The 144,179-nt window shown below is 45.1% G+C and overlaps 2 protein-coding genes across 7 annotated transcripts; both read right to left on the bottom strand.

Moving 5' to 3' along the window:
* Nucleotides 1-57,914: 57,914 nt before the first annotated feature.
* On the bottom strand, nucleotides 57,915-63,770 carry Nxnl2 (nucleoredoxin like 2). 4 transcript variants are annotated; one of them, XM_050143387.1, is made up of 3 exons: nucleotides 63,622-63,770; nucleotides 62,487-62,799; nucleotides 57,915-58,488 (listed from the first exon to the last, which is right to left on the bottom strand). In XM_050143387.1, exons 1-3 carry the CDS (start codon nucleotides 63,671-63,673, stop codon nucleotides 58,320-58,322), a joined length of 534 nt encoding a protein of 177 aa, XP_049999344.1. In that variant the 5' UTR covers nucleotides 63,674-63,770; the 3' UTR covers nucleotides 57,915-58,319. The 4 variants fall into 4 exon arrangements, with proteins under 4 accessions (XP_049999344.1, XP_049999345.1, XP_049999347.1 ...); XM_050143388.1 differs by lacking the exon at nucleotides 63,622-63,770 and adding an exon at nucleotides 63,072-63,155; XM_050143390.1 differs by lacking the exon at nucleotides 63,622-63,770 and adding an exon at nucleotides 63,122-63,153.
* Nucleotides 63,771-77,031: 13,261 nt separating this feature from the next.
* Spin1 (spindlin 1) lies at nucleotides 77,032-120,767 on the bottom strand. Of its 3 annotated transcripts, XM_050143755.1 has the most exons (5): nucleotides 120,677-120,767; nucleotides 101,599-101,647; nucleotides 89,621-89,874; nucleotides 85,219-85,452; nucleotides 77,032-80,646 (listed from the first exon to the last, which is right to left on the bottom strand). In XM_050143755.1, the coding sequence occupies exons 2-5, from the start codon at nucleotides 101,622-101,624 to the stop codon at nucleotides 80,447-80,449; spliced, it is 714 nt and encodes a 237-aa protein (XP_049999712.1). In that variant the 5' UTR covers nucleotides 101,625-101,647; nucleotides 120,677-120,767; the 3' UTR covers nucleotides 77,032-80,446. The 3 variants fall into 3 exon arrangements, with proteins under 3 accessions (XP_049999712.1, XP_049999713.1, XP_049999714.1); XM_050143756.1 differs by lacking the exons at nucleotides 101,599-101,647; nucleotides 120,677-120,767 and adding an exon at nucleotides 106,583-106,745 and having other exon boundaries at nucleotides 89,621-89,812; XM_050143757.1 differs by lacking the exons at nucleotides 101,599-101,647; nucleotides 120,677-120,767 and adding an exon at nucleotides 106,630-106,745 and having other exon boundaries at nucleotides 89,621-89,844.
* Nucleotides 120,768-144,179: the final 23,412 nt, after the last annotated feature.

The following is a 144,179-nucleotide window of genomic DNA, read 5'->3' as shown; positions in this document are numbered from 1 at the left end:
GGGAGGGAGGCAGAACCCAGCCTCAGTTTTCAGACTCTATAACATCACCTCTTTCCATGAATATAAAGCCATTTGAGCAATACCATTGGCCTCTCTCTGCTTCCTGACTGCAGATGTGACGTGACCCGCTGCATCAAGCCTGCCATCACGGATGCAGCTCACCATGATGGACCACATCCCCTGGACAATGAGCCAAACTAAGCCCCTCCTTCCTTGAATTACTGTTGCCAGATATTTTGTTGCAGCAGCAACATAAGTAACTGATACATCATCTCAAGAAAGACTACACAGATCACTGTATTCAAACCTGAAGACTCCCACAGGCACGGCACTTCCTTCCTGGTCCCTGATCCACCTTCCTCACAACACCACTCCTCCACCTCTGTGTTTATCTGCTACCATCAGAAGGAATGGGTGTTCCAAGAAGTACAGAGATTGGGGTCTGCTTCATTCCCATCTGTATTCTCAGAATCAAGAAAGTCATCCAGAAAAATGAGCATCAACAAATGCTCGAGGAAAACCCAAATGAATGGCCAAAGTACTTACTTATTTTTTAGGATGTATTTGTTTTTATTTTATGTGCATGAGTACTTGCCCCTGTGTGTGTGTGTGTGTGTGTGTGTGTGTGTGTGTGTGTGTGTGTGTACTACCTGTGATAGGTACATAAGAACAAAAAGAGGCCACTGGATGCCCTGAAACGGAGGCTACTAGCTGTTACAAGATGCTGTCTGAATGTTAGGAACTAAACTGAGGTCCTTTGCAAGAGCAGCAAGTGCTCTTAACACCGAGCATTCTCTCCAGTCCCTGGTGTACCTATTTCTTTTGGGAATGAATAAGAACTGATAACAGAAATGCCAGTCACAAATAAATAATATATAGAGATAGATAGATGATAGATAGATAGATAGATAGATAGATAGATAGATAGATAGATATTTGGGTTGTTTTTTTGTTTTGTTTTGTTTTTTTGGTTTTTCGAGACAGGGTTTCTCTGTGGCTTTGGAGCCTGTCCTGGAACTAGCTCTTGTAGACCAGGCTGGTCTCGAACTCACAGAGATCTGCCTGCCTCTGCCTCCCGAGTGCTGGGATTAAAGGCGTGCGCCACCACCGCCCGGCTTGATTTTTTTTTTTTTTTTTTTTTTGAGACACAGTTTCTCTGTATATCCCTGGATGTCCTGGAACTTATTCTGTAGACCAGGCTGGCCTCAAACTCAAAGATGTGCCTGCTTCTGGCTCTTGGGTGCTGGGTTTAAAACTGCCCAGCTAATAAATACTTTTTTCAAAAAACAAATTTTCTGCATGTAGTCATGGTCCAAATGTGAAGTCTGTTTAGAGAAACCTTAAAAGAGAATGAAGTTGATTTGGGGCCATTTCTCTTCCAGCCGCACCCGGGCTTACAGAGAGATGCATGAGGTCTCAGCCCACCAGCTGGCTAAATCCCGGATAAGAGTAATGGAGAATGATGATGTCAACCGTGTTTTGTTTTCAATTCTTAGTATAAAACTGAGCCCAGAAGTCTGAGTAAAGCAGAACACAAAAGACCAACTTTTACAAACAAAATCTGAAAGTGTAGCTGGGGAGAAGGGGGTGAGGAGGAGGAGGGAGAGTGCAGACATTAATGCATTTTATTTCATATCGAGAGGAATCGAGACGCTGAATAAAGTTCCTAGGACAGGAAATGGAAATTTAAGTGCATCATCATCTAAGGCAGTTGATAAAATAACAAAAAGTAATAGAATTATCATCCTGAAGGAGGAAGAAAAGCAAGAGGAAAGTGGAAGCTAAGACAAGAAAATGCCCCTAATTTCTGGTGGGCAGTGTGTTAGCCACATGGAGAACTAAATCTCAACAGCAGCGCTTGGCATCTAATTGTGGGCGGCAACCTCAGAGTCACCAATTCACAGAAACTGCCTCTGTGTGTGTGTGGTGGGGGGGCAGGGATGATGAACTAGGTTCACAGAGTTCCGAAAAAATAGTCTGACCTTTTGATAGGAGCTTTTTAGTGTTAGGTGTATTACCCTGGGGCTAGAGCACAGACTCGGTGGATGAGAGCGCTCTTGCTGCTCTTGTAGAGGACCTAAGTTAGGTCCCACCACCTGCATTGCAAGGCTCACAATCAATCACCTGTAACTCAGCTCCAATGAATCCAGTGCCCTCTTCTGGTCTTTGGTGGTGGCTGAATCCACATGGATGTGCGTGCACACACACACACACACACACACACACACACACACACACTTCAATATTTTTAAAAATAAGATTTCTTACCAGAGATTATCTTAGTTAGGGTTTCTATTGCTGTGAAGAGACACCATGACCAGAGCAACTCTTATAAAGGAAAACATTTAATGGGGTAACCCCTTACAGCTTCAGAGGTTTAGTCCATTATCACCATGGTGGGCCACGGCAGTCGAAGCAGACCTGGTACTGGAGCTGAGGTCCTTACATCTTGACTCAAAGGCAACCGGGAGTGGACTGAGACACTGGTGTTTCTAAAGCATATACAAAATCTCAAAGCCCACCCCCACAGTGACACACTTCCTCCAAAAAGACCACATCTGCTCCAACAAGGCCACGCCTCCTGATAGTGTCATTCTCTTCCGGAGCCACTTTCTCTCTTTTTTAATGATTTATTTATTTTTATGTAAATCAGTGTCCTGCCTGCACATATGTCTGTATAATGGTGTCAGATCCCCTGGAACTGGACTTATAGACAGTTGTGAACTTCCATGTGGGTGCTGGGAATTGAACCTGGGTCCTTTGGAAGAACAACCAGTGCTCTTAACCACGGAGCCATCTCTCCAGTCCCATTCCACTCCCTGGCCCCCAAAAGCTTGTAACAATATCATAATGCAAAAAGCATTCAGTCCAACTTTAAAAGTCCCCACAGTCGATCACAGTCTCAACAGTGTTTAAAAGCCCCAAGTTTAAAGTCTCTTTTGAGATTCATGCAGTCTCTTAACTGTAATCCCATATAAAATCAAAAAAAGGCAGATGACAGACCTTCAGCATATTGCGGCACAGGATACACGTCACCAATCCAAAACATAGGGAAGGGAGAACAATGAGGAAACGCTGGAGCAAAGCGAGACCTACAACCAGCTGGGCAAACTCCAAACTCTGCGTCTCCATGTTTGATCTCAAAATGCTTCAGACCTCCACTTCCTTTTATCTTCGTTGACTGCAACACACTTCCTTCTCTCGGGCTGGCTCCACGTCTTATTAGTAGTTTCCCTCGGCAGCCATTCCGCTGCTCTGCCATCTCTAACGTCTTGGGGTCTCCAAGGCAATGCAGGTTCCAACTTCACACTTCACACGATGGCCTCTCTAGACCCCCATGCAGGGACACCCCTGACACATGCCTGTCCGCATGGCTTTCCTTAGTCCCAGAGAGAGACCCCGTAACTACTCTCCTCTATCCTTGACTATAAAGCCAGAATCATGTGGCCAAAGCTGCCATGTTCCGCTGCTTGCTGGGGCTGGAGCATCACCCCCTTGTTCAATCACATTTTCACCAGCTTTCTGTTTTCTGTGGTTCCCTTCACTGCCTAAGCTTGGTGGTCCTGGAACTCGCTCTGTAGACCAGGCTGACCTTAAACTCAGAGATCTCCCAGACTCTGCCTTCCCAGTGCTGGGATTAAAGGTGTGCTCCACCACACCTGATTCTAAGCTTTTCGTTAATTACTTTCTACAAGTTGGAAGATCAGCTGGGTGGGATCTTGCTCTGAGGTCACCGTTCCCTTTATTCCATTTCTTAATATTTGTATCTCCTTGAACACAAGATTTAGCTTTATTCCACTTCCTGGTGCTCCATTTCTCCTCAAATTTTACATTTTCTTGCTCCTTTTCATTAGAAATCTGTATAAGAGTGACCAATGATAACCACCCAGCAGTCTATATTAGGCTGGTTTTAGATTTTCTCTGCTAAAGGAATTAATCCAAATCTCCTCACTTTAGCCTCAGGCAGTCTTTTCAAACAAGAGCAAAAAGCAGCCACAGTCTTCACCAAAATATCACAAGAATTATCTCTTAGGAAACATTCTAAAATTCTCCTCTGAAACTTTGAGTCAGCTCCTCACAGTGCAAATCACTCTTACTACTACATATCTGGCCCATCTACCAGCTGGGGTTATGGCGTCTCCCATCGGCTCTCCTGAATTGCAGTTCACTCCTTGGTATCTCTTCTGAGAGCCTAGCATAGACCTCTGCCATCTTGGGCCCCTCATAAGGCTTGACATCCTTGCAACCCATGCCCTGTGTGTCACAGGCATCACCCTTCTAGCACCAAGCCCGCCTCACTGAGGGTACCACTGGAGGAGGATGTCAGGTGTCCTCCTCCATCACTCTCCATCTATTCCTTTGAGACAGGGTCTCTCACTGATCCTGGAACTAGGTTGGGGGCCAGTAAGCCCCAGCCATGCTGCTGTCTCCACCCCACGCAACACTCGGAGTTCTAGGTTACATGTGATCATTCCTGGCTTCTTATGCAGATGCTGGAGATTCGCTCTCAGGTCCTCAGGCTTGGGCCAGCTGTGGGCTCCAGTTCCAGCACAGACATCCCAACCCTGTGCTCCAAATGCAAACCCTCTCTCTCTGTCATCCTTCCTGAGTGAGCCCAGGGCTATCACCCCCAATGTGGAAACCTCATAGTTCCAAGCAGCTCTCCTTGTATCAACTGACCTGCTAGATCAGGCTCCACGTGCAAGTAGAAGAGATGGCTTTGGAGGGCAAATCTGATCACGTTGCTCCCCACTAAAGCCCTCCAGTGTGAGCTCAGTCTCTTCATGGTGACTAAATCCAGGGCCCCCAGGCCACCCTGACCACACTCTCCGGGTCCCCATTGTCCTGATGCCATCCACATGCCTCTCTCACAAGCAGGAAGTTTGCACTCTAAGACAGCGGCTCTACCCCGCTTTGCTGAAATGGTGCTCCCTGAGACTGGTTTTTTTCCCTTCCAGCTGCTCAGTGACTAAAATTTCAAAAGTCTCTGGCCCCACAAGAGGCCATAGCGTGTTTTTGCTGTTGTATGCAGATTTTATTTGAGATACTCGTAATTATTTATGTGTTTATCTGTCCTCCCACCAGACCATGAGTTAAAGAAAGTAAGAAGGTTTTGTTGTTGTTGTTGTTGCTTGTGCTTTCTGTACAATATACAAAGTACTTTTGAGAAAATAAATAACTCAGCTGTGAACATCTGCTGCCACATAAAGCCCCACAGTTGCTTCCCTGGCACCCACCCTGGGAGTCTCTTGTGGTCACTGCTAATACCACTGTGTGAGAAAAGACCACTATCACTATTTTGAGCTAAATTTGAAGCAAGCCGTAATTAAATACTGGCCAGGCCCATTCCATGGGTCCCAGAAAACGGCCACAAGTCACATTTTGCGGAGGTAAAGACAAATCAATAAGGCTACCATATTTCCCACCAGGTCCAATCAGAGGCAAGCATACATCCTGACGTATTTCCTGCCTATGTACTCCCCATCTATGTGTGATCAAGCATATTCAGTGCAGATGGGTCAAACAAACTTCTTCAGGGGAGTGAACACATGCGGCTTGATATTGCCCATAAACAATAGTCTCCAGCATTTCAGGAAGTATCTGTCCTTGGGCAAGGGGTTATAGGTTAGAGGCGTTTTTGTTTGATGGATCTTTTAGGTGCAGTAATTAAAACTTAATATGTAAGTTTGGCTCTCACAGTCACCAGGACAAGGCACTCCAGAATGGGCATGTTAAAACATGGCTCTCTGTTTTTTGTTGTCCGTTGGTTCTGGAGGCTGCAAGCCTGAGAAATGGTTGTGTGAATCCTGCCTTCCTGCCTTCCTGCCTTCCCACCCTTGTCCCCACGAGCTCATCCATCTTTGCCCATCTGTGCCCTCATTTCCTCTCCCCCCTGAGGACACCAGTCACTTTGGACTAGGTGCCACCCCTCTAACTTCATTTTACCATAGTTCCCTCCTGTAACAGTCTCTCTGGGGCTGTGATAAAATAACCCGAGAAAGGGTTTATTTTGCCTCATAGAGGGTAGAGTCCATCACTGTGGCAGCAGAGGCAGGAAGGGGAGGGAGAACAGGAAGTGAGGCCAGCCTATAAAATCTCAAAGCCTCCAGCCCCCCCCCCCCAAACTTCCTCTAATAGGGCTCAACCTCTTAAGATTCAATTACCTCCGGAACACCACCACCAACAGGAGAAAAACTATATAAATACTAAGCCTGTAGAGGGTGGGGCATTTTGTATGGAAATCTTTAAAGTTTTTGTCTCCTGGTCAGGGTGGTGTTAAGTTTTGAATTCCTGGTTAGTGGGAATCTGCCTCCACTGATGTAATAAGCCAATCAAACCGAATTAATAAATCCAGGTTTATTCTGAGCAAAGCATTCCTAGGTGGCTCCAGAAGAAGTTGAGAGGACCACGAGGGGAACCCTCGAGGTGGGGACTTTATAATGCTCTACTGGAGCAATGGCGGGCCTTCTGAGATGCAGCAGGGTTTGGAGAGAGATGGGGGAGGGGGCTTGGGATGGGGCTTCTACCCGAACATTCCAGACTCTTTGGAGACATGGATGCCAGGGGCTGTGGTGAAAGGGGCATGGAAATATGACTTTGGAAAGGATACAAGTACATCTGGTACACACACTCTGTGTCCAGTGTACCTACATGGGCCACCACTGTCCCCTTCCAAGGGAGGAACCACTGTGAAGCTGATGGACTGTACCTTGTGGCCCGTGGTTCTTCCCAGTCCCTCCCAAGGCCATGAGCCTTGCTGGAATTTGGCCTTGCCCTGGTTAAGGTGCCCTTAGAGAGGGGCAGGGCTTTGGAGGAAGAGTTGGGGTGACTCTCCAGAAAAAGATAAGGCCCAAGAGCCTGGACAACCCTTGTGGTGCCCCAGGCAGGAGTGACTGACTGGTTTGTTTCGGATGTGATTAGCTTCCTAAAAGTCCTTTTAAAAATGTGTTCAGCTGGAAAATAAACTTCCCTCCTCCTCGGTCAGACAAGACAGGAAGTGAGACTCTCAACTGACAAATGGGGGACTTTTATTCTGACAAGGTCACTTCAAACTACCTAGAGCAGATAAGAGTGCTGCCTCTTCTGATGCAGAGGGCTGCCAAATGAGGGGAAATTTGCCGAAGTCATTTTGCTGTTAAGATGCACACAGTAGAGACTTCACATATAGGTGTGAATTGAAGCATCACATGGAACTGTTACCCAGCCATCATAACTAACAGATTTTTAAAAGACACGGGGCACTATGTGGCACACATCTGTAATCCCAGCACTAAGGAGGTAGAGACAAAAGGCCTGTAAATTTGATGTCAGCGCAGGCTATAGAGCAAGCTGGAGACAAGCCTCAGATACAGATCAAGTCAGTGACTCAAAAAGAAGACAGAGGCTAGAGACTGCCGAGTTTGTCAAGCAAAACCCTGAATTAGACCCTTGGGCCTGCACAAATCTTCACAGCGTAAAACCATTGTCCCACAACACACCTGTAATCCCAGCCCTCTAGAGGTGGGGTAGGAGGGTCACACTTGAAAAAAACAACAACAACAACAACAAAGTAAGAGGAAACAAGGGAAGGAGGGAAGGGAAGAAAGAGGGAGGGAGAGAAGAGGGTGTTTGGAATTTGTGGGACCTGAAAATAGCCTGGGAATGAGGGGAAACATGTTCTATGGAGTGACAGAGATTCAGGATCACTACGGAGGTCAGTCGTGTGGCTGGGGATTCTGGAAAGTCCCAGTGGTCCCGAACATATCCAGAAGTGGTTTCTAGAATGACTGGGCATAGTTATCAGAAATGTAGATCTTCCACAGACAGTCTTCTCTTTTAAAGCCTGCACAAGCTAATACTTGCACAGGAACCTCCGCCATTCCACTCAGTTGTCTGCCCACGCTGCAGTGAGCTCACCTTCAAGCCAGTCTCCCCCACAGTAAAACTGGGAAGGAAATCAGCTACCACTCAGAGAGACTTGAAGCTCACAACAGGGACATCCATTTGTCCAACTTCCCACCCAAGTGTAGTGGTTTAGATAAAACGCTGTGGTTCCCCTAGGGGCAGCAGGCAGGGGGCCACGAGGGGCATCCAGGTCCCACCACCTGAGGTCTCTGTAGGTCCCAGGTGGGTGGGAGGTTGGCAGGACAGCCAGTCCCACGAGGATCCATGGTGGGTGGGAGACGGATAGGCACGCCATACAGAGTTAGTATTTATTTAGTGGGTTATGGAAGGAAAGGAAAGGGAAGAGAGGGAGGGGTGGAGAGAGAGAGGAGGTGGGGAGAGGAGAGGAGACTACAGCCATCTCTTCCGAAGAGAGACCAGTCCGAGAGAGCGCAGGCAGCTAGACTAGCTGGCCAGTGAGCCCCAGAGATCTGCCCATCTCTGTATCCCCAACTCTGGAATCACACACCCATTTTTGTTTTTATTCCATTTTATTTTTTAGTGTGGGTAAGGGAGATTCCTCTCAGGTCCCCAGGCTTTCAAGGCAAGCACTTCACTGACTGAGCCATCTCCCTAGTCTGGTCCTGACTTGTTCTCTCCCATGAAGCTCTATAAGCTCTTCCTTCTGCCAGGAGAGTCCGTTTAAAGAGTGGGGCCAGAAGTGGAAATTCCTCATCAGTCCTCTCAATCCTTCCAGGATTCCACAGGGAATCTCCAAAGTTCATTTTAATCTCATTGAAATCATCATAGAGCTGACAAAAACCCGATGTAATTTTCGAAAAGAATTTTTTTTTTTTCAGAACCTGACCAGCAGCTGCTAAACAAAAGAGCTGAAGGGCCTGTGTGTTTGGCCTGAGCAATGAAGCAGCCCAGACTAGACCAAGCCAATCTGAGGGCACTTGCACCGAGTGCTGTCTTGTCACACTGAAACTCTAAGAAGCTGGCAGACCCCAGGCAGAAAACAGAAGCTTCCAGACGGCTTGAGCCAGAAAGGATGGCATCTGCTCAGCCTTTGCCAGAAAATAAAACAGCAACAACAATAATGCAATCCGAAGCTGACCAATCAGCCTTTGGTCCTCTTCCTCTGTTTTCCTGTTCCCATCTTACAAACCCCACTGGTCTGCCACAGTCCTGTGGGAGCCCTTGCTCTGTTCTGCAGGACGAGGCTGCCCTGGGTCACAATCAAGTAAATGACAGTAAGAATAATGAGTAAATTTTGTCTTTATTTTAAAAGATTTATGTATTTATTGTTGTTTTGGGGGGTGTGTATGTGTGTGTGTGTGTGTTCTCAGAGGCTAGAAGGGGGCATTGAATCCCCCGGAGCTGGAGTTAGGCAGCTGTGAATCATCTCACATGGGTGCTTGAATCCGAAATGTAAGAGCAGCCAGTGCTCTGAACCTCTGAACCTCTCTCCAGCCCTTTGATTTTTGTCCTTGGACACAATATGTACACTGGCTCCACAGAGTTTCTGGTGGTTTCTCTGGGATGTAATCTGCAGTGTGGTATGAGACACCCAGTCTCTAATTTGTTCAGACAAATCCTGCATATGTATGATTCCTATCTTTACTGTCTTAGTATATAAAATATTGTCATCTCTTATGGAGGTGTAATAGAAAGCACAGAGAAACACATAAATCATAAACGTGTACACAAATGATAGGAGGGCACTCTTGGTTCTCTACGCAGTGAAAATTCCTACACAATTCCAAAAAATGGTAACCCGGGGTGAGGACAACTGGGTGGGGCTGGCATCTGCCCACCCATTTCCCTCCTGCACAGCTCAGCCTTGCACTTACACACTTGGAAGCTTCCTGAGTTTTAGGGACTTTGGTAGGGCACCAGATTTTCATTGGGAAAGAGGAGAACTTGTGATACCCAAAACAAAAGGCCAGGATGTTTTAACAAAACCTCACTCTGAGGTCAGGAATCTTTCCTATTCGCAGCTCAGGTCAGTAAGTCACAAGAATGAAGATTCAGTTAGCAGAGCATTTGCTGTGCAAGCATGAGGACCTGAACCTGGATCCCCAGTACCCTTATCAAATGTTTTACACGGTGGAATGTGCCTGGAATCTCAGCACTCGGGAAGCTGAGGCAGACGCATCCTGGGGCTTGCTGCCCAGCCGGTCTTGTCAACGTGGTTCAGGGAGAGGCCCTGCCTTGAAAAATCAGAGGGAGAAGAAATCAAGAAGGACACCTTCTGGTTTCTACATGCATGTACACAGTCAAGCACACACAAACACAGGGGCATATACAGCACACACACACACACACACACACAATGAAGAAATAAACTAGGGATGGCAAGATAGCTCACCGAGTGTGTTATTACTTTCCTGTCGCTGTGATAAAACACCACGGCTTTCAATTTAGCTTTGGTTTCACAGCTTGTTACATCAGGGAACGTACTGCCAGGCAGAAGGGTCCAAGGGTGAGGGGACTACAACAACAGGATGTGTGGCAATACTGTCAACCCTCAAGTCCCACCCTCCTAAAGGTCCCATAATCTCCCCAAGCAGGTCACCAACCAGGGGCCAGGTGTTCAAATACATCAATTTATAGGGGCATTTCTTATTCATACCACCACAGCAGGTAAAGGTGCTTGCCATCAAAACCTAGGTGAGTTCAGTCTCAAGAGTCTACATGGTGCAAAGCAAGAACCAACCCCTACAAGTTGTCACTTGGTAAACACACACACACACACGTCGAAACCATTTTAAAATAAACTAAGTAAATTAAACTTAAAAAATGAAGGTGCTGAGCTGAGCCCAGGGTGAATACAGGGTCTGCCATGGGGAAAAGACTCTTGTGAACACAAGCCAGGTCCAAGTAGAGAAATGGGGCTGAACAATAGTCAAAGCCTGGAGAAGGTGTCAGCCGTGGAAGGTAGGCCGCTGGCTAGAGCCACTTCCTCCCACAGCAGTTGGCACAGGATGCATTCAAAAAGAAAGAGAGAGAGAGAGAGAGAGAGAGAGAGAGAGAGAGAGAACAAAGGAAGAAAGAAAGGAAAGAAAGAAAAAGAAAAGGAAAAAGAAAAAAAGCACTACTCATCTTCAAAACTGCAAGGCTAAATCACCCTGCTGGAGTTAGTAACAGTCCCAAGTCCAAAGCACAACACTCCATTCAGGCCTTCGCCATAGCAAGTTTCGGCTCCAGGTCACACACGTGATTCAGCTTCGGTTCCCAGAAACTGTGAGGGAGCTTCCTAGGCCATTCCAGTCTTCCAGCTCTTGAGAAGCCCTGTCAGTTTATATTCTCAGCTGGGAACGCAGCCTTGCCCTTGCCCTCAGGTTCTACACACACACACACGCACACACACAGACACGCACACACACACACAGAGGCACGCACACACGGGGTGGGGGGGGCAGGCATGTTTCTTGGCTCCAAGTCATGGCTTTTGTTGTGGCACCGTAACCTTTTGACATGTCCTCAGTGCTGTGTTCCTTGACAAGAAAAATGTGCTTACATGTGTCAGGGTTGTCTTTCCCTTGCTCCAAGTCTTTTCTCTCTCCCTTTGAAAGTGGTTTTCTCTAATGAGCTTTTTTTTTTTTTTTTTTTTTTTCTCCCTAAGGTCTGCCTTTTCTTATTCTGCTTTGTTGTTGTTTCAGGAACGATCTTCCCCAAAACCTCGGAGGCTGCCACCTGAAGCACATTTGTGGTGGTTGGATCCATCCCACACTGACATCACCTGCCACACAACACAGAGACATCCATTTCTCCCATCAGTTTTGAGAGTTTACAGCATCCAAATGACTAAAATCAGCCACTTTTGTTGCCTTTTGGGTTTGTGCCACGTTTCTTTGATTTTTAAAAGCTAACAAGGCAGCCCAAAGACCCCAGGGAACCTCCAAGATGCTTTCAGTGGGCCTAAAAGATCAAAATCATGACATACAATATGGAAGAGGTGATGGATTTTAATAAAACAATGCGAAGTTTGCTAACATGCTTTCAGATTCCTCTTTGAATTAACCTTGAGGAAACTGTCTGATGAGGGGTTGGACCAAAAACTACCAAGTACCTGAAGAGACTAAGAACATGTCCCTCCACCATCTGGAAGGAGTGGAGACTGAAGGAGAGATACTTGCCCCTCCCTCTGACTGGCAGGCGAATGAAACAATGGTCCCTAAGAAGTTGGAGTTGCCCCCAGAGTCTTGGGCTGGGAGAAGGAAAAGGCTGAAAGTCCTCTGAATAAGGTTCCACTGCCCTGGACAGGACGGCTGGCAGTGTGGGTCACAACCTTACAGCCCCTCCCCTCCCACCCCACCAATGGCTGGGAGAGTTGGTGTGACTCGGCCGGGGGTCTGCACGAGAGACTGGAGCCAGGCTGGTCTGGGTTGGTGTTGGCAGAACCATCACAACCGGGATGACCTGTTACTCTCATGGCTCTTTCCTGCTATTCAAACCTACACCTCCTGCCATGGTGGACTTGGGGGTCAGAAGGCCCCTCTGTATTTGGTTCCCTTTCCAGAGAGCCACACTGGGTACACTTCTTTTCTCTGCTTCTCACTGCTGCTTGGCTGCTTAATTGGCTCAGTGAGGATGGAAGACCGAAGGGACCTGTGAAGGTTCCAGGGCCCTAAGGACTCAGGTAACACCTCCTTCACCCGGCTGCTTATCTGGATAGGTCTGAAAGTCTTCTTAGACTGTTAAAAACCACTCACAGCAGGAAGCAGAGACCATCATCTGGCTAGACTTTAAAGAGCTTTACACAAATGTCAAACAAGTCCATCTTTTACAATAATGAATCATCTAATATTATTTTAAGTGAATTAGATAATGCTTTAAAATTTGTTTTATTGTCTAATTTTCAAATCTTAGGGGATACAGCGCACAGAAACAAAAAACTCTTTGAAGTCATCAGTATTTCTTTTTAATGTAAAAAGAGCCTGAGACCAAATGTTTAATGAACCTTTGATTTACCAGAACAGCCTGAAATCATCCCGCAGTCTTGTCCCTCTCTAAACTCCCAACCCCACCCCCTGGTCACTGAAGCCTCCCATGAATAAAGTCCCCCTGGCCTGGACATTTGACCAGCAGCGTGGGTCCCTATCTCTCAGCCCCTTCCTCTCTCCCTCCATCTCCACCCTCCAGCCACACATGGGCCTTCCGTGATCTCTCCTCCACGGGCCTGCTTGCCGTTTCCTGTCCCTAAAAGGTTCTTTCCACCTGTTGCTGTTGACTCACGCCCATGAGTCAGTTGGCATGATGTCACTAAGGACAGGTAAAGCTAGACTCGGGAGGGAGTTCAATCAGCGGTTTCCTTGTAAGCAGGGAACTTGGGACCCCATAACCCCAGCACCTGAACATAAAGGCACATGCTTGCCATCCTAGTGCTGGGGGACTAGAGACAAGGGGGCCCCTGGGGCTTACTGGGCAGCCAGTTTAGCCTAACCAATAAGTCCAGGTCCTGATGAGCCCCAGATCCCTTTCTTAAGAAGACAAGGAGAATAGTTTCTGAGTAATAGTACATACACACACACATACATGCACACAGATGTATACACACAGAGACACACAGAGACACACAGAGACACACAGATACACACAGACATATACACACAAAGGCACAGATACACACAGGCATAGATACACACACAGAGACACACACAGACACAGATAGGACACAGATATATAGACAAACACACAGAGAGACACACAGATACACACACACATACACAGAGACACAAAGGTGCAGATACACACACAGACATATACACAGACACACAAAGGCACAGATACACACAGGCATAGATACACACACAGACACAGATAGGACACAGATATACAGACAAACACACAGAGAGACACACAGATACACACACACATACACAGAGACACAAAGGCACAGATACACACACACAGACACACACACAGAGACACGGATAGACACAGACACAGATATATAGACAAACACAGAGAGAGACACACAGATACATAGATTCACACAGACAGACAGACAGTCTTTAAACCCATGTAAACAAATAGCAAAGACAGTCAGTGACTTGTATAACTAGAGTTCAAGGTCAGAGTAGACTGCCAGCAAGGGCTGAACAGAGACTTGGTAGTGTCACTTTTTGTTGGCTTTGTAAATAGAATTCATTATCCAGTTGGGTCGCTTCATGATGCTGGAGTAAGTGCGAGAAAACCGAGAATGCATACTTCCTGGTCAGCCCAGGTGGTTCAGCCTTTCTTCTTAACTATGCAAAAAGCCAGGGAAAAGAGAGCCCTGAGTCACCTACCATTTGAGCCACACTGTGCCTTCCCACATGGCCACGGTGGACATTCTGCCTTCCTTCCACACTGAGCTAACCACATGAGGGCTGCCCTGATGGAGGCTTATCCCAGAACCTGGTGTCAGGAGGGGGCGGAAGATGCTTGGTGCCTGATTAATATTTATTAGTTGGAGAAAATAGATAAGGGGAAGGGGAGGCAAAATTTGCAGCCAAATTTAGTCTAGGCGTCCCTGAGAGACTTTTACACAGTCTTTCACATCCTGAGGAAGTAAAAATGACAACTAGAAAATCTAGTTTGGTGCTCTGCCCTGGGCCTTCGCTCTTGCAGCTTAGATCACTGTATTTACCACATATGAAGAATGGAGTTTTGAACCCAAAGGCCAAAGCAAGGGATGATGGGACCTTTTTTCTATCTTGTCCATCTTGTGATGGAGGACTTTGCCCTGGGGCAAAATAAGTGGTCATCTTGATGCCTGGGGCCAAGTCCTAGCTCTCCCTGTATGAAGAGGGAACTGTTGTTTAGTTCTTACGTAGCGTGGGCATCTTAAGATACTACCTCATTTCTATGACATAACAGAAAATAAGGATCTAGCTCATGTCCCTGGTTCCTGACTCACCACTTCTTAGAGTTACAGAGTGTGTCTTTTATATAATAATGAGACGACTGGTGGGGAGGGGCAACCCTGGCCAGCTTCAGGGTAAGGACAAGCTTCCAGAAATCCAACCACAAGATTAAAGGACTAAAGCTTTCTGCTCTACCCCCCACCTCTGGGGAGCAGAGAGGGAAGGAAGGTTGAGTTGATCATCGTGACCAAGGATGGACCTAATCACACCCTATAGTGAGGCCTCCATGGACCCCACCCACTACCACCCCTACCCCCCCCCCAGGGAGATTCAGAAAGCCCTAGGCTGGTGAATGCATCAAGGTTCTGAGAAGACCACAGACCAGAAACTCCTTTTGCCCCTCCCATGCCCGACTCAGCACGTCACTTCCGTGGGCTGCTCCTGGACTGTGTTCTTTATTAAGACTAGTGAGTGTGACTGTTGTGCTTTCCTGAGCTCTGCGAGCCATCCTGCACGTTCTCTGATCTGAGCTAGGAGTGAGATTCAGGTCAAGGACCTCCCCCCCTCCCCCCGCGCATGTGTAGCCTGTGCAGTACCCAGATCCCCTTTGCTATAGAACTCACAAGCACTGATTTCACAGGCGACATGTGAAATTGCACACGACTGCCTTTCTGCGTGGAATTCTCTCCACCAGTGAAGGAGCCCAGCATAGCTGGAGGCTGTAATTTGCAGAGCTTGTCTATCTGTGGCATGCCTCTGGTCAGGTAGGGACCAGTGCTAACGGCCTTTAATTACATAGGTTAGAAGCCACAGCTAATTCAGGACATGCCAAGACATTTGACATAAATACCAGAGTGGCCGAACACCAGATGGCAGGCTGACCAGTGCCACGTTACAAGAGATAACCAGACGGACACAAAACAGAGAAAAGCATGAGATGTGTAATGCTTGCTCTTCCTCAAATACGGGATCTGGAATTCCTGTATTCCAGATTGTCTTCAAAGGAGACCTCAGTTCCCTAGCATGGGAATTTCACACCAACTGTCAATCATTAGCGTGGGATCATCTCAAACACATTCAGATATGCCTTGCCTCCATTAATATTTATAACTGTACGGAGGCCCAGAAAAGCCTTAGAAAGTGTTGAATAAAATTGTCTGATCTGGGGCCAAATGGATAGACGTGTAGATAGACACAGACCCTCCCTGCCTTAATGGGGGGAAGTGGGGAAGTGTGTGTGTGTGTGTGTGTGTGTGTGTGTGTGTGTGTGTGAAAGTCCTCTGAGAAAGTGCAGTAAGGAACCGTGTCTTTTATAAGAAAGATCCCAGCTCAGCACATGGCTAAATCCATTAGCTAATATTGTTTAACCACTGATTACTAGCTATTGGATGCTTTGAGGAAAGGCATCGATCATCTGTCTAGAAAGCTTTCTAAATCAAAGGATGTGATTCTATATTGCAAAGTATTTGAATAAGGGAGATTTGCTTAATCAGACATACCCAGCCTTTTGACATTGTGACCCAACACTATCATCCTCAAATTTCACATTCAAGAACTATTCAATGGAAGTTAATAAAACTCCCCAAATCTCATCATGTTTTATTAAATTTATGAGTTTGTGTTGGGCTGCATTCACAACTGTCCTGGGCCACACACAGCCCTGAGGCCACGGGTGAACATTTAGACCTTCTACATAAGAGAAAACGTAGTTTTGGTTTAATTTAGTTTGAGAGCTTTGTGTATTTTGAGACAGTCTCACTATGCAGCCCAGGCTGATATCAAACTCATGATTCCCCTGTCTCAGCCTTGTGAGCACTGAGATTACAGTTATGAGCTGGTACATCCATGTTTTGTAATCCATGTTTTGTGTATCCATGTACTCAGAAAGTGGAAACCAAAGCATCCCAAGTTCAAGGTCAGCTCGAGATAGACAGTAAGATCCTGTTTCACAAACCAAGCTTTTAAAGTCATAAGAGATGATTTTCCCATCCAGTCATAATATTATGAAAAGATTATAGAAATGACTGGATTTTTATTAAGTATACATTTTTAAGGCTGTACTGTAAACAACCTCCTGGTCAAACATGATTTCAATCAAAGGGAGAATGCTTCCCTTGAACACAACCAGCAAGGGCAGAGCCAGGCACCAACTGGCAGTCTTCTCAGCAGGTGGCAGAGTGCCAGATTCCTCAGACCTCCTTGAAAAGTCCAAACAATCCCTGAATAAAGATGTCTGTATATGTCGGCTCTTCTAAAGCAGTATTTGGATTTTTGCTGACTACAGTTTTCTTTGAAACAGGGAACAAGGGGCTGGAGAGACGACTTAGCAGTTATTCGTGCTTGCTGGTCTTGCAGGGGACTGAGTTTGATTTCCAGCACCTGTGTCAGAAGACTCACAACTCCATGGAACTCCAGCTCCAGAGGATCTGACACCCTCCTCTGGCCTCCTCAGTCAACTGTGCTCGTACATGTGCACACACTCATTAAAACGAGTAAAGACAAATGTCTTTAAAAAGAAAGAAATGAAAAGCTAATTGAATACAGCGTGCCAGAGAACCATCACTCTTGCCTCCAAAATGGAAATATAAATTCTTAGATGTCTGTAAAGAGGCTGTCTGAAAGTCACATGACTGGGGTGCGTCATCCTTTCCTCACCTTGGCTGCTGCTAATGACTGAGAGACAAACTGGAGTCAAGGCAGACTCTGTGGAGTGACATTGGGTGACTTGTTCTTAACTGTGGGGGACTTCGCCATAGTCCAAGAGGATCTAGGAGACACTTTTTAAAAAGAAGATGGGACTATTTTTGTTTTATGTGTGTAGATGGTTTTGCCTATATGCATGCCTGTTCTCTACACACATGCAGTACCAAAAGAGACCAGAAGAGGGTGCAGGATCATCTGGAACTGGAGTTACAGCCGGTTGTGAACCACCATGCGTGTGCTGGGAACTGAACCCAGGTCCTCTGCAAGAGCAATAAGTGCTTTTAACCACTGAGCCATCTCTTCAGGCTTAAGAGACACTTTGATTACCCTAGCAGGGAGAAGCCAGGAATACTGCAAATGTCCCACAGTGCACAGCAGAACTCTCTATGAGAGGTGATTATTTAATCTGGAATGTAATCTCACTTGTGCTGAGTCTGAGAAGTCCATGCCGTGCTAAATACAAGCCTCTCTCTGTCCTGTGTCATGTCCCTGAAGCAGCCCAGTCTCTGACAGGAAGCTCGTTCATGGCCAGAAGCACTGGTACTTGTTATCAGTCCGTAGGCAGGCACTCCAGGATGAGGTGGGGAGAAGTGAGGTTCTACTGTGCCTGTTGTCAAAATGAAACAACAGAGACCAGGTAATTTAGAGTCCAGGAAGTCCCAGGATAGAGTGCTAGTGCCTGGTGAGGGCCATCTTGCTAAAGCATAATATACTGAAGGATGTTGCTCAGTGGAAGACAAAGAAAGTGAGTGTGCTAACCTGGATCTCTCTTATAAAGACACAGATATCATCACAGAACTCTTCCCCCACGACCTTGTCTTATCCTCATTATTACCCACCCCCCAAGCTCCACCTCCAGTTTCACTGACATAGAATCCAGGGCTAAGTTTTCAACTTTGAGGAGCATTCGTGTCACAGAAGGTGATAAAGGCACAGAGTTAGACTTGAGGATGCATCCAGGAAGAGGGTAGAGGCTCCAGTCTAACATGAGTGATGGGACCAGCTCTCAGAATCTCAGCCAGGTAAGTGTCCAGAATGTGGGCCACAGCAAAGGATGTCCTGGTTCCAGGGTAACCAGACCAGATGCCTGGATTATGATTGCTGAGGGGCAGGCAGGACTCCGGGGTTTTCTGCTCCAATTAGCATTTTTAAAAGGGGGGGGGGGCTTGAATGAGTCTTGGAGAGCCTTATCTGTAATCCCAGCACTCTGACAGGAAGAAATAGGAAGATCCTTAGTTCAAAGGGAGTCTAGGCTACCTAGCAAGCTCTAAAAACTAAATAAATAAAATGAATAACAAACAAAAGAAAGATTGCACAGCTCTTTGGCATCCAGCTCCTTCTTCTAAGAGTTCAATTAACACTGATGATTCCAATTAAAATGAGAAGCAACCTAGCTACCCTGAACCTGCATCCTAAAGCAAAGAGAAAGTTTTAAAATCAACCCAGTCTTCTCCAGATCAAAGTTTAACATTTCATTACAACCTATTGAGATTTCCCGAAAGAGAAACAGAAACACACACACACACAAACACACACAAACACACACACCTCAACATCCTTCAAAGTCCCTACCTAATTTGAAACGTCTCTTTGTAACTGGGTTTTCACGATTTCATCCTTTCAGTTTTGAACTCTGCAGCACCCCCAAACCCCACTTTTGTATGCTTACATTTCTCTGCCTTTTTCTTTTGCTGTAGCCTTTCTGACTTTGTTCTACTTGAGCTGTTCTGTTTTTTATTATTTTAATACTTTTTTTTTCCTTCAATGCTCCTGTTCCCATATTTACTGGGTCCCTCTGGGGGAAAAGAACACAGCAGTGAGGGCAGGATGTGGCCCAGGAAACCTTCCTCCTCTTGCAAAACTGAATCAAATCCAAATCCAAATATTTATTTAATCTAAAATGAAAACTGCCAAAGCAAAGCCCCAACTGCCTTGCCACCGTTCTGACATGTAGTCAGTCCACTAGAAGAGTTCCTCCTAGAATCCTTCACTCTTTGACTTGTCCAGTCCTGAAAAGGAAGGCCGTGGGCACCAGCGAACACTGGGGTTTCTGACCAGACTACCCAGGAGGTAGTTTGAATGTAAATGAACTCTATAAACTCATAGGGAGTGGCACTACTGGAAGGCGGGGCTTTGATGGCGTGGGTGTGTCCTTATTGGAGGAAGTGTGTCACTGTGGAGGTGGCCTTTGAAACCTCACATATGCTCAAACCACACCTAGTATCTTAGTTAACTTCCTGTTTCCTGCAGGTCAAGATGTAGAGCTCTTAGCGCCTTTTCCAGCACCATGTCTGCCTACACTCCACCATGACGATAATGGGCTGACCCCCCTGAAAATGTAAGCCACCCCAGTTACTTGCTTTTCTTTTATAAGAGTTGCTATGCTGAGTGGTGGTGGCACGTGCTTTTAATCCCAGCACTCAGGAGAAAGAGGCAGACAGATCTCTGTGAGTTCGAGGCTAGCCTCACCTAAAGAGTGAGTTCCAGGACAGGCTCCAAAGCTATACAGAGAAATCCTGTTTCAAAACCAAGCAAAACAAAACGTTCCTGTGGTCATGGTATCTCTTCCCAGCAACAGAAATCCCCACTAAGCAGGGGTATCCATAGAAGGAAAGAGTCCCCAAGACTTCATAAGCATGTGTGCATATATCCCCACCATATCATGCATATAACATACAAATCACATACGCATGACACATACATCACAAATACTGCACATGTATGTGTGATGTATAGCCCTATTAAATATATTAGACAGGGTGACAGCAGAGGGTGTGTTTTCATGTGATCCAATGTAAATCACAAAACATTTTAGACATACTGAACTATAATAATGTGCACCCTCACATGCTTACACCCCAAATTTCATGAATCTTCTTATACTGACTTTATAATTTTGTACATTTACATATTTATTCTGCCAACTTTAGGACTGCTAGGGTGCAAGCTCTGAACCAAGCAGCTCCAGCAACACTCACGCAGTGTTGAGCATTCAGGTCCTTCCCCTGGATTTTCTGATGAGTGAGATATGAATTGTCCCTGCTCTGTGGTATGATTGGCAGTCCTGCAGGGGTCGGTCCATCCTCCATGCCTCCATCCCTCTGCAGAAACCTCTGCCAGATGTTCGCAAGCTACCAGTGTGATCCAGAGGCCGGTTCAACCCACCAGACCTTGATGAGAGGCTCTGCCACTCTGACATGAATCTGGCACAAGGCCCTCTCACGATGACGGATGGTTAACCATTGAATCTGTTCTGAATGCCAAGGGGCAGGGAAGTGTCAGGGGCCACCCTGCAAAGCCTCCCACACAGAGCCCACCAAAGAGAGCACCCGAGCTGCAGGGGCTCACTCCTAGCCTTTGTTCAGTTGAAGGAGTCCAGTGGCTACTGGAAGTGGGCAGAGTGGAGGTCCTGGGAGGACCAAGTAAACAGATTTGATTCCTCACCCAGAAAACTCAGCAGGGCATCTGCTGACCTACTTAGGCGCCTTTGTCCATTCACGGTGCATATTCTGAAAGGCCTCTTGTGGAATGTGGCTGCCCTTCTGCAGTGTTAGCAGCCAGACACTCTGAAGAGGTGGATGAAGGGCAGTTTGGACAAAGCCTTGTTGTCCTTCCCGGCATCGAGTGAGTCAGAGGCACTTGGAAAGGTGAAAGGCCCTCCTGGTGTTCAACATGAATGGAGCCCAGCTTTGGAATGTTCCCCAAATCCCCAGCCAATGGACTGGACAGGCCCAGAAGGGGCCAAGTCAGCATTCCTAGCAGGAGCTTGTGCTGCTTTGCCGGGAAATGCTTAACAAAAGTTGGTGAAGGGCCCTGTCAATAGGACACTTGCCACACAAGCATGAAAAGACCCGGGTTCTGATTTCCAGCACGTGAGGGTCTCCAGCACATCGTGGTAGCATGTACCAGTAGGCATGCAGTGTCAGCTTCCGGCCTACACACACACAAGCACATCCCAACACACGCATGTACAAAATCAAATCCAGTGAAAGCAGAATCTGCCCTCACATGGCATGGTTGCCAGCCTAACAAATTAATATTCAAAACGCTCTGTTAAACCAATGGGAAGGAGCAAACTCTTTTGACTGTGGAATATCCAACCATAATTGGAACATCCCTATCTCTCCTTCCAGTGAACATCACAAAAGAAACCAAAAAATTAGATGCGCTGAAGGAAAGGAGGGAGCTGTAAGGAATGTGTACGTGTGCACCCATATGGGAAAATGCATTCAATACATAAGAATAAATCAATGAATGAATTAATGAATAATTATTCCTTTTCCAGGACCTCCACTCTGCCCACCTCCCCCGCTACTGGGCTTGAACAGGGGCTAGGAGTAACCCTGCAGCTTCTGTTCTTCCTTTGCTGGGCATCGTTAATTAACAAATGAATAATTATTCCCTGGGCTAGACGCCTTCTGCCTCTATCTGGCTTCATAAGACACAGAGTTCGGATGCCCTAGCACTCAGATAAGAAGCCAAGGTTGCGGGTCTGAAGTCTCTGCCCCAGGGAAGTAGAGACAGGACGGCTCCTGAGGCCTATTGGTCATATAGTCTACCTGAACCAATGAGCCCCAGATTCAGTGAGGGACCGTGTCTCAAAAAATGAGGTAGAGAGCAATATAGGGAAATACCCAGGGTCAACCTCTGACCTCCACAAAGGTCATATAGTTGCATACACATATGTACACATACTTACATGCACACGTGCACACACACACAGAGAGACGCACACACAGAGATACAAAAAATACACATTTCTGCATATTCTCAGCTAAAGCTGTTGGAACACAAGCCTACCATCCCTACTGGCCCGTGACCCACGATTGCCACAGCCTCTCACGTCACCCAAGTTGTCCTTCTGCTCATTACTCACTTTCAACAGAAACGCCTTCCGACCACCCCAGTGTCTGGACTGACTGGAAGCCCCAGTGTGTCTAGATCCAGGAAAAACCAAGGGACAGATGTGCTTGAGGGCTCATATTTGTGGCTGTGAACCATGAGCTATATCTGGTTGATAAATGTCCAAAGGAAGCCTTAAAGGAATGAGACAAGGGTTGCAGAATTTTTAGAAGTTATTGAAGCCATCCTTCAATTCACCCATTCTTCCTGTGTGGAGTGGTGTGTCCCCAGGGACTACTCTTCCCCCCCCTGCTCCCCTTCCTCTTCTTTCTCCTCCCCCTTCTCTTTCTTCCTCCCTCCTCCTCCCCTTATTGTGCCCAAGCTCCCCTGAACACTTTTCCAATGAGATCTTATGTTTGGACCTCTGGTCTCGTCTCTACATTGTCTAGTTCTAACAAGGATCCTGTCAAGTTGTTTTAGCCCGAGTCCTCCACCCTTGATGTCTGATCAGGTTCAGGTTGCTTGTTTTCTTCCATCCCAAAATGATGTCTGGTTCCTGTCTTCTGCAAAAATCTGGCTCGACTAGTTTAGCCAGAACCCACCACCTGTGCTTCCTCACAGCCACCCTCAGTCCACTGGTCCAGCTCCCCTTGCGTCAGAAAACAAAGAAACAAGCACCAAATGCTTCTTCTATGACAACTCGTGATTGCTGTATTTTGTCTTAGGATAGCAGAAATTCCAAACTGCTGGAAATGAGGCAGCATGCAGCTGCTTCCTAAAGGCCAAGCCAGGGGAAGATAATTCCAAGTCAAGGGCTGGAGCCCACTAACTTCTGCTCAGCTCAGAGCACTCCCTACCTCCCTATCTCTCTCACCTGCGAAGCCATCCTGATGCCCTGCTGTAGGAATCGGGGGGGGGGGGTATTGTAAATAATCACCATGAACTTCAAATGATTAATTAACAACTCCTTAGGAAGCCTATGTCTCCCTATTTACTGCTTCTGTAGCTCGTATTGATCATTCACTCGTTGCGTCAGCTAACCATGCACTCTGCCAGACTCTCTCCCTTACTCCAGTGTAGACAAAACGATGTAGAACAAACCATGCTTGGTTCTGTCCGTCATGGTGCTGGCACAAACAGGGCATGCCCTAACGTGATGGCTATCTCCTGCTCCTGCTACCTGCTTCTTAGGGAGCAGGTGCCTCCACAGACTCAGAGAAAGCCTGGATTTCATGCAGGAACTATGGATGCCCCATGGAATCAGCTGTCCAAGAGGAATTTTTGACAAAATCTGTTTGGGCTGGAGAATTTGAATGAATTGCCTCAAAAATTCTTTCCGAGCAACTTATTTATAATATAAAAGGAACCCCTTGCTTCTGTATTTTTATAAAGGCCACCCAGCCTCTTTTGGAGCCAGAACACCAGCCAACAGCTCCTACCCATTTGCTCATCTGCATGTGAGTGATATGGAGTAGGAGGAAGGTCACTGTCACTTCAACTGCTTCTTCTTACCTGCCCTAAAGTCCTGCTTTGTAAGTGCAACCATCAAACCTCTGTCTTCTAAATGCCTTGGTCATTGCTGTCATCTCATTTGGCTCGTAGAGCAATAGCTATCCATAAGGGAAAAAAAATGACTGATCCACTAATGGCTACTCATTAATTCATGCCTAAGTAATCAAATTCTCATCCCACACACATAACATGCACACACCAAGGAGCCATCACTGAAGACGAGGCTTTAGCATATAAACTGGGGGGATGTTAGCAGAAAGTACAACAGGAAATGTTCACTGTGCATTATATAGCAATTATATGCCAATTCATTAAAATATCCAATCTAATCTCTTGATTGGAAATTGTCCCAAACAGTTAACTGAGCCAGTGGTGGTGTATGAGAGTGGACAAGATATCTACAAACAGGGCCAACATTCTCTTTAGTCCTCATTTTCTTGCTAGCACAGTGGTGCCCCTTGAATGCCCAATCTTCACTGATCCTCACTGATTCCATGATGTTCATTGACCTCTGATCCTTATTTGGCCCCATGATCTACATTTGACCTCACCCTCATTGCCCCCATGATCCCCGATGAGTCTATGATCATCTTTGACCTCAGGATCCCATTAATCTTATGCTCGTCATTGGCTCTCTTACTCATCCGCTTCCTGCCCAGATCCTGACACAATCTCCACTGCCCTTTCAGTTCTTCATTTCTGATAAAAACTTAGCATTTCAGTAAGGACTTTCTGGTCACAGATCTATCATTGGAGTCAAGATTTCCAACTTGGCTTCATGATAATGCCACTTTAAGTCTTAGAGGATGACTCTTGACTGTGTCTCCTTGACCCCAGTGAAGCTGGGCATATAGGATGAGTTAGAAACTTCTAGAATATGATCAAAGGGTGGCATTACCATGGAATAGATCTCCACATCATCAGTCATGCAGAAAATGCAAGTTTAAACCACAGTGAGATGTTATCACATACTCTTAAGAATGCCCCCCCAAAGAAAAGACCATCAAACCCAGGTATCAGTGAGGATATGCAGCAACCAGAGTCCTTAGACACTGCTGATTGAAGTGTATGGTGGAAGCTTTTGAAGAAAGAGCTAAGGTTGGTTTGTAGAGTGATTATCCAGCATGATTTACACTTGACCTCATGCCATCACTGACCCCATGACCCTCGTAGAGGCTCATGAGGATTTTATACTCCAGTACCACATAAAAACCATGCCTGCAATCCTAGTATTCAAAAGAAGGAGACAGGAGGTCATCACCCTCAACTACAAGCAGAGTTTGTGGCTAGATAAGATACATAAAAAAAGTTTCACAAAGCCAAACAAAGAACCCAAACTCACCATGTAACACAGACATTTCAACTCTGGTTATTCACTCAAAAGATAAGAAAAGCATTGCCGGGCGGTGGTGGTGCACACCTTTAATCCCAGCACTTGGGAGGCAGAGGCAGGCGGATCTCTGTAAGCTCGAGACCAGCCTGGTCTACAAGAGCTCCAAAACCACAGAGAAACCCTGTCTCGAAAAAAAAAAAAAAAAAAGAAAGTCATGCCTCCTTCCCTGACACCCGTACTAGGAACCCAGGGTAAGACACCACTCATTTCCCACTAACACTCCTTAAAGTCCACTCAGCTGTCCCCAGTAGCAACTCCTCCCCACGGCTCCATATCCCAGCCCACAACTATGGCAGAAGATCCCTGCTCTACTGGAGCTACTGGAGGCCAGGCAGGTACTTGGAAACCCAAACCCCAAACTGATACTAGGAACCCAAGAGGCCACACAGGTACCTGGAACCACTTCTGGCCCTATATGCTCATTTTATTTTGTACTTCGCTTTATAGGAGATAAAGTTTCAGTCCCCATAAGATGAATATTTACCTCCTAAATAGACCAATATGAATGCCAAGATTTTGGTGAAATTATGGTTACATCTTCACCTGTGTCCAATAAACCTACAATTTCAATGCCACTTATTTGCATTTTTAGCTTTAATCTCTTATCATTTACTAAAGTTTACCAAAATATTTGTTTTTTGGTCTGTCCTGAAATTTTTGTTTTATCTGAAGCTGTCCTGTTCTTGATTACATTCAGAGCAATGTTGTTTTTACCAACAGGTATTAAGTCTTTTAATTGCTCTGTGGATCAGTCTCTTCAATGCTGGCAGGGAATGATTGACCCAAATTTGATGGGGCCTGTGAGAAGCTCCCTGAGGTGTTTCCCAATGGCCAAGGGTTACCTAGCCTGCCCCTTGTTGATCTGCATTCATTAGTCTAATGCAGGCTTTTGCCACACCTTCAGAATATTCCAGAAGTTCTGGGCCTTCTGTTTGGATTATTGCTAGATAAAACATGTTTCTAGAAATGCCTTGCCTACAATCCATTTTCAATTGACCTTGTTTTGCTGCAATTAAAGCATCTTACATTTTGATTTTTCTTAAATTTTTTTTAGAAATCACTTCTATCAAAAGAGCATTATAAACATGAGATCCAATATCAGCTGTATTTCTAATGATCTTTCCTTTAAAGACCTAATCACCCTTTTATATTCTGAATTGTCATTTTCAAAAGCCAAAGATTCATTAACATTCATCTGACTTCTTGGTCTGATACTATTCTATTTACAGTTGAAGTCAATATGTAAAAAAATCAGTGAAGGCTTCTTTTGGGCCTTATATACATTTAGTAAATGACTCAAATCTCTTTCCTGATTCTTCAAACTTGTCTCAAGCATTTAAGGCTGCTAAACAATATAGGGCCAAGGTGTGATCATCAAATCCAAACTATCTTTGCCAATCAGCTTACTGACCTTTACCAAGAAACTTGTCCTGGGAAATTTCAATACCTCTAGCCCTGTTTCATTGTTCTGTTTATTTGTTCTGAGTTTGTGATTAAAATGGTTGTTTCAAGTCTAGAAGATGCCATTCATGGCCCTTTATACCATCTCTTGGCTCCTACATACTTCCTATCCCCTCTTCTGCAAATGCTCCACGGGCCTTAGAAGGAGTGGTGTCGACATCTTATTTAGGACTGAGCGCTGAACCATCACTTGCTCTCATCATTCTGGGCATTTATGAGCCTCTTCATTCACAATTGCTCACAACCAGGACTGAGAGCAGTCTGCTGTTCACAGCCATCAATCTCAATTGAGTAGGGTTGAGAGCATCCCACTGTGCACAGCCATCAATCTCGGTTGAGTAATTCTGAGACCGCCTCTACAACTGCAGACTCTTGAGGACACTTCACTGAGTGAAAGAAACCAGACACAAGAGAGCATAGGACCTATGACTCCATTTTTATGAATTTATTGAGCAAAAAAGTTAGTTCTTGGAAGAGAAGTTTGGGCTCAGCTGCTTCTGCTGGGAGGAAACAAACTGGGGTGAAACATGGTGTCTGGATGACAGAAGTGTCCTGTGGATGGGGCTGTCCCATGGGTGGATGAAATTTGTATGAACTTGTGGAATGGTCTACTTTAACTGGCACATTTCTGTGTATGAAATTTTCCTCCAAAAAAAAAGCTAAAAGTAAGCATGAAATTGTAATTAATAAATTACATGTTGAAATACTTGAGAACGTAGAGTATCACTGTCTACAATGTCCTTTAAGGGCATAGTAGCAGAAGAGGGGCTGAGGGTGAACAATGGGATACGTGGGCGGATTGACAGCCCATGAAGAAAACGTCATAGCAAGTTCATAGTGGAATAGGGCTCATGTGAGTGTTTTCTTAAAAACTTCCAAAGTTTCTGCAGCTTGACTTTTTTTAAATATAGAATGTTGAATCAAGTAGGACACACATGGGAAGTTTAAAACATCTCCTGGTCTACATTCCTTGTACATAGTTCAGTTCCCTCTGTGCTTCCCCCCACGTGTGGCTTCAGGATACTAGAGCTGTAACGTAAGCAATGGCGAAGTGATTGGGGAGAGCAGGGGGAAGGATGAGGAAGGACTGGAAGGCTGATGGCTGAGGAGTGTGCCTGTCAGGCCTCTACCAGAGAGGCAGTGAAAGAGGACCCTAAGGATTCTTCGAGGAGCCCTGGTGGAAACTGCCGGCTGAGGGGAGGCCTGTGCGTTAGAGGCTCTTCCACAAGCGTTTAGGTGGCCTGTGCCCATTCTCGGAGTAAGAAGTGTGAATGGAATGAGGCATCACAGCGGCCGGTCTTTGCTGTCAGCTTGACTGAGTCTGGATCAAGGAGACCAAGATAGACCTCTGAGTGTATCTATAAGGAGCATCCAGGGAGGATTCATTTGTCTTCAGGGAAAGACCCACTCTGAATGTAGGCAGTGCAGCATCATGGCTTGGACCCCAGGATGCAACACAATGGGAAGGGGAGAGGATGAGCCGAAGGGGAACGTCCCTTGCTCTGCTTTCTGGCCAGCACCCACACAGTTCTGCTCCGCCACACGGTCCCCACCACACCTTTCCCGCCATGTCTTCCCTGCTGTGATAGGCTAAGCCCCCTAAAACCAGACATCAAAACAAATCTTTCCGACCTGGCACTGCATTCTCAGGGGTCTGGGTCACAGTGAACAGAAAGCTGGTCTGTAGAGCAGCCGTGGGACCTCTGTGATCATTGGAGCTGCCTACAAAAGTCCTGAATCCACCAGGCAGGGACCATTGTTTGTGACTAGGGCTTCTTCTTCCACTGGGAAACCTGTGTTCAGATTTGAACCATGCCCACCCAGATCATCTGGGAGCATCAATTGACACTTTAGTTTTATTACAGAACACCTTGACAGGTACCGGGCACATAGCTCTATGGCTAAAGGGCTCCTAAATTGAGATGGGAGGCAGAGACAGGAAGAGCTCCCAGAAGCTCTCGTAGCCAGCTAGCCTGACATACGCAGCTGCAAACAAGAACAAGGTGGAAATTGAGGACCGACTGGCCTTCAGGGTCGTCCCCTGATCTGCACTCATAGACTGTGACATATGTCCACTAGAACTCACACATACAAACATACACACACACACACACACAACTTTGAAAAGATCTTTACAGTGCTATGAAGCAAGGGCATGCACACCACTTTCTAGTGTGAGACTGTCTTGAAGCTCATAGGAAGACACGCGCACACAGAACGGTAGAGCGACCTTTTAGTCTCCCAGGAAGAATGCTGGAAGAATGTGCAATTAAATGCTGGAACTTTTATGTGGGATGGGGTTTTGAGTAACTATTGCCAATTTTCCAAATAAGTCAAAAAGCAGATTTTATTGCCTTTGAACATGAAAAGGAAATCAAGAGCCTGCCCAGTTCATTACTGCTTCTCGTGGTTTTGTGCCTATGGGATTGCTGAGACCAAACTTCAGCAGAGGTTGGTAAGATCCAAATTGCTTTTTACACTAAGCAGCAAGAAAGCTTGCGAGCCTAGCTCAACTCCAATGTGGTTGATAAGAACCATATGCTTGCAAGCCTAGCTCATCTCAAATGTGGTTAATAAGAACCATCTGCAAGATTTCTGTCGGAGGTCCAGTGCCAAAGTTCCCTTTTCTAGAAGTCTGGTACCCATTCATGAATTTGCTCAATGAGCTAAAAATATTTATATGCATATTTTATCCATTAATACCTTTGATAAACTGGTGTTTTCTGCCTGAGATAGACCCTGTGTGGTAAAAACGAATCTGCAAATGCTATCCTGGAATACAGGAAACAGCTCTGTATTCAAGAATGAATGAAGCCCTCTTGGCAGGTGGCAGATTCATGTCAGCCTCTGGGTGCCTCGCCTTCCTCCTCCATGGGGCTAGGTAGAGCCTTGTCCCCAACAGAAGATCCCAAAATCTCTGCTGTTTTCTTGGCTTCTTCCCAGTTAGGCCTAGGCCAAGAGTATTCTTCTCCCAAATGGGGAAGGGGCCTGCACATCTCTTCCTGGTCTGGGCAAACCTGTCTCTCCTGGTGAGCCGGCAGACCACCTCCTCAACAAGTGCAGTATATGATACACAGTGTACACACAGCACACCAAGGACCGTACACCAGCCATGTATCACAGCTGCCTATACCACCACGGATACCAATTATTTGCCCCCAACCACAAGTACACACACTACAAACACTGCATGCCATACACACCACATACCACATGTTATATCCATTATGTTCACACACCACACACCGCCACAGGTATGCACACTACAAACATAGCACAACACACACCACGTACTGTATATACTACATACCACACTTAAAGATACCCCACAGAACAATATTTGCACACCACAGGCACACGCACACCCCACTATCTACAGACAGAACATCACCCACATATATCCATACTATATGACATTGCACACACATACAGATACACACACAAATCCCATAGATTTACACTATACCACATACATACCACTCACATATTATATGCATGTATACTCACATTGTGACACACACACATGCATACACCACACACTCATGCATGTATCACATACAATACACAGATACAGCACCATATGCACTAGAAAGTTCAACTCACATCTTTCTTGAGAATGACCAGGGAAAAGGCCTTTCAGAGACTAAAGACTATATGCCAGAAGTTCAAAGCAAAAAGTATATGTTAATAAATTATCCACCCATGCTATTAACCTTTTTCCCCTGCATTGTATCTTGCTCCTTCAGTTTATAACAGCAAACCCAGCTGTTAATCCTATTGCTGCATTAACAGTGGGTTGAGCTCCCCAGGTCCTGGTTTTTCATGCTAGTTTGCTTCAGACCTGCGGCGAGCCTTAACTGTAATGGAAGATGCTGTGTCTGGTGCCTGGCGCCCAGCGCAAGCTCAGGAAATTCTGAGTTTAGGAAATAGCTGCATAGCCAGGACTGAGCAGAAACCCCTCTCCCCGTACCTGAAAGCAATCTTAATCTAGTGAGGGATGCTTTCAGTAAGGAGATTTTGCTAACCATCCTCTTACAAGCTAGGGGCAACCCACAGAAGAAACGCAAGGGGCAATTTTGATCAGAGAACATAAACTGAGAACTCAGGTTGAGAGAGAGAGAGAGAGAGAGAGAGAGAGAGAGAGAGAGAGAGAGAGAAATGTGGAAGGGCTTTCAGGAGGCTGTGCTGACCGTGGTAGGGAAGAAGTCGGAACGTAAACCGCATCAACCTTTTAGATGCAATTTTGGAGTTATGCACCTCCGGGAATCTTTAGCTTAGAAACATTTTCCCAGGATCTCCAAGTAACTGACAGCAAGCAAAAGGACAGAGACACAGACCTGAGGAGATGGCCCGACGGGTAAAGTGCTTATCACTCAAGCATGAGGATCAGGGTGTGTGTGCGAGGACGTGCAGGAAAGAGATTGCGGACGTGGTCGCTCCATTGGGGGAAGGGTAAAAGAGAGAAAATATCCAGAGCAGAGAGAAGGAGAAACAGATGGGACAAGGCCAGAACTAGGGAGGTGGGGGAGCAGGAGGGAATAACGGGAACCGCAGGCATAGGGCACAGCGAGAGAGCGGAGACTAGAAGCAGCACCATAGTGGGAGAGTAGCCGGGTACGTGTGTGAGAGCAGCAAAGGGTCTGTAAGGATGAGTAGTTGGGGGTGCAGACTCCTTTGGGGGGGGATAGAAAATCCATTCCACACTCTCCTGAAGAATGCTGGCTTTCATCTAACCTCCAGAAGTCCAGACCTCCAGCTTGAGCTCATTTTGAGAAACATGGACGGCTTGAGACCTAACAGAGTGCATGGCATATGTAGGGGACTCTGCATATTGGTTTCTGACCCATGTCTCCCTATCTCTGGCTGTCCTCTCTCTCTCTCTCTCTCTCTCTCTCTCTCTCTCTCTCTCTCTCTCTCTCTCTCTCTCTCTCTGTGTGTGTGTGTGTGGTGTATTATCCTTATAGGGTTGAGTGACTTTGCACAGAATGACCGGCCATTGTTTTCAACTCTTTCAGAGTCCTCCTGGATGGACGTGAAGCTGCTCTCATACTGTTTTGTGCATAGGTATGTACATGTGGCACACGTGCATGTTTGCATGTGAGGGAGGCACGTGTGTCTGTGCATATGAAAGTCCAAGGCTGGCACTGGGGGTCTCTCTCTGACCCCCACCATGGTAAAAGTCTCAGTTCTTGCACTCCCGAAAGTGAAGAGTTCGCAGTGGGGCACTCATAAAGCAAGCGACTAACAGGCTTATTTCATCGGGCAGGAACAGAAGCTAGTTACATCTTGGAATACAGTGCTACCAGCTGCCTCTAGTTAATCTGTACTTCCGGGTGGTCTGAAGTGACTGCCTTCCTAGAAAGGTGGAGGCTTTCTGTGGAGGCATTCTCACCCATAACACAGTCTGTTACAATTATATGTAACAAAATGTATCCAGGCATAGCTACAGAAACTAGGGTGCAGACTTTAAGAAAAGCAGATGCTGAAGCCTTGACAAGATCTAGCTAGGCCTCCTTGCAGGACCCCCTTTCTCCTTAGGGACGGCAGGATGAAGAACCAACTTCCTACTGCGGCTGGAGTTGCTCTCCTCCCTTGCAGCTGAGGAAAAGCCCAGACCCCTGGAGACCAGACCCAAGGCAACTTTGAATACTGACTTTGCTTTCTCTCCTCGTGCCCTCCTGCTTGATCCCTAGTACATGAGGCTTGGTCACCGGGCATGGAACCGACCTTGCTCCCCTTGGAAACCTTTGAGAACAAGAAATCCCTTTGTTGTCTGACACTGGAGGCTTTCTCTCGCCAGCGAGGGTGGTTCGTTCCCGCTGCTTTCTCCTAGGTCTGGGATAGTTTTCTTTTTTTTTTTTTTTTTAATATTTATTTATTTATTTAGTATACAGTATTCTGTCTGCTTGTATGCCTGCAGGCCAGCAGAGGGTGACAGACCTCATTACAGATGGTTGTGAGCCACCATGTGGTTGCTGGGAATTGAACTCAGGACCTTTGGAAGAGCAGGCAATGCTCTTAACCACTGAGCCATCTCTCCAGCCCTAGTTTTCACTTTTTTAAAATGAAAATTTATTTATTTTGTTTTGTGTGTTTATGTGCTCAAACACAGGCCAGAAGAAGACATTGCAAAGTCTCTCACTGAGATGGAAGTTTACTGTCTCCTCCTCTTTCCTCGCCCCTGGGATTACAGGCACAAGCATAGATTTTTCCATGGATGCTGGGGTGTGAATTTAGATCTTCCTATGTGCTTAGCAACTGCCCTTACCCACGAAGCCAATTTCCCAATCTAACACACAAAGTTTAGGGAGCAATGATGTCTTGTTTGTGTTTCTCTAGATGGAGTTTCTGGGAGCTGGCTGGTCCCGTTGAGGCTAGCTATATTGGTTTCCCAGAGCTCCTATCGAGTGAGCTTGGCCGTCTCCACCCCTGCAAGCTCTCTCACTGACCTTCCCGTGTTCCTGTCCTCTCTGTTAACATGAATGTCTGTTAACCTTGACATTCATATTAATCCTAGCATTCACTTTCACCTTTAACACTGTCATGTGTCAGTGATTGACATGAAAGTCACCCAAAACCTGCACCACTGTCCACAGAAAGGTCTCCTTCCGGTATGACATGCCACGCCGTCCTTCGGTCTGAATGCAGCAGAGTGAAACACTGACCTCGCCTGTGTGACATTCAGCCCTGTCTACCCACTAGACCAAGAGAAAAACAAGACTTTGTAGCACTGGGAAACAGTCACAAGCGGTTCTTCCTCTTGTGAATTATAATTTTTGGCACCAAAATCCCAGTCTTGAGGCAGTCACTAAGTCCCTGGAGAATGTAATAAAATAAATTATTGTCTCCAAGCCTGAAAATATTCCCAAGGTTATTCAGGAAGAGACTTTGTATTAGCTTTTGGCCTTGTCTGGTTTTTGTTGCTGTGATAGGCACCGTGACCAGAAGCAACCTGGGAAGGAAAGCACTCATTTCACCTCACACTCCTAGGTCATCTATTGCAGCAGCGAGTCAGGGCAGAAGGTCAGGGTAGGAACCTGGAAGCCAGAACTGAAGCAGACACCACGGGGTAAGGTCGCTTTGGTCAGGGCAAGAACATGCGTGTGCACCCACACGCGCACACACGTAAAACTACCAGCCTTCTCTAAGCTTAAATCCACCTTGTTACTTAGCTATGGCAATGATGGTTCCCTCACTCTGGCCTCTAGCGTGTGACTCCAGTGTTTGTGTTGTTGTTGTTATGGTGGTAGTGGGGGTGGGGGTGGGGGTGACAGGGTTCCTCTGTGTAACAGCCCTGGCTGCCCTGATACTTGCTCTGTAGACCAGGCTGGCCGTGAACTCACAGACATCCACCTGCCTCTGCTTTTTTGAGTGCTGGGATTAGAGGTGTGGGCCACTACACCCAGCTCAGCACTTGTGTTCTAAGCAGGAAGGATGAGCTATCAGAAGGGCTCAGCAAAAGGCTACCTTCTTTCCTGATCTTAGTCCCACCGTCATCAGAAGCTAAGAGGGTTCTGCACACTGCTTTTGTCTTGTTTTACTTTCCCAACTCCAGTAGAAAAGAAAAGGGGATCCAAAAATGGATTTAACCACACCCCAAGCCTTTATATCCGCCCCCCATCTACCCGACTGAAACGAAAGCACTACAGGGCTTACACCCTAGTAGCAAAACATGGCAATTCAAATAAATGCTCATTGGCAAAGGGAAGGTCAAAGGATTCTTTTTTTAACTTAAGATAATATTTTATTAATTTTGGGGGGAATATCACATCAAGTATCCTAATTCTGCTCACCTCCAGGTCCCCCCCATATCTACCCTCACCTCTGTAGCATCTCCCTAAAAGAAAATCTAAAAAAATCAAAACAAGCAAACAAAAGCAAAACAAAACCAAAAACAAAAAGTTCCTCTTCACCCCCCCGTCTTTCCTCCCTCTCCAGCACCTCGTTTGTCCTCCTGGCACTGGGAGCCGCAGTGTGTCACACAGTACACCCTTCAGTTCAGTCAGCTTAATTTGTGGATGTTCGTTGCAATGAGCCATTGGTCTGGTTCAAGGCCTCTGGTTTCTGGCACACCATCATCACCAAACCGTCACCGGAACTCCTCTCAAATACCCAGTGGCTACCCCAAGTCATGGAGATCCTGTGGGTATCCTTCCACAGGACCAGACCCTTCAGGAGCTCCAGCAGGTCCTAGATAAGGAAAATGTTAGAATGGGCCAACCCAAAGCCCAGCTGTGGGCCACTGGCATCACCCTCCCTCAAGTGAGGAAGAGACCAGCTTTTTTACTCCCATGCCATCAGGGCCAGTTGTCCCTCGACCTGCGGTGAGGGGTGGGGCCAGCTCTCCTGAGTACAGACAGGGGCTAGCTGTCCCATGAGGTTCAGGGTTTGTTCTCTTGCTACAATGTCCAGCAAGGGGCAGGACCCACTCTCCCAGGACCAGTGACGGGTGGGGCAGGCTCAGCATGGCCCTCTGATTTCATCACACCTGGTTCCTATGACCCCCTGGGTACATGGGCCACAGACATCAACACAGATCCCAGCTGCCGCAGGACCATGGACCCAGACATGACCCTTGGTATCAGCTCCAACCCAGATGGCATTATAGCTCCAGGTGGCAGCACAGGCCACTCAGATCAGGATGGCTCTGGGGCTCCCAGACACTAACAAGGCCACAGGTTGCAGTCCAGACTCTGGGCTTCCATGTGACCTTTGATGGCAACACAGCCTTGGACTTCAACATAGATCACTGTTGTGGCCGATCCAGACATGGTCCTCAGCAGCGGTTGAGTCTGGATGTCACCTTTGCCCCCAGCAGCAGTTCAGGTTACCCAGATCAGCACGGCCCCAGTGGCAGCATGGCTCTTAGACACCGACAGACCGCAGGTGGAGAGCCAGATCTTCCGACATCCACATGACCTTCAACGGTAACAGGAGCCACAGACATCAACTCAGACCTCAGCTGCTCTAGTGCCACAAACACAGGCATGGCCCTTCCTAGCAGCCCAGGCCCAAATGACACCATGGCCTTGGGTGGCAGATCATGTCAGCCATCTGAATTTTAACTCAGTTACACCACAGCCTAATAGACATGTATCAAAATGAATGGGTAAATTGTGTTGATGAATCAGGGAGAGTTCTGTAAGATTAAACAGATGCATCCTATATTTTATTAGCCCATTTTTTTTTAGTGAAGAGGGGTCCCTTACACATGAATGTACCCATGCAGGTAACAGACCCAGGAAATGCCTATAGGAAGTGGGGGGGGGCGGGGAGAAAGAAAGATTAAAGCAAAAACTGAAAGCTACTGATTTTTTTTTTATTATTTTACATTTCTTTTTTAGATTTCACACATATGAGTGTCTTGCATGTATGTCCTGCGTGTATGTATATATGAGTGTCCTGCATATATGTCCTACGTGTATGAATATATGAGTGTCCTGCATATATGTCCTGCCTGTATGTATATAAAACATATGTATGCCTAATGCTGGCAAAGGTCCAAAGAGGGCATCGGATCCCCTGGAACTGGAGTTACAGAAGTTGGTACTGGGATTTGAATCCAGGTCCTCTGTAAGAACAACAAGCACTCTAAACTACTGAGCCATCTCTCCAGCCCCTGAGAACAAAGTTTTTGAAAAGCAGCATTCCAGGGCTGGTAAGAGAGCTCACCCAGAAAAGCACCAGCTGTACAGGATGACGGACCTGAGTTCAGACTCCCAGGAACTACGGAAAAAGCTGACCAACCAGTCTAGCTGAATGGGAGGGCTTCGGGTCCAGTGAGAGACCTCTTAACATAAGGCAGAGAGCAATTGAAGAAGACACCTCTCACCACACACACGCACATGTGTGCACATGTGACACACACATACATACACACAGAGAGCAAGCAGCATGAAAAGAACCAGAAGACACTGATTTTGAAAGATGTGTGTTTATGTGTGCACAGGAAATCTCTGGACAGCATTCTTTTCCTCGTCTCTGACATCAGGCTTACAAGACCTTGGCAAATTCCTCCTTGTTTTGATTGTTCGGAAAATGTCCTGTCACCAAAACAGAGCCAGCAATTGCCAGATATAATTTCATAAATGGACTCCCAGCGGTTTTCCGGTAAGAAAACCACCTTCCCCATCAAAAGCCCCAATTGCCATTTGGATCTCTGGAAGACTCTACGGTTTTCCTTTCTAGCTTGTGATTTCCCCCCAGAGAAACAGATCTATACGCGTTCAACACTGGCCCTCTGCCTGCTGAGAAAACTACTGCTGCATAGAAAATTGTCTCCGGGAAATTGAAAATCAATACACTCTGAAAACAAAATTTAGATGGCAGCTTGCTCTATCCACATTGCCTTGGCCAAGCCGTGAACAAGAAGAGGCGACCTATGTGCACAGAAATGACAGGGCTGGGGTGTCTCTGCGGCTAAAGCACTGGCCATGCAAGTGGGAGGACCTGAGTTCAAATCCCCAGAACCCGTGTAAAGCTGAGCACAGTCGTACGTGTCTGCAATTCCAGTGCTGCAGAAAGAGGGGGAGCTGAGACCAGGAGCATCCCCAGTCGCTCACAGAGAAGCTAACACAAGATAAACAGCAAAGACTTCCTGTCTCAATCAAGGAGGAAATTGAAGACCCACACATGGGCACACACCCTACACTCACACACGCGTGTACACACACACACACACACACACACACACAAACGCATGCATGCATTTTAAAGATATTAAAACAGTATATTACCCAGCTGGTGTCTTTTTCCACTGAAGCCCTTAATACCCAATTCCATCCTCTGCCTTTATCAATCTGGTGGCAAAATATTTGCTCAGGGTCCCCAGAGCCTTGCTCTGTCGTCAATGAGGGACCGTGTCTGCGAAGCAGGTGATTGCTCCTGAGGAACAACACTGAGGTTGGTCACAGGCCTCTCTACAGGAATATGCAGACTTGTGAACACACAGGAGCGTGCACGTGGATTCTCAAGGTCTGGTCCCAGCTTTCTGGCAAGACGCCTGGTAATTCCCCGGGCCTAACACCACTCTTTTTTTCTTTGTGGGCATCTGGCACACCGTCCTGAGGGTCCCCCTCTTTTCTTGCCTTCCTCTTTTTTGTTTTGCTTCTCCCCCCATTTCCCCCCCCCCGTTTTTCTGCTCTTTTCTTTCCTTCTGTCCCTATCCCTTTCTTTGCTTTGATCCTGCGTCTAATCCCTGGCCAATTTAAAAGACGACATCCTGGGAGTCCGACAGAACAAGGCTGCTCGGTTCACGTTCATTATCCGGTAGCAGGCTGCCACCCCAAGGTCCTCGCAGACACTTCACAGGCACGGCCTTCTGACAGGAACTGCCAGAGAGTCAATGAGCCAATCGCAGCCCAGGAACTCCAGGTTTCTCCGAGACAAGCACCGCACAGAAATTATAAAATACTAAAACCATTTGTATTTACAGCAGGAACTGCCACTGTACAAAGGGAGCAAAATACAAGCCCTAAAATTCCCGAGTGGTATTTTCTAACATCTTCACTTAAAGATATGGTCTTTTTTATTTTATGTGCTGCTTAACACACAAAGCTAGCAACTAAGTGAAGAAAGCAAACAGATGCTCCAGCTGCAGCCGACTGCTGAGGTTCCTTAGCAAAGGGAACTACAACTCCCAGCTTTCCCTGTAATTAGGCAAAGACCAGGTGATTGAATGCTGGCCAATGGAAAGCAACTGAAAATTATGACTTTTGAGACAAGGTTTCTCAAAACACTTCCTAGGCTTTTCTCTTTCTCAACAGCACTGGGATGTGGGAAGAGCGCTCAATGCATTCTGTGCTGTGTAGTAAATGCTGTCTGACTTAGGTTAATTTGCTGTGGAATTTTTTTTTAATCGCTTGTTATTGCAAAGCAATTTAACCTATTGACTCATACGGTAGGAAACTCTAATTTAAGCTAACAACTCTAATAATGCTTTCATAATGAAACATAAGTGTAAATCTTCAGGGTCTTTGATTTGGCAGTGGCCTCATCACTATCCCAAAAGCATCAGCAAGAAAAGATAACCAAGTTAGACTTGGTTAATTTAAGATTTAAATTTTCTGCATCAAGGCACATTATGCAGAAAAGGAGAAAGTATTTGCCAATGGGATGTTTAATAAGGTCCTGACACCGAGACTTTGGTTTATGCTTTTACCCTAGCACTTACTGAAGATCGTGGGTCAGTAGAAACCCCACTGGGAATCAGGAACACCAAAAGAACTCGGAAATGTGGACAACAGAAAAGACATCCAAGAAACTGTCAATAGCATCGGGGAAGATGGCTCAGGGAATGATGAACTTGTCACTCAAGCCTGACCACGGGAGTTCAGACCCCCAATACTCATGGAAATGCGTGTCACGTGGGTGTGGTAGTGTGTCTGTAAGCCCAGCACTGAGCAGCCAGAGACAGAAATCCCCAGGCTCATTGAAATATTGAATATTTATAGTGTCTACTCTATAACAGAAATGTTTGATTATATTTAACTTTAAACATCTATTGTACAAACTACTAAGGAGGTGGCATGAAAGGAAGGGCCTTCTACTGAACTGCTCACTTGCAGTCAGCAAAGACAACCGCCGTTAGAGAGCAGATATGCTGTGGGACTGCAGACATGGCTCAGTTAATAAAGCGTCTGCTGCACAAACACGGGGATCTGAATTTGGATCCCCAGAAACCACATAAAAAAGTTAAGTTGGAGGCATGTGCTTGTAATTCCAGCTGGGTGATCAAACAGGCAAAATCCAGCAGCTCACTTCCACACCAACACATCGGTGAGCTCCAAGTTTAGTGAGAGAGGTGGTTCTAAAAATAAGGTAGGGACTAGAGAGACGGCTCATTGGTTAAGAGCACTGGTTGCTCTTCAAGAGGACCCAGGTTTAAGTCCTAACAACCAGTTCAAAACCTTCTGTAACTTCAATTCCGGGAGTCTAACATCCTCTTCTGGCCTCCCTGACCATGGCATACACATGGGACACAGATATACATTCGGGTAAAAGACACATACACATAAAATAAAATAAATTGTTGTAGATAAAAAAATAAAGAGAAGCAGAGAAAATGTATAACTCAATAAAAACAGTAAAAAAATGAAATCAAAACAAAAATAATAAGGTAGAGAGTCATTGAGGAAGGAGACTCTTAGGCCTGGGCCTCGGTTCCTGTTAAGGAAGCTTGAAATATCCTTCCCTTTTGTGACTAGTGTTTTGTTAAAAAGCGAGCCATTAAAAACACTTCCTGAAGGTAATTGATGGGCTGGAGGGAGAGTTAGAGTCGCAACAGTCAATCCAGAATGTATTCGTTTCTTTCCTGATTCTATGATAAAATCTCCTGGCAAAAAAGCAACTTAGGGAAGAAAGGATTTCTTTTGACTCATAGTTCTAAAGTGACACAGTCCATCATGATGGGAAAAGCATGGTTACAGGTTGGGAAAGAATTGCGGCAGGATTGGGGAGCTAGATGACCATGTTTTTATTCTTGAAGCCTGCTCCCAGTGATGTACTTCCTCCAGAAAGACTCCACCCCTTAAAAGCTCCATAATCTCCCCAAACAGCATCACTAACTGAGGACCAAGTGTTCAAATACCTGACTCTATGGGAGAGACTTTATTCAAACCCCCGTACAGAACATCTCTGATGTTTTGGTAAACGCTAAAGTTCTGAGGTCTTCCTTTGCAATCTCTGAGCACGTAGAGAAAGCTCAAAAGATGCATCCGTATTCATGCCTTTGGTTTAGAGTTGAACTTCTTTGTTATAGCTGTTGTAGAGATTTAAACTTGCAATCCTCCTGCTTCAATCTCCCCAGTGCTGGTACTATCTATACACATGCGTCCCATCCCCAGTGCCGGTACTATAAACATGTGCCGCCATCCCCAGTGGCAGTACTATAAACATATGATGCCATCCCTAGGACTGGTACTATACACATGTGTCCCATCCCCAGTGCCGGTACTATACACATGTGTCCCATCCCCAGTGCCGGTACTATACACATGTGATGCCATTCCCAGTCTTCACTAACGTTTCTCTTCAGCATAATCATGAGTGTTAATCTCATAAATGGTGACATTTTGTCAGGTGTGGGGGAACAGGGCAGAATGTTGTCCCAGAGCCCTAGAAATCCAAGTGTCAGTGGGGCTCTCTTTTCCCAGCAGTCTGAGCTTCCCTCCAGCAATCAGCAAGACAGGGCTCCCTTGCTCGATTTTAAGGAAACCGCACTCTGGGAAGAATTCACTGCTGTTGGAAGAGGACATAGAAAATCCAGATGGCAGCTCCTTGTCTCTCTGGATGTTCCCCCACGTAGCTGCTCCAAGTCTATATTTAGCACGATCTGAGTAAGAATCACACGCTGGGATAAACTCGGCCCAGAATATCAGCTGCGATTTGCTGCCAGCAGCCGTTATAAATCTCCCAGTTGGAATTTTATCCAGTTGCTACTGGACGGCTCATTTGCCTTCTACACACCACAGCCGTAAATATGGGAATTAAAGTGGACAGGAGGCAACCCTGTTTATTGCCTCCCTGCCTATAATTGTATCTATCTGCTCCACTGGTTACATCTTGTTGAATGAGATGAACGCCTTTAAATCCCATTATTAATTGTAGTCATTTATTTGAGAACACTGACGGTGAGTGGACCAAATGCAGCTTCAGCAACACTCACCCTACTGAGGATTTGCTACCGAGAAAGATAAATTCTGAATTTCTCTCAGCTACTGAAAATGGTAGGTCCACCACACAGGGAAAGAAAAGACCATAGTAGGTAAAGATATTTGAGCCAAGCTAGACTTCAGGAACATGGTGACCTGGCCATGGGGTGAAGCCAGGGGAACTAGCTCTGTGTCCATGTATGGGGATTGAATTTGTGTAGGAGTGGGGGTGTACGGGCACATTGTAAAAGTACAGAATTCAGTGTTCACATTTCAGGACTATTCCTGGGTGACCTAGGGCTGGGTAAGAGAACAGCACGTCTAGCCAGACCTGGATAACACTCTAAGGCTGTGTCTGCAGTGGTTAGTGTTAACCGTCCACTTGACAGGATTTGGAGTCACCTAGGAGACACCTAGGAGCGATGCGCTTGGTTAGGCAGGAGTGGAGTTAGAAAGATGAACCCTGAAGCACCATTTCCTGTCCTAAAAAGGAGGAATCAAGCTCAGCACCAGCACTCACTTTTCCTCTTCCTGGCTGACGCAACAGACCAGCTGCCTCAAGTTCCCTCCACCTGTACTTTCCCCGTCATGATGGACAGGACCCTCAAACTATGAACCAAAAGAAACCCTTCCTTCCTTAAGTTTAATTTGAAGGGTGTTCTATCACAGCAGCCAGAAAAGCAACTAAAACAGGGTCTTGCTGCGTAATCCAGGCTGGCTTTGAACTCACTGTTTAGCCTGGGCTGGCCTTGAATTCTGTATCTACCTGCCTCTGCTTCCTAAGTTCTGAGAATACAGGCATGTGGCGCCATGCCTGGTACAGAGCACAGCCCATCTTGTCAGGTTCACAGAGTTCAAGGTTTGTGTCTAGTCAAACACACCCAGACGTTTCTTCCCAGGTACAGAAGAGTAACTCACATTTACCTATGCACTCCCACCATGTGCCCAGCCAGGCGGTTCTCAGCCTTCCTAAAGCTGTGACCCTTTAGTACAGTTCCTCATATTGTGGTGACCCCCAACCACAAAATTATTTTCATTGCTATTTCATAACTGTAACTTTGCTACTGTTGTGAATTGTAATGTAAATAAATATGTTTTCTGTTTTAGGTGACCTCTGTGAAAGGGTCATTCAACCCCCAAAGGGGTCACAACCCACAGGTTGAGAACCACTCCTTTAGATCACACACTTGTAGAGATGTGCTTAAACCTTCTTCTTCTTCTTCTTTTGAAATATACACTCTCATCGGGGTTACGATACAGCGATCATGAGTGTGGTTCAGCCTGGTGATGCTATCTATCTTAGAAGCCATGACTTCCCAGAAGAGGTAGTTCAGGGTGCTCCGTCAGTAAAACCCTGGCTTTACAAACATGATGACCTGAGTTTGAGTCCTAGAACCCACATTTAAAATAGGTGGGTGGGATGGCACACACTTAAATCCAAAATCCCAGCACTGAGGAAGCTGACAGACGGATCCATGGGGCTCACTTAGACCAGCCTAACCTGTCCAGTAAGTTCCAGGGCAATGAGAAACCTGACTCAAAAAGCAGACAAACAAACAAGGTAGATAGTGTTACTAAGGAATAGCACCCACGTTTGTATAAACGCACAAGCATGTCTATACTCACAGATACACATACATACTTAGACTCACTGGACATAAATAATGAAAGACTGTGGTGAACACTCAGTTATCCCAAGCCACAAGGGCCTAGAGCTTGGAAGAACTGTGTAGAAACCAGCGGGCTCCTCAGTTTGAGATGAGGCAGCTAGAGCCATAGACAGACTGACAAGGAGAGCTACAAAGAGAATCCCAGAGTGATGGAGGAAGGTCATTGGCTAATAAAGAAACTGGCTTGGCCCATTTTATTGGTTAGAACATAGGTGGGTGGAGTAAACAGAAGAGAATGCTGGGAGAAAGAGGAAGTGAGGTCAGAAGTAATGCAGCTCCTCTCAGAGCCAGACGCCTCAGACAGAGAGGCATGCTCCGCTCTCCCGGGCAGATGCACGCAATGAAGCTCCTCTGACCCAGGATGGACGTAGGATAGAATCTTCCCAGTAAGCGCACCTTGGGGTGCTTACAAACATTATTAGAAATGGGCTAAATTAATATGTGAGAATTAGCCTAGAAGAGGCTAGATAGAAATGGGTCAAGCAGTCTTTAAATGAATACAGTTTGTGTGTTGTTATTTCGGGCATAAGCTAGCAGGCGGCTGGGGTGCTGGGGACGCAGCCCCGCCGCCCTTATTTCAACAGATGGCTGCCCAACGTGAGGATAACTGAATCCACAAAAAGCCTGAGAAAGCTTGGGAAAGAATGGAGTGAAACATGTTTTCTTGGTAGCAGAAATTTCTTGGGTCTGCTCCGCTTGCTAGAGGCAAGCAAGCGCTCTCATCTAAGAGAGGCTTCCTGACTCAACTTCAGCTGTGAAACCCTGCAGCTCATTAAGAGGTCCTGCCACGAAACACTTAAACGGTGTTGACAAAAAGCTGAACGCATGCTTTTCGGTTTTCAGCCGTAGCAGGAAGGAAGAAAAAAAGGAAGGGAGGGGGGAAGAAAAGAGTAATTCTAAAATCTTTACATTGAGGCTGACTGAAGAAACAGATCAGTCCGTAAAAGCTCCTACTTCCAGAGAGCCTGAGCTCAGCTCCCAGCACCCCACACCAGGCAACTCTCAACTGCCTGTAACTCCAGCTCAGCTGGAGAGAATCTGACTACTCCCTCTTCTTGCGCGCACACACACACACACACACACACACACACACACACACGACATACAAATAATAAAAACAATATTTTTAAATCTGGGGCTGAGGAGTCGGCTCATGGGCAAAGCACTGATTGTGCAAACTTGAGGACCTGAGTTCAGGTCCCCAGCACCCACAGAATATCTGGGTATGGTGGCAAGCACCTGCAACCCAGCAGTGAGGGGAGGAGAGAGGCAGACCCTGGAGCCTGCAAGCCAGTCTGACCAAATGGTGATCTCTGGGTCCAATGACAGACCCTGCCTCAAAAAATAATGCAGAGAAACAGCCTGGTAGGATGGCTCAGAGGGTATTTGTGCTTGCTACAGGGCCTGATGACCTGAGTCCTATCCCAGGAACTCACGTGGAGGAGAGAACCAGCTTCTCAGGGTTGTCTTAAGTCTTCCGCGTGGGTGCTGTGATTTGTGTACAAATACACGTGCACATGCATGCACACCCTAAATGAATAAATCCTGGGCGTGGTGACACACATCTTTAACCCCAGCATTTGGGAGGCAGAGGCAGGTGGATGGATCTCTGTGAGTCTGAGGCTGGCCTGATTACATAGTGAGTTCCATGACAAATGGGGCTATGTAGAGAGACCCTGTCTAAAGATAGATAGATAGATAGATAGATAAAAATGGAGATGTGATTAAGATAATGGACCTCTGACCTCAACACAAGCATGCATACACATACATATGCCACACACACAAAATGTTAATTTTAAAAAATAGAAGTCTTTAAATTTTCTGGCCTACTGGTTCCAGTTCTGCAAATACGCACAAAGGAAATGAAGAGATAAAGTTAAAATGTGTATCAACAAGGGGTGTGACAAGATTCTGCATCTGAAGTTCAAAGAATGAGCATTGCTTAACCCTCTGACAGGACACTGAGGCTCCAGCCAGGGTGAGTCTGAGGAGCCCTGTGAGCTGAGACACCTTCTGAGAGCATGTGCCTGAGGAGACGGGGCAGACTGGAAACTCGGGGCTTTGTTGTATTTCTGGCAGTTTGCAATTTTTTTTTTCTCCTGGGGGATTCTTTTCTTAACTTGGAGTGATGGGCCCCCTGCTGGTAGAGTGTTCTCCCAAAACCCTCAGAACTTCCTGACTAGTGAAGGCACAGTCTCCTCTCGGGGAACAAACTCTTGGGATGATGGGGTCATGTCCTTCCATGTAATTCCACCAACCCAAGGGGGAGAAGGCTGGTTATTTGTCTGACAATCTGGAGGTGTTGTTTAAGTAAGAAAGCAGGAGAGGGCTGGAGGGCGTGGCTCAGTTGGTAAAATGCTCACCTAGCTTGCATACCACCCTGGGTTCCTTCCCCAGCCCCATATAAACAGGACCAGTGGTACCCACCTGTAATAACAGCACTCAGAAGGTGAAGACAGGAGGATCAGGAATTCAAGGTCATCCTCAGCTAAGTAACAAGTTGAGTTTGAGGCCATCCTGGGCTATAGGAGACTCTGTCAAAGAAAGGGAAAGGGAGAAGGCAGACATAAGGACAAGGGGAAGCAGAAAGGGAAACAGAGGAAGCTAGAGGGGGGATGAGGAAAGGGAAGAGAGGGATGGAAGAGAAGGAGGTTCTAATCGGCCTTCCTGGGGGCAAAGGAAAGCATGGTGGCTCCCAGGAGTATCCCCCCCCCCCCCAAGATCCTGCTCTAAGGTGCCTAGAAACTCCTGTAAACCCTAACACAAGACCTGGCTCTTTATCCTGCATGTATCAGGGAAGTGAGACTATCCCCACACATTTCTCTTACCTGCCCAAAGGACAGAAAAGGAAGAAGTCACGGGGACATCGTGTGCCTGCTGCTCCAGAGTGCATTTGCTTGGAGCCTGTGCCAGCACGGCTGTTGGACTCGCCGCATAGAATCCCAAGGATGAAGGACAAGAGATTGCTTCCTCTTCTGTTGTTCTCAGAAACTTGCCTTCTTGAACCAGACTCTGAACATGAAATGTTCCTCAGCCCCTGTTCTTCCTCCAGCCTGGAGCTTAACAGCCTAAGCAGCAGATACAGGCACCGGGGACACAGCCACTGTCTTCCACTGGCCCTGCACAGGTGCCCGAGGACAGACTAGTTTGTTCTAGAATGTCAGGACTCTAGTCCCAGAATGCCTACACACCTGGACCTGCCTTACTGTGAGCGTATTTTCTTCCTGGGAAATCAGAGGACTGGTTGGCAAGAGTTTACACGTGGCTGGGCTGCTCTGGACTCCCACTTGCTGCTCAGAGAGCTCCCAGATGCACACAGGTCAGGGAATCTACCTGTCTTTATCTCCCTGACTATGTGCCCCGATGCCAAGATTTTTGTTGTTGTTGTTTTGTTTTGTTTTTCGAGACAGGGTTTCTCTGTAGCTTTGGAGCCTGTCCTGGACTAGCTCTTGTAGACCAGGCTGGGCTCGAACTCACAGAGATCTGCCTGCCTCTGCCTCTCGAGTGCTGGGATTAAAGGCGTGCGCCACCACCGCCAGGCTTCCAATGCCCAGATTTTTATGTGAGTTCTAGGGGTCCAACTGAAGTCTTCATGCTTGGGGGGGGGTACACATTTTACCAACTGAGCATCTCCCCAGTCACAAAGCATCATGACAAAGGCAAATCTGATTTGTGTTCTGTGGTACCCAGCAGCCATCCAGGCAAACTGTAACAGGTACAGACCACTGCTCTGGCACACCAGGCCCTGGGTCTCTGTCACATAACCTGGTGAATGACTTGTAGGGTGCGAATGTACCAAGACCCACCCTGGACTCAAACTCTGCACCTTGGGATCAGCAAAGATGCTGATTCCCTTGAGTCTCTGTGAAGATCTTAATGCCTACAAAATTCTGAGGAAATTTCTTTTCAACTTGGGAGTCTAGAACCAACAACACATTTATCCTATGTAAAAATGCTAGACATTTTTACACCTCTAAGCATGTGTAATTGACCTATATAGCTACTAGAGGTGATCTTGGGCAAAATTAAGAAAACAAAGAAGCAAAAAAACATTGAGTCTAAACTGAGAGGGCTAAGGAGAAGCCCCAGGGAGAAAAAAAAAATGCCACAGACCTAGAGAGCAAACAGACCAGTTTGGTAAGTTTATAGAGGCTTCCAGAAGTGAAGGTATCTGGGGAAAGAGAGAAACTAAAATGGCAAAGGATTAAAATGAAACATTTTGAGACAATTTAATGTAGCTAGAAAAGTGTACAAGTGGAGAACAACAAAACTATTAAAACGCCAGAGAAACAAAAGTTCTCCAAGGCAGAAACGTCCACATTGTATATACATTTACTCCAGAGGGCCTCAGTGAGCAGTGTCCATATCAATTTTCTAATCATGTGTATTGATTTAACTGTATTCTAAAATATGATCAAAAGTACAAAACCAAGATTTTAAAAATCTGTTACTATGGAGATCTAGCCTACCATGTCTAGCACTGATCAAAAAATAATACTATAAGCCCATTGGCTAGAAGCCTGGAAATGACTCACCAAAGAAACAGCCAAAGGGGAGATTAAACGTGACCATGCAGGAAAGACATTGCAGGAGGCTGGAGTTCAGATGCCAGTATCTACACCTGTGGCTCACAACCACCTGTAACTCTCGCTCCGGGAGATACAATACCTTCTTCTAACCTTCAGGACACCTGAACACATACATTCTTACAGACACAGGCCCACATACATACAGCATTTTAAAAAAAAAAATTATTATTTTAAAACTTTTAAATAAAAAAATCACACACCAAAATTTGCCATACTAGAAACTGTACATGTCAACACTGTACAGTTAGAAGAGCCATTCTGAAGCTGATGTCAACCCTGGACAGTCAGCATAGCCATTCTGAAGCCATGGCACTGTACAGTGGATTTTTATACTTTCTCTACCACACTTATCCATCACTGTCTTTGTTAGGATTTCCATTGCTGTGAAGAGACACCATGACCACAGCAACACTTACGAAGGAAAGCATTTAGTTGGGGCTGGTGTACAGTTTCAGAGGTTTAGTCCGTTATCATCATAGTGAAAACCATGGCAGGATGCAGGCAGACACGGTGCTGGAGAAGGAACTGAGAATTTTACATCTTGATCCGTAAGCAGCAAAAGGAGACAGTGTGCCACACTGGGCACATCGTGAGCATATATAGAGACCTCAACGCCTGCCCTCCACAGTGACATACTTTCCCCCAAGAAGGCCAGACCTACTCCAACATGGCCATACCTTCTAATAGTGCCACTTTCTATGGACCAAGCCTTCAAACACATGAGTCTTTGGGGCCATTCCTATTCAAACCACAACCATGAAAACCAAAAAATATCTATGACAGAGTTAGAACTCAAAGGCAAATTTTATATCCTCTTTCATAACTGGTGTCCATCATCTGCACTCAGTCTTTCCTCATCCCCTTATATCTAGCCATTCTTATTAGGTTTTCTTCAAGATATACTGCATCTGCTTGCATATTTGTTTACATGTGTTAAATAAGCATTGGCTAAATTCCACATAGGAGAGAGAGCATGGTTTTTATCGGGGGAGATTTGCTCATGTTGATTGCTCCAAGAGCACCAATGGAGATGACTTTGGTTTGGAGGATGAAGTCTCTTGGATCAAGGAAGTAGAGAGAGAGAGAGAGAGAGAGAGAGAGAGAGAGAGAGAGAGAGAGAGAGAGAGAGAGAGAGAGGAACGTCTTGGTCTTCCTGGGAGCTTAGGTTTACTCCTCAATATTTATCCCAAAGTTTTATTTTTCAATAAACAACTAAAAATTGCAGTATCTGGCATCCAGCATGGGACAAAATCAAGGAGCAAAATGCCACCACTTCCCTGCACGACTTCGTGCCAATTTGGGTCACCAGCTTTTCATGCCAGGGACTTTCCCACTGTTATCTGCACAGCCATCGTCTGGCCCTGCAGCTGCCTGTGCCCTCCCATGCTGTGCTTTAGCTAAAGGGGCTTCTCCTGTTCATTTTCCCCCTTCCTCCTGCTCTAGAGGCTTCTTCCTTCTGGTCCCTGTAGACCTGGAAGAAAAGAAGATACTAGTCAGGCTACCTGGCCATCTCCCCTCCTCTGCCACCGCCAGTCATTGCTGCCTCAAGCCACTACCACAGCCACCCTGCCCTGAACTCATTTGTGCCTGGCTGGTCTCCTGCTTTGGTGCCTGCCCTGCCTGATGGCACAGAGGAAGATTGTCACTGCACCTGTTTGCCCTTGCACAACTGATTACCCTTATATAGCTCTGCCTACACAGTCAGCATCATCAGAGCTGGTAAGACACTGGGGAATTTTTAGACAGGAAATTAGGCTTAAAAAAATAAAATAAAATAATTAATTAATTTAAAAAGAGGGGGAAACTTTTCATATGTTAAGAATCAGAAATATCACAATGAAGAGGAATAAACAACTTAGCTGATATTAACATAATATTGATCAAAATATTTATCAGGTTGGTAATTTATATTTTATCCTTTAGAATGGGTTGATAACTATGCCAAATATGAAAATTTGACTAATAAAGAGACAAACCTTAGAAAAACTTACTATTGATAAGATATAAGCTTTAGAAAAAGTTACTACTGATAAACAAAATATACAGCTTAGAAAGAATTACTAATGAAAATAAGAAAAATATTCAGATACAGACAGAGAAATTTAGGGCAGAACATATCACATCATGGCATTATGAAATTGAAGAGTAGTGACCCAGAGTTATTGGGAAATCAACCTTGATTTATCCAGTTACTGTACAAGAATGACCACCAATGATATGCACCCCAAAAACTATGCAGAAGTTAACTGGGATGCTGTAGAAATGTTAGATTTGAGGAGACTAAAGGAAGCAATAGTTTCTTTTTAAAAAAAATATTTATTTATTATGTACACAATATTCTGTCTGTGTGTATGCCTGCAGGCCAGAAGAGGGCACCAGACCTCATTACAGATGGCTGTGAGCCACCATGTGGTTGCTGGGAATTGAACTCAGGACCTTTGGAAGAGCAGGCAATGCTCTTAACCGCTGAGCCATCTCACCAGCCCCAAGCAATAGTTTCATATGGTATGCATTCATCTTTTGTGAGGCAGATGTTAAATTCATGGACAACTAGGAACAGAACTGTTCCACAAAACTGGAAAGATTTAATTACAGCAATATTGGAAGCTGGTCCTCAGTTACAATGAAAAACATGGTGGAGAGATGAAGCTAGAATCAAAGAACAATAAAGTAGGGCTAGAGGTGTTGAAATTTCCCAAGACTAGCTTCTTGGTGAAGGTCAGTACACTGATTTGTAAAGACAGCCTATATTTGATGATCACACCATGGCTCTATGCCATACAGCAGCTCTGAATACTTGGGGCAAGGTTGGAGAATCAGAAAAGAGAACTAAGTCATTTACTAAAATTAAACAGGGCCCAAAGGAAGCCTTCACTGATTTTTTTTTCAAATATCAACTTCAGCTGTAAATAGAATGATATCAGATCCAAAAGTTAGACAAATATCAGTTGAATCTTTGGCTTTTGAAAATGCTAGTTAACAATGCAAGAGGGTGATCAGGGTCTGTTAGACACAGGCACAAATGTAACAATAACTTTACCAAAATCTTGGCATCCAAATAGGCCTCTTCAGGTGGTAAACATTCAGCTTCTAGGGGTTGAAACTTTATCTCAGGTAAGATAAAGTACAAGATGGTGTCAAATGAATAGGGCCAGAAGGACAGATAGGAACATTAAAACCATATGTAGCGGGGCTGGAGAGATGGCTCAGTGGTTAAGAGCATTGTCTGCTCCTCCAAAGGTCCTGAGTTCAATTCCCAGCAACCATATGGTGGCTCACAACCATCTATAATGAGATCTGGTGCCCTCTTCTAGCATACAAACATACATGGAAAGAATGTTGTATACATAATAAATAAATCTTTAAAAAAAAAAACCATATGTAGCTAACATACCAATGAATTTATGGGGATGTGATTTGTTGCAGCCATGGAAAACACAGATTAACATTTCTCTAATCTCAGAAACAAACCATAAAATAAATGCTTCTGAGAAAAATAGTAAAAGGTATTATCAATAATAGTCACAGACGGTTCAAGTTGTACATAAGCAGGGCACAACAACTGATGATCTCCTAACGGTCATACTTTTATAATGGTTAACTGATAAACCTGTCTGAGTGAAACAATGGCCTTTGACATGAGAAAATTACGGGAATTAGAGCAGCTGGTTAAGGAACAGCTAAATGCTCAACATATTGGAAAATCGATCAGTCCTTGAAATTCTCTTTTGTTTGTCATTAAAAAGAAGTCTGGGAAAATGCAGAACAATAACAGATTTAAAAGCCATAAATAAGGTAATTCTGACAGTGGGCTCTTTACAGCCTGGAATTCTCTTGTTTTCTCTATTACCTAAAGTTTGGCCTATTGTAGTGATGGATCTAAAAGAGTTCTTTTTTTTACTATACAAGAACAGGATAGGGAAAACTTTGCCACCTACTTATGATCATTCCCAGCCTGTTAAAATGCTTTAATAGCAATAAGGCATTTTTTTTTTTTTTTGGATTTTTGAGACAGGGTTTCTCTGTAGCTTTTGGTTCCTGTCCTGGAACTAGCTCTTCTAGACCAGGCTTGTCCTCGAACTCACCGAGATCCGCCTGCCTCTATATCCCGAGTGCTGGGATTAAAGGCGTGCGCCACCACAGCCCTGCAATAAGGCATTTCTTGACAGTGAGCAGTGAGTCAGATACATTTGCTAACTCAGGCCAACAGGCTTGAATGATGACTAGTGAAATTGGAAGCTCTGGAGCTTTCTGCATGGCCTTCTAGCAGAAGGACAGATTAGAATGTCTCTTCCAGGTGGTTCTGCTGGTCTGAGTCTCCACTGCAGACCTTATATACCTTGGGGTTGGAGGAGTCTTTTGTATCTGGTCAGTGTTAGGGACTTACTGAGACTTGTGAGTTGTTTATTTCCTGAGCCTCAGCAAACCTCCTTATGGAACTCCCTGAGTCTTCGTAAGTTTCCCTTCAGAATGAAGTGTTTCAACTGAGAGGAAATCGCTCAACAACAAGCAGTGACGACATAACCAGCAAACCCCAACACCAGCAAGTCTAGCCTCCACCCTGAGCCAGGACCACATTGGTACCACCTGACATCTGATCCTGCCAGGTGGGAATGCCTGTGTGAACTGCTGTCTCCTCTGAGTCTCCCAACATCCTACTCAGTGATGCTGAGCAGGACCCAGCAACGTAGTCCATCTTGGGGGCAGATTAACATGCAGCTTCAAATCTCCTCGTTCTCGCTCAGATCTAAAGAAAGACTGTGTGGATAAAGAGATGTTCCATAAGGTCCACAGAATGATCTATGATAGCTCTGTTTTTAATTTGGAATGAGTGAGTCTAAGTATACAACAAGTCAATGCAAAAGAATAAGTAGCAAGTGATGGATAGAAAAGGAAGGAAGAAAGGGAGCAAGGGGCGAAGGGGATGAGGGAGAGAGGACCAAATCAGGCAGTTGAAACATCTAGCAGATGAGGAAGCGCCTTTAAGTAAGTAAGTTACCCGGAGCTCTCAGTAGCCCCAGACAGAGCAGAGTGCCCCCATAGGTGAGGTTTCTAAGGAAAAGGATGAATAGCAGCAAACAGAAATAACACTATCAACTCAGGCGCTGACGACAGCCAGCAGAACTCAACCGGGGAAGGGGAGCAGACAGCTGGGATTCTGCTGAGCTTTCTCTCCATGCCTGAGCCTCCCACAGGCGGGCTACGAGCTGCCCTTCCAACTTCAGGCACTTCTCTACCAGAGCGGGGGGGAAACCAGTAACATCTGCTGGAAACGCTTCATTCTCCAGCTGTTCTCAAGGGCACTGCCACTGAACTCTTGGGCTGTTTCGCTCTTCTTTCCTCCCTGTCACTGAGCGGGACGGCCATCCCTAGACAGGGGACCTTAAAGGTTACTTTGAGACAAATGCGCTTGCATCTGAAATGGGGCTGGCAGCAGCCTTCCTTCAAGAGCCAGGGTCTCAGAACTGGAGAGATGGCGCAGTGGTTAAGAGCATTGCTTGCTCTTCCAAAGGTCCTGAGTTCAATTCCCAGTAACCATATGGTGGCTCACAACCATCTGTAATGAGGCCTGGTGCCCTCTTCTGACCTGCAGGCATATACACAGACAGAATATTGTATACATAATAAATGAAGAAATAAATAAATATTAAAAAAAAAAAAGAGCCAGGGTCTCAGTGAGCCCAAAGAGCACATAGCAAGTTACCTCTAGAATCTACACGACAGGGGATGAAGGGAATTTTCTCTGGCTCTTTGGTAGCTGTTTCATGTTATGCCAGGCCTTCACGCGGGTACAGCTGCCACCCTCTTCAAAAACAAAGCAGACAACTGAAACTCTCCTGCTTTGCCATGGATCATAATGTTAATCTTTCTGTTTAATTATCTCGGGGCTGGAGAGATGGCTCAGAGGTTAAGAGCATTGCCTGCTCTTCCAAAGGTCCTGAGTTCAATTCCCAGCAACCACATGGTGGCTCACAACCATCTGTAATGAGGTCTGGTGCCCTCTTCTGGCCTTCAGGCATATACACAAGACAATATTGTATGCATAATAAATAAATATTAAAAAAAGATTAGAATTATCTCACCTACTTCTTAATAGGTGCTAGAGAAATGAGGTGTATGTTAGTACAGCAAAAAGCAGAACAGCCTTACTGAAGAAATACTGACCTCCCTGAAGATGGGCTCTGACTAGCAGGCAGGATACTTGTGAAAAGAAAGAACCTCAGGGCACAAGAGCTGGCGCCATCTCTGCCATGGTGCCTGATGGGAGTTCCGGATGCCCGAGCACAGAGCAGCTGCCAGGCGTCATCATGGCCACAGACAGCTGTGCAGGCTCAGCTTCTTTAAAGGCCAGAGAGGGACGGTCCAGCATTCCCAGGAATCCTGGCAGCCACATGCTCTTCCTAGAAGGCTAACACAAGCCTGAAGGTCCCCAGAGCCAAAAGGACATTGGCACTGTTAATACCAAAGGCACTTAACATCTCCTGAGGGTCACTGTGAGCCAGGCACTCTCCGAGGTATTTATAACTGCTACACACTACAGCGGGACTGCAGGGACTGTGTTTCTGTATCCCCAAAGTCATGTGTTAAAGTTCCAGAGCGAGATAGAGGCACTAAAGAGGTTGCGTGTTAGGCTGGGAACATAGCCCAGTAGGGAGTGTGAGTGCCTAGCACAAACAGCCCAGCTTTGATCTCAGCACTGTATAAACAGATCACAAAGGCACATCCCTGTAGTTCCAGGACTTAGTAAGTGGAAGCAGACGTGCACAGTCACCCTTGGATGCAGAGCAAGGAATACATCAGTCTGGGACACATAAGACCCTGTCTCCAAAAAAATACACTTTTAAAATAGTCAGATCTGAAGAGATGGTTCAATAGACAAAACGCTTGCACAAGGATGTGGACCAGAGTTCAGATCCTCAGAACCCACATAAAAGTTGGGTAGGCGTGACAGTCAGCTGGCAAAGATATGGGAACTGTGGACAAGCTGGCTAGCTAGACTAGACTACTCAGTGGATTCTGAATTAAGTTGAAATACTCTGCCTCAACAAATAAAGTGGAGAGCAATCAAGGAAGACCCCTGACACCCAGCTTCACAGGTATACACACACACACACACACACAATGTGCATGTGCATGCGCATGCAGCAATAAGTCTTTCCCCTCTTTACCTTGTTTTTCTTTCTCTCCCCTGGCTCTGCATCCATAACACAAGAGATCAACCCAAAAGAAAAGCTGAGAAAATAGTGCAGGTATTCGTCATAAGTCTCTCAAATAGGCAATGGAGGCATCCCCACACAGCAATCCTTCCTCAATGCACATCCTCACCAAGACAGAGACTGCATCACCCGTCCATCACCCGTCCCACCTCTGGAGCTCTACCCCCCACATAGACTAGCCAGGTTTCCTACAGAATGGGAGCCAAGGTGACACAGAAGAGACTGGAACAGGGCTCCATCTGCTTGGGATTCTGAAGCCACCGTGAGAATTAGCCCAAACAAGCCTGCCAGAAAAGATACAGAGGGACCAAGATGTCCACTGGCCATAGACACATGGAATTACTCAAAAGAAATTGCCCAGTGGCCCAAACTGGAAGAGATGCCTAGCCCAGCCAAGTCCTGAGCAGAAGCCTATGGACCGCTACACAGTGCAGGAAAGCTGCCACGTGGGTCACAGCTCAGCATCCTCGCTATTTTAGCGGGAGATTAGCGTCTGACTACGTTAGTGTCACACTGTATTAGTGGGACAAAGATTAGTTTGTAAATAGAGATAGACAGATAAACCACCACCCTAAAGATAAACACAGGTCCCTGTTTGTACTCTGGTGTGTGCATGTGTGTTACATGCATATGCACGCACATGTGCGCGGATTATGATTTGGAGACTAGAGGACAATCTCAGCTGTGATTTCTCAAGTGCCATCTACCTTGCTATTTTAAGACCAGATTTCAGATTTCACACTTAGGCTCAGTTGGCTGGCCACCAAGCCCCTGGGGTCTGCCACCTTGGCCTCCCTACTGCTGATATTAAACCTAGTTCAATTTTTAAGAATGTCTCATTGGCCTGGAACTTACCAAGTAGGCTACCACGGATACCAGTGAGCTCCAGGGATCCATCTGTCTCTACTTCCCTAGAGATTACAAGCTTGTGCCACCTTACTCGGCTTTTTATATGGGGGCTGGGGGTTGAACTGAGGTCCTCCTCCTTTCATGGGAAGCCCTCTCCACCTTTTAGAGGAAATCTATGGCTCACACATAAATGACCATCTTGAAAATCCCACATGCAAGGGATGCTTACCTTCTAAGAATATGTGTTCAAAAATGTTGGGATCACAGCACAAAGGTCTTTGCACTCCCAGATCTCCAGAGAAACCAGAAAAGGAATGGACATAAAACCTGTTTCCCATCCAGAAAGCTGGGAATTGGAGGTGATTGGCAGTGATCTACATTATCTGTTGGGCCAGGCCATATCAAGCTCTTACAAACAAGACCAGAGGTGGCTAACAGCTCAAATGACCTCCATGCTATCTGTATGACTGAGACCAGGACAGATCCTTCTATAGGCCCTTTACCTAGTACATGATAATAATGGACTAAACCTCTGAAACTGAGAGCCGCCAGTTATGAGGTTTCTTTCATAAGAGTTGCCTTGGTCATGATGTCTCTTCACAGTAATAAAACAGTGACTAAGACAGACCCCATCCCACGGGACAGTGACACCCAAATTCAGGGTGAGTTTTCACACCTCACTTAACCCAACCTAGAAACTCCCTCACAGATATATCTAGAGGTTTGTCCTTTGAGTGATTCTAGATCCTGTCCACCTGCCAGTATTAACCACCAAAGACACACAGTGGAAAGTATGTAATTTTAGAATAGTACAAATAGCATAGATTTAACAGGCAGATCCCTGTAAGGTCAAGGCAAGTCTAGTCTACAGAGTTAGTTCCAGGACAGGCTCTAAAGCTACAAAGAAACGCTATCTCAAAAAAAAAAAAAAATTAAAAGCCAGGCGATGGTGGCGCATGCCTTTAATCCCAGCACTCGGGAGGCAGAGGCAGGCGGATCTCTAGTAGTTCGAGACCAGCCTGGTCTACAGAGCTAGTGCCAGGACAGGCTCCAAAGCCCACAGAGAAATCCTGTCTCTAAAAACCAAACCAAAAAAAAAATTTTTAATTTAAAAAAAGATAAAAGGGAGGGTCTCGTTGGTGAAGGGAGGGGGTAATGGCTCATTCGGTGACATGCCTGTTGTACATGTATGAGGACTTGAATGGATCCCCAGGACCATGTGAAGCCAGATGTGACAGTGTCATCTGTAACTCCAGCTCTGGGGAGTAGAGACAGCTTATGGCTGGCCAGCCTAGCTGAATCAGTGAAGTCCAGGTGAGGGGCCTCTCAGAACAAAGAGGATTTGGGGTGAAACTCAGCAGTAGAATGCTTGCCTGGCATGTACAAGGCCCTGGATTCCTCAGCACGATATAAAAAGAAAAAGACGAGGAAGCTGCAGAAATGGCCCAGTGGTTAATTGCCGCTGCTGCTCTTCTAGGAGACAAGTGTTCAGTTCCTAACATATATCTGTCAGCTCACAATTGCCTCTAACTCCAGACCCAGGGCATCCGATGCCCTCTTTTGGCCTCCACAGGCGCATGCACACACATTGGCACACATGCACACACATAGGCACACATGCACACATTATTAAAAAGAATCACCAAAATGTAAAATGGTGAAGAATCATTGGGGAAGACACTGGACATCTGCCCACATGCTCACACATGTACATGCATACCCCTCACAAACCATGTACATATATAAAACACACACATTCACAGAGGGGCAGATAGAGCGCTTGCCTAGCAGGGGCAAGGCTGTGGACTCAATCCTTTAAAAAAAAAAAAAGAGGAAGGAGGGAAGAAGATAGTAGGAGGAAGAGCAAAAAGTAAGCCTTCCAAAGAGAAGAAAAACAAGAAGAAGAAGGAAGAGGAGGAGGAAGAAAAGGAAAGAGAAAGAAAAAGACAAAGGTTAGAAAAATCTTCCAAGGGCTGGAGAGATGGCTCAGTGGTTAAGAGCATTGCCTGCTCTTCCAAAGGTCCTGAGTTCAATTCCCAGCAACCACATGGTGGCTCACAACCATCTGTAATGGGGTCTGGTGCCCTCTTCTGGCCTGCAGACATACACACAGACAGAATATTGTATACATAATAAATAAATATTTAAAAAGAAAAGAAAAATCTTCCAAGACCAAGTACACAGTTAGCACTACCCCCTCAGGCGAATGCCAGCTTAAGCACCATGTTTACTGACTCGTCCTTCTGTTGGTGTTTGGTTTGAAAGGAAAAAGAAAACTGAGCTGCTCAAGGTGTGAACGTTGGTTTATTAAACTATACATTCCACAAACGTGATTAATAAATACACTTACCAAGGTGTCACTAAAATGTGATGCGTCGTCAGAAAATGCGTCACCTCATAGATCAATTTACCAAAAATAAGCCTGTAGAAATGAGCATCTTGCATAGATTTTTGATAGCACACTGTCGATGTGTCCTGGGGCCTAGGCACAGGTGGAGAAAGCTATAAAAACAAAAGTCCACACCAGAGGAACTCTGGGACCCGCAGAGGGAGGGTGTAGTTCTTCCCTGGGCAGCACAGCACCTGCCCTTTGTCCTACTTTCGTGCCGCTACTATGAAATCCCCCAACAGAGAAAAGAACAAGCAACTCCCCCTTTGAAGGTGTTTGGTCTGCACTTGCAGCAAGCGGCTGCCCTGGTCCCTCCAGATTCACCCCAAGAAGTTCTGAAAAACATCAGCTGCTTCCACCCAGTTCTGAAAGCAAGCTAACCCGCGCTCCCGGATCTGTTTCCGCCCTTTGCTGGTGATGACGGCTCCATTGGGTTTGATGACCACGAGCTTGGGGATGGCTGTGATGTCGTACCTCTTCTTCAGTTCACTAAAGAGAGGAGAGCAGAAGGTTAGCACTGCTGCAGGTCTGAGAAGAAGGGGCTGTGTGTGTAGGTTCTGTGCAAACTCCGCCGTTTTATACAGGGATGTGAATTCCCTTCGGTTTCAGCATCCACAGGGGATCCAAGAACCAGTTCCCTTTAGATATATAAATCTCATGTTGAAGATACAATGAAATTGTTGTGCTACTATAAATAAATGCAATTATCTAAAACTCAAGTAGCTTGTAGTTCCTGCTACTTGATGAGGCAGAGGGATTACTTTAGCTCATGCAGCTGTGACCAGCGTAGGCAACAGAAGGAGACTGTGAGACCTCATCTAAAAAGGACTTGGAACAAGGTTGAGGCAGATAAGAGCTGCCTTGGACCCAGGAACCAGTGAAGTGGAGGCCTGGGAGACCTAGAGATCTGAATCAGAGAACCAACCAACCCGAGCCGCTGTCTACCCAAGAAATGAAGTCCAGGCTGGTCTACTCTTCTACAGTTCCAAACATGTCAGTGGGTAGGAGAGGTTCCCCAGCACCAGTCACATCCTAAGAAAGCAGGTTAGAGGGTGGGTTGGCACAAGGGGAAGATGCCTGCTAGACACCTTGGAATCTGTCCACATCCCGGCCCTTGAGGACCAGCATTGCAAGGAGGTCACTGTAAGGTCTTCAAGGGTTCGCTTGGGAGTGGCACCCTATAGCACGAATGCCTGCAGCTGCTTTGAGACCTGGTTCTACCACATATGCCTAACCGTAAAGCCCATGCTCAGGAGGATTTCTTCCTAGACAGATAATCTCAGTCGCAGAGAATGGGGTAAGATGGAACCATCACTCTGAAAAAAAATGGCTGCAGGGAGCATTGGTTCATGCCCCTGCAACTCTTCTCATGCTAATAGGCCCTCTTCTCAGTCACCTGTACTGGAACATCTGCACAGAGGAGACAGCTCCAGACAGCACCCAGATCTCATTTCAGGGACACACTGGTAATAAACAGAGGCCTCTCTGGACTGAACACAGTACCTGTTGCTGTGTCAGAGGATGGCGCTACACTGGAATGCAGACACATAATTCAGAGGGCAAGGTAAGGGCTTGGGGTGTTTCCTTCCTACAGCCATGCCACAGTAATCTCAGCCACAAGTGATTTTCTTGGTAGTAGAAATTCCCTTCTCCTCCCTCAGGTGCCTCTTCAGGAACTGAGGACAGTAGTAGGTAACAGAGGCTTCTGAGGGAAAGCTACAGAAGGGTCCCTTCCTGGGTCACTTCCCAGTTGGAGCCTCTATGATCTTCCTGTGCCCTGCCCCCTACAGCAGAGGGCAGCTTCCCCAAACACCTCCGGGATGTTCCACGAAATGCTCCCTTCTCCCCAGTGGTGGCCTCTTTCCTTTGGCCCATGACCTGTTTCCAAAAATCCAAGCTGACTTAGCATCCCCTCAGAATATTCTACTTCCTGGTCTGCACAGAGCAACATCAGGGTTAAGGAAGAACAAGGACAGATAACTAAGTTTGCAAAAGGAAAAATCCCTCTGGAAATGAAGACTAGGCAAGCCAGGCCAACCTGTGCTCAGAGCGGCTCATTTGTCGTCACCTGGAGTACAAAGGCTCGGGAGCAGATGAGCGAGGAGGGAAGAAATCTAGGTAGTCTCCAGAGTAACACCCTTCTCAAGGGAGTCAGTGTACAGATGGGGCGGCCAGTCACCCTGGTAAAGGACTTCAGCCAAGGCACAAAGGGAGACCCCAGGAGAACTGGACTCTGGGAGGCACATCTGGGAATTAGGACATAGGCCAGCACTCTGATCTGTCACCAGCTGACCCTGCGAGGAGCCGGGGATGGTTAGTATCAATAGTCATCTAGGAGACAAACTTCTGGACAAATTTGTGGAGAGATTTGTAGATTGTTTTAACTGAGTTCAAAAGAACCCCGTTAACTGTGGGAGGCACCATTCCATGGGCTGGGGTCCTGACTGAATGAATGGAAAGGCCAAAGTAAGTTTGGCACCAGCGTTCCTTCTCTCTGGCTCCAGACTGCAGGCACAAAGTGAGCCCCCCTCCTCACGCTTCTGCCACAGTGGCAGACCACTTTCAAACTGTGAAGCCAAATAAACCCTTCTCCCTTAGTTTCTTTTATTCAGTGGGGAGGGTGGTGCACCCGTGCATGCGGAGGATATCCGGAGATAGGTTTTCCCACTGAACCACTGCGGCTGGCTGTTTCAGCCAGACTGGCTGGCCAGCACGTTCCCAGGATTCGGCTTACTAGACCCATCCATTGCCGGGGTTACAAGTACATGCAGCCATGTCTGCTTTTTGTTTTAATTTAAGTGCTGGAGATTTGAACTCACGGTCTCATACTTGCACTCTTATTCACTGAGCTCCCGCCCCAGGTTCTCTGCAGGTGCTTTGTCAAATACTTTGTCACAGCAATTAGAAAAGGAATAAATACAGATCCCGTTCACAGCCGAGGTCAACCCATTCTTCACGCATCTCTTTACTCTGCCATAAAACTGCTTTCCCACAATCCTCATGGGGAACCCAGAGCCTTAGTCTCTGGGGGTGTGGGTGGGGGTAGAGCCTGAGCTCTCTGCCTAATTACCAACACCATCACCATCTCAACTGCAAAACAAGTGTGTCCTTCCAGAAGCTCTGCATAATTGAGTGTCTGCCGTAGTCAGACCCCATTTCAAAGCACATCACGCAAAGCCCTCCTCAAGTGCGTCCTCAGACAAAGGTAATCAGCTGCCACTTAGACTTACTATCAATGGGATTTTCACGGTGCCGGCGTGAGTGAGGTCTCATAGCCTCCAAGGCTAAGCAGCTTTCCCTGGGCTCTCCACCTCCCCGGGAATCACCAAAGAGAATGAGTTTAGGAAAAGCAAGGGAGATGGCTCAGTCAGTAAAGTGCTTTGCAAGAATGCAGACATAGAGTCAGACCTCGAAACCACATAAAAAGCTGGTTGGCTTGTAATCCCAGAGCTGGCGCGGGAGGTGGGGAGGGGAGCAGAGACTGGTGGATCTCTAGAGCTCCCTGGCCCACCAGCCTAGCTAACTCAGTGATTTCCAGGACGGTTAGAGACCCTGTCTCAAAAAACAAGGTGGATGACATTTGAGAAATAACGCAGAGATTGTCTTCTGGTCTCTACTGGCATGCACCCACAAATGCACCCACAAACAAACACAGAATACGAGTTGTTATGAATCCATGGAATGTCACAAAGTTGCCTATGCTTCGTTTTTCAGAAAGGACTCACAGGTAGCACCACAGCTGGATAACAAGCCCAAGATCCAGAACCAGAAGATACCCATAAACTGACATCTGTTCTAGAAGGGGGCGGGGTGGGGGCGTGTGCTGAGACCTCCATCTGAACTCTTCCATCACAGGAGATACAACCACCACCACCACCACCACCGTGGTGCTCCCAGTACGGGGCCATGCCTTGCTCTTTCCGGGGGGGCTCTTTTTGTTGAACTCTCCAGCCCTGCCTGCTCTAAGATCTGCCCATCCCTCTTTCCTCCTACATGTATTGCAATAGCGTTCATGTTACTGAAACTTATAGTTACCGAACCTCATCATTATCAGTAAAACTAAAATCTCAAAGATGGTCAACACCTCCCGCTCTGAGCCCCGCCCCTTCCCCAGAGTACCCGCCCCCGATGCAGCTCTGTGGACACAGGTCGATGGCTTCTCTCCCTTCTTCCTGAACACTTATCAAGAAGACTAGCTAAGGGATGCAAGCTAGCACCAGAACCAGCCCCGGAGCTCCTCGGGCGTGGGGGATCTCTGAAATCCCAAACGTGAAAGACAGAAGCACGGGAGGGCTGGATCCCCGTGGATGCTGAAACCAAAACTCCATGGAATTGACCCGCATTGGGGTCTATTTTTCCTGAACAGGAAAAAAGGCGGGGTAGTAAGTTAAGGACCAGAGTCTGAAAGAGCAGCATGGTGAAGGAGAGGAGGTCTTGGCGAGCCAGAGCTCCGGTCCGGTGCCCACGTCCACCGGGTTCCCACTCACTGCCTGTAGGGGTCGTGGAAGGGCAGTGCCAGCCAGGCGCCGTGCAGCTCGCGCATGAAGTCCAGCATCTCCTCGGAGCTGCCGTCCGCCGACACGAACACCACCTCGAAGGGTGCAGGCCGCCGTGCCTCGCTCACCAGCGCGGTGTAGAAGTCGCAGAGCAGCGGCGTGAAGTCGCGGCTGGGGGCGCATCGGCCCGCTGCAAAGTACAGGGCTACCACCTTGTTCTGCAGCGCGGCCTCCGCCTCCACCACCGCGCCCTCGCGGGTCACCAGGCGCCGCCCGCTCAGCACGTCCACCATAGCCCTGGACCCTGGTTTGTGGAAGACGCCACTAAGAGACAAGTCCCTGAGCTGTGCTGCCACCCGTCTGTAGGCAGAGCAAACAGAACCTCGCGCAGCACCCGGCGCCTTGCAGCCCCGCCTCCCGCGGAGCAGCTCACCTTGAGCCCACGGGAGGAGCTAGCATTCACCACTTATTCCAGAAGCTGCGGCCGCGGCAGTGACAGAAGCAGTCACGCCATCAACCCCTCCTACCTTCTACTCAATCCCATTCTGTCTCGCCTACCCGCGACCCTCTACTCACCCGCGCCCCACATCATCCACCTGAGCCCTGCCTCTCTCCAGCTTGCCCACCTGCGTCCTGTCTCGCTCACCCAGGACCTGCCCAGACACCCATGACTTGTTCAGTTCCGCCATACCCCACCCCACGCAAGCGCCCCATTCCACCCCACCGAGTACACCCCTGTGCTGTTCCGTAGACCCGAGTTCTGTCCCGCCCACCAGCCCCGCCCCACCGCGTCCACAGGAGCCGGGTCCCACCCTTGTGCAAACCGCCCAGCAACATCCTACACCCGCCTACTCCGTCCACTAGGGCTTTGCCATGCCCATTTCCCCCCACCTCTCCAAACACGCCCCTCCCCTCTCCAGAAAAGCCTAACAGCTTTCCAGGCTGCAGCCGGCCATCTCTGACCCGCCCTCCCAAGCCAAAAGGCACGCCCTCTTTGCCTAAGGACACTCCAGTCCCTTCTAGAAGGTGCCTCCAAGGAGGGAAGAGTTAGGTGAAGGGCTATTCAGCCCCTAGCGGGAATAGGCCTGCTGTAGAGAGCCAGGGCCCTTGTGTTCTGCGTGTGTACCTCCATCGCCTATATCCTGGAGTTCTGGAAGAAAATTGAGGGCAGGTCTCATGTTGCAGGAGTAGAGCCAGTGTTAAAACTGTGCAGGCCCTGCGCGGGTCCAGAAGTTTTCTACAGTAAGAGAGTTCCATCTCCCTGCCAAGCTTGAGGAGGAAGTCTTGTGGGTCAGCATGTACCGGCACACCCAAAACCTCAGGAATTGAGATAAATAACTCCCAAGTGCTGTGTTTTAAAAAATTAAACAGTGGGAGCTGGAAAGATGGCTCAGAGTCGTTAAGAGAGCTGGCTGACTGCTCTTGTCCTCAGCACCCACACAGTGGCTCACAAACCTCTAACTCCAGTTCTAAGGGATTGGTATCTTTTGGCTTCCACAGGCACCAGGCACACATACATACGTGGAGGCGAAGCACTCAAGACACATGAAACAAAAATAAAAAGTAATGCAAAACGTTGCAGAAAACCATTAAAACTTAGAGGCAGTTGTAAGAGTCAAAGCTGCACTTTAAGTTTTAATTACTACGCCTTAGAGATCCACGAAACAAAAATACCCCTCGCCCAAGGACAGAGTTCCTGAAATGCTGGAGGCTGTTGTTTATGGGCAATGACAAACCACATATTCTCACTCCCTAAACAAGTTTGTTTGGCTCGATCCATTCTGGATGTAAGTGATCAAGTACCACATGTGAAATTGCCCGGTGCGAGTGAGAAGGAAGCACGAAACATGCAACAAACCCGCTTAGGAGTTTATCAGAGGAGATGTGTACAGGCCTGGTGAAGTCGGTGTGCAGAGAGAGAGGGCTGAAGGCGAGTCCGGCTTTTAAAGGTGCCTAGCACACGTGCACAGGGGGATGACGTAGCTACATCATACGCAGATGACAGAGCTCACGTGCGAGCGAGCGAGGGTTTACGTAGCTGCGTCATCCACGCCGCACATATTCTTGCCTGAGGGCTTGTCTGCACGTGTGGCCCTAAAACCTGGAAGTGCCAGCCATGCTGGTTAGCTAAAATCATAACATTCCACCCTTTTGTTTATTATAAAATTTGGGGAGTTTGGGGCCTTTATTGGGTGGGAATGTCTCTTGTGACTGCTTCCTGCTGATTTTGTGGGCATCGTCAGGTTGGACCTCGCAAGATGCTGTAAAGGCAGAAAATTATGACTGGACAAATTTTAGATTCTGGTGATTAAGGGAAGAGAGTCCCAAGATGGAAGGAAGATGGAGGTTTTGGGGGGGGTGGAGGGGGAATTTCCCAGGAGTTTCCGAGACCAGGAATGATAAGGGAAGAATTAAATGATACTTATCCTGGGCAAGTCTGGTCCATTTAGATCGGTCCAATTGGCACCCTGGAGCTTTTGAAAAGAAAGAAATTTTAGACATATTAAAAGCTTACGAACATAGAACTAGACATCACCCAGATGTGGAGTGGGTTCGACAAGACCCCAGTATTCTCCCGTCCAGGGCATAGAGCTAGACATCAACCAGATGTGGAGCGGGTTCTTCAAGACCCCAGGATTCTCCCGTCCAGGGCATAGAGCTAGACATCAACCAGATGTGGAGCGGGTTCTTCAAGACCCCAGGATTCTCCCGTCCAGGGCATAGAGCTAGACATCAACCAGATGTGGAACGGGTTCTTCAAGACCCCAGGATTCTCCCGTCCAGGGCATAGAGCTAGACATCAACCAGATGTGGAACAGGTTTTTCAAGACCCCAGGATTCTCCCATCCAGGGCATAGAGCTAGACAGCATCCACCTATTTGTTTCTGGTTCTAGTTGGAAAGGTTTTGTTTCCCATGGAAAGTTTTGCTTGTCTTCTTGAGAAGTTTTGTCTATTTTTCTCAAAGTTGCATTTCCCTGTTTTGTTGGAAAGTTTTGTCTTTGTTTTCTGGTGTGTTTGAAAGGTTTTGTTTTGTTTAAGATTTATTTATTATGTATATGATGTTCTGTCCATATGTGTGCTTGTTGGCCAGAAGAGGGCACCAGATCTCATTACAGATGGCCGTGAGCCACCATGTGGTTGCTGGGAATTCAACTCAGGACCTCTGGAAGAGCAGTCAGTGCTCTTAACCTCTGAGCCATCTCTCCAGCCCGTTTGTAAGTTTTGTGGCAAGCATGGAGCTGAGACAGAAATGGGTCAGATATTTTTGCTGCTTTTGAGTGGCAGCTGCCAGTGACCATGGGGTTGCATGTATGGTCGGGGCTCAGAATTTCTCTCTGAGCTCTCTGGTCACTGGATTCAGATTAGCAGGAAGGAGTTTGGGTGTCTTTCTGGTGTAGATAACATTAAACTTGTTCCATACTATTCTATTCTATTTGAAGGCTGGATCTAGAGTTGATTTGTGGCTCTTCCTTCACTAGACCCAAACATCTGCATGAATTTTCTTTCTTAAGCCTTTGCCGTCCTTGATTCTGGGCCATTTCCAGGGAACCTGGGTATTTGATTAAAGCCTGTTTCAAATTTGGCTTTACACATTGCAGTGGTCTTATTCTCAATCAGCGGGGTACACAGCGGTGAGGGAAACCAACAGGTAGGATCCAACGCTGTTTAATTTTGCATTGGAAGCACTTGGAAAACAGCAAACAAGGAGATTTCCTCTGTACTTCCCCATAGCTGCCTGGAGGCGGGCTTGCCGAGGGACTGGACTGCCATGAACAGAACTCATCAACCAGAGAAGATGGACTTTCACAGGCCCCAGACAAACTGGCAGAGCCTCCTCAATCTCCTGTGTATTCCTCCAAGGACCTGCTGATCTCCACCCGCCTTTCCCCAACGGGGGCGGCTCTCATCACACCCACGGGTAGTCACTTTCCTGTTCCCACATCAACAGTTAATAGCGTAGCTTTTCTCCCAGGCACCTGCCAAATGTCAGCTAATTCAGGAGCCATTATGGAGTGTCTGTCCAGCCTGAGTCTGGAAGCCTTCAGCTTCTCTCCCCCACCATCGGCCAAGTCATCTACATGAAGGATAGTACTCTACACTGCCTGGGTGCACACCCCGAGGAGTCCCCCCAGGAGCTTCAGTGGCCTGTGTTGAGACAAGGAGGGGTCTTGCCTTTCTATGTAGAAACAAACTTCAAGCCACCAAGATGGCTCCGTGGCTTAAGCTGTTTGTGGTTAAGATCTAAGCCTGACCACCTGAGTTCAATCTCCTGATCTTAATAGAAGGAGCAATCTTACTCCCAAGTTGTCTTCTGGCCCCAGTATGCAAACCATGGCATGCACGTGTGCACACGCGTGCGCGCACACACACACACACACATAACAATAAATAAAATAAAAAATTAAAGATAAAGTTCAGGACTTAAAGAGTCAGAGCCCCAAGCAAAGCTTCAAGTCTGCTGATTAGGCAGAAGGACAAACACTTAAGCAAAGTCAAATGCAGGCATGAGGACAGGAACCAACAGCTGTAGACAGGGTCTAGGGGCTGTCAGAGTTACACTGTTGAAAGGTTCTCTATCAACCAAGGCTGAGGGAGAATTTTAAAGTGTTGGTTTGATTTCCTTACAGTAAGATACTGGGCTTTCGTTGTTGTTTTAGGTTTATTTCCGTCTTATTTGTGTCTCTCTGATGTACAGGTACCACAAGAAGTCAGAAGAGAGCACTGGCTGTCCCAGAGCAGGGGTTACACAGGCAGCTGTGAGAGCCATGTGGTGCAGGTTTCTGAAAAGGAACTCTAGTCCTCTGCCAGAGCAGGGAAGCCTCTTATCGGCTGAGCCATTTCTCTAATCCCACATTTTTTTTTCTTTAGGTGAAATTATAAGGTGATTCACGAACAGGGAGGTATCCAAGCGGAAAATGTGGTTACTATAAACCTTGAACCAAAACAACTTTTAAAAATCAAAGTAATTTTGCTATTCAAGGTCCCAGAAAGAGACCCGAGCATGTTCACTGGATGGCTTAATCATCCTGCGGTATTTTCAGAGAGTGTTCTTTGTGTGTGTAGTTTGTGTGTGGGTGAGTCTCCAGCGAGCTGTGTCAAAACTGGTGACTCAGCCAGACATAGGTGGTGAGGGTATGGGACTCTTCCCTTCCCACATTTGCCTAATTGTTTCTAGTCTTCCTGTCTGAACTAATCTCCAGATTGCCTTCCAGGCCAGAGAAGCAAAAATGAAGCAGGCTGAGGACATTGCTCAGTCGGCAGACGGCTTACTTGTCCTACATGCACAGGGCCCCGAGTTTCATCCCATATTCCCCATAAGCCAGGTATGATGGCATGTTCCTGTAATCCCAGCACTTGGGAGGTGGAGGCAGCAGGATCAGTTCAAAGTGAGTGAGGCCAGCCTGGGCTTTGTGAGACCTTACTGAGGAAAAAAATGAAGAGGGGGGAGGTATTTTGAACACTGTATGAAAGAAAAGAGCCAGAGGGAAGAATGTGACTTAATATTCAGTGGCCAGAGGGGTCCAGGCAACAAACTTGAAAGGCCTCCTCTCATCTCAGCACTGAATAAAACAGAAATAGCTGAAGGTCTTTTACTGTTGGCACAGCCTGTCTGGTTTTGGTCACATGGGCTTAGCCAGGGATCTTTGATGCTGTTCCATGATGGTTCGCGGTCCTTCTGGAAATAGGAAGGACACAGACAACTGGAAGGGATTGAGAGGAGCTGTAAGCAGTTTACATTTTGCATGCAGAGCCCTGACTTGAGCTAAAGTTCCTGAAGGAGAGGCTGGATGGCAGGGAGGGGACCAGACGAGGACGGAAGTGGGAGCATCCTTCCTAAGGGACAGTATGGCTCAGCTCAGAGACCTCATGCGCTGTGGAGAGCCAGGTACTCCAAGCAATGCTCTTTGGAATGGCAGGATCCTACAGGAACAAACTCATCCCTCCCCCACTCCCAGGACATCTGCCTTGCCCTGGGCTGGTGTGAGCCCAGAAAGAGCTCGGTCAAGTGTGCCCAGAGAGCTGGACAATTCGGATCAAGTCCCACTTCTTAAGGTCACGGCTGACTAGACTGCTCCAAGGCAGCCAGTCTTGAAGGGGACCTTCCTGAGACTGGCCCAGCGACACACTGCTGTGATCTGCTCCAATCCCATCTTCCCTCTCCACTAACGTGGGAGTAGGAGTCAGGATAAGTCAGTTCACAAACTTCTGCCAGGCCTTGCCTACCCTGCAGGATGGCAGGGAATGGGTTTGACCCCGGCATGACTCTCACCTCTCATCCTGCCACTGAGCTCTCATTGTTTCTAAGCAATTTTATGGTCAAGACTGAAAGAGAAAATAGTTAATTTATTCTGATATTTCCTTTTTCAAAACCTAAGGTATTTAAAATTCAGATCTAAAATTACAGGTTTATCAAAATTTTTTGGTCTTCTGAATGACTTCTGTATTTTGTTTTCTTCCCCGACGAAGGTTCTGACTACGCTTTTCTGCAGGTATGTTTCCAGGCAAGTCTAATAAAACTAAGTAGGAACTGAGATTTGTGATTTTGTCATTAGGACCCATTTGGCTGATGATCAACAATGTTTATAAGAAAGCTTGGTAGTCTGCATCCTCAAAGTCATCTCTCCTGGCCTCTTACTGACTCCTGTCTCTATGGGTGGGTTTTGCTATTTAGCTTAGTAGCTGCAAGTAAGTATATATGAGGACTTTTAAATTATGTTTTCTGCACTGAGTTTTGATGACTATTTTTCTCTAGAGAGCATAAAATTGTTGATAATAATCTCCTATTAAAATACTTTAGCCATAATTGGACCCCCTTCTTAAATTGTTTCTGTATTCCTTTAGAATTATGGGTGAGAGAGGATGACTGCAGGTACCAGGAGCAGCCAGGGTCCTGAGACACCTGGTGACGGTGCTGGGAAACCAGCTCGATTCCTCTACAACACCACGAGCTGTTACCCACTAGCCATTTCTCCAGCCCCATCCTCTTTCCCCACTGCAGCAGCTGGGGACTAAACCCGGATCCCACAGGTGAGGAAGCCGCCTACCCTGAGGTCCTTGGTATGCCGAGCAGACTGTTCAGCCTCTGCAGTCCTTGGGTGCCACCGTGTCTGCCTGTGGCCTCTTGTTATCAACCTCGCCTGGCTTTCATTAAGACCTGTGCCAGTCCAAAGTGTCTTTCCGCTCTTTTGGGCTTAAAGTCTTGTGTTCCTATTGAAAGTTATAGACCATAAATCTTGATGAAAATATTTGCTAAAAATCAAGGTATATTGCAGCTTTTGTGACTGATTTTTCTTTTAGCAGCGTATCAAAGAACACATTTTCAAAAGGCTGAACTTTAAAGGTTGGGTAGCTTTTATGACCAATTCCTGTAACAGACACAGAGGACTTGAGAAGCATTCTACCTTATGGTGGCTGACTCTTCTGAGTTGGCTGCTTTGAACTTGTGTCTTGAAATATGACCTTGGTTCCATCAGTTTGATGACAGGCCACAGCTTCCACAGGGATAAAAACTGTTGACCTGCTGTCAGGCTTGTATAGCAAAAGCCTCTCCTGTTCAGTCACCAGTCAGCTGTAGACCCCCTTCTAACTTTTCCAGGGCTCATCACAGATGCTTGTTCTCACCAAACGTGCTCCCCTTTCCAGCTCAGCCAGGCCTTCTGCTCCTTCACATATTTAATATACATTAGCTGATTTTCTAAGTAGTTTTCAAATGTTAAATATATCTCACTTGATTGTATACCTTAGCCTTTCTCTAAGCCATTGCTCATGGTTTTACCTCCACTATTCCTAGGGATATTGGCCTAGTTTTTTTTTTTTTTTAATAATGTTTTGTTTGGATTTGGTGTAACTGGCTTCATAGAACCAAGAAATGTATTCAGTTCTCATTAATGAACCATCTGGGGTAAATTTGTAATTCTTTATTTTTCCTGTCAGTTCTAGACAGGCCAGACCAAAAGGCCCTATTTGCTGTGCCTCCTGTGTAATGACATACCATGGGAGGAGGAGCCACATGCCCCTGGGGACCTAAGGCCCACCTCCTAAGGTTCCACTACCTCCACTCAATGCCACTGTGGGACCAACCTTACACACCTAGAGCAGTGAACACTCTCGCCTTTTCTGTTTCCTCCAAGTGTCCACAGCACTCACCAACAAAGCTGTCCCGTGCTAAGTCCAAACCCTCCTAACAGTAATCTCTTTTCTTCCATTTTTAAATCGTGTGTATGGGTGTTTTTGTCTGCCCGGACTATGAGTGTGCAGTGCCTACAGAGGCCAGACTGAGTCACAGATGGTTGTGAATAGCTGTGTGGATGCTGGGAATCAAACCCAGGTTCTCCAGAAGAGTAGCCAGAGCTTTTAACCATTGTTACAGGAATCTTTTAAAATGATTACCTTTTACAGTCTCTGCAGAAGTCTTAACTCTCTCCCAGGAAGGAAACAAGGAGTTTAATACAAAGGACTGGGCAGTAGCAGGCGTCTGCCCAGCATGCATAAGGCCCTGGGTTCAGTGTCTAGTACCATATAACCCATCATGATGGCTCACTCACACCTGTCACCCTAGTACCCTGGAAGGGGCAGCAATGGGACGTTCAAGGCCATCATCCTGTCACATAGTGAATGTGAGGGCAGCTTGAGGTACGGTAGACCCTGTTATAAACAGTAAACAAGTTAACTGTGCAGATCAAGTTGTGGCTCAAGCTGTTTAGAGCAAGGAAGCTGGTCCACCTCAGAAACACAGCCTAGGTGCCTGAAAGATGGCTCTACAGGCGGAGTGCTTGCCACTCGAGAACCAAATTCTGTCCTCAGAATCCGCAGCTAAAGAGAACTGACTCTGGAAAGCTGACTGCAGGTCATCATCCCTGGTGGCGAGCCCCTTTAAACACAGCCACCTGCTGGACCAGCAAACAGCACACCCAATACTTCCCCCATAGGGGACATGGGTGTTCCCCTCTGCACAGGAAAACCCTGGCCCAAGATGGGTCAACAGGAAAATTTTTGCATTCTTGCTGATTATTCTTATAGGTGGCCATGCTGAGAGGCAAAACCAGCAAGGAAGGAAGGAGTTTTCATGTCTTGGCTCTGTAACCCCAATCTGTCCTGGGACTCTCAACCCAGTGATGTCATGAAACTCAAAGCGGGACACAGAGTGCCACCTTTCCTGGATCTGGTCGCAAGTGAGTTATCTAGTCACTTGGGCTTATGACCTTCTAAAGATGAACTGCTGACGGAATGCCAAGTCACTACGGTAGAGCCAGCTATCAGAGGCTCATGTTCTTTACCTGGACACCACAGAGGACAAAGAACTTGCTGGGACCCCAGTGATGTCCTTTGGGATCTAGACTCAGTCGACCTGCCAATAAACCTGAAGCCCTTTCTTTCCAGTCCTCTTCATCTTCCAGAAACTCACCAAGAAGGAGTTCTGCAAACACTGTTTCCCTGGGATGTCTAACCTGGGTATCTGACAGGACACATCATCAAGACCTGAGAGGACAACCCCCAACCATCAGGTCTGGAGCTGATCCTGACTCAGGTCAGGTCTAAGCCACCACACTTCTTTCTCCAGTGTAAAGGTTCTCTGAAGTCCCTATAACGGCTCTTCCCCTCAGGATGTATTAACCGTTTTGCAGTGAGTTTCAGATCAAGCTGGCATCTCCACAAGTGGGAGCACTAAGAAGGACGAGGCTAAGCAGGATAGTGTGTCTGAATCCCTGTACAAAGGAGAGGCCGAGGCAGGGTGGGATAGAGTGAGAACCTGCATCCAAAAGCACCTTGAATATGGCACCCAGCAAACACATACTCCAGCACTTCATTCTTCTGACCCACTTGGACACAGTAAAACCAGAGTGGTTTTAAAGGATGAGGAAACATGAGCCAGCAAGCTAGCTTGGTGGATGAAACTGCTTGCCACACACGCGTGAAGACCTGAGTGAGGAACCCTAGAACCTATGAAAGCTGGGTGCGGCTGGGTGCGGTAGTGGACGGCACATCTGTAATCCGTGCTGGGGGAATGCAGACGGGTGGGTCCCAGAAGCTTGCTGCCAACCAGCCTAAGAAAACAGTAAATTCTACATTTAGTGAGATGATGTATCAAAAAGCAAAGATGGACAGAAAAGTGGGTTAAGTGAGAATGTCCCCCATAGACTCTAACACATGAGTACTTACTCTAGTCAGTGACTCTGTGTGGGTAAGTTTAAGAGGTGTGGCCTTGCTGGATGAAGTATGTCAATTGGAGGAGCTTTGAGGTTTAAAACACACGCCCAATTCCAACTTACCCCTCTTTGCTTGTGGTTCAAGATATAAACCTTGTTAGTTCAGTTGCCATGCCTACCTGCTGCCGCGCCCACCAAGATGTGATGGACTCTTAAGTCTGGAATCCTAAGCCCAAATAAAGCCCCTCCTTCTACAGGCTGCCTTCACTTTATCACTGCAACAGGAACAGAGCATGCAGGTGTGGAGGGCTCTGCTACTCTGCAGCAGGAAGTGGTTGACTGCTGCCAGCACAGCTCAACGGGCCATCTTTCCAGCTTGAAAGGCAGCAGTGCAGAGAGCTATGTGGGCTCTGGAGGCCTGGCTCAGACGGGGGGGGGGGGGGGGGGACGACGACGGACAACATTAGCAACAGGCTGAGACCACTCCTGTGATATTTTGGCAAAGAAAGTGGCTTCTTTCTGCCTGTGTCCTGAGAACATGCCCAAGGCTAAATTTAAAAATAACGGAGTAACATTTTCGGTGGAGAAGAGCTCAAGACAGCCTCATATTGACCGTCACGTGGTTATTGGTAATCATTCTTATGCAAATCTATAATGAAAAATAGCAAACAGGACAGAAAAAGAAAATGTAAAATCAACAGACCGAGGAGAAAAAGAGCACCAGAAATTGAATGCTGCACCGAGGTTTGTGCTGAAGGAGGTAAGGGATTAAAATGCCCACCATGTGACAGCAGCTGTGGCTCAGTGGGCAGAGTGCTTGCCATCACATCCCTGGTTTGAGTATCAACACCATAGAAACCTGGCATATTGGTGCACATTTGGGATCCCAGCACTAAAGAGGTGAAGGCAAGAGGATCAAGGTTGTCCTTAGCAATATATTTGTGTTCAAAGCCAGACTGGAATATATCAAGCATTGACTGTCTCAAAAGAACAAAGTCCCCTCAAATCATGCAAGAAACAATCTCAGAAGCCATTTCTGCTCACTGCCTCTGAGGAAAAATGGTGCTACACTTTGTCAGTTCACATTTATCTGTGGGACAAAAAGTAATCTTCAACATTCAAGTTGAAAATTCACAATGGAGACCTAGCAAGAATAGCCGTATTTATTTTGTTCCATTAAAGTTTTTTTAATTTTTAATAATTTATTTTAGTGCACTGGTGTAAGATGTCAGAGTTCCTGGAACTGGAGGTACGGACAGTTCTGAGCTTCTATGTGAGTCCTGAGAACTGAATCCAGGTCCTCTAGAAAAGCCCATTAAGATTTTAAGTGAATAAAACTATTTGCATATGCCTGACCTTTGGGAGAGAGCACTAGTACGGGATGTAGCTCAGTTGGCAGAGCACCTGGATGTGACGGCACACGCTCATATTCTACCACAGGTCGTCTGAGAATTGGAGGTGAGGGACAGGGGTAAACAAAGTGAAAAGGAGAGAACGAATAAACCAAAGCAGCAAACAAAACACAGTTTTAGCATCTCTAGAGCACCGAAGTCACACAAGGAGACTATCAAGACGGCTCAGTGGGAAGGTCCTGGCTGACAAATCTGACACCTGACTTCAGTGTGAGGTCAGGACTAACTCCCACAAGCTGTCCTCTGACATGCACATGGCTGCTGAAGACTTGGAGGACATTGACATCTGAAACTCTACCCTAAGCAAGTCTCAACAGTTCCAGCTGTGTTTTCTAAACCATGAAACTGTTAATCCTCCTGAGAGGCAATCTACTGTCTTCTCTTGCAAGGACCAAACATTTGCTGCTGCTGCGGCTGCTGCTGCTGTTACCTGCATACATGGTTAACCACATGACCAAGCCCCGGGGGGGGGGGGGGGGGGGGGAAGAGTATGGCAGTTTTACAGTTACACCTCAGAATTTTAAAATCAAAAAAAAATTAAGCACTTGAGGTATCCATTAAATTAGAAAGAGACTGCAACAAAGCGGCTAGTTTTCCAGTTGGGAAGAGGAGAAGAGCCACAACAAATGCATACCATCGATGTTCAGCCATCAGCGTCCAATCTAAGGTAAATGTTGACTCGGAATTTTCTTCTAGGAGCACAAACTTTCAAACCTCTGCGAGGATGAGCTATTTGGAATCTACCAGAGGGCTGACACAATGGATCAAGGGGGATGCCGTGCTCTTGTGCCACACCTGGAGGAAAGCGGCTCTCCTCTAGAGGTCAGAATGCCACTCTGAAAGGCCAGGTGCCCCCACTGTCAGCTTCCACAACTACCTGTGGCACAAGAATACCTCCCCTTCCCCCATTAAAAACAAAACTAAAGGACAGGTTCCTGGTAAAGAGCACACACCCAGAGTTAACACAGCACCAAGACAAAGAAAACTGCAAGAACAAGCTGCAGGTGCTGTCCTTCTTCCCGGCTGTCCCAGTGAAGGTCAAACCTTACAAAGTCCAAATTCAGGGCAAGAAATTTCAGTGCTATTTTGCAGGTTTGAATCTGTATATGAAGACAATTCAGAAGGCTGCACCCCAATCCTGAGTCATCAGCAAAGTTGTCTATGTGAATTTCGAGGTTTAATAATAGCCCCCAACCCTTTCTCATCAGTCCCAATGCATAAACAGAACTCTAAAGTCATGTATACAATGGGCTACTCTTACTCTAATGGACTTTGGGTAGTTCATGCAGCACCTAAAACCTAGTTCTCTGAGGAAGTACAAAGTGAAAGGAGCCATGACATTTCAATACTCAGCTGAGCAAGCCTACTCAACTACTGTGGCAACCAACGTATGTGAGGACATGCAGGTAGAGGATTGTTCATGCTGGGCTGGCAGGGACAATGATATCTCACTCGACTAAGTAGAAAACACATCATTTTAAGGCAACCTTAGGTGTCGAGGAAATATCAGACCCACCTGCTACATGGTTTACTGAATCCAATCTTCAAAGGCAGCTGTCAATCTGGAATGGCTGCTTCTCTGAAACAATGCAGGCTGGAAACTGGTGTAGGACATAGGACAAATCACTCAGCATGAAAATTAGTACGAGAAGGCAAAGCCTGGGCCTAAGAAATTCACTTCTAATTATACGATATAAAAACAACACTGGACTAGGTATGGTGGTACATGCCTGCAATCACAGAATTTAGGAGGTGGAAGCAGGGGGATTAGTCATGAATTTAAGGCCAGCCTGCGCTAAAGCGAATCTTTGCCTCAAAATACAGACATACACATATGCATCAATTCATGTGTCTACAAAAAGACGCTTTAGAGGATATTATACTACTGATGACTGAAGTGATTGGCATTGAGAGAGAGCTAGACAAAACAGGCTAAGTCTGCACGCCCCTAAAATCCTGACACAGCCCCATACCTGCCCTGCCTTCCTCTGCAGAGGAGGAAGGAAAGGACTACTGGTAACGAAATGACAAAACAAGCTATCAGCAAGGCCCTTTCTATGGATCCATTCAAGTCTTAGTGTCAAATGATTTCACCACCAGGTTTTACCTGCACCAAGAGAAGAAGGGAAAACAAGACTCCAAGTTCCCCACAGGGTCACAGTTTACTCAAACATAGATGTGATTTTCACTGCCCATTGGTACCCAACCTTCAGACTAAACTGTTCCTTTTTCTAGAAAACATTTACTGAGTTGCACCTTCAGTACACATCAGTGAGCCATGTGCCTTCAGCAAGGGAAGTTATGAAAGCCAGACTGAATCCCAAGGCCCATTCCTTTCTCTCACTGCTGTTCCCCCACCCAAGAGCCTGGCAGGCCTGACCCTGAGCCATGCAGTAAGCACTGTGGCTATGGCAGCATCAAGTCCTGAAGCCACCAAGTACCAACTATTCTAACAGCAGAGGAATGCATGGATTTCCTCAACCAAGCCTTAAACACGAGTTACGTTTGTCAGAATTAGTAAGAGACATTTTAAAAAAAAAAAACCTATTTAAGAACATTATTAATTCTCTACTTAGTATGAATTAAAATTACCAAGACACAGACACAGGTAACAAAGGCATCTTGTACTACCAAGTCTCACTGACTGGTATTTAAATATGAATGAAAGCACTATAGTCAATAGTCAAAGGATGGGGAGGTTAGAAAATATTCAAGACACATTACTGAGTTCTATATATAGTAAATGTTTTAAGTTTAAGGTCACAATTAACTAACATTTCTCATTAACATCAAATCAGAAACTAACACTTAGGTGCACGGGATGCTGGCAACTCTTCCTTCCACTGACTGTACTACTGTCACTGTTTGGGCAAACGTACATTTCCTTCTGTTGCTGTCAAACCCGACATTGCCATGTGTGGAAACGCCATCTGACTTCAGAAAGAGATTCAACACAGCAGCACAAAGTTCAGTCAGAAGTTGCACATAAAGGGTTTATTTTGAATGTTTTAAGGAAGGATAGAGTTACATCATAATTATAAAAATTACTTACAGAATTAACAGTTGTACTGTGTATACTTCTAAATGCAGAGAACAGGGAACTGTCTACACGTTGTATAAAATAAAGTTAAAATTAAAAATGAATTCAAGCTCAAAAAAATGAGGTCATTTATCTAGTTTTAAACGTGAACACGAAGACCTCTGAACTCTACTCATTCATCCGAACTGCACCAATGAAGGAGAATACACAGAGTGCAGCATTCCCAAGGAACACAGAAATTTCAACCATGATTATTTTGAGTAATTTTTCCTGTGTCATCTTTGGAGGACTCTCATCTCTTGGACAATCAGCGTAAGTGTTTTCAGGCACTACAATCTGTGACAATCAGCGCAGTCTTCTTTCTAATGGGTCAACAGTGTTCAGAGATTCAGGCCCAATGCACTTCGGGGTTTGGCACATAAAACAAGAAAAGAAATGAAATCTGGCTTAGAAGCAACTGTGATTTTTAGAGCGTGCACAGTCCCTTCGAATGCTGTGTGACATATACAACTGGAATCACCTTCTGTCGGCGCTACGACTGCTTCACCAGTGCGTCTTTACCCTACAACCACTAGAACAGCACAGTAAGCAAATATACAGGAAACCAAAAGCAAATCCAAAGAAAGAAAGAAAGAAAGAACCTAAGTCTCTTTAACATGCAATTTTACTTAGTTACATTGAACATTCTACTTAGAAGAGAGCATGCAAAAAAGGATGGTCTGCTTTAAGGTTCTTCTCTGAAGTTTACGTGGCAGCCTGACGTCACATACGCACGCACACACGATACGATACTAGAGCAGGTAAGTGAGGAAGGCCAATAAATTTTATACACAAATTCACGCCTTGTGTTGCCACAAGCCCCATAATTTTGGAAATTAGTGTTGAACTCCTAAATGAGGAATCAACATTCAGATACCAGAACAATGCAAGCAATGCATGCAGATCTGAACTGTGAGCCTAAGGGAAGCCCGAGGTGGCAGGCTCAAGAGGAGAGTGGTGGAAGCCACCAAAAGAAAAGAGTGGGGGAGGGATGGAAAAAACAATAAAAATACAAACAAACAAACAAACAAACAAACAAAAACCTTCCCCTTCCCTCAGCCTCATGTAAAGGCAATAAATAGAATAGTGATCAAAGTTACCACCACCATGTTGTATTCCTCTGGACCAGGAGTTCACAGGTAACCAAACTAATGTGGGCTGCTTGCAGAAAACCACAATGCAATCATCAGATAATGGCAGACACGTCTCAACAGATCCAGCCCTCGGGACATTTCGAAATGAACATTCCTTTCCAGTCACCATGCTATGTCCTGCACTGTCGGTCCATGCAGGACACACTCGCCCACTTGTGGCACAGATGTCAGTATGCGCCCTAGGAGTTAGACTCAGCTCAGATTTACAGGCACGACGACACCCGGTCACATACGCTAGAAGCACTGAAGACTAGGGTATATCACACTGCATTGAGAGGCTTGTCCCTGGGTCCCTTTGGGAAAACACTGAGCACAGGGTGACTGCAGCCAGGGACAGAACTGAGGTGCTGTGTTCACATGGTGAGCAGTTGTGACCATCCAGAAGCATGAGGTTGTTAGCCTCTGTGAAGACTACATGGGTATCCAGTAACCATGCTCCTTGAATCATGGAATGATTTCTTACATCAGGAAGAGCCCCAACAAGGTAGCAGACCTACACTAGGCCAAAGCTCTGGTGTGTGCTTGACAGTATCCACATCTGTCCAGGCACAGAAAGGATTTTCAATCTCTCCAAGAGACTTGTTTTACAAGTCATCTTTCTCCCAGCTGACAGGTCACCGGGGATCTTCCAAAACAAGCGAGACCAAGCAGATGTTAGGTGAGTCAATCAACCACATTTTCAGTTCCATCTCAGCTTCAAACAACCTTACAGAACAAATCACAAATGCACCCAGTGGCCAAGAACTGCTATTCACCCACAAGCCAGCTAGTATGACAGCCTTCCACCATAACATATAATGCACATGCAAAGCCCAGGGCCACAGAGGGAATAAACCCGCATGAACAGCACACCTGGAGCAAGAACAGACACCGCCACAACAGGGTCAAGGCAAGAAGCCATATTTGTCCAACATTCACTGTAGAGGGGTGGGAAGGGCCAGGAGGAAGAAGAGCAGGAAGGGAAGGGGAGAAGAGGCCTTCTGACCACAATCATATATCAACAATAACAGTAATAAAAACTAAAAAGCCCCAGAGAACTTAGCAGAAGGCAACAGTGCCATACTTTAAAACTCACATTTCTAAAACCAATGTACTGTTTTTGCAGGAATTTACCACATATATAACAATATTGTTGCCTTCTAAATCCATGTACTAAAATCCTGATGACTGGAAGCATACAAATAGACCAATGTGCCGTCCACAAGCACATTGACATTGTTCCATGTGATCCAAGGACCTGGGCTTTATTTTAAAAGTACTTATGATTAAAGAGTAACAACAGCAATAATAATAATAATAATAAAGGAAACAAGAAACAAACGAAACATAGAAAACAAAGCTTCGAATTGAAGGCAGCCTTTTACCCAGATTTCTTAACAGTTTACTAAATTCTACTGTGGGTTGTTGACGGTTTATGGCTAATTTATACCTGGACTCATAGCGAAAAGCCTCCAGATTGAAATGGTACTCTGAATTCTGACCTTTGAAACAACCTAATGTCCCTGTGTGCTTTCCGTGCCCTAATTTAATTTTAAACAAAGCCATATTATAAATACGACTGACTTGGGTCAAGCACTCCTGTTGAACTGGAGAAAACATTATCACCCCCCACCCCACTCCACAAGGAAAGGAGTGCCAGCGGTGAGTGCCTGTGTGTGTGTATAATATATACATAGGCACACAGATGCAGATCTAGACAGGTAGCTATAGATACATAATCTCTCAAAAAAGGCAGTAACAAAAATAACAAACTATGCTTGCATTGTGGCAGCAGAATAAGACAGTGTGTCAAAGTGATGGGGAAAATGGTTACAACTTATCCAGATTTAAATGACTATAATACTAGCTTAACTTTTACCACCTTGCTTGTAACCCCCAACAGACAGCCTTCTTGTAAGGGGGAGGACCCCCCTCACACAGATGCCTTGAAGAGGGAGGACTCCCCTCACAGATGCTCTGAAGAGAGAGGACTCCCCTCATAGATGCCTTGTGTTCGAAACAGTCTGCACTATTCAGAACAACACCATCTCTGCTGTTGGAGATTGTGGGTTCGCAGGGACATCTAAGCTTTCATTAAACTGGAAAGCAATCAAGTCTTTATGTCTACAAATTATACATTTAATAGTTCCACAAATTTGGCAAAGCTTGTGATGACATCTAGGATGTTTTCACCAAATCGTAGACGTAAATATGGAAGTCATCATCAAACTTGATGAAATAGACAGAGGGTTTGGCCTCTACTTGGTGGATGACCATGCCATTCCTTTTCGAGCCATCTTCTTTGGCATATTCCACTTGCTTGCCTACCAGGCTGTCCACAACTTCTCCTGGCTCCCTTTCTGCTGGAGGCGAATCATCTGTATTTAAAAGAAAGGGAAAAAAAAAATCAAGTAAATATTTAGATATATCACTACTGCATTTAGCAACAAATATAAAGACTTAAGATATCCTGAGTTCATCACGATCTGATCAACACTTTCTTAAAGGGTCACTCTGTAAATATTTCAGGCACATGGTCAACGTCCCAATTAGTCATCTATGAGAACGCACCAAAATGGCCAAGGAAGTCCAGAAATTAATAGCTGAGATGTACTTTAGCAAAACACCACTCACATGGTTTACTGAACCTCATCCAGATATATGAATGATTTTAAAATTATAACCCAAACTCCTTGAGATCAAATTAAATTATACTGCAATTTTCTAAAATTAAGCTTAAATGGCTTTGAAATAGACTTTCCTGCAGGGCTTCCTGAGAACATGCTATTCACTTAAAATGTTGAGGCATCACTGGGGTTTACCTGTGAGTCTGAAAGCTCCTTCTCCTCAACTTCAATGCATTCTAACCATCTTCCACGCAGTTTCAGAATAACAGAAATAAAATCTCCACACTTTACAAGCAAGCACTAGGTGAACTCCACCCAGACCAGGAAAACAGAACAACATATCTCTGAGGACGGCCCAGGTACCTGTACCATCCATCCACAAGAGCCTCAGGTTGCAGTTACCTCTGGGAAAACACAGAATGACAACAAGCCACCACTAACCAAAACAAAACAAAGTGGGGTGGGGACACAAAGCAGTCACTAGACATTTTAAAGCACTCCTTAGTTCAGAGAAGAGCCACGCTTTTAGAGAAGCAGATGGGCTTCAGGCTGGCTAGATCTCAGGTGAGCAAACAGTCTCTGTGACCTCGGCATGACTGAGGTACAGAAGTCTACTAGCACAGCTTCCTAATGTGGTGCATGTAGCCTGTCTACATTAACATCTCCCCTCCAACTACAGCAAGCCGCTAACTCAATGACTATCTGAGACCCACCACAGTGATTCTGGTACAAATACACAATATAAACTAAACCCTGCACATGATCAGTTCTTTTAAAGCAGAGTGAAAAAAGAAGTACCTTCTCCTCAAAACTTCCTTTCCTGCAGGCGGCACTGCTCTATATCACCTCACACTTCCACAGAAACTTCCGAGTTTACCAAGGGATTCCAAAAGCATGATGCCAGCTGATTTGACAGGAGCTCCGAGGGTCTACACTTCTAATGAAGCTTACTTAGCCAGCAAAGGGACCGGATTCAAACCACAGGGACATGGCTGCTTCAGAGTTTACCAGAACATCAGTACTATTCTAACAGGAGATAAACCTCCACACAACTGACAAGAAACGAAGAAGCTTGGGAAAGCACGAGAAGATCAAGAAGTGGCTGGAAAAGTTGTAGTGTTATGTGTGAAGGCCTTGCACATCTATTCTTAGCACAGCAGCACTTGTTTTGATGGATCTTCCTCTATAGTTGGAGAATGCTTTTAAAGAACACTCTTCAGAACATAAATCTTAAGAGTATACAAATAATTTTCTTTGTAAAAATGAACAAACTTTAATAAAAAATTAAGTAGTCATTCCAAACCAGATAAGCTTATCAGTAAGTTCCTTAACTAACTTCTTCATAGAAAAACGATTTTTAAAAAGAAATTGAAATGACCATCATAACACTAACAGTGTTTGTTAACCACAATGTCTTAGGCCACGCACGGGTCCACATGTCTGAGGAAACAGTCCTTTCAGAAAAGGTTCAGCCTGATGTAGATGGAAGTTTATGCCTACAATCCTAGCTCTGAGGAGGCTGGGATAGAGAATCTTGAGTTTGAGGTCTTGGTTAAATAGCAAGACACTGTTCCGAAACAAAACAAAAACTAATTAATAAATGAACAGGATTATCAAAAAATCACATCAAGAAAACAATTCCACTTATAGTAACTTAAAAAAATTTCTTAGTGGCAAAAGAAAGAAAATGTTTAGACTCTGAAAATTATAAAACTTGGTTGAAAACCATCACAAAGCTCAAAGTTTTAAAAAGCATCCTCACTTGCAGACTGAAAGACTTGCTACTATTTATGTTTTTGTTTTTCGAGACAGGGTTTCTCTGTGGTTTTGGAGCCTGACCTGGAACTAGCTCTTGTAGACCAGGCTGGTCTCGAACTCACGGAGATCCGCCTGCCTCTGCCTCCCAAGTGCTGGGATTAAAGGCGTGCACCACCACCGCCCGGCCTGCTACTATTTATGAACATGAGAGGGCAGTATATTCTGCAGACAGACAACACCGATGTCATCAGCACCCCAACAGAATTCTTTATGAAAATTAGCAAACTGATTTTAAAATTCATATGCAACTGCAAGATACCAAGAACAGCCAGGACAGTCCTAAGAGGCAGTAGAGAGGGGTCTCATACTTCTGATGTCAATACTTACTACAAAGCAATGCAATGAAGACAGTATGGGATCTGCAAGGACAGACATAGAAACGGGAGAACAGAACTGAGGTCCAGACACATTCACGTATCCACAGCCAAATGATTTTCAACAAGGTGCCAAAACCATTCTATGGAGGAAAGAATAGTCTTTTCAACAAGCAGAGCTAAGTCCAAGGGAAGCTACATGAAAAAGAATGAGTTGAACTCTTACATCCTCACTTCACGCTATACCACATTTTAATAATAATAAAAATCCAATTACAAAATTTGCAATGTTTAAGACACCAAAAGCACAATTAACAAAAGAAACAGATGAACTGGGCCTGAAAGTTAAAAACTTGGATATCAAAGATCAATCAAAGAAGTGAAAAGAGAGATGAAATGGCAATGCACACCTGTAATCCTAGCACCCCAGGGGCTAATGTAGGAAGATGGAGAGTTTGAGGCCTGTCTGGACTGTATGGCAAAGTACAGGCCAGCCTAAGCGACATAGCAAGACTCTGTTGCAACTCTGGGGGACATCGCCAAGTGAAAAAGAGAGCCCACAGAAGAACATAATAAATCTGATTTCTAATTAAAAGACTAGTATCTAGAATGGTGACTCTGAACAATCATATCACCAGAGATACACAAATGTACAGTAAGCACACAAAAATCCCTGTGACATCAGTAGTCACCAGGGAAACAAAGCAAACCACACAGGAGAGTACTTCATCCTCATAGAGGAACTATTAGGATGAATTTTAAAGTCAAGAGAGTGCTGGTGAGAACATGAGGAGAGCAGATCCTCACCCACTGTTGAAGGCAATGTGAAGGACGCAATAAACAATGAAACCTGGAGTTGCCACTAAGGCCCAGCAATTCCACTTCAAAATCCCACAGAGAATCTCAGATGCAAATGTTTATAAAACACCAATATCCATAGAAACCAAAACACAGTAACAACCCAAATATGAATCAACAGCTAAAATGAAATAGGGTATACTCCATATAATAATTTATACTTGAACACTATTTATAAAGGATGAAATCCTAAAGCATGGTCCAACATGAGGAAACCCAGGAATCATGTGAAACAAAAAAACTAAGTCACAAAAGGTCCCATAAAATCCATTCTCGTGGAGTCCATAACAAGAAAATGTATTTAGAAAGTCAACATATCCACAGCTGCTTAGGCTGTGAGTAAAGATAGGGAGATGAGAAATAAAAAAGCTGGGCACAGCGGAAACAGGGCGATCAGGAATTCAAGGTCATCTTCAACTAAGCAGAAAAATCAAGATGTGCCTCTCAAAAGGTGGGGTGTGGTGATGGGCAGTGAGCAGCGTGCCCTTTCTGATGGAGCATGTTCTGAAGCTAACTACCTCAATGAGCACACACATCTGTGACCACACTAAAAAGCACTGCGTTGACTTCAGGGCACGAAAAAAATGACAGCAAAATGAAAACTGCTCTGTTTAAAGCAAAACCTGCCTGGGCACAGGGACGCATTCCTGTTAGTCTCGGCATTCTGGAGCCTGAGGCAGGAGGACTGAGTTTAAGGCCAGTTTGAGTTATAAAGTAAGTTCTGGGTCAACTTCTGCTACATGAGACTTTCTCAAAGAACAAAAACCAAGCTTCCAAAACCATCACCCCACATTAGCTCCACCATTCTCACTTTGTCTGTGATCTAGCTGCTAAATTGAGTACCCTCCCCGGTTCAGTTCTGCTTTGTTGTGTGCTAGGAATTCAACTCAGAGCCTCATTCATGCTTGGCAAGCCCCATCTGTAGCACTGAGTTAAGCCTCCAATTAAGTTTTCTGAAACTACTATTCTCTGAAGTCTAATATTCAGATTAAATTATCACTGTAGATGACCAGCTGCAAAATAAATCAGGAAGAAGTAGGAAAAGCCAGACTGACAGTGAGAAAACAGCTGCTATCTATAAACAATGGAATGGATTTACCTGATCCACTACATGGTCACATACTTTCCACTAATAAAAAATCCCATTGTAGTATTTCTAAAAATTTAAATAACCTTTCCAAAAGACTTAACATTTTTATCATCTAAAACTCACAAGGAAAAGTTTGTACACACAAAAAAACACACCTGCAAACCCATTACTCAAATACTTTAGCTAACATATTAATTCCTTTCAAATCACCAAACCCAAAAGTTGCTGATGTGGCCAACTTACTAGAATCAGGCATGATGCGGAGATCGCCTTCTTTGTAATCATCTAGGAGCTGGTACATGTACAAGACAGGGTCTTTCTCATAGGTGATGTAAAACCATGTGTTCATGACAGGTGCCCGTGCCAAGACCATCCCCCTCCACTCATCTTTAGAGCCATCCTCTGTCTCAAACATGTGCTCCACTGCTTTGCCAATCATTGTGTCCGCTAAGTGTGCGTCGCTGATCCGAGATGTGGCTGGAATTAAAAGAGCAAAACACTTGAGCAAGTGTTTACTAACAGAGACAAGCTTTCCCCATGCAAATCATTAGTGAACATGAGTGTGGCCAAGAGATCTAAGCAGCTACCAAACAAAAAGGCAGGGCTGGCACACATGTGGACTAAACAGGAAGAAATCTGGCCTAAGGTGAACAACAATCTGTTTTGTTCTTATTTTTAGATTTAGTTCCTCAGTATTACACCTAAACCACAGGTCTTAAGTAGTTTTTGTTACTGCTTATTTTGCAGTTACCTGAAGCTATGAGTTAGTATCCGATTCACAGATAGAAAGAGCAGAGTTCCCACACAGCACATGGTGCTGACCCTTTCTTAGTAACATTTGATGAAGTCCTCTGAACTCTCCATGAGTCCACCCACCCTCACATAAATAACATAAATTAATAACACTTTGTTATTGTCTTAAAAGAAACTGGGAGTTCGCTTATCACTTTATTTTCATGTTCTGTAGTTATTTACTCTTATGCCTACAATCTAATCTCCATAGTAACCAGAGTGAACACTGCACTATCTAGAGAAAACTGTCATTTATCATTTAAAATTTTCTCACCTTGTTGCTATCCTTCAGCCCCTAAGTCCATCCTCTCTTCAAAGCATACCCCATCTACCCAGACAAACTTTCTTCCTTCTTCAGGGGACAGGCTATTTCCACAAGGTCTCTAGAGCTCAACAGGACAACCAGGGGCAAATGGCACCACCAGCCTCATCATGTGTTGTTCTGTTCTTATTTAACAGTCCTCATTACCTAAAGCTGTCTTACTTTATGGATTTGCTAACATTGTAGGTATCTGGACACTGCGATGAAGCAGAGGCTCGCTCCCTGTTTCTAGCACTTAGCAGCTTCAGACTGCCTGTGTGGTATTACGAGATAGCCCATTTGTGTGTGTGTGTGTAAAAAATTACCAGGCTTTCTGTTTGCGTGCTGTTTTTAATATTAGACAGGTTATAAGGGGTCCTATTGACATTAAGGTCTCACCAGTCCTCACATTCTAGCCAACTGTCTTTCAAAATAATCAGATCTCCTCTCTAGTCACTTATCCAGTTTCTCTATTAAAATCAAAAGGAAAAGAAATTCAGATTTTCTAGCTAGGCAAGTATACTGCTACTCAATTTAATTAGGACACACACACAACCTGTTCATGGTGTTACATATGTAACAGTAATCAGAAACAGCACAAAATCACCCCCCCCCCCGACACTTAAAACATACAGGAGCACATACACATCAATGGCTTCTTCAAGCCAGCAATCAATAAAAACTATTTAAAATAAAAAAAAAAAAAACAAATTTTTGCAAACCTTAATACCTAGTTAAAATGTCTTTTAAAAGCATTTTTTCTTTGTGTATAGATGAACACAAGTATGTTTTGGGGTATATGCAGAGGCCAAAGAAGGATGTTGGAGCCCTTGGAACTGTTGTGATAGGCATTTGCTGGATGTCTGTCCTCTTCAGTGGATATGGTCCTCTTAATTCTCAACAAGCATTCTTAAGTTACTAAGCCATCACTCTAGTTCCCTTAATGTGTATTTTTTTTTTAAACAACTTCATTCAAACTATTGTTTCCAGTTACGTGAGATCCAGTCTCACTCACAATGATGTGAGTTTCCCCCCAGATAATTCTAGATGCTCACCTAATACTACAAAGTATGCAAGCAGTAACTCCCTAGGTCAGCAGCAACAGTCTGAACCAATTACCATTAAACTCTTCAAACTGTTTAAACTGTTACACTACAACTCAACAACAACAACAACAACCACACAAAATTCTTCTGATTAAAAATATGAAACTTGAAGAAACATTTCTCCAAAGATGATATACAAATAGCAACAAGCATGCAGGGACAACACAGCCTTAACTGTTTTCCTTACACCTACAGATGGTTACTATCAAAACAGAAATCACTAGGTGATGGTGGCAGAGTTGGAGAGCTGAAGCTGCTGTGCATTGCTGCTGGAGCTGTAAGCCTCAACAACACAGGGAACCCTGTGGCAATTCCATTAAGAAAACATGAATTATAAGACCCTATAATCAGGCAAAACCACTTCTGGGGGAAACCACCCAAAAGAATAGGAAAGTTTCAGAGAAGTCACAGATAGCCACATCCACGGCAGCTTCCAACATGGAAAGGGGTCACGAATAAACAAAATGGGGTACATAGGTTTATACCAGAGTATGACTGCCAGTGTTCAAAGGAAAAGCATTCCTGCCATGTGCTATTTTGTGGAAGGATGAAATAAGTCACAGAAAAAAAAAATATCCAGAGTGGTCAAATCCCTAAAGACAAGAATGAAGAGCACATGTACAAAATGATGCAGACAAGAAATTCTGCAATTTTCTTTATCAAGCTTGGTTCGTGTGTGTGTGTGTGTGTGTGTGTGTGTGTGTGTGATTCTGCAATTTTCTTTATCAAGCTTGGTTCGTGTGTGTGTGTCTGTCTGTCTGTCTGTCTGTCAGTCTGTCTATGCGTGTATGCATGATGAGTTATGCAGACTTTTCCTGTAGAAGAAGGAACTCCACATTGCAACTGTGAATAACTGAGGGTAAGGAGAACAAAATCTTATCTTAATGTTGGGGAAATAATAGGGTTAGGGACCTTAAGGGTCCACAGACCTTGCCTTGGGAACCACTGACACCATCACATGCTCTTCAGTCTCTTCACCTGGCTTTTTCACCATCTCTAGTATCACTATAATTAAAATTCAATGTACACACTGAAGTGGGCTAGAAAACTTTCCTCCTACACAGAACACAAAAGGCAAGTAACTTTCTAGATTTTACTCTCATAGTAAACACTAAAGTTAAGAGTGCATGTCTAGTCAAGTATGATTGTTTGCATCTATAATCCTAGCCCTCCAGAGTCTGAGGCAGTGGACTACTTACTAACTGTATTGGACACAGTATCTTGCTAATCTGAACCACCATTTCACTCCTCTCTTCAAAGTGCTTTAATTTACAACTATAATCCATGTCCTCTGACAAACAAGACAACCCAGATCTATAAAGAATATACACCACCCTTGATGACATACAGCCCGGGTGCTCACAAGATTTGCTCCTGTCCTATGAGTATTCACGAGAGAAGCTTTGCCCTAGAAAGCAGGTAGACTGAAATCCTGGGTCAGAAGACGCCTACCACCACGCAACACCACCAAAGCATACAGTTATAGTTTTCTAAGGAGCCAGTAAGGCATTTAACATCCACATTTCTGGGAGGAAGTCTGACCTCAGTTACACCAGGAGAAGTTGACAGCCAGGTGTGTGGCACATGCCCACCATCCCAGCTAGTCAGTCAGGAGGCCGAGACAAGAGGACCGACCATATGAGCTCATGCATTAGAGACCATGGGGCTCAAGTGAGCTAGTAGTTCTGCCCTAGAAAGTGTTATAGCCTTAGATCCTGTCTCAAAAAAATGCTAAAAAAAAGAGGATTAAAATGTAAAACTCTGTGAAAATGTAACTTCACAGAGAATGAGAAGACTTTTCAGAACTGTGGGGCCTAATTTTCAAATGGCACAAAGACTTAAAGGCAACTTTCAAAGAATATACATCAGTATTTTAAGAAGCAGCAGTTAGCAGCAGCAAAACATTTTGAAACATATACTTTTAAGTTATACTAACTTGTGAATGTCCTACTTAAAATTGCCATCAATAATCATTACCTTTAACTTAAACTTTGTGCCTTAAGGAATATTTATAAGGTAACCCTGAGACCACAGGACAGAACAAGTTTTCCCCTTGCAAAGCTTACTGAAAAATGGATTCTCATCCTGGATGCTTCCAAGGCCATTTAGTGTTTACAATAGACAACAAGCCAAAATAACCTACTATTTCCTGAGCTGTCAAGTCAAGGGGCCATGTCAGTGAGCCAATGACTATCACAGACAAACGAGCAACTGGAAAACTGGAAATCTCTAGGTCAAAGATCCATCTTTATATCTGTCATAAGGCCCTTAACTATGGTTTCAAATCATCTTCTCCGGGTCAGTTTCTGTGTTTATAAGTGGTAAATGTTTATCAGAGGTGTTTGAGGTCTGACAGAAGTAACAAACCCTAATAAAGAGAATCAAAAAGCATTCAATTGCCACTTTTTAAAATAATGTTTTTAAAAAAATAACTTTAAAGACTTACCAACTCTATCAGGGAGGACTTCAAGTGCAGAAACTCTTTCATCTTTATTAAGTTCTAGTCCATAAACACAGTCAAATCCATCATACTTTATAAGATACAGGGAAGGATTCACGGGCACCTGGTCCAGGACAGTCCCCTTCCACTGGGTGATAGGGCCGTTGCCCTCTCTCCACCCATGCTGAATCCTGCAGCCTACGATGTTCCGCCGGGGCTGGGACACAGGTTTGCTTGGTCCCACACTGGTCCGATGTTTTCTGTATATTCACACATACAATGTATTATTCTCAGAAATATGCATATCTGGACTCAATACAGTCACTAGCTTGCATGTTCATCATTACACATAACCCTAAGGCACGGCAAATTCCTTCTGGTGAGCCAGAATGACTACAAGTTTCAGGCCAGTCTGGACTGCAGAGCCAAATGTGCTTCAAAAACAAAGAGCTCAAGAGATGCCTCAGTTGGTAAGAGCATCGGCTAATCTTGCAGATGACCCAAGTTTGTTTTCCAGTCATCTATATGGTGAATGTCCTCTTCTGGCCTTCTCAGGAATCATACCTGATGGAGGCACTCCCAAACACAAAATTAAAACAAAACAAAAAAACCCCACGACTTAACATTTTATTCCTTTTTATGCCCTGGTAACCCTGAAATAAACTAATCAACACACAGTTGGACTACAGAGTTCGCTCAGAAGCACAATTTCCTCACATACTAGAATAATTCACAAGCACCTTATAACAGTTTATGACAAATAATAATGTAATATTAGAAATACTGCAGCAACATTAAACCAGTGATTTAAATATTTACACGAAATGCTAATACTTTGGTTGTTTGTGTGTGTACACACATGTACACATAAGAATATGTGTATCCATGTAGAGGCTAGAAGTTGCTACCAAGTGTCTTCCTCTGCTGCTTTCCACATTATTTTCCAAAACAGTCTCTCACTGAATCTAGAACTTGCCATTTAGGCTAGACTGGCTTATCAATGAGTTCCCAGGATCCATCTATCTTAGCCCTGCCCCTAAACTACGGGGACTACAGACACATGCCCCATCCGAGGACCCAAGCTTAGCTCCTTATGCTTATTCAGAAAGCACTTTACACAGTCATCTTCCCAATGCCCATCCTGGCTCTTGATGGGGGGGGGGGGGTTAATTAAACTCTGAAATACAAATACAAAGGATAAGACTTGGCTTGGATGTAACTTGGGCCAAACCAACTTGACAGATGTTGCTGTGTGCCAAGAGCAAACAGGGCTGAAGAGGCTCACGTGGCATTTCATAATTTCTTACAAATTTACTGTCATTACAATAGCTAAAGCTCTAATTATATATATACATAAAATAAAAAGGCATTTACTGTTTACATGCACTTAGCCCTGACAGAGGTCCTGGAAACAGTGAGTCTGTTGCAAACATAAAGAAGGACATCTGAGGCAATTAAGCACTGAGCTGAGAGGGAATGAGAGCTGAGGCAAAGTGGACCAGGAAAGGGATTGAGGCCATGTGTAGAACCTCTAAACCAGACACTCCCACACTCTCCTCACCCATCTTCTGCCCTCAGAACCTTCTAAGAAAGCAGCACACCCTCCTCCAAGGGAGGGAGAGCCATGTCCCCAGGCCATATGAGTACAAAAGCCTAACTAAGCAGGGAGTGACTAGAGTCAGGTAAGAAAGTCCAGAGACAGGATCACAGTAGACACAGGTGGCTAAAGGGAATCTTGTTTTAAACAGGACACCCAAGCAGTGCTAAGGAAGCATAGGAACTTCTAAGGTCACCTCCTCTCCAGCCCAGGGATCCTGATGTACAATATACAAAAGTAGCTTAAAGAAGAAAGAAACATTCTTGAGTTTTGATAGGTAGTAGAGGTTAGCCAGGAAAATATACCCATGTAGTAGATAAAGCTATTACCAGCACTAAGCAAATAAACAGAAGCCAGGTAAGAGAAGCTGTCCAGGTGACTGTGCCAACAGGTGCCTGTTTCTGGGGTTGCCTGAGAATGTTCTGGAAAGAGATCAGTATTTGAACTGCTGGGCTGAGGAAAAAGGATGTGTCCTCAGCAGTGCAAACAGGCTTCATTCAATCTGCTGAGGGGCTGCACACAACAACAAACAGGAGCACACCATCTTTTTATTTCTGCTAGTGGACCCAAGCAGGAACATGGACTAGATCTTCCACCAGTGGCTCCTGGTTCTCCGATTCTGCATCAGAACTATACCATCAGCTCCATAGTATCTCTAGCTCACGGACTGCAAGGGAAGGAACTTCCTTGCCTCAATATTACATGACTCAACTGTTTATAATCTTTATATTCTATCTCTTAATTGGTTCTCTTGCTCCAGAGGATCCTGACAGAGGAATATGTATCACAGAATGGAAAAGTTGAGAATGAGACAATGTGAAAACAGCTAGGCAAGGTAAGAAACAGACAACCTGAAGGTTTTGGTGATGAGACAAACAGAAGAATCTGGAGAACTGACAATGTGGGGGCTAATACAGAAATGAAAAGAGAAAGGCAGGAGGCAGAGACTGAGGAATAAACACATGGCAGTGGGGAAGGACTTCAACAGAAGTTGTCCACAGACTACAATCAAATGCCAAGAACCAAAACTGCTCCAAGTTAAACATTTCAAAAACTACATCCCTGGGAAGTCAGAAAAAGAATGGCTCGTGCTGAGACATGCCACATAAAACACATCCTTTGTACATCCAGGCAAAGACACCAAATCACATGTACAGTAAAACAATGAAATCTGGACAGCAGCATGTTATGCCAGAAGAATGAACTTGGGGCTCCTCTGGGAAAGAAACAAAGAGCCAGAAGGGCAAGCTGACTTCCAAGCAGAAAGACCACAAGTAGAAAATTGTAAGCATGTCCAAAAGCAGGGAACGCTCTTTTCATCTCTATGTGTCCCTTAAATGTAGCACTAAAGGCTGACACACAGCTCAACTCAGGACTGACAGGGAGTAACAGATACAGTCATTGTAGAACAATACAGAGGAAGAGAGGAAACAGTGATCCTTGAACAATGAAGGGGTGCTTAGGGAGGCACATGTCAACCACAGTTGACAACCCCCAAGTTTCAGACACTGTAGCACCATCCTTTAATTCTAGCACTCAGACCCTGAGACAGGAGAGTCAGGAGTTCTAGGATAGCCTAAACTATACAGTAAGACCCAGATCCCCACCCCACCCCCCCAAAAAAAAAACCTTAGCCAGGAATGAAGACACCCTCTGTAATCCTAGCATCCAGGAGGCCGAGACAGAGGAAGCCAAGTCTGAGGCTAGTCTGGAGTACACAGGGAGCTCCAGGCTTATCCTACGAACATGGCAAAGAAACTCCCACTAACTACCTTTCTAATAATACCAACATAAACAGCATATATGCACACAAGCATGAGCACACCACAATACATTTGTGGGGGTCAGAGTTGGTTCTGTCCTTACACATTACATAGGTTTCGGGAGTTAAACTCAGGCCACCAGGCTTGCTTCACAAGCATTTGTTCCTTCTGAGCTACCTTACTAGTTCCCACATGATCACTTTTTATATTGCTAATTCAGGGAAGACGACTACACCCTCAAGGATGAGCAGCAATGGAGGGTATGATCCTGGCAGAACTCATAGGATTTGAGCTCCCCCAGCAGCAAGAGGAAGTGGCTGAGACGGCTACAGTAGCACAGCAGCTCTGATGGGATTACAGTGTGCTGCTGCACTTTGTGCTTACACCTATCTGAAAATAGTAATCTCTAAAGTCCTTTTGTGGCCAGGTGGAGGTGGCACACGCCTTTAATCCCAGCACTCAGGAGGCAGAGGCAGGTGGATCTCTTGTGAGTCTGAGGCCAGCCTAGTCTACAAGAGCTAGTTCCAGGCTACAAAGAAAGCCTGTCTCAAAAAGTCTAAGGGTGTGTGTGTGTGTGTGTGTGTGTGTGTGTGTGAAATTTTGGTAGCGTGACTCACAGGTCAGTCTCATAGTATCTGAGAAGACAAAAAATATGCAACTGCCACCTATTCTGACACTGATTTAGCACAATTCTCAACCTCTCTCTCACAGAACCAAGATGATAAAAAGAGAAGAAAAGGTTCAATAAAGCTATCAAAAGTTTGTAACTACTAAACGACACTCAGACCCTCAGACCCAAGAGGACTAATACATGCAGTTTCTAGGGACAAATATCTGCCCTTCTAAGGGATTACACTTGTCTTAGAACACCAGAATCGTCTCGTCGACACTTTTTACCTTTGTCTTCATGCAACCCAGTCACAAGCCTTCATTCAATTTTTATGACCATGTCCCAGAGAACTCCCCTATACAGGAACAGGCTCACAACAGAGGCTGTGGGAGGTACCTCGCCGAGGAAAGGATGTGAAGGATTCCACCAGCACACATGCCACTTCCTAAACCCTAAGTAACAGACATTGTTATTTCCGCTTACAATTGCTTTGTCTATTCAGGATTTTTGGTACTTCCACATGAATCTTGAGGGTGTTTTTCCAGTTCTACAAGGAATATCACTGAGATTTTAATGGGGATTGCACTGAATCCAGTTTTTTACAGGAGGAATTCTGTCAGTCCAAGTAAATCATTAAATAAAACAGGAAGTCAGTATCTAAAGGTAGGTAGGCCTTTTCCACCTTATTCTATTTCACTCCAAATGTTTATTCTAATGCAAACTATAGTTGGGCACCATTTTGTTTTTATTTTTGATTTATGTGCACATGTTTGTGTGTAGAGACCAGAGGATGGCTGGCAGGAATTAGTTCTTTCCTTCCACCATGTGGATACTGGGGACAGAACTCAAATCATCAATCAGGTTTAGCAACAAGTGTCTCTTTTGGCTATGCCATCTCACCAGCCCTTTTCAATTTTTAGAGGCAGAGGGTCACTTAATAGCCCAGGCTGGCCTTGAACTCACATTGATTCTCATTGCTTCAGAGTCCTGAGTGCTAGGAGCACAGGTATACAGTACAATGCTGTGGACGTCTGAATCAAAATGGCCTCATAAGCTCATATATTTGATTGAATGTCTGGTTCCCAGTGGATTACTTAGGAAGGATTAGGAGGTGTGACCTGGTTGGAGGGGAGGTGTTACTGAGAGTGAGCTTTAACTTTCAAAAGCCCATGTCTCACTCTTTCTGTTTCAGGTATGTAGATAAGATGATGCAAGCTCTTGGCTACTACTGGTGCACCTGCCTGCCACTGCTCTAGCATGCTTGCCTAACCTGCCACAACACTCCCCACTATGAGAACCAGGACTAACTTCTGAAACTTCAAGTAATTTCTCAAATAAATGCTTTTGTACAATAACTAAGACATATGCTCGGTTCAGGGTACCATTTTTTATCTGTTTACAGAGGGAATCCTCTCTGCCTTACTGTGCCAGTAAGACAAAACATACCAAAGCCTCACCATGGAGAACAGCAATACCTCAAGGAGTGTGACTAGGGCTTTACTGAAAGATAATGTTCAGCAGTACATCTTACTTACCAAGTAATTAAGGTCTATCCCTACACTGAAATAACTATACAACTATTAAAATTATAGGAAAAGAGACCCGGGATGAAGCTCATTGGTGGAGTGCTTATCAAACATACACAAGCCACAGGTTTAATCACCAACTTTATGAAAGAAATCTAAAATTGTAAAAATTAAAAGATATTGTCCCCATTTGGTTGAAACATTATTTTTTTTTTTAAATTTAAAGATGTTTTAAAAACACAAATGTAAGCCAGATTCTGCTGCTAACTCCAGGGTCTTTCTAAGGAGGGTAGAAATGTATTCAGGTTGCTTGCAGGCCTTGTTTGAGGGTCACTGCCCTGTTCAATCAATTCTTTGCATCTCTGTGCTTTGTCTATTATATAATGAACTCCAGACAAAGAAGAAACAGAAGGGATCCAAGAGAATGTAACATCTTGTCCCAAGAACTAAGCACAATTTAGTAATCAGATTTGTTCAAAAGCAAAATGGATAAGAGGCTATCAATCTGAGAGGGCTCAGGGGTAATGGGATAGAGGATATGGATGGAGAGGGCTGGAAGAAGAAAAAAGGGGGGGAGTGATGTAACTATATTTTAATTATAACTACATTGCATAAAATCATCAAGTAATTAATAAAAATATTGTTTAAAAAAGAGAAAGACAGCTGGGGGAGGGGTACACATCTTTTAACCCCAGCACTTAGGAAGTGGAGGCAGATGGATCTCTGAGTTCAAGGCCAATCTGGTCTACAGAGTGAGTTCCAGGACAGCTAGGGCTGTTATACAAACAAACAAATAAAACACAAAGAGTCAGAAAAAAAAAAAGGAAAGACAAAAGAACTCAAAGTTTGGAGTGTAGGGAAATGAGGGTGGAGAAGATGGATCTCTGGGAGGGGCGAATATGATCACAATACATTTATGAAATTCTCAAAGAATTAATAAAAACTAATAATTTACACTGAGATCTTCTCATCTCTACAACTGTTCTAGAATCTAGTGGCTGAGAGACAACCCGGTGGGTAAGGAGCCTCCTGAACTAGCAGGGGGAAAACGTGCCAGCACTCACATCCCTGGAGCAAGATGGCTAGACTAACTGAACTGGCAAGCTCTGGGTTCAATGAAGAACTCTGTCGCAATATATAACAGAAAGCACCAGCACCTACATGCACACACATGCCCCTCCCCAAGCATGTTGACTATACATACACAATGCTGAGGGACTGATGCAAGAATATTTGCTCTTATGATGAAAGAAAACTCATTTCTCTCAATATTGTGAAGGCGTAAGTCACGAACAAGGCCACACCAGTTTGGAGTTATGATTAATAGGGTGTTATTTATTTAAAGGGGAAAAAACTTACAGATCACCATCCCAGACAACAGCCAACTGCACAACCAGGAAGGGAGTCTAGTCTCCGGCGGAGCAGGAAGCGAAGAGAGCGAGCAGAGGAAATAGCCGCTTTTTCAAAGGGAGAGAGACCACGCCCCAATGGGCTGGTATCACAGCAGCTATTGGTTGGAGGGGCGGAAGGACCTCCCGCAACAATATTGGAAACAAGTGACAAACAGAAAGCTCTGTATGAAGCTCTCAAAGGAGAAACCTTTGGGGAGAGACTATCTTTCAAGTGAGACAATGTAATACATAAAGGGGAAGGAAATAATGGAACAAGAAGGATTAAATGGGTCAGGGATGAGGGGGCAAGGTAGAGAAAGGAATGTGAAAAGGGATGATGAACATTAAAGGCCTTTAAAAAACCATTTATCTTACATGTCTGTGTATGTGCATGAACCCTCGGGGATCAGAGAAGGTAGTCAGACTCCCCAGGAACTGCAATTAGAAGCATTGGTCCTAATCCATGTGGCTGCTGGGAGCTAAACCCCATTTCCTAGCAAGAGCATTTAGTGCTCTTAATTGCTGAGCCATCTTTCCAGCTCCAAAACCAACTAAGAAAAATAACCCAGCAGGTGGAAGACTTATACAGTGGAAGCTTTATAAGACCAAAGACATTAGAGAGTGGAAAGATCTTCCATGCTCACAAACTGACAAAATTCACACCGTGAAAACAAAAGCTGCCTACAGACTCTGTGCATTCCCCATCAAAATCCCAGTGACATTCCTTACAGAATTAGAAAAAGCAATCCCCAAACTGATATGGAAGCAGCAAAGGTCCCAAATACCAGAGCAGTACCACCTAAGCAAAATAGTAAAAGGTCCCCAGACCACACTCTTTCATATGTGGTCCCTAGATTTTAAGTTTTCCATCTCTGAGGGAGTACAGCTAATACTAGAAAGTAGACAGTGAGAGAGGCAAAAAAAGATTTTAAGAGTAGATTGGGGACAAGAAAAAAAATATGGCATAAAAGCTGAAGGAGGGGGTCTGAGGGAAACATGGTAGGGGAAGACAAGAATCAAACAAAATGAAGTACATACGAAATTCCAAAATAAAATCCATTACTAACTCTAAAAAGAAAATAAAAAAGGAAGCCAATATTTAATATACCATGTGTATACAATAAGTTCTATTAGTCAGTCTGCCGTATACTGAACTTGGCTGCATGGATGAATTACTGGTCATTCTTTCCAGTCTAGTTGGTACTGTTATGCCAAAGCAATTTTTTCTTTGGATTCTACAAAATTTAGAAGAAAATAGTTAAATAAAAATTGTGGTCTTTTTGCAAGATACAATTAGAAACTTGTTTCTCTGGCAGCTGTTGTTTCATGTAATTTCTAGGTGTAAAATAACAGCACAATAGCAAGATAAAATAGAACAGTTATCTTCATGAAAGTGACTATCAGTTCATCTACACACTAAGGAACACCACTGTACATGGAGTTAACTCAAGGTGACAGAATGGTTACATGTTGTGACAGATTGAAGACCATTAACATTGTTGTCCTCCCAGATACCTTGGATACCTCGTGGTTGCCTGTCTAACCTTAGTATTTATGACACAAATAACCCATTTTCAAAATGAGGAAGAAAGCAGGAAGCTCAATGAATACGGTGTGGTAGTTAACCCACTTCTAGACATAGCTCAATTATTGATTAGTTGTCATGCTTCAGAAAGGTTTCTTAATCTCTTTGGGCATCAGTTTTCACATCTGTAACAAGAGCTCATGACTCCAGCTCGACAAGGGTACCATGAAAATGACATGAGACCACACCAGAGATCAACAAGGAGGGGTAGTGAGTGATGCTCTCCATTAATGACTGGTGCTTCAATCTTGTTTACAATTTGCTCCTTGAGTATGTATATTCCTGTAAGTGATACATATGCCTGAGCATATGCATGCACATGTGTATGGAGGTTAGAAGCTGACACCTGGTATCTTCTTCTGTTTTGAGACAAGATCTCTCACTGAACCTCCCCTCCCCAGCACTGGGCTTACAGATGTGCACTGCTGCAGCTGACTTTTTACAAGAGTGCTGAAGTTAAACTGGGGTCCTTCCTATGCTTGTTTGCAAGGCAAACTTTATAAGCAAATTAGTGGATTGGGTATGGTAGTGCACGCCTTTAACCCCAGCACTTGGGAGGCAGAGGCAGAAGGATCTCTGTGATTTAGACCAGCCTGTTCTATATAAATTGCAGGTTAGCTAGGGATTCATACTAGAGGGACTTTGTATTGGGGGGGGAGGGGAGATTAAACAAATTAGTAAAACACATGACACCCCTTTTCAAAGACAGTTCCTTGAAATGGAGATCTATCCCCCATTCAAATGGAGGAGGGAAAGTTAACATAATATATAAGAATAAAAACAAGCCACTGTAACTAAGTTCATTCAGATGCTTTCCCAACTGTATTTTCACTCAAGACAACTTTAACAGCATCCCAAACAACTTTATGGAACAAATTCCAGAAAGGTTTGCTTGATGTTAGCCTCTCAAACCCAGCAGGTATCCAGCCCACAACTACTACACAGATGATTTCCACTAACATCAAAATGAAGAACACAGCTATAGCAATTGCCTAGCCTGTTAAGGCCCTGGATTAGATCCCCAACAGGGACAATGATCAAAATACACACATGCCATTTCCTCTGTGGAGATAACTCCTGAATTCTCCTAGCATGGCCTAGGGACGTGTGTGTGGGTGTGTGCGCGCGTGCGCACGTGCGCTGATTGCAGCTCTCCTGATTTTACCTCAGCATCTAACTGTAAGGGTCGCCCTGAGTCTCCCCACACTGTGGAGAAGGAACAACAGGACAGGGACTGTTGAGGATGGAGGAGCGAGAGCTGAGGAACTCAGGTTCTGTTTTGTATTTGGTTTTTATTTTTAAAAAAAATCTATTGTAGGAAGAAGCCTATGTTGAAAAGCGAACCACTCACTGATCTGGTTCAACCCTTGATTTCAGATATGGGCAAGCTGCAGCCATAACACAAAGGAATCTGCAAAGCTCTGTGTCCCTGCTGACTCCATCCAAGATCATTCAAGACATTAATAGCCAGCACCCAACAAGGTAACTTTGGATTTGCAGTGAAAATTTCACTTCATCTTCTGGAGCACAACAATGCACTCAAGGCTTCACAGCTTCGGATCTTAGCCTGTGAAGGCAACAGATGACGTTCCCCACAATGTGGAACAACCAACATGAGTTTTTTGTTGGTATGCCTATGGACCCTAAGCTGTGCACTGGGGGTGGGGTGGGGTGGGGGTAATTTATTTTTTGACAATTTCATGCATGTCTACCATGTATCTCAACCAATTACATTGATAGTTTTAAGCAATTGGTATTTATTTCTTGTGCCTGAAGGGGTCAAACCCATGAGACAATAAGTGCTCAGCATTACTTAGGAAAGGCAACAAGAAATCCCTTCCATGAAATGCATCCAGAACACAACTATGGGACCAAACAAACGTAGTCCGACTTTCCTTTGGGCTGCCAGCTCACAAATAACAGGTAGACTTATTATGAAAGTTTGGCCTTTAGTTTAGGTCTGTCTCAACAGCTCTTATAATGTAAATTAACCCATTTATATTAATCTATGTCCGGCCACATGGCGTTACTTCTCTTTCCATCTTACACCTTGTGTTTTCTCTCCTACTGGCTGGCAACTCTGCCTTCTACCAGTGTTCTCTCAATCTCCAGAAGTTCTACCTAACCTCTTTCCAACTATTGGCCATTTGGCTCTTTACTAAACCAATCACAGCAATATATCTTCACACAGTATACAAATATCCCACAATAAACAAATGTCTAAGGTAAATCAGTGAAAGTTTAGCCAGTGGTAATTACTTAAAATAGGTTTTTAAAAGGGGGTGGGATGCTAAAACACTGTACCTTAATATTCTTAACTTCTTTTAGGTTATTCTATTCTGAACGAACTACTTTGGTCTTACAATGGTGGTATTTTACTTGTCCCTCACCTACTCACTGTCTAATATTTGTGGTTTGTAATTCTGCCTTATTGTTATTCTCTATTTGAGGCAAGATGCTGCTTACCATTTATTTATACCACACTAATGTGTAGAGACACCAAATAAATGATCACATCACTGGGTACAGCAAAAGCAGGAAGATGATGAGACAAGGTAAGGTCAATTCTGTCCTCAGGGAATGGCACACTTACCTAACTTCCCAATTTTTGTTTTCTAGGTCATTTCCTAAGATGACCATTATATTTATATTATGCACTCATCTGAATGAGACAAGTCTGGTTCAATCATCAGTCATTACTGAGGGAACTCTTGTTTTACCAGACCTCCCATGACCAAGAGACCTCCTATTCTCTTCGCTCCACTGAGGCAATGAGGACTCAAATATCCACTGTGAATCACTTGGGAGCAACTGCTGCAGGCTGCTTATGCAATGGGAGAAGGAGGAGGAGGGCATTCATCAGTAATTTACATCCCTTACACTCAAGTCAGTTAGAGTGGCACATCCGTGACACAGGCGTACAGTCACCACTTCATGGCGACTACAGAACTAGAACACACTTGTCACTTTAAACACATGTCTACTGCTGGGCCTGAGGACATATGCTGGCACATATGTAACCACAGCAGTTTGGAGTCTGAGTCAAGAAAATTACAAGTTTTAGGCCAGCTCAGACTATACATTGAGAAGATCATTAAAAGAAAAAAAGAATAGTAAAAAGATGTTTAATTCTATTTTAAATGAGTATGCTTTCTATAAATTACAAGTACAAAGAGGAACATGGTAGCTGGCTAGGTGGACCCTAGTATCAGATATCTCTGCTCAGCTTCTTGGCTAACAGCTATCAAGACCTGTAGAGGTCTTAACATGTGCGTATCCGTGTGTATGTCGCCCCCTCCCCCGTCCACCCATGCAGCTGGCTCGCATTAAGATAGAGGACAGCCACGACTCAAAGGCTTTTAACAGCTGAAGTACATAGCTGACACACTTCATCCAAACCAAAGAGAGGAAGTGGACGGGTGACCACACACAATTACAAGACTTTAAGAGGAGGTGAGCTAAGAGGTAGTCCTGGTGCTAGTGATCCAAACACAGATGTGAGCGTGGCTTACTTGTGAGATGTCCTCTTCTTCATCATGTTTACAGATACTCCAGCATGACCTACAAGAGAGGCAAATGACAGTCAGCAAAAAGTGGATTAAAAACAAAAGCCTACTGCATAAATCCTAGAACAGGTCATTAACCACCAACATATTAGAGCTTCTGAAAAGGAGATACTGAGTAGACACAATGACAGTCCCAATGGTTCTTTGCTTCCAGATCAGACATATAAAACTAAAGCCAGTTACACTTACAAAATTAGTAAGTGACAAGCCTGACCACAGGGAGAGCTACTTAGAAGAGAACTCCAAACCTCAGTGAGCTGGGGGTTAGCAAGGGTCCACACTCTGGCTAAACAGGAATCTGGATGTAAGCAAATCCTGAGAAATCACAAATCGATAAAGCTATTCAAATTCCATCTAGGCACTTCTTGGACTAATGAGGCAATCAGAAACAAAACAAAACAAAAAAAAGACTGAAGAAATTCACAGCAGCCTACACAAACAGAATATCAAAAATCCATCCTCAATACTTACTTGATAAACTTAATGCTTTTTAAAATGTAAAATGTCCAACTACTTCTCTTTAAAGTTATAAGACAAAAAAGGTCTAAGTATCTAACTCAAGACTGTCAGTTTGCTCTCCAACACACAGATACACACACAGTAACCCAGCTTGGTGCCACATGCCAGCAAGGAGGTTATGACCAAAACAACATGTTTAGTTGTTTTTGTTTTACATTTTAAGGATATTAAAAGGTAAACACATCCAACTGGTCCCTAGACTCAGGAAGTATCAAGAAAACAAGTGAAACCAGGATACAGTAAGTAACCCCACTGAAGACCCACTGGGGTGACTAGCAGGCTAGGTAGATCAGTAAGGTCAGTCCACAGTGACGCAACCCCCCCAAACTTACAAAAAGAAATAACTGAGAAATGAAACCAGCCCTAGAGATCCAGAGACCTAGCACATGGGAAACTAGACCGCAATAAAGAGGAGCAAGGGAAGCAATGGCAGGTGGAGCTGTGATGAAGCACATGCGTGCAGGCTGACAGACAAGCACAAAGACAGCTGTGCACAGTACCCCTAAACTAACTTCTGAAAACCACTGGTGATATTTTCACAAGTGCAAAACAAACAAAAAGCACTTCTAAACAAACACATAGGTACAGGGAAATTAAGATTTGCTGTAAAAAAAAAAAAAAAACAACTTAAACCAGACAACAGTGATTCAATCTTCAACCCACCTATTGAGAGCCAAAGTATCTTTCTGTCCAGCAGCACCAAACAAGGACTGAGATAGATTTAAACTTCAGGACAAATAATGTCACCATGGAGCACAAAAGACACTTCAAAAGTGGTATGGTTAATTAGTCAAAAAGCCACGATAACCTTAAATACACACAAGCCTAATTACAGGATACTAAATCCATGAAAACAGGGAAAAAAAATCACATCTACATAATGTACACTTGGTTATATAAACTCTCTTCTCTTGCCAGTTGGTGTTAACAGGTGGGGAGAAAACCAGAAAGGACAAACCACCTGAGCACAACAGACAGCTTGAAACCCATGTCAAAATGTATTTCCTTTGGATCCCAGAGCAACACTCACCCAGATACACTAGCCATATGCTGAGTCAGATGAGCCTAATAATATACTTAAACTATCCTGAAATCATACAGAATGTATTTGCTTACCAGGTCACAGTAAACTACATAGAAACCAAACAGTCCTGACAGTTGAACACATGTTTCGAGCAGAATAAACACACAGCACTGAGCTTAGGGGCCACAAAGCACAGCACTTTCACTCATCGGATGCCTATATAAGTGGGGCCAAATATGAAGAAGGTGTCAACACAAGGCAGAAGAATGTTTTCTGGGAGGCTTCTTCACTCTGTGCAAACTCCCTTCTCCCTTCCTTAAGTGGAGCCTCTATAGCTTTTCTTTCTTTTTTTTTTTTTTTTTTTGGTTTTTCGAGACAGGGTTTCTCTGTAGCTTTGGAGCCTGTCCTGGAACTAGCTCTGTAGACCAGGCTGGCCTCGAACTCCCAGAGATCCGCCTGTCTCTGCCTCCCGAGTGCTGGGATTAAAGGCCTACGCCACCACCGCCCGGCTCAGCTTTTCAACACTAACTAAAGGTACTAAAGCAGACACTGCAGCTCGCAGAGACAAAGTGGCATGTTGGGACCTGGTGCCAGGAGGGCCACCTGGACTCACAGAGGCAAGAACAAGATAACAAGAAAAGGAAGTGTGTGAGCGCGACAAAGTCAGCCAGAGTCAGCCAGAAGTGGGAGCAAACAGCCCCGGCATGTCCCTAGACACCTGTGACAAGGTGCAAAGAAAGGATTCCTCAAGGTATGCTAGAACTATATGTAATGTACCAAACATTCCCACCCCTCTCCCATCCCATAGTATCCCAAGCCTCATAACCCATGCCCACCGCTCATGATCCTACTCTGGGCGCACAGCATGCTGGCTTCTAAAAATGGGTACCTCAAATGCCACACAGCCAGGCCACTGTCTCTGACCCTTGAAGAAAAACTTCAATGAAGCAGGCTTTCTTGAAGGGCCAGCCCCCAACTGGTAACACGGAGACTTTTTAATCTATGTGCTACCCTGGGGCTCATTTACCTATCTAAGTACTTTCCATCCCGCTTTCTCCATGTCTGTCCCCTTTCCTCTCTGCCCACCAGCCCTGACCTAATCAATCAGGTATCTCAGGCAGGCAAGGACAAACAGCAACACATCTTTACATAATAAACAAATATAGCATAAACAAAAGCAACACATAGTTGAACAATTATTCTGCAACACAAACAAATATAGCAAATCTTTACTTATTAAACAAATACTCTATTCCAGAACAGTTCCCTGTACACCATGTATGATGTCAGTGTTGACTTTCTCACTGAGACCCTTCTTTTTCACTGGGTAAGAAAAGGTAAGTAAGCATATGCCAAAATAACTGTCTAATCCTAGATATAAAGAAATGGTTGAAGCCACACAGTGAGACTGAGGCGCTGGAGAAGAGCAACACAGCTGCCTGGGATCATCTGAAACATCAGAGGTGACTGGGAACAGTGCAGTCAAGGGACTGATGACGAGTGAGAGACCATGCAAGGAGTCCCTAAGCTCCTGAAAATTAAACTGCAACCAAGACAATCTGGTCATGCTCATAAAGAGTTTAAGTTGTTCCTCTGTCCTTATCACAAGCAAAACACTAAAAATCTCAACTGTACTTCTTAGACTGAGCAGAGTTACAAGACAGCAACTGTCTGTAAATTAGAAAGAAGGAGAGAAACAGAAGATGGCACCTAGGCAGTGAGACCCCATCTGGGAAACCGTGCAGGAGGAACCTCACAACTGGTGCTGCTGGAGTTACTAGAGCCCAGTCAGACAGTGGGACTGAGGCTTACTTGCTCTTAAAAGGGGCCTAGACTTTAGTTTACCTCTAAAGGCTGATAATCTGGACAAGCTGCCTTGTGCTCCTAAGGCAGGGTGGCTGAGATCACACACGGCATTCATGCCCAAGAGGTTGAGCAAATCATATGACCAGGTAATGAATTAATGGAAAGAATGAGCAACATACAAAACCAGACAGGTAGGAGATAAGATGAAATCATTTTTTTAAAAAAGAAGCCAGGCGTGAATGCACATCTACAGTCCAGAAGTTGGCAGCAGGAGCAGGAAGACCACATGTCAAATCAAGATCAGCACAGTCTACATGGTAAGTTCAAGGCTACCCATGGTGATATCTGTAAAAGCTGGGCTTCTTTAAACTGAAAACACTCTGCAAGTTGGTAACAGGCCTGAGCAACAAGTTCTGGAACATAACCTCATTTAAACTTTATCATGCACTTCTTTCAATGGTCAAATGCCTAGAAGGTTACATACTCAAGAGTTTTATTTATCAGCACAGCAGGTTGGTAAATGCCTTTGATCCTAACCCTAGGGGCCATGGGCAGGAGGATCAGGATGTTGGCTGGCTCATTTACTAATTTATAAACATTCTGTAAGGTTATTTTGTTGTTGCTTGGGGAAGAGAGGGTTTTAAAAATCAACATATTTAAGCTGGACAGTGGTGGCACATGCCTTGAATTCCAGCACTTGGAAAGCAGAGACAGGTAGATCCCCAAGTTCCAGGCCATCCTGGTCCACAGAGCAAGTTCCAGAACTGCCATGGATACAGAGAGAAACCATGTCTCAAAAGTCCACCCCCCCCCAAAAAAAAAAACCCTACACTTTTATTCTTGTTACTTTCAGCCATGTGCCAAGTGCCCCCTCACCCCAAAAATCAGAACAGATTCCTGTTTCAGGGCAAGGGTGCAGGCTTAGTTTTTGGTTTAGTTTTGTTTCTGAGACAAGATTTCATGTAGCCCAGGCTGGCCCGGAAATTGCTATGGAATGGAGAATGGCCTTAATCCTTGGTCTTCCTGACTCCACTTCAGAGTGCTGGAATTACAGAACTCTTTCAGTTTAGATTCACACCAGTGCACTTGTTCCAAATAAACATTCTAAAAAGTGAGTTAAGATCCCCCTTTCATCCCAAAGCTACTCAATCTCCTAAATCTCACTAAATCCAACATCCTAACATTTCAGCTTCTTCAAATAAAAATAAAACCTTGATTTTATTCTATTCTTAAACAGAATCTTGAAATTCACTTGTTAATTTTGCCAGTTACCTATAAATTGCTAGGTTATGCAGAAAACAGTATTTAGCATGGTGGTTCCCTTTTCAGGAAATCAAAGCTCTTCCTTCACATGCAGCAAGGTATAAAACACCAGGAATGGAGAAGAACACACTGCCAGGTACTATGTGAAATCGCTGTTCTATGTTCTAAAATGTACACCAGGCCGGGAGGTGGTGGCGCACGCCTTTAATCCCAGCACTCGGGAGGCAGAGGCAGGCGGATCTCTGGGAGTTCGAGGCCAGCCTGGTCTACAAGAGCTAGTTCCNTTGCCCTCTCTCCACCCATGCTGAATCCTGCAGCCTACGATGTTCCGCCGGGGCTGGGACACAGGTTTGCTTGGTCCCACACTGGTCCGATGTTTTTTGTGAGATGTCCTCTTCTTCATCATGTTTACAGATACTCCAGCATGACCTGCATCAGCTCTAGACCGCTGGCCAGGTGTCTTCCCTAATGGGGTCTTCATTCATCTGTATTTATGTGAGCAGCAGAGCTGCTGGACTAGGGTGAAAATCCAGTATTTTCAGATATGAAGCCTCCCACAGATCAGTATTCTTGTTAACCCACCATCCAGGTGTCTCTTTTACAAGTTCAGCAAAAACATGTGGATTCCCAAGCACTCTATAAAATAAGCATCAAGACAAGAAAACTCCAGTGAGCCTCTAAATATGACAGAAAATTAAAGCACAGTTCTCAGGTAAAGGGCACTAATCCCTGAAGAAATGATGTGGTTCCCAGCAAAGGCAACGAGTGTGAAGGGGAAACCTGGGCCAAGTGCAGACCCAGTAGGGAGAAGAGTCTACGCAGAGATGAGAGCTCTTTCCTGTTATAGCCAAAAACACCTTGCTGCTAAGCACCAGGGCAATGAACACCAGGATGTACTAGAGCATAGTCTTTTTCCTGGGGGCAGAGGGAATAGCAATAGGGCAGGTACTCAGAAAGGGCAGATGCAGCTGGGAAAAGGGGGATATAATTTTGCTTCTCTCTTCCTGCTCCTAACCTCTCAGAAAAAGATTCCACAAACCCAAGAGAACTCCCAAAGAAACTTTTCCACCCATACAGATGCTAAATCACTTCACTAAAGTAGTACCATTTATATCAAATTTGGTTCCAGGAACACTACAGTCCAGGTAGTAAAACATTACCATAGACATCACAATCAGTCACTTTTTTAACGGCTATAGAGTCACGCATGATGTTACTGGCTTAGATAACTGCTCCTGTGGCCAGTCTTTTATTTTAGAAGGCTTCTTGTAACTGCTAAATAAACAATTCCAGAGATCTGTGCACCATCACCCCTCTCCCCATTGTTTTACCATCTTTCCCTATTCAGTCTCTAGCTGAGATTACAAGGAGGGTTCATCACAGTCATCCCTTGCCTGGCACCCTTTCTGCTGAGCTTACAGATAAAGCACTAAACGTGAAGGTAAAACATGTAAGTTTTTATGTCAAATTCTCTTGTAACCTGAGCAGCATTCAGCACTGCTAGTCAGCATACCACATGCACTCCAAAGAACTTCCCACTACCCCAAGTGACAGCTGCCCAGAGCCCCTTGTTACTATAACACAGACGCAATGTCATGAGCCCTCCAAGCTCAGTCCTGTCATTGGGTCAACCAATTCCAACGTACCTCTGCGTGAATTTTACCACTAGAGTATTGGTGGCATACAATAAACAAGATATAGTGGCTCCCAACTCTGAAAGCTAACCCCTGGGGCTGGAGAGATGGCTAGGCCCCTAAGAGATCTCGCTTGTGCCAGATTTAGTTCCCAGCAACCACAGAACCCACATTTCCAAGGGATCTGACACCTCTTCTGACCTTGGGCCTCAAGTACACACGTGGTAAACACACAGTAAGGCAAAACACTCACACAAAGCAAATCTTTTTTGCTTATTTGAGACAGTCTTATCTTAAGACAGCCCTGGCTAGATTCAAACTCAGAGACCCAGATGCCTCTGCCTCCCAAGGGCTGGGATTAAAGGCGGGTGCTACCACATCTGGCTAATACTAAATCTTAAAATCAAAATAATAATTTAAAAAAGCTACCCAGACACCACCCATCTTCTGTTTTTATTTACAAAACTTCAAAAACTATGAAAACTGTAACACATACATATTAACACGCTCATTCCTGATATGAAATTTAAGGTTACTAATGTTCTGAAGTGTATGTGTGTCCTCACTAGGAGGTTATGTCTATCTTAGCAACATTTTCAGTTCTATTTCAAGATGAATTTAACAGACCTTTAAGAGAGACTGAGGAGTTGCAAGCATGGAGTCTTCTGCTTTCCCCTGCATGCAGCACAGGTGGGCAGAGGTCTGAGGACAGCCTGGGTGAGAAGCTTCCCCTGCCCTCTTTCAGTCTGTCTCTGTTGTTCTTCACCTACACCTTACCGGTGCTTCCAGGGTTTCTCCTGTCCCCTTCTCTCCATAGGACAGCTGGGATTAGTCTAATACCCATGCTGTATCTGCCTTACATGGCCAGCACTCTTCACCACTGAGTCATTTACCCCAGTTCTACAGGGGACTTTTGGAGCAAAATAATGTGCATAAAGTTCCTAGAAGAAAGTCATACCCACTGCTAACTAGACTGAACTTCATGGATTGTAGAATGAGCTGGAATGCTACAGATCCAATCTTAGCCTATCTTTACAAACCATTACAAACCATTGACCGGTTCGCCTAAGTGCTCGAACATCCTTATGACTATCAGATAAACCTTTCTTGTAATGTATAGAATGTCTTCATATAGCACCTGAAACCTTTAACAGACTCCTCCACTTTGCTGCAGCCTGCCTACCTGATGTTTCCACTAAAATGTCTTGGTTTATAACTTCATTTTGTTCCTAAACTATAAAAATTCCATGAAACCAATTCCATACTGACTTGGAAGAGTGTTTGGAATAGCCTTAATCTCTATACGTAGGCCAGCTGTAAGAATTAACTCATATTCCCTTTGAGGCAAGAGTTGTGTTTAATGTTAATAACAAGGCAGCATGTCTACATTCTTGAGTTAAAACAGTGAATACAGTCTAATCTCATTTGAACTCGTTTAAAACCATCCAAAAACGCAGCTGGCTCCCCAAGATACTGAGTATAGCTGCTGGGCCCTGTTCTTATCTGAAGAGAGCCACTGGGTGCTTTGAAAAGCCAGTTAAAGAAGGGCATTCTGAAAAAGAACTGCTCTTTTGGCGGGAACTCATTTAATTCATTCACATTTTCTAAAGATACAGATCATCTTTAAGTTATTGTATTATGTGGTTAGTTTAGTAAATAAAAACTGAAGGAAGAAGTAAACAAATCGAGTCCTTTCTAGGACAGCAAACACTGTATTTCCTACCCCAGTGCTGTAGGAAACAGTCAACTAGTAGAACTTACTTATAAGCCACTGAAAAAGATGAGGAGGCTGGAGAGATGGCTCAATGGTTAAAAGAACTGTTTGCTCTTCCTGGGTTAAATTCACAGTACCCCTATCAAATACAGCTCACAGTCATCTGTAACTCCAGTTCCTGGTAACCTGACTTCCTCTTCTAGCATCTTCTAGCATGTGGTACAAAGACAAGCAAAACACCCATAAATATATTTAAACACACACAGACACAAAAGAGGAATGGGGAACAATACTGACACAAACAAGGGAAAGGTTACCTGCTAACTCTCCCAACACACACACAAACACACACAGTGGGGTGGAGGTGAGGGGGGCAGACAGAGGCTTTACAGTGGAAACAGGGCCTTCATTTCTGGGAAATAAAACAAATGATTATCCTTTAGTAATGATCCCAAAGTCCACTGTAAGATGCTGAAGCGATTCACAAACCCTGTACTATATGTACTATATGTAGTATGGCAAACACTACTGCATGAGCTTTCCGTGGACTCTGTCATGCCTTTCACACAACATGCTGCACATAACTCACCACTACAATTAAGAATTTTTAAGAAGAAAAGCCAGATAAATTCAAAGTCAGTATTTACATACCGAGAAGAGAAAATGAGACTAAGGAAAATTAAGGTGACTTCCAGGGCAGGCATGGCCATGCTGGGACACAAGAAAGCAGTTTGACCTCCTGGCTTCCAACCTGTCTGGTACCTCTTGCCTCACACAATGAGCAATCTCCCTCAACAGGACAGAGCAAGGGCAAGATCTTTTCTACCATAAGTAACCGTGACCTGTTAGGACGGAAAGGCATTTAGGCAACCCCTGTTTAAGCACAGGAAGAGAAGGTACTTTTGCTTAATAACTGCTTTCCTACTCTGCCCTGAAACTGTGCTCCAAGTCCCATTCCCCTCAGACAGAGGATCCCTTTCTGCACTAGTCCACCAAAATCTGACTTGGAATGCCTTGACAAAGCTATTCCTGCTAGAGACCTGGGCCTTCACCAGCCACCACTGAGTTTATTCTTGCACAATAGATGATGTTTTTAACTATTTTTCAGTTCCCCTAGCCAGTAACATTCGCTCCTGGAGAACTGGTCACAGGACTCAGGAGACAACCTTCCCTCCCAACAACCCGGAAGGAGGAAAATAGTTGACCAGGGTGAGAATTCTTAGTGGTGGAGCTGCAGAAGTGACCCAAGCTCTTGTAAAGAAACCCAAATAAACTCTGGTTCACAAAATCCTTTTCTTTGGTCTGTTGGCACCCTCTTAGCTGGGAGGAATGCATCTTTACATCTAGGAAAAGCTGTGCAATACCATCAACATTCCATTTGCACCATCACATCAGCTAGAACGTCTACCTGGGTTGCAAAGAGTTCTGTTTTTGCAGGCTGATGTGGGAGTGTCATATATCAATCTGTTGATTTCATTGGTTAAGTTATAATAAACCAGCTGCTTGGCCTCATGGCTTGGAACATAGATGGGAGGAGTAAACAGAATAGAATTCTGGGCGGAAGAGGAAGTGAGGTCAGACTCTGCTCTGCTCCCAGAGAGACCCGACAGCTCTGCTGGAGCAGAGACGCCATGCTCAGCTCTCCCGGGTAGACGCGATAGCTCTGCTCTCTAAGGCACACGCGATGAAGATGGATGTAGGCTAGAATCTTCCCGGTAAGCGCACTTTGGGGTGCTTACACACATCATTAGAAATGGGCTAGTCCAGGTGCAAGAATTAGCCTGTAAGGGTTAGAGTTCATGGGCCAAGCAGTTCTTTAAATGAATACAGTTTGTGTGTTGTTATTTCGGGCGTGAGCTAGCCAAGCGGCCGGGGTGTTGGGGATGCAGCCCTGCGGCCGCTCTTATTTCAACAGCAGGCCACACAGGAGCAAGGTCAGAGACAAAAGGAAATGGCATGAACACTGTCAGCAGCTCCCAACAGGCTCCTGCTCTCCCACTTCCCACTCATCTATCTTCTTTCCCAAATGCACCTGTGAGCTTCCAACCTGTCTGCTTCTCTACTGTCTCCTACACTGCCAACTCAACTTGCTGTAACAAACCTCTGGGAGCATACCCCTCACCCACCTACCTATCCTAGTGGTGCTACTTTTGAATGGCTGGCTCCTTACCATGTGATTCTGAAATACTGCAGACCAGAGGCAGGCTCAGAGGCAGGCAGAGTGTTAGGAATATAGGAAGACAACATAGTCAAACTCCAATTTTGCAAAAAATAATAGAAGCTGTAACTGTTTACTTAACCATCACCACACGGTGAATACCTGTACGGTAGACTCCAGCCTTTAAAGTCACAGCCTTGACTTCCTTTACTTTAACCCTAGCTACTGCACTCAAAGTCCAGTGAACTACTAGAAAAGTAATTATGGGGAAACTAAATCTCTGCTTTCATAGAGCACAACCGTTTTGAGAAATTTTATCGAGCAAACACTAATTTTGAAAAGAACCAGGAGTATTTACTTCAGAGAGGCCAAAAACTGCAGAAAACTGCTGGGGGCTGTAATGGGCAAATTAACATCTCCACTCTAACTCATACACAACAACGTGAGGCTTGAGCACAACACCCAAGGGAAGATGAAGAGTTTAAAGAAGGGCATTCCAAAATACCAAGATCCCTGAACTTCTCTTAAGTAAAGAAGATAGCAGGAAAGACACCCAGGCTCCCCGCAGCTTCAACCACTGGAGCAACTGAGGGCGAAAACATACAGTATAAACTCTACACTACTGAAGAGCAAGATAAAATCGTGCCCTATGCTGCTCAGCACAGTCATTACCCCCCTTCTCACTACCTATGCGGCACACTAACCACCCACCCATGAATCACTCGGTAGGTACAGGGCCCTCAGATCTCCTACTGCAGTACCCGAGAACTCATGTTCATATCTTACTTAGAGTACAAATACAGTGATGTTTTCAGTTTGAATATGCCAAAGAAGTCACAGGTACTTCCTTTATCAAAAAGGTAGAAGTTCTAGGCTTAAAGGAGAAGAAAACAGAACAGTATGCCAAAACTGTCAGGTAAGAGTGAATCTTCTGGGCTGGAGAAATGGCTCAGTATCTAAAAGCCAGGACTGCTCTTGCAGACGGCCCAAGTTCAGTTCCCAGCACCAACACAAGGTAGCTCACAACTGATTCTAACTTCATCTTCAAGAGATCTGATGCCCTCTCTCTGGCCTCCATCAGGAACCACACACAATATACTGTCATATCACAAACACATTTCTATGGAAATGAAAATAAATCTTTTTTTTTTTAAATCTTCAGTAGCCAGGCAATAGTGGTCCACACCTTTTATCCCAGCACTTGAGGCAGAGGCAGGTGGATCTCTGTGAGTTTGAGGTCAGTCTGGTCCACAGAGCGAGTTCCAGGACAGCCTGGACTACACACAGAAACTGTCTCAAAAAAACAAGCAAAAGATCTTCAGTGCAATTGTAACAGATTCATGCTAATTTTGCTGCTGAATCTCAAACTGCAAACGTTTGTCACAGTGCAGGGACTTGCGCAGTGAGTGCAGTGCAGAATGAAGCACTAACCCTGTCGATGGAGAAACAAAAACAGCATTTCCAACCTGGCAACACCTCAACTGCTCCAGAAGACTCACCATGGGTCCCTGAATTGCTGACATCAAGCAACCATCTACCATACTCAAAAAAGGAAATAAGAATGCATGTATTTCTATTTTCAAAACTCCAACACCCAAGAAGCAACAGAAACATATTACTGGGGAAGGTGGGACTGATAAAGAAACAATAGAAATGACACTATGACTTCTGAAAATTTTTCTGATTCCTAAATTACATAAATGTTCACAGGGATATGTGACACAGACCCCACCTCCAAAAAGGCAAACAAAAAGACAGCAAGAAAATTAAAGCAAGCAGCAGCAGTGGCCCAGTCTGCAATCCCAGAACTGGAGGAGCTGAGCCAAGAGGGTTACAAGATCCTCTCTCAAAAGACTGACAGTTAAAAACATTACATTAAAACCCTTAAAGCTAAGAAAGTTTAAGCATTTAAATAAACTATCAAGCTAGTAGCACAACTGAAATTTTCTTTTCAAGGCAGTATTGGTGTGTGTGTCTGTGTGTGTGTGTGTGTAGGGGGGGGCTGATTTCTCCTTCTACTGTGAGACGTAGAGATGGAACTCAGGTCGTCAAGTCTGACTGAAGAAGAAGTGCTTTTCAGTACTTCTTACCAGCCAGCTAATATTTTTAAATGGTTTTAAGATTCAGAATATCAACAAATACATCCTATGCAGTTAAGTTTGTAAAGGCATAAAGAACTGTCAGTCAAACATAACCTACTGTTGCTCTACTTACTAATTTTATTTTCAAATGTCTATTATCTGTGTTGTAGAATAATGCAATTGCATTGATGTTGCTAAGACTACACATTTCAATATTAGAGAAAAAAGGATGCATTCAGTGTGAAACCTTAAAAAACTAACCTTGAACTAAAGGATTTCACATAGCATCAAAATGTATACATGTCCCAAGTCAGCCCAATGGAAGTGGGACAGTGGCAGTAGCACTAAGGACATAACAGGCCTAACCTCCACTCCCAACCACAGGAGCTAAAACAACATCCACATTTTGAGTAAAAGTATCAGGAAGCAAAAGCCAAAACAGGTTTTGTCATGGCATGTCAAAGAAAGGCCCAATATAGCCAAGTTGGGATAAACTGTAGAAAAAGAGTAACTATACGATTAAAACACTGGATACATACATACATACATAAATAACAAAAGAAAAAAATCCATCAGTCTACAATAACCTAGAGGTAAGCAACAGCTATTGCATAGCATCATAGTTTCTTCTGTTCCTGTGATAAAATACCCTGACAGAAGAAATTTGAGGGAGAAAGGCTTGTTCTAGGTCAGAGTTCAAAGGTACAAATGCAAATTAAGGTAGCAGGAGCTTAAAGCTGCTGGTTACAAGGCAACTACAATCAGGAAACAAAAAGATGAATTCATCTGCTCTCTGCTCCCTTTCTCCAGTCCAGAATCTCAGTCAGGGGTGGGTCTCTCCCACATCAATTAACTTAATTAAGATAATCTTGCACAAAACACAGGCAACTCAGAAGCCTGTCTCCCAGGTGACAGTAGATCTGTCTTGGTGACAATTCACAGGAACCATCACAAACAGGAAAAAGAGTATTCTTTACCACTTAAGTTAGGACCCAACTCAAGCTACTTGTAGCAATTTCAGCATACAATCTTAACATAAAAACAAAGTGGATCTTGCAAGAATGTAACTACAGGCAAAATGCCAGGTGTGGAGGTGCAAACCTGGGATCAGCACTTGGGAAGTGGTGGTAAAGGGAAAGAAGCTTGAGACCAACCTGGGCTACATGAGAGCCTGTCAAAAAGAGAAAAGAAAAAAAGAAAAAGAAAAAAGACAATTACAATCTTTAAAAAAAAAATCTCAAAGAGTATATTTTTTTAAATAGTTACTAGTCCAACACAAAACCTGATCTTCAGCACTTAGAAAAAATAACCTTTGGTTTTTCCACTTAATCTGCCAAAATGTGGCTAAGGCCCACATAGAATGACATGAGTATGATAAACCCTGACTTCAGTAGGCTTCACCACTTGCCTAAGGTCAACCTACTTCCCACACTGCTCTAGAACTCAAGTCTAGTAGTGGTCCTACATTAACATGGCTTCCTGACATAATGAACACCTGGCAATGCATAGAGGCTTGTTTCTTTAATTCCCACACTTACAAGGCAGAGGCAGGCAGATCTTTGAGTTCTAAGCCCATCTGGTCTATATAGTAAGTCCCTGGTTAGCCAGCACTATAGTGAGACAGTATCTCAAATAATACCAACTACTGTCTACTACAAATATGTAACAACTACATTCATGTGAAATATGGAATTCAACATCTTTTTTTCAAACTTATTCTCATACAAATCAGCCAAATGAAATCAAAGGTGATGATGCATTTCAGTGTCCACTGAAGTTACCATATGCCAGGAATTGTTGCAGGATATTTGATGGCACTGTGAACCCGAGACTATGTTAATAAAATTAAACTCTGGGGGCAGAGTCAGCAACTAGTTGACAGGAATCAGCCAGAGAGGATAGAAGGATGGAGGAACCAGGAATATGGACAGAGAGAACACGGCAAGGAGGAGGGAGAAACTTTAGGGATTTGCTTAAATCTTTCTGGTTTGGAGGACTGGAGAGAAGTTTCTCTTGCTGGGTCTCTGGCAAAAAGGAAGGCCAGTTGACTGCTTCTCAGCCTCTCTGATCTAGTAGGTTTTCACCCCAACATGTGACTCCTGAGTATTGGTAAACAAATGATACAGACTTAATTAAAACCTACATTTGGTGGCTGGTGCTGAGCCAGTGCTAGCGGGACAGGAAATCTCACGAGGCCATGGTCTGAGCAGCCAGGTGCTGACTGCAGACAGTAGTTAAAATATGAATAGATTAAGGTGCAGCCACTAAACTGACAGGAAAACAAGGAATAAACTGTTATGAACTTTGGCCTATTCCTGATAAGGTACTTATGCCTCCTAAGAGTAAAAGGTAACATCTAACTTTTAGCTGAATATGCAAAGCCTGAACAGATGGAAAAATTTCTCCCACTGCAAACTATTAACTCCTACCAATGTCAACTCTCTTTCTGTCCCCACCCACTATTTGGACTTCTTTTCTTTCCTATTTAAATACTCTTAGTCCTGTGTAGCACATCTTTCTCTTCTCAGGTATTTGTGAATGTGTAAGTCCATCACACACACTAAGCATATACACCTTCTTAATAAACTATTAGATTGGGAGCTGGAGAGATTAAGAGCATGGGCTACTGTTCCAGAGAATCTGGGTTCAATTCCCAGCACCCACATGGTAGCTCAGAACTGTCTATAACTCTAATCTAGGGGATCTGACACTCTCACAGACATGTAGGTAAAACGCCAATGTACATAAAATTATTTTTTTTAAAAAATGTTATACTGCAGACACACTTCTTATCATGTACGTAAGTCCTACAGGACTCGTGGAAAGAACCTAATACAATCTATCATTTTTTTTTAAGATTTACTTCTATCTTATATTCATGGGTGTTTTGCCTGTATGTACATATATGTGCAAGCAGTGTCTATGGTGGCCAGAAGAGGGCAGTGGAGTCCCTGAAACTGGAACTACAAACCTCATTGAGCTGCCACATGGGTGCTAGGTACCAAACAGGAGTCCTTTGCAAGAATAGCAAGTGCTTTTAACAGTGAGCCACCTCTCCAGCTCTGACTTAGGAACATTTTAAGTTAGGCACCCAATAAGGACTCAACTTAAACTAGATTCAATATTACAAGAGTATGAAACAAGCTGTTTACTTCCTCATAAAGACAAGGCACTAGTAACTGGCAGAGTGGGGAAGGGAGGGAGAAGGATCAACACTGACTTGTCCAGCTGTGTTTCTGGAACTACACTGGGACAGGCTTCCTCCCAGTCTGCAGCTCAGGAATTGAAGGCTTTCAAGTCTCCACTCCACGTGTTTGACCAGTACTGCAGAGGTGAGTTCAACACAACAGGGGGAAATCCTGACTTCCAGCCACACCACTCCAAAACATGCTTTTCACAACACCAGGCTTCCAAACTGAACAAAGCAGCTAGTTAAAACAGCATCTTGCAGCTTCTCATTTAGAAAGAGGAAAAGAATATACATTTAGCTGAAAATTTGTATTTAAATATTCCTCAGCAAACTGAGATTCTACTAATGGGCATGCAGACATCATTTCCAACCTCTAAATATACCCCACAATAGGTCTATGTTGCCTGAGACTTTAGTGCTCCTGTCTCTTCCATCCCTTAATGTTGGGATTACAGCTGTGTGCCACGCCTGACTCCGTTCATGTATTTCTAACATATAGAAAAAAAATACTGCAAATAATTAATACTGCAGTTAGCTCAGGTATAACTGTGTTAGCTACCCCAAAGGTCAGACTCTACAAAAGAAAACTCTTCCCAAGAGACTGACTTATCAACCGGTAAGGGTAAATTTTGGGATCACCCACAAAACAATAGAGGCACACACACACAACCATATCAATCCCAACACCACCATTCCCAAGTAATGGAAGGCACTACTGCCTGAGATACAGCATAAAGACAGTTAAAAACAAATAAAAAATAATTTTAACAAAGAGACAATGTAGCACGATTAATAAAAACCCAAAGACAGAAACTGGGGTTCAACCTGAAGGTCAGAAAAGCAAAACAGCTAGCCATTGGCTCTTACCTCTACCTCAGTCTGAAATGGTGATCCTGCCTCCAGGAACCTCCAGGAACTCTGCTTGAGTTGTCTCCTCCCATCTTATACTCCTCTCTAGTGCTGAGATTAAAGGCAAGCACCACCATCGCCCAGTTTCTATGGCAAACTAGTGTGGCTTCTGGGACTAAAGGTGTGTGTCACCACTGCCTGGTCTGTAAAGATGATCAGTGCAGGCTATTTTACTCTCTGAACTTCAGGCAAGCTTTATTTATTAAAATACAAATGAAATGTCACTACACCATGGTCTTCAAGCTCAATCTTGCACTAGGCTTCAAAAGACCAGATTACAAATCAAAATGGAGTCACTCCTACTGAAGTTAGCCAAACTGAAACTAAATTATATGTCCTTCAGAAAAATCAGAAAAAAAAAAATTTCCCCTAGCAGGCCCCTGCGCAATGAGGTACCCTCAGTTTTAAAGCTTGGTAAACCCTGTCCTGAAGCGATCTGATGTGGTACTAGTAGGTTCTCTATTGACTTCTCCCGTTTTCCACTTAGCAGAGGAAGTAATTTTAAAAATCCACCAATCCCTTCGTCTTTTGTTTTCAGCCCTTCTGTGTCCCATAAAAGTAAGTTCCAAGCCCACAACGGCAGTATTTTTCAGAGTTCCCCAAATGAAAATGTGAACTGTGACCCTAAGAAAGACAGAGAATGGCAGGCACCTCGAGCACACGCTTCCCCAAGTGTGACTGGCATTCTGTACTGTGGTCTGCTTGGAACCCGTAATTAAGGGCACTATTGAGTCAGTCCCTCTCGACCCACCCACCGGTGGCAAGGGGGAGGAGGCAGGTCAACAACAGGAAAGAAACGACTTCATTCCCTAAACAATCTGCACTACTTCCAGAGAGCTACAGGGTAGTCACTTTGTTCTCCCGGAGGCAGAACCTGGAGTCCACCACGCACAGAGGAATTGCTCTTCCACTGAGCTCTCCCCTCCAGCCTCCTTCCGACTTTTACCCAAAATGGCCTTAAATTTCCCTTCCCTGCCACCAGTCCTTGGAGTTACTCGCCTGCTGTTGCTAGGTCTGGTGAGGGTATCCTAAGTAATCTTGGCACAACCGAGTGTGAAGACTAGATGTGGAGCACAGGACAGCAACCCCACACTACCGTCTTGAGCTATCCCCCATCTCCTTTGAACACCAAAAGTGGAATCAGACAAGGTCTACAAATCAGTTAAAGTATTTTTTAACAATCTTAAGCGGGGCTCAGCGGTTAAGCGCGCACTCACTGGCTCTTCCAAAGGACCCAGGTTTGATTCCCAGCACCCAGATGGCACTCAGCTGTTAACTTCAGTCCCAGGGGATCAGAGCCCTCTACTGGCCTCCCTGGGCACCAGGCATACATGCAGTACACAAAACAAATATGCAGACAAAGCACCCATTCACATATATTTCAAAATCCCTAAGCATAAAAATATGGTCCCTCATGACAGTGCGGCTTGTACTCCCAGCCAAGACAGGATATTGAGTTTAAGTCTTCAGTCTAGAGTACAAGAGACTTCATACAAATTAATTTAGCTTGAAATCCCTTTCGCTTGATCCATTTCATAGGCATTTTAGTAAGATTTTAAGCTAATTTCATTTTACTTATTGTAAGAAACACTACACATTTTTATAACTATATTAGGTAACGTTAACTGTTATCAAACCTATTAATGAACATCCTATAAATCAGACATCGATTTTTTCCGGTGAATGCTAAAGGGATGAAAAAGAAGGCTAAAAACAAGCCTCTTCGCCTCTATCCAAAATTTCACCACCTCAAAAGTATGCTCAGGATATGTAGGTAAAAACGACTAAGATCGGGTTTCATTTTCCACAGCCTAACAAAAGCTACGCAGAAGGCAATTACTCTCCATCAATCCTCTCAGGCTGCAGTTTCTTCCAGAAAATTCCAAGCAAAGTTACTGAGGCATTCGCATTTCGGTACGGATCCCATCTTCCGCACTAGACACATTGAAATCCTTTACACTTAAACGTACCTTGTACGGCTTGTGGACGCACACGATGATAAATAAACCTTTAAAAGCCAGGAGTAAGATTTCAAACAGAATAACCCTTACAAAACCCGAAACCCAATTCGCTGATTATAAAAACCAAATCAATATAAAAACAATTGCGTAAACAAACTTTGTGATGCGCAGGCAACGACGTGGTAGACTGAAGCCATTTCTCAACCCCACACCCCCTCCTCCCGGAAAGGCCCAGAACGTACCAGCCGTGCAGGAAGCCACCAGGGACCGCGACCCCCAGCGCTGCGCAGTACCCGCAACGCGTCGCGCTTCGCCCAGGCGCTGACGGGGAGGCAAACCCAAGGTCACGCGGGCCCCAGCCCTGAGCCCCCCAGGCAGGGCGTCACCAGGGTGACCCGCCGCGGGGGTCCCGCCACGCCCCTCCCCCGCCCGGTTACGCAATGCCGCCGCCCCCGCCCCCCCGTACGGCGCGGAACAAAGCGCGCGGGAAGCGGTCGCCGGGCAGGGGCAGGGACCCCACCAGCGCCATGTTGGCGGGGGCGGCGGGGACCGGGCGGGGGCGACGAACAAAGGAACTCGCGCACGCCCCGGCCCTAGCCCGCCGCGCCCCGGCCCCGCCGAGCCCGGCCGGCAGGGGGCGCTGAGGGGCGCCGCCCGCGGACAATGCGCCCGGGGCCCGCGGGCTGCGCTCACCTGGGTCTGCGCGCCGCAAGGCCCACCCGGTCTCCCCTCACAGTCCTGCGCCAGGCCCCACGCCCGTCTCACCTGCGGGCCGCCGAGGCTGCCCACGGGGCCGCCGTGGCTCGCTTGTGCTCCCCGCCGGCCCAGCCCGAGCCAGACGGCGCCTCCCCACCCCCGCTCCTCGCCGCGGACGCCGCCCGCCCCCCGGCCGCCACGGCGCACGCGCACTGCGCCCGCCGAACTGCGACGGCCGCGCCGCCCCGGCGCCCGGCGCCGCCGGAGATACTGCGCAGGCGCGGGTAGGAGGCGGGGCTTTGCGGTAAGGGCGGGGTCTGGCGCTGCTCACCTGGAGGGTGGGGCGCGCACCCGTGGCCGCCAGGTGCGCGCCGAGAAACCGCGGGCCGCGCGCAGACCCGGTCTCCCTTAGGAGCGCAGCAGGATCAGGGAGGCGTACGGCGAGCCGCCGGTGTCCGGGCGCCGGCATTTGCACTTGCACAGGCGAACGGGTTTCAGGAACTATCCTTCCTCTTTGTCCTGGGACGTTACATTCGCTGTCTCCCAGTCTGGCTAGCTGCGGAGGTGCAGGGGGTTGGGTCACGTGACCGTGCACAGCGCAGGTGCACCCTCGACCCTGCGGAGCAGCAGCCTTGGATTGCAGGACGCGAGCCCTTTAAAAAATATGGATGGGCTCGCCAAACTCCCTCGAAGACACCGCCTCGCTGCACGCCGCACTGCGCAGAGGCCGGGAAGCTCGGCTCAGCTGCAAAGCCCAGGGTCTCCTTGCGAACACCTGCTGAGAGCACCTGCTACAAACATCTGGCCTGGCCTCGCTGCAGCCACTGGCCTAGAAGTCACCCCGAGCTCCTCACGAGGCAGCAAGCCAAGACTTCGCCCGATCGCACGTGAATCCGTGCGACTTCGGTTCGAGTTAAGACGCCTTTTGAGGATCTGCTTGGCTGTGTGCAGAAAGGGAGAGAGAGGAAACATCCAGGATGGTTTGGTTTGGAGCGGGTGGGGCTCGAGTGCGGGACCTGGTGGTTCATCTGGATCTCACGCAGCCTGGCGTGCTCCTGTCTCCTAACCCCTAGCCGAGTGTCTAGAGCCAGGCGGTCACCGACCTGGTTCCTCGAGTGCTCCTGCACTGCCGCATTGTCATAAGCCAGAGTGTTGTCAGGTCGAATTACAAGACGTTATTGGCAAGCCCTTAGCGCACTACAAACCTGCAGCACGGTTGTTAGTTCGCAGTGCTCTTTTGGGCACCTTTTTTTTTTCTTTAAGATTGATACGTGCCTGCTCAAATTAAGTGTTTGTCTCAGATGACACTCTTGTCAGAAGCAACCTTGTCAACCGACCAACGGGAGGGCTAATTTCAGTCGAGACACAGCCAGCCTTGTGAGCATTGAGAGATGATTACCTTTTGTTGTTGTGTTGAATGTTTGATAGTGAAGGCTGACAGGAGCAAGGAAGAGTGTGATGGGAAGGAGGCTCGAGTGGTTAGTCTGGAACACTTTGTTTCGTTGGTGAAGCTCCTGTGTTTCTGTTGTGTTAGGGTTCTCTAGAGGAACGTGTGTGTGTGTGTGTGTGTGTGTGTGTGTATACATATATATGCTTTATGAGAATAGCTTGCAGACTGTGGTCCAGCTAGTCCTGCAATCCACTAGTTGTTCAGTCCACAAGGCTGATGGTCGTCAGTATACACTGATAGCCCAAAGAAGTAGGATCTAATGTCAGTGAAGCAATGGACTTGCTAGTGAGAGCAAGAATAAGCATACAAAGACGACAAGCTTCCTTCTTCCGTGTACTTTAAATAGAGTGCTGGCAGGTGTGCCCCCAGATTAAAGATTTATCTCCCTACCTCAAAAGATCCAGATTGTATCTTCTCACCTCAAAGATCTCAATCAAATGATGTAATTAAGCAAGAATCCCTCGTGGGTGTGCCCAGCCATTTGGGGGCTTTTAGTTTTAGATGTAGTCAAGTTGACAACCAAGAATAGACATCACATCTGCCTAGCAGTATTGATTATTTGGGACCTGGTTATTGGGAAGAATAGAGTTTTGGGGTTGCTTTGTTTGAAACAGGGCCTCGCTGTCTAGCTGACCTAGGATGTGTTAGGTAAAGCCTAGGTAGGCCTTAACTTAAGGTCTTCCTGTGTAAGCCTCCCCAATGCCTGACTGGATGACAGGGTTTAAGGATGATTGCCCTGTGCTCTGTAGGATGGCATCATCCCTGGCTTCTACCCATCTGAGGCCACTAGCAGACACGCTCCTCAATACTGGCCAACCAAACTTCTCCCCTGTTTTCCCAACCCCTGATTTAAATTTGCCTCTACTGATGATCTACAGCAAACTGTCAAAAATATATAAGCCACACCCTAGAGCTGTGGGTGCCTAAATTGGATCTGGGGACAAGGTTAGTTTGTTGTTTTTTGTTTTGTTTTGTTTTGTTTTGTTTTTTTGTTGGTTGGTTGGTTGGTTGGTTTTTGATGTTTGGTTGTTTGGGACAAGATCTCATATAGCCCAGGCTGGCCTGAACTTTAGCCAAAGACCATCTTGAACTCCTTCCTCATCCACTTGCTTCCTCCTCCTAAGAGCTTGGATAACAAGCATATGCCACCACATCCAACTCAACTTGAACTTTCCTGGGTAGTGGTGGCACATGCCTTTAACAGCAGCACTCAGGAGGTGGAGGCAGCCTGAGTTTGATCTGGAACCCACATGCTGAAAAGAAAAAAACAGCTTCTGAGGGTTGTCACCTGACCGCCACACCTGCACTCCGCCACTCACACCAACCCAAATAAAACAGAATCTAAAATGTTTTATTAAAAATCTAATAAACTCTAGCTTTGCTTCCTACTGACTCTTCTTAAAATTCTCTTCTGCAGTGAAGTCAAGGATCCTGCTTTATATTCCTGAGGGCCTCTTGAGGATTAGTGAACTCCTCGGGCTGCTGGCAGCCATTCTGGGCTGTTTTGCCTGCTGACAAGGATTCTCACAGTTAAATGATGACCTACAGTAAAGTTCCTGCTAACTGCACGACTGGCACCAGCAACTACAGGTGTACTGATCTGCTGGTCAGGCCCCTCTCACTAGAGGATCCTGGTATAGCTGGTCTCACAAGGACAGAGACAGTTCTGTTGGGCCTGCACAGATACTAGGGACAGAATTCTTAGAGCCCACAATCAATACACTTTTGTTGAATTGGGCTTGGCCTAAAACTACCTCTCTACTAAGGATAAATAAAGCTTGGCCTAAAGCAGCCTCCAAAATAGTCAACTGCACCCTTGCTTGCTGTGTGAACAAGGTCTATCCTAACATGAGCACGCTCCTGTTTTCAAGCGAATCTCAGCCGCATCCCAGCTGAGCCTCTGCTGGTTGCAGATCACTGAGTGCACAAGCTCTATAAAGCAAATGTGGACTCTGAGTTACTAAGGTATTTTCTGTCTATCATTGCCTTTTCTCTAGCCACAGGCATAACGTGGATATATGGTAGGGCCAGGCATACTAAAGCAACTTTGGTTCAGAGTGGTGCTTGGTTCTAGAACTTCTGCCATGCTCATTGACCGCTTGCTTGATTGCTTAACTATGTCATAGTCTAAGGCTATGCCTCCAACTCATTATGTAACCAAGGAAGACCTTGAATTTCTATTGCAAATGCTTCTACTCTCAAGAGTGTTGGGATTACAGATATACAATACCACAGCAAGTGTGTTCACTATTGGGGATGGATCCCAGGACTGTCAGCTTAGCTGTTGACTTTTAGCAACTCAAGTTTTCTCTAACACTCCATTACAAGGGCACCATGGGAGGTGGGGGGTCTGTGAAAGTCATTAGATCTCAGATCAGAAGGCTGCAGTGTAAGAAAATGAGGTCAAACATAGTTGGGCATAGCCACCCCTAGCAGTATCTCTCCAGGTGCCTGTCACTCTTCGTATCATAGGAAGCTGGAGGAGGTTAGGATGTGTACCCAAGGCTAAAGTTATGTTTCATGTTTCAGTTACTGCTCTTAAAAGAAATATAAAACAGAAATGCCTCTAGCCTGGAAGCACCACCACTTGCCCAAGAAAGGTAACATCCTGGAATGTGGGGGCTGTTTACATAAGGTAACAAAAAGTCACCTGTTTTTCCTTCTGTAAAGAGCTCGGTTGCCACAACTACACAGAATGTTCTTGATCATATGTGGTGGGAGGTATGTCAGGATGTGTTTGCCCCTGATTGGACAAAGGCAGGAAGTGCGTAGCCTTGTGAGCTTTGCCTTTATAAGCCTAATGTAAGTTAGTGCCATTCTCTAGGAATCCCGAGTGTGGACCTGGCCAGTGTCCACCATCATGGCCAGTATTTAATAAAGCTTGCTTCAAATTCGGTTCAAAAATCGTGGTAGTGGTCTTATTCTCACCCAGTGGGATCAACAGCCTCTGTCTCCCAGGTCTTTTCCTGTAAGCACCCTTGTTTCTGTCCTCTGCGATGTCTCCAGTGTCCAGACCAAAGCTGTGCTGAGAGCAGGTGCTAACCCTGAATCCCCCCACCAGCAGCCGTCTTACTCTTCTGTTGCTATAATAAAACATCCCAGCAAAAGCAATCGAAGAAAGTGAGGGTTTGTTTTGTTCACAGTTTGAGGTGCAGTTCCACCATGATGGGGAAATCAGAGTGGAGGGAACTTGAAGCTGGTGGTCACAGTCAGGAATAGAGAGAGCCGTGACCCACGGAGGGCAAATCTTCCCAGACTCCACAGCCTTTCAGTTGACAGCAGCACTATCCAGCCCTGATCTTACACATCCTTGAGAACAGGATGCCTGTGAGCCCAAGTTCCTCTTCAAGTAGGCTGACTGAAACTAGTTTCAGCCTAAGATGGCTGCCAGGGTGACGTCATGAAACTTCTAACTTCATTATAACCCCGTCTGCATGCAGACAACTTACCTCCAAAGCCACACCAGTCAACAATTGCCATGACAACAAGGAAGGAACTACAAGGAGAGAAAAAAAAAAAAAAAAAGAACAGGGTTTGAATGCTAGGAAAATGTCCCCCCATCTCCAGAAAGATAACTGTTCCTCCCCTTACTAGCCTATCACCCCAAGGGTTGAGAACTTGATGTGTGAGACAGTCTCTCTGCTACTCAGTTGATCTTGATCCACCTCTCCAATCAAAGGGGACAAAACTGGGTAACGAATGGGTTCACTGTCGACTACTGAAGGCCAGCTAGAATCTGTAGATGGATCCTCAGGTATATCCCACAGAGGCAGAGGCAAGTTAGAAAATAAGGAACCATAGCGAAGGACATGGGAAGGAAATGGAGCCTCTTTCCCCTGCCTGCTGGAAACATAGCGAATGTCATAAGGGCCAATATTCCATAAATCTCTCCCCATTTTGTAAAGCTTGTTTTAGGCCTGCCATATCCCTGGAATTTAATGGTCTCCCCAGTTTCCTTCATATCCTTTCTGCTGCTGCTTTTAAAGCTATCTGGTCATTAAAGATTGGGAGACCAGACCCCAGTCTATAGGAAACAGATACAACCTTCACCTGCATTAGAATAAAAGCCAGGCTAGCTTTCTGCCCCAGTGTGCCTGCTAGCATGGTTTGGGCTATGGAGGGAGTTGGATCACAGGCGTGTTCCACCATGCCTGGTGCATGCAGTGCAGAAGTGAACCCAGGGTTTCTTGCATGCAGTACAGAAGTGAACCCGGGGTTTCTTGCATGCAGTTCACACCCTGACTATATCCCCAGCCCAAAACAGTCATTTTCTATCAATGCTCAAATGTCTGGCTATTAGACATTGTGCAGACACAGATACAATTCCCAACCCCTCCAGGATTCCCTTCTGCGGTGGTTTGGATGGGAATGGCCCCATAGACTTGTGTTTGAATGCTTAGTCACTCAGGAGAGGCACTCTTAATTGATGTGGCCTTATTGGAGGAAGTGTGTCACTGAGAGTGGGCTCCAAGGTCTCAGAAGCTCAAGCCAGGCCTAGTGACTCAATTCTCTTCCCGCTGCCTATGGATCAAGATGCAAAATTTTCAGCTCCTTCTCCAGCACCACATCTGCCTGCATGCTACCAGGCTTCCTGTCGTAACAATGAACTAAACCTCTAAACCAGTCCCAGTTAAATGTTTTCCTTTCTAAGAGTCGCCATTGTTTTGGTGTCCCTTTACAACAACAGAAACCCTAACTAAGATGTCCCAGCGTCACTGCTGAATAAAGAAAGCCACAGCCCTTCCACATCCTGGCCAAACGTATGTCAAGTGAACCACAAGAGATCTGGAGGCACCATCCCTGGTAGGGGACACTACATGTGCATGTTCAGACATGTTTCTGCTGTGTTCAGGGACTATCCCATGGTGGTGGGGATGTTTACTGAGTGGAGGAGAACTCTAGGATGTACTTAGCAATAGCATGGTCCAGCCCTTCCCACAGCGAGCTGACTTCCTTCCGTGTCCTCTGATACACTGCCACCACCCAGGCTGCTTCTACACAGCACACACACAAATGCTTTTAAGTGCTCTCCATAGAGAAGCTTCCCCTGACAGCACACGATTGGCTCACCCTCCCCACTTCTCTCACCTATATTGGATGGCACTGATCCCATCTGTTATGCTAGCGCTGGGTTTTTTGCTTTTCTATTTCCTGGGCCTTCACCCCATTATAAAGGCCAAAGGACCGGCATGAAATCCGGTTTTACTGCCAGTCCACTCCCTAGACAGCAGTTGGGAATCAACCCTTTTGTCATAGATGCCTGGGAATACCCAGTCACATGGGTGTGTTAGGCCATGGAGCCTAAGAAAATAGTGGACATTGGGTTAAGCTTTTCTTATTCACTCTTAAGGAGTTACATCAAATATCAAAAGTTCACATGGTTAGTGAGACGGTTCAGTGGCTAAAGCACCCGCTGCACAGGTGGGAGGACCAGAGTTCGGGTCCTCAGCACCCAAGTGCAAGCTGGTGGGCATGGTCATTGTCACCACTGTTTGTGCTCACTGAGAAGTTCACCGTTCCAGAATTTTAAGCGGGTTGGACTGAAAGCATCCTCAAGGCCACTTGTCCAGGGCTAGGCTGGCCAACCTGAGAAAGAAGAGCAAAACAGTCCAAAACTAAAAACATTATGTCCTTGAGAAGAGATAGAAAGTGAACCCTCCAACAGAGGTTACTATTGTTTAGCATAGGTTACAAACACACTTGCAGGGAGGACGGGGCAGAAATCTGCCCCTGGGAAGCCCAGCCACTGAGGGGAAAACTCAATTAGAAACTCAGGTGACTGCCTCAGCTTCCCCAGTCAGCTTCTACTGTGAGAGGTGAGCACAGGGTTTGAGATTATATCTGTCTAGTGCTGGCTGTTCTTTTCCTTGGAAGCTTCCCTGCAGGGACACTGCTCTGCCGGGGGATTCTCTACTGTGAACTCCAGCTGACAGTCCCCATGAGGATTCCTCTGTTGATGTCTGTGGGATGTTCTTAACGCCCAATCTGTCTGTCTACCTAGCTATCTCCCCAGCTCTTTTATTTACTCTCTTGCTTCAGCTTGTTGTACACCTAATAAACTCATTCAAAAACACAAAGTATGGCTGTTGTAGGTCATTCTCCACACCGTACAGAACACCCTTTGTGTTTCTGCTCACAGTGCCTACTGTTTTATATGTGTGCATACGCTTCAGGCCCAAAGGAAACTGCTTTTCCCCAAATTCCAAAAGGCCGAAGGGACAAATGGATAGCGGTGGTGCCTATTAGCAGAGCAAAGCCCATGCTGGCCCCCAGGCTCCCTCAGTATCACAAGTACTATTCCAGGGTTCGGCCCCTACCCTAAACTTGACCAGATCAAGGGTTCCCCTTCCTCACAACTACTCAACCTCTTTTTACTGCTATTATAGACACATTCTCTTGGCTTACTTTGCCTCTCTCCTATCCGATCATATCAATTGAGATTAAGGGGACTGAGGAGCTGGCTCAGATGATAACACGTGTGTCCCACGTGTATGAGGACCCAAGTACAATTCCTAACATCCATGTAAACAAATCTGGGCACGGCACAGGCTTGTAGTTCTAGGGCTTGGGAGGTGGAGCCAGGAGGATCCTGGAGATTCCTGGCCAGCCAGCCTGGCCTAATCAGCAAGCCCCAGGTCCGGGTGAGAAACTATGTCTCAAACAATGAGGTGGGTGGCTTTCCAGAAGAATGACACCCAACGTTGACCTTTGACACCCCTGCCTCCCCAGGTGCGCGCACACACACGCACACAAATATAAGAAATACAAGATCAGGTTTGTTTGTGAACAATTTTCCTTTGAGCTTTGTAATATCTGAAGGTAGCCAGGATTTGAGAACTGTTAAAAAGTCAGGCAAGAGAGCCAAGACAGGCCCTGATATGCTAATGAATTAACCTAAGGTGGCTATGACATGCTTGTTAGTCAACCAACCCAACGCTGGCTGTGAACCCTTACAGCACAAAGCTACTGCCCAATGAAAGGATACCAACATTAGAACTTTGGAAATGGTCTCTAGGATCACACACTACCACACTCCCAAGACAAGGCTCCTCTATCCTCTGTGGTCACACCCATTGGCAAGAGGACTTGCGATTGGCCTCTTTATGTGGTCATGGCAGCGACCACTGAAGTTCCAGCATCTTCACTGGCCTTACATATGCTGCCCTGTCAGCACTAGCAACTTTTGGATCACCATCAGTATGCCATCTTCCCATCCTGCCACAGCTCACAGATGTTACAGCAGACATAGGCCAAGCCTGCAAGCTTCTGAAGTGTTCTCACCAAAGACTTGTTAATCCCGCCGGGCGAGACTAAGACCAGTACCACAAGTTTTGAGCCAAATTTGAAGCAAGCTTTATTAAATACTAGCCAGTTCCCCCGATACTGGTTAGCGCCATACCCAGGATTCCCAGAGTATGGCACCAAATTTCATTAAACAGAGCTTATAAAGGCAAGACCCACAAGGCTATGTACTTCCCTCCATTGTCCAGTAAGGGTAAACATACATCCTGACGTACTTCCCGCCTGTGTGTGATCCAGCACATCCTGTACAGTTCGGATGATCAACCTTGTTTACAGAAGGGGAAAGGTGACTTTATTTTATGTGAACAGAAGCCCCCAGTATTCCAGGAAGTTACCTGTCCTTGGGTTAGTGGGGCTTACAGGTTAGAGACATTTTTGTTTTATAGATCTCTTAAGTGAAGCATGATTAATAAAAACTTAGAGACAGATACTGGGGTTCAACCTGAAAACCAGAAAAGCAAACCAGCCGGCCACTGGCTTTTACCTCAAAGTCAGTTCAAAAATGATGATCCTGAGGCTGGAGAGATGGCTCAGTGGTTAAGAGCATTGCCTGTTCTTCCAAAGGTCCTGAGTTCAATTCCCGGCAACCACATGGTGGCTCACAACCATCTGGAATGAGGCCTGATGCCCTCTCCTGCCTGCAGACATACACACAGACAGAATATTGTATATATAATAAATAAATAAATTTAAAAAAAATGATGATCCTGCCTCCAGGAAACCTCAGAATGAAACTGAGATTGAGAGCTGTCTCCTCCTTTTTTATAATGCTCTCTAGATCTGGGATTAAGGGCGGCGTGCACTACTACTGCCTGGTTTCTATGGCGAGTTAGTATGGCTACTGGGATTAAAGGTGTGTGTCATTGCTGTCTTGTCTATAAGGCGGGCCAGTGTGACTGTTTTTCTTTTCTGATCCTCAGATAAGCTTTATGTATTAAAATACAGATGAAATGTCACCAGAGGTAAGCACAGTAATTTAAACCTGATACATAATTTTTAGCCCACCCCCTCCCCTTAAGTTGTATTCTGAGTCAAATCCTTGATTGTGTGGTAGGACCCTGTTTACAGTGGGATCTAATAATCATCAGCTCAGTGCACCTAGACAGGATTTATCTATCCAGTTAAGGCATCAATGACGCAACGGCCAACAGTAATTAACAGAAACAGAAGGGTCAAAGTCCCTGCCATGGCTGATGTTAGACTTACCCTCCAGGAGGAGCCTGAAAATGAGAATGGAGAACAGTCATTTATTTAATATCAGATCCTGTTTTAGCAATTTTATTTTTTTTAACTACAGCTAAATTATCACTAATGATTCCCAGGTGGTTTACATAGAAATGGCAATTTTTTTCTTAAAACCACATAACCTCCTTGTTCTGCAAAGAGCAGGTCAAGTTCTCTATCGTATTATAGAACTACTTCAGCTAATGAATCTACCTGTTGATAGGTCTGGGTTCTATTTGTTTGTAACAGGTACCTTTCTCTGATAATCAGCCTAGAGGCCAACATGAGTCCTGCTATGCCAATAGGCACTGTAGGTAGGCATTTTCTCCCCTTTGCCAGGGAGTTTCCTTTGGACCTATAATTCAAGCTTTAGTTGAGGATACAGGGCAATGTACTCTCTTCTGTAACTACATCCTGCTGAAATTAGGACAGGGCCCAGGAAGTCTGGAATGCTAGTCAAAAGTCAGGAGGGGATTCAGGCAGTGAGGCATTCATCAGCAGCATCTGGTTCACTGACCCAGATGAAGAGACCGAGCATTCACATCAGCTTTCAGCAAGTCCAGGGGTCACAGTGATCTGGAGCAGTTTGTAGTCTGCATCTGTCTCCTGGATGGTGTCTGTCATGTTCCAGGTAGAATCTGCTGGACCAGATATAGACTAGGGACAGAAGTTAAAGTTTAGGAACTTAAGGAAATCTTACATTTGGCGCTTCCAGGCCCATACTCCTGGTAATTGGGGGAGGGGAGGAATCCCAAGACCAGGAGAGAGAGAGAGATCCTACACTTAGGAATAGGAATATGGGGAAACTTAGGCTGCTCACTTGTGAAAGGTAGTACCAGGTCTTAAAACTCCCTTGACTTCTTAAAACTTACATGATTTTTTAAGTTTACAAAAAGAGGTAGAAGTTTTAGGTATATTATCATTGCCACTTTTTATAATCTGTACTGAAATCCACATTATAGAAAAAGCAGCTGTCTTTTAACCAGTTGGAAGAGACTCAAGTATGAACATTCTTTCCTCTGTCCAGACGACTGGATATATAAACAGGACAGAGATTTTTTTAGCCCAGTGAGAAGCACCTTTAAGTTTATACTTAGAAAACAACTAAAGGAAATTTGAACTTTTGAGCATTTGACTATCATATAGTCAGTGATCTACTAGGGTTAGATTAATAGCTTATCATAACTCCACTGATTAATGTTAAAACTGAACTTTTGAAGTCTTAGTATAGAAATATCATGGGGGCGGGATCTGAAACATTTTTATTACCTTAAATCACTTTCTTATACCTTCAAAGCTTGCATTTACATACCTTAAAAGGCATAGAACCTCAGAACTTATATAAACTTAAAACTTGTTTCATACAATATTTACTATGAGACACGGGTGGTTGATTATTGAGAGCAATAATTGCAAAGCAAGTTTCTTTAAATAAAGTACTAAAAAAGGAAAGTTGAAACCTATTTATCCTTTAATATGAAGCCTATTAGCAAGGCAAACTTGTCTGTCTTTCTCAGGAGGAGACCTAGTCCCTTTAGAAAAGCAAGCCCTGATTTTTTTTTTTTTTACTTTTTTTGCATTTTATTTATTTGGTTTTTTTTTCGAGACAGGGTTTCTCTGTAGCTTTGGGGCCTGTCCTGGAACTAGCTCTGTAGACCAGGCTGGCTTTGAACTCAGAGATCCGCCTGCCTCTGCCTCCTCCCAGGTCCTGGGATTTAAAGGCATGTACCACCACCGCCTGGTTTGCAAGCCCTGATTTTTACATATGACATGAACTAACAAGGTAGCTGCAGTCTCGGGGAAGGAGCTAGGTGCCTTCCACTGCCAAACTGACAAAACTACAGTTAGCCATCAACACCGTCAGAGATCTGAGAAGGATGGCTCATAGCAGGAAAAACCCAACCAACCAATTAAACAAACGAACAACAAAAACAAATGGTCTCTGTATCAATTAAAATGATAGAGACTTATCATCTACCTGGATGATTACCCAATGAGGATCAAGTATTAAGTATGTATGATTTTAAACAACCTACCTTCACTTGTTTTTTATTGTTGTTGATGTTGCTGCTGTTTACTTCAGCCATAACCTGGAAAACATACAGGGGGTTAAATAAAGCTTACTCCCATAAGTAATTACATTTGTACTCCACATAACTACAAATATAATTCCGAGAACATCAAAGAATTTGATCCTACTGGGCGGTGGTGGTGCACACTTTTAATCCCTGCACTTGGGAGGCAAAGGCAAGTGGATCACGATGAGTTCAAGTCCAGCCTGGTTTGCAAAGTGAGCTCCAGGAGAGGCCCCAAAGCTACAGAGAAACCCTGTCTTGGAAAGAATGTGGTCCTGTATGAAGTGACTGATCATGAGCTTGCATGTCTTCATCATCTTTAGCAGTTTATAAGTTAGTATCTTTAAGAAAATTAACCATTTTTGAGTTGAAGCTCTTTTAGTATCAAAATAAAACTGTAAATTGTGAACACTGTCCCTAGGGAAACAGACTTAATCTTTCATAGTGTGCCAGTACAGAATATTCCAGTTTCTGGTGTCTAATGTTTGGTGCTTATAGTTGTGGACCTAACTCTCCAGCCTTTTGTTTATTTTTTAAGATTACAGATTAATAAAGACATCATAATATAAAACATTTTATAAATAAAAATGTCCCGTAGCCTTTAGATTTAAATATTTAAAGAAAATATACAGTTTGTTAATTTAAATTTTTATAAAACTCTAAAATTCTTTTTAAAAACTGTTTCAAGTCAGCCAGGCAGTGGTGATGCCTGCCTTTAATTCCAGCATTTGTGAGGCAGAGACAGGTGGATCTTTGTGAGTTCAAGGTCAGTTTGATCTACAGAGCTAGTTCCAGGACAAGCACCAAAGCTGCAGAGAAACCCTGTCTCAAAAAACAGAGACAAACAAACAAACAAATTTTAGAGTCTCTCAACTGTGGGCTCCTACAGTATCAAAAAAAATTAATTAAGTACCTTTTTTACTACAGGAGGGAAGAAACAGGGCACATCTATAGTCTGGACAAGGCAAAACAAAAATCCAGTAGTGCAAATAACTCAATGCTCAACATCTGAGATTCACTCATGATGCACTGGGCTGCCCCAGGGGGCTCAGGTCACCTCTCAGACCCTACCCTCAGCAGCACATACCACCTGACTTCCAGACCCCAACCTGCTCCATTTCACAGTGTCTTGTTCCTGGTGGCCATCACGTGGCACCAGCATCTCCAAAATGGATGGGGTCCCTCTACTGGGCTCTTTTTAGGAACATCAGCCCTTCTGTACAGTGTCGAGCCTCAGCTGCTCTCCATGACCCTTCATGCCTTTGAAACCAATACTACCCGGGTGACTCTTGTAGCAGGTCTTTTTTTGAACTGCCAGCTCCAAAACAATGACACAGAGACTTCTTATTAATTATGAAAGCTTGGTCTTAACTTATGGTTGCTCCCAAATAGCTCTTAAAACTTGAATTCACCCATTTATATTAATCTACATTCTGCTATGTGGCTTGTTACTTCTCAGTTGCATACATCTGACTTCCTTCACGTCTTGCTGGCAAATTTCCTGCTTCTCAAATTCTTCCCAAAGTGTAAGCATAGAGCGCTCATTCGTTTCCCGATTGCCCAGATTCAAATAATCACACAGATATATTAATTACAACATTTTTGGCCAATAGCTTAGGTTTCTTATTAACTAACTCTTACATCTTAAATTAACCCATTTCTATTAATCTGTGTAAGAGCATGAGGCTGTGGCTTACTGGTAAGGATTCGGCGTCTGTCTCCTTCGGCATCTCTCTGACTCAGCTTACTCTATATATCTCTGTCCAGATTTCCCACCTGGATTTCCTCTGTTAAGCCTTTGGCCAAAAAAGCTTTATTCACCAACCAATAAAAGTAATACATATACAGAAGGGCATCCAACATCATCTTTCCTTTTCTGTCTAAATAAAAAGGAAGGTCTATTCACCACTAAACAATTAGTAGCAAGCAGTTCACAAACCCCATTTAAGTGCAGGACTTCCTGAAATGCCAGAGTTTTGTGCTACCAGCACAAACCAGGAAGCCAGATCTTAAAGAAGCCATGCGTTGTGTTTTTTTTTTTCTTAACCACAAACACTGAGACAAAAAGATTTCTCTTAGAGTAGCTGTGCCTCTGCTTGCCTCTAGCAAAGAGTCTATCTAAAAAAAAAAATGCAGCTACCAAGAAGCTGTGCTTAACTCTATTCTTTTGTTTCTAGCCTACTTCATAAGGATGATGGGCATTGAAGAGGCTCCTTATGGAGTTAGTTGTTAGCCTTTTGGGCAAGAAACTGCTCTTGCCTGGACTGCTTCACTGGACATGCAGTAGCCACAGAGAGATGACTGCTGAAGTTGCCTAAAGGTAACATGATCCTTCAGGGTTCTTGCTTCATGAAAGAGTCTGTGAGACATTTTGCAGGATACAGAAGAAAATGCCTGGCTAACTGCCAATATAGATGGAACTGTCTGTGAAATTTCCTGTTTCATGGAAAAGTCTGCTAGATACTATGGGCCTGTAGGCTGAAGATGGATGCCCCAACTCTACAGAAAAACTTTAGGTGACTGTCTAGGCAGCAAGATGTCTCTGTCAATTCTAGAATTTTGGAAGTTGCTTACAATACACTTCCTGTTTACTTAGGTAATATTATATCCTTCTGGGGTTTTGGTGGAGTTGAAGAATAGTTATTATTATAGTTTTCCTCAGTTATGATAAAAGATAAAGTAGATATAAATATTTATACCTATTTTGTTATATGTAATTTTACTATGTTAAAGTTAAAGCCTTCCTTTTTGTTTAAACAGGAAAGGGGAAATGGTATAGGAGTTCTTTCTGTTTGTGTGTTGCTTTTGTTGGTTAATGAATAAAGAAACTGCTTTGGGCCCTTGGGAAAAAAAAACTCTATTCTTTTGTGTCTAGGATTCCTTCCCACACTCTCTCAGTTTGTATGTGAATGTAGTGGCCCCACACAGGGTACCATTTCATAAGCGTAGACTGCTCATTTGTTTCCTGGCCGCCCAAGCCCAAATAATCACACAGAAATTATATTAATTACAGCATTTCTAGGCCCATAGCTTAGGCCTCTTATTAACTAACTCTTACATCTTAAATTAACCCATTTCCATTAATCTGTATATTGGCATGAGGCTGTGGCTTACTGGTAAGAATTCAGAGTCTGTCTCCTTTGTCAGCTATGTGGCATCTCTCTGACTCTGCCTACTTGAGCTACGTATCTCTGTTCAGATTTTCCACCTGGCTTTGCTCTGCTAAGCCATTGGTTAGCCCTCACAGATTCTCCAGTGGAAATGCCGAACAGCATTTTTCCCGCTCAATCATCTGTCACTGGCTTGGTGAGATGCTTGCATAGCTTCTATGGTAGAACAGCATGGTAAGGAATGTTTGTATGAATAACCTGAGCATATTCGAAGGACAAATCTTCTGTGGACATCCTAATTGCCCACGGCCCATGCTCTCTTGACTGACACTGGAAGTGGAGTTTCTCAGGTAGTATTTGCTTTAATAGGGGCCTGTACAATGCTAGCAAAATGTCAGTTCTCCGTCAGTGGCTAGGTGAGTTTTTTTGTGGAGTGTGATGGTGCATGTCTATAATTCCAGGACTTAAGATGTGGAGACAGGAAGAGCAAAAGGTCAGGGTCATCCTGGGCTATATAGCTATATCAGCTATATAGCCCCAGGGGCTATATCAGATCCTGTCCAACCCATCCCCAAAGAGGTGAGGGTGAGGAATAGGGCTGGGGATTGCGGCTGGTGGCAAAGCCTGGTACGTGTACATGTAAAGCTTCCATCCTTCCCACACAACACCACCAACCACAAAATCTGTTGAGGTTAGTGCTACATCGCTGTAATCCCAACCATTGGGAGGCAGAAGTGGGAGGATCAGGAATTCATGGCACAGTGAGTTTGAGGTTAGTCTGGACTACTTGAGTAGCTGTCCTAAAAAAAAAAAAAATCTACAATAAAAAGCCACATTCTTTTCACGCTTAAAAGTGAAAGTTGACCAACATGGTGGTGCTCAACTTTAACCCAGCACTCAGAAGTCAGAGACAAAGGGATTTCTGTGAGCTTGAGGTCAACCTGGACTATGGAGGAAGTTCTGGGATAGCCAGAACTACATAGTGAGACCTTGTCTCAAACAAGCAAACAAAAAATAAAAGCGGAAGTCATTTGATCCTAAGGAATCCAATAAAAGCCATTAGAACTATTAAATGAGTTCAGCAAAGTTGAGCTGTTTAATATATATATAACAATCCATTTCAGAACACCCCTTGCCCCCAGAAAGCAGGCTGTGAGCCTATAATCCTAGCACTCAAGAGGCAGAGGTAGTAGGATTAACCACAAACTTGAGGCCAACTTGGACTTCACAGTTAGATCCTGTGTTTTTTTTAAAAAGACAAAACAGACACACACACATACACACAGAAAAAAAAATCAATTCTACACAGTAGCAATGAGCAAGTTGAAAATTAAATTATAAGATAGCTCCATTCACTAATAAATTCCAAAGTAATAAAATTATGCACCAATAAATTAAACAGATGAAAGACAAGCATGACAACTCATGTCTGTAATCCCACACCTAAGGAATGAAGGCAGGAGACTTGCTTTTGTGTCAGAAACACACCCACACACATCATCAAAGAAAGTACAAATTCTTGAAAACTCTGAAACATTACAAGGAGTTAAAAAACCTGAATAAGCTTGGAAATCATCCAGGTAGCTGAGGAAGTCAGGGTAGGACACTTGTCTATTGCCTGCAAATCTTAGATTCTGTTTATAAAATTATAAAAAAAATAAAAGGAGAGAGAGAGAGAGAGAGAGAGAGAGAGAGAGAGAGAGAGAGAGAGAGAGAGAGAGAGAGAGTTCATTCCTGAATCAGAAGAGAACTGCACAGAGGCTGAAAACAGACTCATAGATGATGATTGATTGTGGAGCAGGATGGGGAGAGGCAGAGACGCTTTTTGCATAGGATGGGACTCTTGGAGTCATGGTTTTGTGCTGTTACAACTAGTTTTTCATTCAGCTGTGACCTTGGCAAATATGGGATTGTAACAGAGAGATTTATAAATTTTCTTGCAGCAGTAGACTTGAACTGGGTGTAACTGGACCTGGTGGTGCAGTCCTGGGATTCTACCTACTTAGAAGGCTGAATCAGGAAGAGCTCAAGGCCAGCCTAAGCAACATAGTTATTTTTGTCTCAACATTTTAAAAAATAAAAAGACTAGCTAGACCTCACTGGTAATTGATACTCTTGAGGCCCTAGGCTCAATACCAGTACTGCCAAAGCCATTATACAGATATGTCAACAACCACTGCATAGTGTACTATAAGTGGGTGCAGTGTACAGTACAGAAATATCCTTTAATAGAGACCAAAGCATCAGAAGTTCAAAGTCATCCTCAGCTACATAATGAGTTTGGGGCCAGTTTGGGGCTACCTGGTGTTGGGGACAGAGACAGGGGCTCCCTAAGGCTCACTGGCCAGTGGTGAGCTCAGTGAGAGACTCTGCCTCAAACATAAGGAGAGCAATGGAGGAAGACCCAGTCAAACTCACTTGCACATAACAAGCAAGTGTGTGTTTTTGCTTGTTACACACACACTCCATGCCAGCTACAGTACAGCATTCTTCTCCTGCAACACTGGCCAATCCTCACTTCCCTGAGGCGATGCACCTCTGCACATGCCTATGAGAGTGCTTCCACAGATTAACTGAGATGGGAAAGCCCGACCCTGCGTGTTGGGTGGCATCATGGACCGGAGGCTCAGGAGGAGCAAGGGCACCAGCACTCACCTCTCTGCTTCCTGACTCTGGATAAAGGGTGACGGCTGCCTCAGCTCCTGCTGCCATGCCTTCCCCACTACCGTGAACTAGACCATGAACTGGGAGCCAAATAAACCCTTCCTAGAGTTGCTTTCATCTGGAATTTTGTCACAGCGACGAGAAAAGGAACTAATAAGGCACCTCTAGTTTCTTGTACATTTTCTGTAAGGCTAAGGAAAGAGAACCTTGTAAAGTAATTTTCAATGTAAAAACGGCCAGTGTTTCCAACAAAAGACTATTTATTCTTCACTAAAAGAAAGCAAGCTATGGAGTGGTGAGACACCGAGGAGCCCCTGCCCTACTGTGGAGGTTTGACTAGGAATAGCCTCCATAGGCTCTTATATGTGAATACTTGGTCATTAGGGAGTGGAGATCCTTGACAGGGACTAGGAGGTATGGACTTGATGAAAGATGTGTGTCCTTGGTGTTGTGGAAAAATTAAAAATGCTGCAGGATCCCCAGCAGCAGTAGGCAGCAGAAATGCTGTAGGTCCCCAAGCGCTGGTAGCGGGCCATGTGGCAGCAGGCAGCGGACACTGAGAGCAGCCAGTCCCAGGCAGAGATGGCTGCCGGTCCCTGAGCGGTAGCTGGTCCTAGGCAGGGAGACGTGTGGCGGGCAGGCAAGAGACAGAGACATGGATAGACACAACCTGCAGAGTGAGGTTGAATATTTATTCAGGGGGTTATGGAGGGGGGAGGGAGAAGGGAAGAAAAGCAGAGAGAGAGAGAGAGAGGAATAGAGGAGAGAGGGACAGAAAAGGGGGGAAACGGAGAAGTGGGGAGAGGGGCAAACGCTGCCTCTCCAAGAGGAAGATGGAAAAGAAAGCAAGCTCAGGCAGGAAGCTGAAAATCAGCCTGCCTCAGCGGATGGAGGAGGGAGTGGGCGTGGCTTGTCTCTTAAAGAGATAGAGTAATCATTACAATTGGGCTTTGGGGCTTAAAAAGCCCAAGCCAAGCTCAGTGTTCCTGTCGTGCTGCTTGCCTGTCCAGAGATAGAACTGTCAGCCCCTCCTCTAGCACCATGTCTATCTGCATGCAGCCATGCTTCCCACCATGATGATAATGGACTAAACCTCTGAACCTATACTCCAACTCCAATTAAATGGTTTCCTTTATAAGAGTTGCTGTGGTCATGGTGTCTCTTCACAGCAATAGAGACCCAAGCTAAGACACCAGCTATGCTGTTTTGAAAACGACCTATTCCAAAATCCATGAAAAGCATAAACAGGGTCACTACTTGCTAAGCATAGACATCTCTGTTTAAATTTCTAGTGAAACTGTTTCTCTAAAGTTAGATATCCAGAGGGCTAGATCAAAAGTCAAAGAGTTGGAACTTACCTCTAGTCCTTCAAGGTTATTGTGTTTCAAAGGTCCCACCTAGATTTACAACAGAGATTCCGCTATCTCGAGGTTATTGTCAACAGGTGTGGCTAATAGCCAGCCCTTGTGCTCTAGGAATAGAGAAGGAGATTGTTCCTACCTCAAATAAAAGTCTACGGATCCAACTAAGTTCTAGTTTCCTTAAGGAGATAACAATGGATTCCATCCAGGGAGTGGTTACCCTGCAGAATGTTTTGGTCTAGGGTGTAAGTGTGACTTGTTTTGTTCTAGCAACAGAATGTTTAGCTATGGGTGGGTGCAGCCTGCAACATTCAATTGGTCTCTTTATTTTTTTGTATCATGTTAATGCAGTTTTTATCTTACTCCTACCTTTTGTGACCAGGAGTATTTTAAGCCATTGGAAATTAAACAGGGGTGAATTTCAGTACTCCCTGGAATTTCCTCCTGATACTATTCTGAGTTTTTCCATTTTATTATTTCCATTCCTGTCTTCTGATACTTTGCTATATTTCTAAATTCCCATGTCTCTACCCTGGCAAGAGGTATCTTTTTGGAGGCCGGTTCCCGACACATCCCTCCCTCCTCTATGCTTGGCTGGCTTGATCTTGCACAAGTCTTGTATATACAATCACAGCCACTGTGAATTTGTGATGTGCAATGGTCCTAGTAGGCCCAGAAAATTCTGTTTTGTAGAAGTCCTCCATAACCTCTGGCCCTTACAATCATTTTGAAAAAAATATCTTAAGAGTTATTTGAGAATGCTATTATGTGTGTTTAGGTTTGGGATTTTTCACTCTTGAAACAAAGTCCTGGCTGTCTTGGATCTCACTATGTAGATCAGGTCTCGAACTCATATAGAGATTCACCGGCCTCTGTCTCCTGAGTACGGGGATTAAAAGCGTCCTACCATGCCAGATACATACAATTAATTTTCTTCATACTCACCCTCCTCTAGTTCATTTACTCCTCCCAGGCCCATCCCTATCTCCTTACTCTTCTCAATTTTATGTCCTCTGTTTACATTACTATTTAATAACTCATCAACTCTAGTTTTTACTGTCCATATGCTTTGGGTGTGGGGACTGTCCTCTGGGGCATGACTGACCTATCAGGACCTTAAAGAAAACCAACTCTTGGGGGGGCTGGAGAGATGGCTCAGTGGTTAAGAGCTCTGGCTGTTCTTCCAGAGGTCCTGAGTTCGATTCCCAGCAACCACATGGTGGCTGACAACCATCTGTAATGAGGTCTGGTGCCCTCCTCTGGTGTGCGGGCATACATAGAGGCAGAATGTTGTATACATAATAAATAAATAAATCTTTAAAAAAAAAAAAAAGAAAAAGAAAACCAACTCTAGCAGGGCAATGGTGGTGCACGCCTTTAATTCCAGCACTTGGGAGGCAGAGGCAGGTGGATCTCTGTGAGTTTGAGGTCAGCCTAGTCTACAAGGGCTAGTTCCAGGACTCCAAAGCTACAGGGAAGCCTCCTCTCGGAGGAAAAAAAGGAAGGAAGGAAGGAAGGAAGGAAGGAAGGAAGGAAGGAAGGAAGGAAGGAAGGAAGGGAGAGAGGGAGGGAAAGAAGGAGAGAGGGAGAGAGGGAGGGAGGGAGGGAGGAAGGAAGGAAGCCAACTCTGCTTCCTCCAGAAGCCATAAATTGTTCAAAGCCCCTCAGTTAGAGGTGGGACCCAGGAATTCCTTTGTGATCCCATGTGGGTCCTGTGCAGGCATTCACAGCACTCTGAGTCCATGGCTGCTGCAGCTGTTCCATGTCTAGAAGACACTGTCCTGCTGTTCCCTGGACCTCCCTGATCTCCGGTTCTTAGTCTTTCTACCTTCTCTTCTACAATGGTCCCTGAGCTTGGGGAGTGACGTCATGCGGATGTCCCACTTGTGACCGAGCACTCTACAGTCACTCATTTTTGCACCTTAGCCAGTTAACCACCATTCGCTACACAAAGCAACCTTTCTGATGAGGTCTGAGAGCTGCGCTAATCTATGGTGTAGAGATATGGAGTTAGAGGGCAGTGGTACTATGTCTGTTAGGCATAACAAAAGTATATTCACCCCAGGGGACCATGAGCTCCCTAGCCATATGCTTTTTGCCTGATTTTCCACACATATAATGAAATACCTGAAGCTGGATAACTTATGAAAAAGATAAATTTTCTTAGACCGTAGTTCTGGAGGCTCAAGGATGTGACATAGGCATTGGTTCAGCTCTATTGGGAATCTCATGGTGGATGAACTCACAGGAGTACATCAGAAAGGGAGAGAGCACATAGTGAGACAGAGGTCAGGGAGGCCAGGGAGGGCCAGGGAGGACCAGGGAGGGCCAGGGAGGGCCAGGGAGAGCCAGGGAGGACCAGGGAGAGCCAGGGAGGCCAACGAGGCCAGTGAGGCAGGGAGGCCAGGGAGAGCCAGGGAGTCCAGGAAGAGCCAGGGAGGCCAGGGAGGACCAGGGAGAGCCAGGGAGGCCAACAAGGTCAGGGAGGTTAAGGAGGCCAGTGAGGCAGGAAGGCCAGGGAGGGCCAGGGAGGCCAGGGAGGGCCAGGGAAGCCAGGGAGAGCCAGGGAGGCCAACGAGGTCAGGGAGGTCAAGGAGGCCAGTGAGGCAGGAAGGCCAGGGAGGGCCAGGGAGGGCCGGTCTTGATCCTCTAAGCCTACAGCCTTTTCCAGGACTGAGCAGGGGCCTATCAGAGCCACATCAGTTCCTTCCATTGTCTGATTACTTTTCCCAAGGACTAGTCTCTTAACAAGCTCAGGCTACCTGCATACTTCACACAAGTCTTTGTTCAACCGACACCAACGTCCTGATGAAATGGACCCATGGTGCAGGGATTGTGGGTACACATTCTCGAAAAGCTGGCCAATCACTGAACCTGGGGGTTTTAGGCCAGCCTGGCCAATAGAGAGAGATCTTGTTTCGAAAATGAGAGAGAGGGCTGGAGAGATGCCTGCTCTTCCAAAGATCCCGAGTTCAATTTCCAGCAACCACATGGTGGCTCACAACCATCTGTAATGAGATCTGGTGTTGTCTTCTGGCCGGCAGGCATGCTTGCAGGCAGAGTACTGAGAATACTGTATACATAATAAATAAATATTTTTTAAAAAAAGAGAGAAAGCCAAGAACATCACCTTAGCAAGAATCCTTCCACTCCGACAGCTAGCTGATCAAGCCTCCAAGTCCCACCTTGAGCGAAGTGGTATCTCTAGGTCTAAGTTCTTGGCCTGACTTTGGCAAGATTCCTTTTGGACCAGTGTGTTATGTCAGTTTTGAAAAAACACCCAAGATAGCTAGACATGGTGGTATATGCCTGTGATTGTGATAGTCAGAGGCAGGGGGATTGTAAATTCAAGGCCAACCTGAGGTTTATGCTAGATCCTGTATTAAAAACCAGAGTGGGACCCATGAGATGGCTCAGTTGATAAAGGGGCTTGCTGTGTGCACAAGCCTGGTAAACTGAGTCCAGTCTACAGAATCCACATTAAGGTAGAAGGGGGATAACCGAATCCACAATGTTGTCCTCACACACTAACAACAAGCTACAATTATTGTTGTCATTCTTATTAAAATAAAAAGGGCCTAAAGAGGTGACTCAGTGGTTAGAAACACTAGCCGTTCTTCCAGGGACTCAGGATCGACTCCCAACATCCATATGAAGACTCACAGCCATCTGTAACTCCAGTTCTGGGGCATTTGATGCCCTCCTCTGACCTCCACGAGCACCAGGCATACGTGTGTTTCACGTACAAACGCTACAAACGCACAGGCTCTAAGTGCCGGCACAGTGAAACCAGAGCTAGACCACTCTGGGCAGAAAGACAGGTTTGTTAGGGACCAAACTGCCAAGGCTATCTCTGGTGTGTGATGTTAGGAATAATCATAAGATGAGTCTCTCCGCCGACGCAAATAATTCCTATCAGACCAAATTAGACCGAATAAAAGATGCCCACATTTACTGCAGTGCTCCAGGGTGGCCGGGAGAGCATGGAGGGGCGGGGGTCCACTAAAACCCAAAGACCACGGGTTCCTTTTTTGGGCAGCAGCCTAAATAGCCAGTGGGAGTGGTCCTGACCCTCCCTGGGAGGGGTCAATGCTTGGCGGGGTTTTTGGAGGTGGAGTCTGGACCAAGGCAACTCCCCGGGGAGGGGACTTCCAAAAATGGACGCTGGGTAGGTATTACAGGGAGGCGAAAATTTTGGGGAGTCCACTTTGGAGCTAACACAGGCAAAACATGAACATACATAAAATAAAAATAAATATAAAAACACATAAGTAAAAAAAAATATTAAAAGTTGGTTTGGGCAGGCAAGATGTCTCAGTGGGTAGAGGTATTTACTACACAATCCTGAGGACCTGGATTGCATCCCTGGGATCCACAGGTAGAAGG

Source organism: Alexandromys fortis, unplaced genomic scaffold, assembly GCF_014885135.2.
Source record: "Alexandromys fortis isolate MF-2015 unplaced genomic scaffold, M_Fortis_MF-2015_v1.1 scaffold_1, whole genome shotgun sequence".
NCBI lineage: Eukaryota > Metazoa > Chordata > Mammalia > Rodentia > Cricetidae > Alexandromys > Alexandromys fortis.
This window is presented reverse-complemented; position numbering and strand designations above follow the sequence as displayed.

Bases quoted from the DNA above. Each gene is read 5' to 3' on its own strand.
- Spin1 (XM_050143756.1), bottom strand. From the start codon at position 106,745: ATGAAGACCCCATTAGGGAAGACACCTGGCCAGCGGTCTAGAGCTGAT. The intron at 89,813-106,582 runs GCTGCAGGATTC...GGAACATCGTAG, and splicing joins GCCCCGGCGGAACATCGTAG to GCTGCAGGATTCAGCATGGG. The intron at 80,647-85,218 runs GTAAGTTGGCCA...TTTTAAATACAG, and splicing joins CCGCATCATGCCTGATTCTA to ATGATTCGCCTCCAGCAGAA.
- Nxnl2 (XM_050143387.1), bottom strand. From the start codon at position 63,673: ATGAGACCTGCCCTCAATTTTCTTCCAGAACTCCAGGATATAGGCGAT. The intron at 62,800-63,621 runs GTACACACGCAG...TCCACAAACCAG, and splicing joins CCAGGATATAGGCGATGGAG to GGTCCAGGGCTATGGTGGAC. The intron at 58,489-62,486 runs GTGAGTGGGAAC...TCCTCTCTTTAG, and splicing joins TTCCACGACCCCTACAGGCA to TGAACTGAAGAAGAGGTACG.